The 110,687-nt window shown below is 42.2% G+C and overlaps 2 protein-coding genes across 3 annotated transcripts; one reads left to right on the forward strand and one right to left on the reverse strand.

Moving 5' to 3' along the window:
* Positions 1–8,310: 8,310 nt before the first annotated feature.
* USP7 (ubiquitin specific peptidase 7) lies at positions 8,311–76,339 on the forward strand. 2 transcript variants are annotated; one of them, XM_063171093.1, is made up of 32 exons: positions 8,311–8,469; positions 38,378–38,482; positions 38,874–38,906; positions 44,064–44,262; positions 45,633–45,771; positions 46,477–46,565; positions 47,286–47,394; positions 52,490–52,620; positions 54,974–55,028; positions 55,547–55,627; positions 55,722–55,812; positions 56,556–56,638; positions 57,580–57,689; positions 58,544–58,700; positions 59,576–59,720; positions 60,701–60,831; positions 61,919–62,053; positions 62,258–62,359; positions 63,017–63,122; positions 63,468–63,560; positions 64,355–64,422; positions 65,333–65,433; positions 66,745–66,898; positions 67,245–67,312; positions 68,371–68,479; positions 68,573–68,650; positions 68,989–69,089; positions 69,664–69,763; positions 70,598–70,717; positions 71,957–72,028; positions 72,964–73,054; positions 75,710–76,339. In XM_063171093.1, the coding sequence occupies exons 1-32, from the start codon at positions 8,388–8,390 to the stop codon at positions 75,814–75,816; spliced, it is 3,345 nt and encodes a 1,114-aa protein (XP_063027163.1). In that variant the 5' UTR covers positions 8,311–8,387; the 3' UTR covers positions 75,817–76,339. The 2 variants fall into 2 exon arrangements, with proteins under 2 accessions (XP_063027163.1, XP_063027164.1); XM_063171094.1 differs by lacking the exon at positions 38,874–38,906 and having other exon boundaries at positions 8,312–8,469.
* Positions 76,340–81,922: 5,583 nt separating this feature from the next.
* On the reverse strand, positions 81,923–93,603 carry LITAFD (LITAF domain containing). Its single transcript, XM_063171427.1, has 5 exons — positions 93,502–93,603; positions 86,801–86,912; positions 84,245–84,310; positions 83,053–83,212; positions 81,923–82,583 (listed from the first exon to the last, which is right to left on the reverse strand). The coding sequence occupies exons 2-5, from the start codon at positions 86,898–86,900 to the stop codon at positions 82,475–82,477; spliced, it is 435 nt and encodes a 144-aa protein (XP_063027497.1). The 5' UTR covers positions 86,901–86,912; positions 93,502–93,603; the 3' UTR covers positions 81,923–82,474.
* Between the last annotated feature and the right edge of the window lie 17,084 nt (positions 93,604–110,687).

The raw sequence follows: 110,687 nt of genomic DNA on the forward strand, positions 1-110,687 counted from the left end.
TTTCAGTTCCATTTCAGAATCCCAGTTAAGTGAATTCCTCCTATTTTCAAGTCTTCAAATGCAATTGCCTGAAGGAGCTCTCCAGATGTTTATCTCTGTGCTCCAAGCCCTGCTCTCTCTATTACTCTAATTGGTATCTTCCTCCTCTCTGCAACTTGCTGCAAAACCCAGGCATTGCTGGGGTGAGGAACTCCTCTTCCTCTTCAAAAACAACATCAGGAGCAGTTTTCTAGGAATTAGTACTCAGTTCCTGCTCAAATGTCTGTAGCATCTACCTCTGAAAATTATCTTAGGGAGGAGATGGCAAAAAAATGTCATTTGTTTCTCTAAGCCTTTATGACAAAAGACTAAAGATAACATTTTTATTCTGTTCTGGGTTTTTTGGCTGGCTTGCATTTTGACCTCTCCAGCTTTGCTGGCTGGCAGATAGCACAGGAAAAACAGGAAGGTGACAGTGGCAATAAGGCTGATATCTGAACAATCAGAGGGCAAGGGGTTCTAATCAAACTACTTCTCCTACTGAACTCTAATTCTTCATAACAGGAGAACTTACTCTGGGCTAAATTCAGCAGTCACATCTTTATCAAAAGCCAAAGGGCTTTTACTTCATGAGTTTTGTCTAGGAATTATGAAGCTTCATAACTCTGATTAAAAAAAAAAAAAAAAAAAAAAAGAGAGAGAAAATACATTGGTTTATTTTACTGGTATTTCTGACCTGATATAAAAGCTTGAGACTCTGAAGGACACTGCATTGATTCTTGGATCTTCCTGCCCAGAGCTCCCTGCAGGATCACAGCTCTCATTTGAAAGTGATAGAAAGAGAGCTCTGTCTTCTAGGACCTAGTTTTATTCACTTCAAAGCAAAAGGTGTGCCTTCCCAATCTTATCTTTTAAAAGTTTCTCTCTGTTACCAGTTTCACTTCTTCTCTTTTATTCTCTCTAGGTTCTTTTCTCTTCCACTTAAAAATGGATCAATTCAGCCAATGCTGTGACACTCATATGAAGTAAAAATGCCAATTACAGATGTGACTTGCCTTGTTTATTTAGTCATTCTGTGACTACAGATTTTGTGAGGTTTGCTTGTGAAACAGTTTACAAGAATAATCTTCAATACTGGAATCTGATCCACCCGTGCAGACTCCACTGACTTCACTGGGTCTGCAGAGGCTGATCAAGTTGCAGGATCAGTTCCTCCATTTGTACTGAACTCTGCCAGATTGTAAATAACACATTGGAAAAGAAATCAAATCTACCCCTCAGTGTACAACAGATTATTCTAATATGACAGATAGAGACTGGATGTAGCCATGGCATCCCCTGGTTACGCTCTCCTTGGCCTGCATTGGTTTGTTAAAGCGTGGGCATGAAGTGAAGAGCAGGGTGAAGAGGAACCAGTCAGAGGTCATCATCAACGTGGAGCCTTGACAGTAGGAAGGGATTTGTGAAGGCAGGTTTTTCTTCTGCGGAAGAATGCATAGGAAGCAGATAAGGAAATTGATGGAGTTAGATGGCAGGGTGAGTCTCAGGCTGGTGCCTGGGCTGCCATCAGCTTCCCAATACAGAAAAGCCAAACTCAGCACCCAGGCTGGGATGTGATGTGCAGTCAGGTGAAGGGAGGTGACTTCAGGGAGAAGAAATGGCTCAAATTTTAAAAACTCTGATTTTTCAGGTTTTATTTTGTATTAATTTTCATTTTAACACAGTAGTTTCCTTGACACTTTGTTTGCCTAGCAGCACTAACACCTGCCAGAAAAAATTGCATTTTTGTTAGCAGAGACAGTACCTGCCTATCTCTGTGTCCCTTTCCTGCAATCAAAGGAGAGAAATACATTGTGGACACACAACTAATGCCTCTAGATGGCAAAGCCAACTTAAATGTATGCTGTGGTCTTCTGGGTCAGCAGTTTGGTGCTTTGCAGAGCAGCTGTCACAGGTGTGGCACAGGTGTGACAAGGACAAGAACTGAAGCACCATCTCTTAAGTCTCAGTGTGGTACCTTAGCTGGAAAGTTTCTGTTCTTGTTGTGTTCAAGAACTCTCTGGGCAAAATGCACAGAAATTCTTTGGTATTCTCAGTTGAATAGAAAAGTGGCCAAGTGCCATTACAGGTGACTCTTTCTTCTAATGTCAAAAATCAGAAAAATTAAAAAGTAAAACATTTTTAGCAGTAGAGTGATCAATTGCTATGCTAAATGAAGAATTCACCTCATTTTGATCCCTCTACTCTGTTGGAGTGTGCAATACAGGGATGGACAGAACACACAAACCATTATTTTTTCTAAAAAGGCCAGTAACTCACTTTAATACACACACAGCTCACATTCTGGACTGGTAAAGTACCTTCCATTCCCTTTTTACTTTGGATGTCTATTGCTGTAATACTTGACTTTGTACTTTACAGTGTCCAATAAAATATGATGAGAAAAAAGAACCATTGGACTTTTCAAAGATGGTAAACAGAGACTGACCACCACAGACTAGTTTAGGTGTAAACATTCAAGTTTTCAGCAAAACAGTCCTGGTTTCATTGTGAGAATTAAAGTTTATCAGTTCCTTTTTTTAATATTTATGACATTAGATATCTTGATTGCCTGTGAAAGCCATATAAAAAATTTGGCTTTGAAAAACTACTACAAAATATACTTTAAATCATGTAAATATTTGAAGCGTGGTGTATTCAGTTGTAATGGGTTCACACCTTTTATTACTAAGGTATAAGGATTTATATCTCTCCTTAAAATATGTTTGTGTGATCAAAGAGAAATCATCAAACCAAAGATCTCTGTATTGAGAACATCCCTGAAAATGCTGTGATTATGTATTTTACCCTAGTTTTCTGAGGGAACAAAGCTTAGGTTATTGCACTGTCTGCCTGTCCATCAGTCTCAAAAAAACCACCAACCAGTAAAGGGGCAAAAAACTGAAGTGGGAAATACCTGCATACTTTGTGGAAACTGCTGGCACATTTAAGAACCATGGGATTATTGCAGCTTGGAGCAACTTTCAGAGGTCACTGAGTCCAGCCCTTGCTGGAAAGGGAGAAAGACTGGGGTTATTCGGAGCCATTTGCCACTGGAAAGAAAAGCCATAAAAGACTGAGGTTATTGCAGGATATTGAGTGTTACAAAATGTAGAAAATACATTTACAGGGCATGAAACTCCATCCATCCCACTACTTGTGGAACAAGTTGCTATAGCTAAATCCATACACTGCAGTCAAAGAAATAACCTCGTTTTCCCAGGTCATTTTGAACCTTTAACAGAGTTTTATGGCTTTTGCCTGTTGGCCTCCTGTCTCATGTGCTGCAGGAGGATTGTGATTGTTTCTTTCCCCACACTCAGCTTGAAGGTGTTTGCAAGAGCCACTGATCACCTGCTTCAGCTGCAAAGTCTCTGGTTTGCCATTCTGTTGATCTAGAGCACCTGGGACAATGGATATGATTCTTTGGGTCCCTAAATAAAGGTTCCTTTCACTCTCTCCAGGCACAATGCAAGCCAGGCAGCAGAGGCAATGGGACAAAGCATTAGAACAATGGAATGGGGGGCTTCTGGCCACCATGAGTGAATTCAAACTACTTTTATCACTGTGGCAGCAACTGTCTGATTGTGATGTGTCTGATGTGAGATGGAGGAGAAAAACTATGAGAGGCCAGAAGAGGCTGCCTGACTGGGGCACACTCAGTGGCATGAGTGTGTCAGTGCCTGCTGGCACAGAGGCATGTCTGCATTAATGGATATTCATCCACAAACATAGCAGAATAAGCTGCACAAGCAGCAACCCCAGTTCTGCTGGTTTAGTGCATCTGTATTAAGGGTGTGTGCTGCTGTAATTGCCCTCCTGTCATTAAATGGCTATACATCTTCTTAATTATAGACACAGCCACCTGCACACTCATGGAGCACCATCCGTGGTGCTGGAGTGAGCTCTGCACTGGCCAGGAGAGGCCATCTCCAGGCTGGAGCAGGGCAGCAAATGGAGCCAAGTGGGAAGCAAGGTTTCCTGCAGCAGGGAGGAAACAACAGGCTGGCAGAAACACTCCTGGTCTGCCTGATTCTGCCACGGGCACAGGATGGGCTGAGCACCCTCCTCCTTTCCTCCAGTTTTGTGCAGTTCCCTCCCACAGTTTCCCAAGCCGTGGCCATCAGGCCCTGCTGAGGATGGGGGTACCCCAGAGCAGGACAGGATGAACCTCTCTGGCTCTGCCACAGTCAGGATCTTTCCTGGAGGGCAGAGGCACAGGGAGACACGGGGCTCTCTCTGGGTCCTGAAGGCTCAGCCTGGTGCACAGACACGGCTTGTGAGTGTTTTAAAAATAAACAGCCCGACTTGGGTTTATTTTTACATTTCAGAGAGGCTGGGGAGCAGGTCAGCCTCGCAAAACAAAGCCCATCTCTTCAATGGCATTTAAAAGACACTAGCACCTCCAACTCCATCTCATTAGGATGAGTAATGGGGAGGGAATGTGGAGAGGCTGCAGCCAGCCCCAGCCCTCCTAACCTGGGCACACACAGGGGATGGAGAATCCCCTTTGCCTGCTGCCCCAAGCCTGGATGGAGGAGATGAAATCCCCTTTGCCTGCTGCCCCAAGCCTGGACCTGGGAGATGAAATCCCCTTTGCCTGCTGCCCCATGCCTGGATGGGGGAGATGAAATCCCCTTTGCCTGCTACCCCATGGCCTGGATGGGGGAGATGAAATCCCCTTTGCCTGCTGCCCCATGCCTGGATGGGGGAGATGAGATGAAATCCCCTTTGCCTGCTGCCCCATGGTCTGGATGGGGGAGATGAGATGAAATCCCCTTTGCCTGCTGCCCCATGCCTGGACAGGGGAGATGAAATCCCATGCTCAGGTGCAGCTTCACCATGATGGCTCAGTGCTCTGCAGGGCACATGGCCAAGAGGGACAGTGATGGGAAACAGGATACAGGCCAAACTTTAGAGAAGATTCTGTTATGGGTGTAAGGAATTGAAGGAAAGAGTGAAAAATCGAGGACAAGAAGGAAATGAATGGATACCTAGACTCTAATCACAATGTTCCTGCTAATAGTTATTTAGGTTTTTTAAGTATCACTTACCCATGTCAGAGATTTACCCAACTTTCCTGCACAAGGAATTTGCCATCAGAACTAAAGTGGACAGGGGTCACTGTGGGATGTGCTGTGCAGTGCAGAAACAGATTTGTAAGAAAGCAGGAGGCATTTCTGGATCAGCTGGATGAGTAAGTGATTTGGAATCAGCGCTGGAATGGAGGCAGTGTGAAGTGCTGGCAGCAGTGACATGGTCAGGTGGTTGTACAGAGGTGACCATCCTTTCCTTCAAAGGACAGAGCCTTTGTGTCCTGTGCTGGAGAGCAGAAAATTTCAGGAGGGAGTGCTAAAGGCTCAGGAACACTCAGCAGACATATTATTCATGTATTTAGGATAAAGTGTTAGCATATGTTGAGATCTGGACTTCATCTTAGGCTCTACAGTTAATAAGATTTCTATTTCCTGCTTAGAAACAATCAAATCACACTGCTACAATCACTGGCTGATGAGGTATAAAATGACTTTTTAATTATTTCATAAATGCATTCAACATTACTATGTACTCAAAATTTATTCCCTCTTAAATATAAATACTCGAATCAATTCTTCATAGAATTTTACTATTTTTGCACAATATAAATGACACATTTTCATATGTCTTGTCAAAACATCTTAAGGCACTTTAGACCTTATTGTAGCTGGACTCTCAAAAGATAAAGTTGACTTAAATTAGGAATATACAGTCAAGGGCTGGATTTTGATATTTTGCCTTCACAAACTGATGATGCATTGTTCCCACACGCAGCTAATGACAGGAAAATTCCTTTCTCTCTCTTCAATACTACATTTTACACTTTTCCACAGTAAAGGATTTGTACAGATGAATTTGAACAATTTTTACTCCCCTAAAACAGTAGGACTTTTGGAACATTATTTCAACAATTTTGGAAAATTATCTACCTTAGAATGAACAGAAGCTCAGAGAAGTTTTTGCATACAAAATAATGTTTTTAAGGCTCATGTTAACATCAGCCTGCAGTTAATTTTAGGGACTCATTCTCACGCTTGCCCACAAGCCCAGTGTCCGTGGCTGAAAAATCAGATAATAACCTGTAGCCACCTTCCTGTTGTGACATACTGGTTCATCCTGTATTGGGGATCACTTGGAAGGGAGGATGGAGGGATGAGTTTAAACCTGTGTATGATTTAGGAGACTGGAATGGAAGTTGTTAGGAAAGAGTAATTGTTCTGGGAGGTAATTATAGGGAAAGCCTGGCAGTGGGGAATTCAAAGTTTAGGACATGAGGAGACTAAAGATACGTGCATCAATCTCTGTCTGAACATCTGTCCTAATCTCCCTCTTTAGCTGACACACTGTAAACCCAGATTTGGCAGATTTGTCATGTTTTTTGCCTGGGTCAATATCAACAAATAACTTCCAGATCTGTAATTCATTTTCCTTTAAAAAGCTTTTGAAAATTCAGAGGAACAGGGAAAGTCAGAATAAACTTTTTGAGAAGCAAACTATCAAATTAAGTGCTTGTAAAACCTGACCCGCCCACTACTATCCTCACCTTCGTTTATTTTTTCCATTTTCTAGACCTAGAATTTACTTCTTAAGGCAGGGTTTCACACACCATAGTTGGAAATTATTTTCCTCCCCTGCCCACCCCTCTAGACTCCTGCGCTGCTGAGAAGCCAGACGTGTTGAATTTTCCCCTCAGATTGGTTTTGCTTTGCTCATTTTATAAACTAGAAAACAAAATAATTTTTAAAAATTCATTTATCTACTTGCAGGCAGACCAGCACTGTCTGCTTAGGTACATTTCCAGTCCCTTCAGGAAGCCAAATTTTGCATGTTCTGTGTCCTTCCCTTTGGAGCCTGTCCTGCTGCCTGTTTCCCAGGATGCTGAAGTAAACACTGGACTGTTTAATGGAACTCTGCACAGCCTTCCAACTACACCTTCATCCTGAAATGAAGTTGCTTCCTTCATTGCTCTAACCGCAGCCGGGACCGAGCAGATATTATTGATTCACCCGCACTCCTGCCTTCTCCATCCATCCTGAGAAAACAGACAGGTCTCTCCCTGGGAGCCACTACATCCTCCGGCAAGGCCCATGATAAAACAGCGGCATGCAGGTTTTGTTCACAGCAGATTTTTCCCTTCCCACACACGACACAAACCCGTCCTTCACCCGCCGGCCCATGCCGCACAAGCAGAGAGTGCCCGCCGGGGACGGGACGGGCCCACCCCGGCCCAGAGCCCCCTGCCCGGCCAGCCCCGGCCGCAGCCCGGCGTGGGGCAGGGTCCGCCATGAGCCCCGCACAGCCACACACCCGCGGGCCCGGGCGCAAGAGGCAACCGAGCCCACGGGCCCCGCCGGAGCCCCGCGGTCCCGCGCGAGCCGGCCGGTGTCGGTGCGCGGCCGTGCGGGGCTCCCTCCGCTCCCCGCCCGGGCCCGCACGGCGAGCACGGGGCGCGGCCCCCGCCAGCCAGAGCCGGGGCGAGCAGCGGGGTCTCGGCCCGCCGCAGCGGCAGCTCAGGGCCCGCCGGGCAGCGCAGAGCGGCGGCCGCAGCGCTCCCCGCGCAGGTGGCAGCGGCGGCCCTGCGGAGAGGCCGCGGCGGCAGCGGCGCCCGGCCCCTGTCCCCGCCCCTCCGGCCTCCTGGGGCGGCGGCGGCGGCCGCGGCGCTTTCCCCTCCCTCTCTCGCTCGCTCCCTCCCTCCCCGGCTGCGGGCTGTTCCCCCTCATGCGGATGTGACATTTCACGGCGTTACCGCAGCCGCCATTTTGAGGCACAGAGCGCTGGCGGCGGCGGAGCGGTAGCAGCGCGCCGGGGCTCGGGCGACGGGGGCGGCCCGCGGGCCGGGAGCGGCGAGCCGGGCGTCGGCCAGCGGCGGTGCCGGGGCGCCGGGGGGGGCGGGAGGGCACGGCAGGGGCCCCGCGGCGCCTCCCCGACTTCGCAGCGCCGCGGACACCTCGCCGGGGGAAGGGGAAGCGCCGGGCGCCGCCGGGCCCTGACTCCGGGTCTCCCGTCCCCCCCTCCCGGTCCCCTCCCCTCCGGCCCTCGGGGAAGCCGCCGCCCCCGGCCGGACCCTCCTCCCAGCCCCTTTTCCCCGACCGGGTGCCGCCGCCGAGATTGGGCGAATAGCGAGTAAATACGTGCGCGTCTCGCTGCCTCCGCCGGCGCCCCGCTCCCTACTCGCCGGAGCCCCGCCGCAGCCCCCCGAGCCGGGCGCCCAGTCCCGGCCGCTGCCGAGGCCCCGCCGCTCCTCCGCCCCTTCCCCTCCCGACACAGGCCCGCAGCCCCCCGCGGGAAAGGCCCAGCCCGCCGCCGCCACCGAGCCCCAGCCCCTGCCCGACATGAACCACCATCAGCAGCAGCAGCAGCACCAGAAGCCCGGGGAGCAGCAGCTGAGCGAGCCCGAGGACATGGAGATGGAAGGTAAAGCCGGCCAGGGCCCGCGCCCTCAACTCCGCCGAGAGTTTCCCCCTCGCCCCTCTGCCCCGCTCCCGGGGCTCCCCCAGCGCCGCGTCCCCTCGGGGCTCCTGGGCCGCTCTCCGCGGTAAACACGCTCTGCCCGGGCCGCTCCTGCTGGCCCCGGCAGCTCCGGGGCGCGGGGAGCGCTGCTCGGCGGGGCTGCGGGGGGACGCCGGGCAAAGTTGCGGTGCGGGGCCGGGGGGGAGACGGCCCGGGGGGCTCCGCAGGAATTCGCACCGCGGGAGGGGGAGGCCGCGGGGGAAGCGCCGCTACAAAAGGAGCCCCGCGCCCCCGGACCCTCGGAGCCTCCCGCCGGGCGTGGGGCGAGCCGGGGGGGGCACGGGGGTCCGGGCAAAGTAGTTGCCGCGATTCCGGGGCAGGGTTTTGCCTGGGGCGGGCCGAGGGGACGCGGCTGTCGCGGGGCTCCCCGGCGGGGCGGGCGGGGGGCTGCAGCCCTGCCCTGCCCGGCCGCTCATTGTATGCAGGCAGCTACGCTGCTCGCCATTTTTAATTAACCCTCCTCCGAGGGTTATTTACAGAACCCGCTGCCGGCCGGGCCTGCGCGGGGCGGCGGGCAGCGCTGGCCATGTGTAGCGCCTGCACAGCCCGCGGCCCGCATCCTGCACCGTCATGCAGTTGCGCTGGTTCCATAAAGGAGGCACTACGTTTGCATGTTCCCTACCCCCGTCCGGTGTAGTCTCCAGTGGTGCCTTTAGCGGGGCCTTTTTTTTTTATTTTTTTCTTTCTCTTTTTTGCGTTGTGGTGTTGTTTTTGCACGCCCTCCCCTGCTCTGAACAACACCTTCCATCTGAATTCAGCGCTGTAACATTATTTCGGGCAAACGTACGGCGGGGTTTCGTTCCCAAAGGAAGGACGGCCACAGTGAGCTAGCTACTCGTACCGATTGACTTGGAGGTCAAAATCACCAACTCCCTAAATATTCGTTTAGAACGCCTGGCTGTGAAGATGACAATTCTCATTCAGCCTGACATAAATACCCACTAGCATAAGATATTTTTCTGAAAACGGGACAATCGACTTGGCACGTGTACCTTTCTGCTAAATAATAACCACTGAAATTGAGAGGAGTGAAGGTGCTTCAGTGGAAGTTTGTCACAGTGACTGTGACATTACATTTCAATTTTAGAAGGTCATTACATAAACCTGGCTTTTTAAAATCTAGCTATTCCATAAAATAATGGCTAGAACTTATTTACTATCTAAGTTACTCTTCAGTTCTGTTTTAGTAAAATCTCCAAAGTGATGTTTCTATACAATGGGACAAATAAGTAAAAGGAGTTGATTCAAAATATACCTCCTATTTGTATACATACAAGTATTAGTGCCTTGTGGGTTACAGTTTCCAGCAGATTGTTTGACAGTCATTAGTAATCTGCATTTTCTCAGTGTCCTTTTAAGTCCTTTAGAATATTGACTGTATTTACTGTGTTTATTTTGAATTTTGCGGGCTGGATGCTCTGCCATTCTGGGCTCACTGTGACATGCTGGACATTTTTATGCAGTTTAAGGGTGTCCTGAACTTCTCTGGATTGCACCCCCTCTGCCACTGGGAATACAGGAGTCCAAAATACATGCAGAAATCACTGATGATTGTGAAAATCATGCTGAGGACCAGTTCCATTGGAGGAAAGAGTCTCTGCACATGTCAGCATAGTGACACTAAGAATACATCATTGTCTCAGAAATCTATTTGTACTCTATTAGAACACACACAGCTGATTCCAGCTGATATGACAAACTTGGTAATTTTTGAGACTTTACAGAACTGTCCATTTATGTAAAAACAAAACCAGAAAAGTTTAGCCTGTGGAGGTTTTTTCCCATACTTGATTTTTCTTAGAGAAACATGTTAATTTTACTGGACTGCAGAGATCAGCTTATTGCTAACTTTTATTAAAAGTTGACATCATGGGTATATATTAATTTAATGTGTAAAACAATGTTTGTCATCTTAATATATGGGTGTTAGTGTTTTCTTTAGAGATGTTTTCAAGCAGTGAGGAAAATGCTTAATAACATGTAGTTAGCTTAATTTTAACATGCACAGAGCAGGATTGGATGCCATTCTTCAGTGAGTGATCACATTAGATTTAGGAGGCATGTGAAGAATGCACAGTGGAAAATTGCACATCTTGATTTGAAATTACTTGAAGGTTTGCTCAGTCTGTGTACAGCTACACTAGATGAACAATTTTTAAAGAGTGAAATAACAATTTTAGATGCAGTAATTGAAGTGTGGAATTCAACTCTTCAGGGTTGAATCAGATATGGTATTTTGAGTGTTTGCTCTCATGTCACTATTTTTTCCTCTCCCCTTTCCCTTATGACTAATTTACTCTTCCTTGATGACCTTATGGACACTCTGTGTAAGTGAAAGTACTACTGGACAGGGCTTTTGGACTTCACAAGGGATGAAGACATTCTCTTTAGAAAGGAAACTTAATCTCTGCATGAGGGAGGAAAGCAGCAGTGCCAGCCACGGTAAGGGCAGGAACACACTGAGCAGCACCAGGGGATGGCTGCAGCCTCACCTGCAGTGCTGTGTGTCACCTGTCACCCCTGTGCATTTAGTACTGCTACCCGTGGGTGTCAGTAATCAGCTTTAGCCTTACTGGGGCTTGGCAGCAGTGCTGTGTGGACAGAGAAACTTCAAATTTCAGGGCTCAGTAGGGGTTGTGTCCCTCTAGCTGAAGGCAGCTGAGGGGACACTTGGAGAGCACAGTGTTTGCTGCTTCTGGCTGTCCCCTCAGGTGACACAGCAGCAGCTGGGCTACTGAACCTCCCTGGGACTATCACAAACAGAAAGTGGGTGTTCAGATGCAGTTCAGGTTGTTAATTGGGTTCACCTTGCAGTCCCATTTACTGCTGTGTAAATGTGGTAAATGTGGCATTGGGGCGGGAAGGAACAAGAAGGGCAGCTTGAGGTGGCACAGGTGGTGACAGTTACCTGGCCAAATTCTGTCACTGCTCCTGCATTCTGTGTGCACCCCTCATTTATTCCCTGCTGCACAAGAACATGTGATTGTGGCTGCCTTGGCTGCCTTTGGGCCCAGGCAGAGTGGGAGTGTGCACATGAGCCGTTGGTGCCTGGGTGTTAGATAAATTAACAGTTTGGGGTGCTGATTAGTAAATTATCCTGTGGAAATTTTGAAGAGTTTATTTGTATGCTAAATAAATTTCATGGAAGAAATAAATAATAGTTTTTCTGTACTGTAAGTAGGGTGTGTAGTTTGCTTTATCATGCAAAGAATTAGGGCTCTGGCGTTGCTAGTGAGTTGCTCTATAAAGTGTAATTGAATCCAAGTCTGATACTTTATATATGCTTCCTCTGTAACATCTTTTCACAAATGCCTGAGCTTCAAAGAACTCTGCTTAATACAAATCTACAGTTACATGTTGCATAGAGTTCTTTCATGAAAAGTCTCATTTGCAGCTTAATAACTGTAAGTTTCCCTTGTTTATAATTTGAATCTGGTTTTTTGTAGGTTCAGCCTCTGCCCATAGTTCCATAGGTACGTGTGTTTCTCATTAGGGATGTTTCTTTCCTGAAGTAGCCAGTGCAGGCTTAGCTACACAGTGTCAAAGGCAGGGAACGTGCCATGACTGGTAGTTCAGCCTGTGTACTTGTGTTCTGTCCTTGTGTCAGCTCTGCAGCCTCTCAGGCAATGCCATCTTTTAAGTTTTCCCTTAGTTTGGGCAATTAAAATTGAGACTTGAATTGCAGGTGAAACGATACAACATTTGTACAAAAAAAAACCCAGGAAAAACCCAATGTGTCTGTGTGTATGTGAAAATTTTAAAATCACACTATTTTGCTGTTTCCATGCAGCTGAAAGTTTGTGCTCCTTGCTCATTCCTGTTTTGCTCATTACTGACAGAATTTGCTAGATTTCAGACCCACTGTGGAATACTGGTCTCAAATACTTGACTTATTTTTGCCTGACTTCTGAATGCTTGCTTCCCTCTCATATTTTGTCCTCATTGGTATTCTCAATTCCTGGCAATTTAATATCATTTGCATACATAATACTGTGTTCACTTCTTTTTCTTCTTGCTTCTATGCCCTCCTCCTGAAGACCTGTATCCCTCTTTTTCCCTGTGTTCCTTTGCTGTGTTCTATGTTGCCTTTAGCCAGGTGGTGATAAAATGAGGCTGTGTGTTTGAGAGGAGAAAATGCAGACTAATTTCATTGTACAGCTGTAGGTATCTGCTTGTTTATGTGTTCTTCCTGCCCCTTCCCCTCTCCAGCATTTTCCATGAAAGAGATGATGGTCAAGCAAGGAAGTATAAAAATGCTGATGCAGTGGACAACGAGCAAAATTAGGTTAATTCTGGGGTTATACCTAGAGCAGAGAACCAGGCCTGGGCCCTTATTGCAATAATGATCGTGTTTGGTAGCTCTGGAAACAGCTTGCTTGGCCTTGGGAGAAGATGTGCATTGGATCATTCTCAAGTAGGCACTTCATGCCAAGCAGGAGAACAGCCTTGGTGGCTTCTGAAGAGTGCAGGCTGTGTCTGGAGTTCCTTCTGTGCATCCTCCAGAAATCTCCAGTGTGGATTCTCAGTAAGTTGTCAGATTTAGTAAACTCTCTGGGAAGAAGTGGAAATAGTGGAATAGTGGAAAATGTGTGCAAGCTGCAGAGGGAAGTGCAGATCCCACACTCCCCAGGATGAGCTGTGTATCTCAGGCTTCCTCACAGCACTCCAGTTGTTCGTGCTGCTGACTGAATTCCTGCTCCCTGTTGTTCCTGGGGAGTTCAACAAAGTAAAGTAGCAAGCTGTCAAGTTGTGTGAGGAGGAGCAATAAGAGCCCAAACTACTTTAAAAAAGCAGGTGAAGATAGTTGTTTAAAAGTACCTGAATCAGTTTCATTGCTGCAAAGTAATTTATCACAAGAAAATCTAAACAGTGCATCCAGCCTGTAGCAGTTAAACCAGTTTAGCCAGTACATCTTGCATGACATCATCTGATATTTGGGGTAAGGGTGAAAATGAACTGGTTTAAAGCTTGTGAAGCATCCAATTCTTCTTGAATGATAATAAATTTTAAATAGGGCATTGTTTGCTTTAGTTTGGGCTTTGAGGTGCCTCAGATCAGTTGTTTAAGTTTGACTTTGTATCTTGGGGCTGTAGGGCTTAGGGCTGTTAATTGTGGAGGAGTAAAAGACTGGGTGGCTTCCAATACAAGTTATTTGTAATCCATAGCAAGTATGCTTTTTCCCCTGAAATATATATGTGTATTAATATATTCAAAATCTGCTACTCACTGATTTGACACTACCAGCAACAAGGTTAACAGTTATTAAAAAGTGTTCTGAAAGGAGAAGGGGGGCTGGAGATGGGCTATCTTATTTGTCAGGTTATTAAATATATAGTGTTGTTTTCTGAAACATTTCCATTGGTCACTCTAATGTATTTTGCTGCAGTGGTGATAGTATTTTAATTTCATATAGTAGCAAAAAGAGTGAAAGTGCACCTAATCAGTGGCAATGGCTGTAGCACAATCTGTGCATATTGTTACTGGCTTAGACTGCATTATTTTAACATTTCTTCTAATCCATGTATTTTTCATCTTGCCTTGCTGATTGTAGTAAAACTATTTCTATAAGTTTAGAAACATGGAATAGGGTTTGTATGACTTGCCAGCAAAATATAGAATGGTCAGCTTGAAAATAGTGTCTTATTTTGACTTTGATTTGCCTAGATTCTCTAGAAGGCTGAGATTTTCTCCACTAGAAATAAATTAGGTTTTTGGAAATTAGTAGATAGATTTTGAAAATACTGTGTTGACTATTTCTAGTTTGGGGAAGACAGTGTTACTCTTACTGTAGTGTCTAAGAATCTTGGGGATTCTCTTCAGAACTTAAAAATACATTTGAAAACTGTTTAATATTAGACTTGATATAATCTAGAATATCACAATTTGATCGCCCAATGTAACAGCATGGGCATATTTGTTAGGCAAAATGTGTTAAGAATATGGAGATTAATGATAAATTTTGAGAAAATTTAAATTCCATGCTGTAATCAATACAGCATAGCTCAGTTAGTGTTTTTAGTTGCTGTTTGGCAGCTGTTTGAAACATTACCAAAAGAAGTCATTCCTGACCCATATAATAGTGAAGATTTAAACAAAACCATCATGCTCTGTAGCATCAAATGTCTTAGGAGAACAGGATGTTCACTGTCTGCAAACCTGAGTTCTCCCTGACTGCAGCTGTAAAGTGAGCTCCAGAGTGATGCCACTCAGAGAAAGTGTGCCAGGAGCATCCTACTTAACTTGGGGAAGGAAAAGCACAGCTCCCTCAGCCTGTTCCTGCACATGTGCTGGTGTGTGGGTCTAGACAGTCTTCCAGGTGTCCTGAACACCATCAGCTCCTCTGCAGCAGAACCAGCCCCTCAGCTGGCACTCCAGAGCACAGTGCAAGCCAGAGGAGGATGATGTGGATGGTGAGCTGGGATGTCGTATGAGGAGAAAGTTCAAAATAGATTTATTTTTTTAGCAGTACTGCAGTATTTGGAAGCCTAGGAGAGGTGATGAGTTTTTTTAATACAGTCACATCTCCTTGATATGAAACATAAAATTGCTGGGAAACAGAACTTGCAGCTTTATATGTTGTGTGTTAAGTAGTATAATGCATTCCAGTAGAACTTGATTTAAATGCAGAAATCTGTGAAAATTATTAAGGTCATATTTCATAATTTCCCTTTTCCCAGTGTAAATAGTGAAGGATGTGTAGGAGTATCATTGGTGTTCACTGAGCTGTAATCTTGATCATCTGCTGATTTCACAAGGTGCAATGTAAGGATGATTTTAAGAATATGGCATCTCCAGCTGTGCATGTGTGCTTTGGTAAAGGTCTAAGGACAGTTCTGGTTTAGGGTTCTAATTGTGATGTTACCCTAATACAACAACTGGATTAATTTCTACCATGGTTAAAAAAGGAATGGTTCTGTATTCCCACAACAGAGATTTTCCTCCCTTTGCATTTCAGTGAGTTTTCTGATATTCCTGATATTGTTCAACAGAACTTTGGTGGAGATTTTGATAAAGTGTGAGAGCACATTACAACTTGGTGATGGTTTTAAACTCCAAATACAACTTAGGATGTTAATTTTCTTTCTGATAAATAGATCTGACATTAGTGGTGTAAACTGGTTTCGTAAAATGCCTAGACAGTGAATTAAAAATGTACAGATGCTACATTTCTCTTTAGTAGATAAGGTAATAAATGATATTATTTATTTTAATATATAACATTTAAGAAGGGAAAAATTACATTTTTAAGTAGAGAAACAGACTTCTCTATATACAACCAACACATTGTGGGAGGAAGCCACCCTGTCCAGCCCCTGGGGCAGCTGTGCCACCCCCTCTTGTTGCTCCTGTGTGCAGCTGAGCCTTCGTCCCTCAGCAGAGGAGGAGGAGGATTCTGGGGAGGTGCTTTGAACTTGCCCATGTTCTGCAGTTCTCCCACTGTGCTGGACGTGCTTGTGGCAATGGCAGAGGCTGGTTTATAGCAATGTTGTATTCCAGTGTGCAGGTATTGGGGTCTAAAGGTGGCCCTGTGCCTGGGATCTGTGTTTCTGTTCATTGCTGTTCTGCCCATCACCTGTGACAAGGGCCCATTGTGGATCTGGTCCTGCCAGGCTGCCTCAGCCCCTTGGATGACTGTGCCCTTCAGCAGTATGCTGGTTTTGCACAATAACCTGTTGCATTTTTTAGTCTTGACAGTCTGTGATTGCTGGAAAAGAATGAAGAGATTAAGAACTGTTTGGGGAGCAAACATTTATTTTTATTATTTTTTTCCTTCTCCTCCCATCTAAAAATGCGTATTGTCTTAGTCAAGGTGGAATTCTGAATCCTGGTACAGGGCCATGGTGATTTCTGCATCATCTTTGTTATTTTTCAAGACCAGAGATCACTTCATCTGGTGGTGGGGCAGAACTTGGATTCTCCCTTCCTGCTCCCAAGTCCAGAGAATTCTCCTGATGCAGCTGCCTCTTTGCAGCTCAGTAGTTGTGAAATATGTCTCAGAAGTATCACCAGATATTTCTGGTAACTGCAGTGGGGTAACAATTTTTAGGCACAAGTTTTCCTTCAGAGTGTATCTTAATTCTTCAGTTAGATAAATGATTAATTTGCTTCTGTTACAGATGGAGCTGACTGGACTCTCACATGCTGCTGTGTGGGGATATAAAGGCTTCAGGTCCTGAGACAGTGTGAGGTGTACTTGTTGTAAAAGGAAATTTGCTTAAGCAGAGTCTGTGTGAACCTTTTATTGTTCATTAAATCAAGCTAAGGATTAGTTAGATTTCTTTCTCCCTTGGGAATAGCAAGGAACTGACCTCTTCTAGAGAATTTTTCACCTGGTTAAGTGTTAGTTGCTCAATAATATTAAGGGGTGAACCTAATTCTAGAGAACATGAGAAACTATTAGAAGTTGAACACAGAGATAACTGAAATGTGTCTGTATGTGATATAAATGTAATAGTGGATCACAAGGCACATGCAAAACCCTCCCTGCTAATAGCAATTAGAGTAGGGGTGTTTCAGTTTTCATCTGCTTTCCTCTCCTCATTCTTCCTGTGTGGCTTTCACCTCCTCTATTTCAATCTGACTGCTTCAAATACTTCTTGCACTCTGCATCAAAAAACCAGTCCCCTTGAAAACTAATTGTAGTATTGTAATAACACTTTGTAGTATTTCTGTCATGCCACAAAGGTAACCATAAGATTAGGTGTTGGGTTTTTTCTTTTTTTTTTCTCCTTCTTCCTGGAAGTGTCCTTATGACTGAGGAATTAAAAATAAGCAACAGTAAAATCGACCCTAAATCTGCCAGAACTAAAAACTGACTAATAATTTCTTTAAAAGTAGTTAGTTCTGAAAGTTTGACGACAGAATTTTATAATAATTGTTTTTTTCCTTCAAATATACTGCTTCAGTTCCATATTGATTTTAAAGTATTTCCTTATCCTCAGCAGATTTGTCTTGTTTTTTCAACTTACACTCCAGGGCACAGGTATGAGGTCAATGCATAAGCCTGATGAACAAAGTATTACCCAAAGCAGGAGAGAGGATGGTGTGGGAACGGGAAGGATGTGGTCCTGACTGGAAAGGATTCTTGTGGCTTCCCTCTGAAGGAGGGAAAGCTCTGCAGCTCCTTTGCTTATCAGCACAGCTCTGCTGGGGAAACCCTCTTGGTTTTGATAATAGCACAGATTAATGGGAGAGTAATTAGAAAGTTGCACGAGAATGGATCTGGTTGTGCCTGTGTCAGTGCCCTGTTGGTGAGCCATGGCTGCTGTGGCCCCTGTGCTGGGCTGAGATCAGGACTCAGAGCCAGGGGCTCGTCAGTCCCTGCAGCTGAGCAGGAGCTGAGCTGCCTCTGGGGCAGGCTGGGCTGTGCCACTGCAGAAAGGTGTGTGCAACCTCAGCATCTCTCTTCAGGCTTTTCAACTTGGGATAAAAACACTGCAGCTGTATTGGTCAGTGACCTCTCTTGCTGGATTAGGAAAACATTCCAACTAATTCTAAAATGCCTTTGAGCATCCTGCAGTTAGAATGAACTGAGACCAGTGAGAGCCCATGCCTCAAGTGGTTCTCCTCAGGATGTTTATCTGTTTGTTGTCTTTCACATCATACATACCCCAGCAGTGTTTGTGTAAATCTGTATTTCAACTAATAATTAAGATGAATAAAAATTTAGATACTTTATGCCATCTTTGAAGAACAAAACTGAGGTCAATTCCAAGAATAGAATGTGATTGCTTGAAGTAAAGCTTACTCAAGATCTGAACATGAGCCATGGGAGCCTTACTTATCCAAATGTATCAACACTTGCTTTTGCTGCTGAAGTTGTACCAGTAGCACTGAATTCAACACAGACTGCATCTTGAAGGCCCATTTTGTTCAATATTATTATTATTATTATTATTATTATTATTGTCACCTGGCTTTTATTTAAATCAGTCCAGCAGCAGCCCACTTAGCAGATGTGTGTGCTTGACCTCTGTGGGGCCAGAGGCATCAAACATCTCCCCCATCCAAGGAGTCTCTTGGCTGCTGCACTGTCAGTGGCTGTGCAGCAGTCCAGCTGAGAGTAATGCCTGCAAGAAAGAGGAGCTTAACCCAGAATTGAGCACAAGCTGCACTTGATTTGGGCTGGGCACCAGACTTCATGGTATCAGATGGCTTTTACATGCTGCTGAGAGCCAGGGGAGGAGTTGTGGCTAATTCACTTCAGCGTTGCTACAGAGTAGAGGTTGTCTCCTAGAGCAGGGTTTTTGACTCTGTGCTTCCCTTTTGCCTCCTTGCTCATAAGGAGATGAATGAAGAGATCTGAATTTAAAATAACTTCCTTATTTTGTGTTTATTTTTAACCTAGCTCAGTTCACTGGTCTGTGTTATTGTTTGGCCTCACAGACACGTGGGTCAGCTGTTCTGAGGAGGCAGGACAAGAAAAATCTTATGCTGTTAACGGCTTCTAGAATTTGTTTTTAAAACATACCCAAGACCCTTTACTGGGCACCTGGGCCTGTCTCCCCCAAGAAATGCATTGCAGGGCTGTAGCAAAGTTCCAAAGGTATAAAATCCAAGTGTACAGAGCTCTTGGTGCACACACATGGTTTTACTATTATAAAAATTGAATGTTGTTCAGATGCAAACCACTTCTGGGGATGAAGCTGTTCCTATTACAGGTCTGCTTCTGCAGGTCTTCATTTCTTTTACTTACTTTTTTCTTTTCCTCCCACAAGGCTATTCCTTGTCACTTAATATAGTTTCTTGCATTTTCCAGCTTGGAGATACATCTGAAGGGTCTTCAGTTTTTCACCTGTATAAAGTGGGTTACTATTTTCTGATTCAAGTACACATTAAAAAGTCAAACAGTTACCCAATTAATATTATAAATTTAAATAATAATTTAAATTAAATAATGATCTAAATGTATTTGTGAGGGTTTCAGTCTCCTGTCCAAGTTGTCTTTTTGTGTGGGATGAAAATTTCCAGCTTGCATTCAGACCTGGAGTTGGTATTTATTGCAGTTGTTTGATCAGCCAAGGTTTCTGGCCAGTGTAATGGTACTAATTTAAACAGGAGACACTGATTTCTGGAAGATGGTTGGATAATAAAGGTTTTTACAGGTGTGCTAGAAGCAGAGAGTTTCAGAGTTAACCTGCTTCCTGATCTGGAAAGTTTGCAGAAGAAGATGCGTGAAATTTCTGTCGTTTTGAATTCAGCTGAAAGTGTGCCTATTGCTATTAGCATCACATTCACAGGTTAGACCTAAGAAGGTAAAAGTGGCTTAGAACTGATGAGCTTAATGCTAGACAGGGTCTAGTTAGCATGGCTGGAGCAAAATGTTGGCAGAGATTACCTGGGCTAATGCTAATTTTTGATCTCTCATTTTTAATATACCTTGAAATGCACATTAACCACCTCAGAGGCATAGTTTATTAAATCAAAGGATGGGTGTACAATAGAAGTATTCAAGATTTTGGCAGCACACACTTTTGTAAATAGATATTTGTGTTTTCTGAAGTAAGAAATTTTAAAGTAAGTGGAGTTGTTGAGCAGTTATCATTGATTTCTACCCTAAATATGGACTTTTGCCTTCTGTGAGAAGCTAGTTAAACCCTTGGTGTTGTAAGCCCAGTGCTGGTAGTGGGTTGGTTTCTACATCATGCTCAGAAATTTGGGGGGGGTTGTTAATTTGGTAACTCACTGCTGCAGTGGGGACGCACTGCAGCCCATAGCAGTGCTGTTCTGACAGCACTCCCTTCCCGGGGAGCCATGTCCCAGCTGGGGACGTGTTGGGGTGACAGGACACTGCTCTGTGCCCCTGTGCTTCCCTGGGGAGGGGCACCAAAGGTACAGGAAGGGCTGCCTTGGCAGGAGGAGCTTTGGAAAGGTGTAACTGTTTCCAAAAGAAAAGCTGTGCCCACCTCCTGCTCCAGCTCAGGGGGGCACCTGGAGAAGGGGCAGCTGGGAAGAGGTGCCTTGTTCGTGGCTGCAGCCTGGGCTGGCTGCTCCTTGGGCAGAGCAGAGGAGAGGCTGCAGGGATTCCTGCTCCTCCTTCCTGCTGCCATGAGAAAGAAGATGGTGTGTGTTAGCTGCCTGCCAGGCAGGGAGTGCTGCCAGCACTCAGCTCACATGGAGTTTGCAGTGGTATATGTTCACTTCAGAAGTTCAGCTTATATTCATAAGATAGCTGAAGATAGCTGTGTTCTTGGCTGTGTTGAGTGGCCTTGAATTTTCTGGGAGCTGGAATGCTTTCCTCACCACAGTGTTTTTCTTTCCCATGTTGATTCACTCACCAAGATCTGTAACTGTAAGTCCTGTAGTGGTTAAATGTATGCAGCTGCCTCCTTGATCTGCAGGAAATTTCTACTGTCTCTGTAATCTTCAGCAGTAGCAAAACCTATTTTAAGATCCTGTTTTAATGGGAGTCCAGCACCTGAATATACCTGAATAATTTGATTTATGGCCTCCCCAGATTGCTTAATCACTTTGTGTTGTAAGATTTGGGAGAAAATACGAATTGCTGTAGACATGCCACTTGTAGTGGTGAGAAATACCTTCTCCCTTCCACAGACTTCTACCAGCTCTTTGAGATGATGATAAATACAAGGATTGGAGTTAAGTTGTGGGAGCTATTTTGAAGTGCATGTTACCATTTTAAAGAGTTGATGGAGCCCCAGTGAGATAGCAGGAGCCAGCAGTGGCAGGAACAGCTCCTGTGTGCACATCATGTACCTGCCATCCCTGTGCATCATGTACCTGCTGAGGTTTTCACTCATCTTCTCTGTATTTCTGAACAAAACTCAAAAACTGAAAACCCTTAATGCCCTAGAACTCCTGCTTTCCTTTCTGTTTCCCCCTGAGGATAAAGCATCATGAGGGTTATGGACCTGTGTAAGCACAGAGTCTGATTGTTGGATATTGAGAAACTTTTGCTGGCACTTGGATTGCTGATCCTGTTCAAGCTCTGGCCAGATCAAGTGCATTAGTATATGAAATAAAATGTAGGGTCATTTCTTTGATCTCAGATAAAGTATTTATGTAAATCAAGTATTACAATAATAGCGCCAGTTATACTAAAATAATCCTAAATTCTATAAATAATACCAATACTGCTGTTTCTGATTTAGTCCTCACTTACAGAACAGAAAGTGTGAAAGCTGTATCTTGTTGAGCCAATCTGATTGCATAGTTGTTAAAAATGATAACAAAAATCTCATGGACACTCTGCAAGTCCAGCAAACTTTTTTTTTCTAAAACAAAAACAAATCATAATTGTCCCTGGAAGAGCAGTTGTAACATGCAGTTAATGCAGTGCTGTTGTGTAGCAGGAGTTTGTCACTCCGTGCTGGTTCTTACCCTCAGCTGCAGAGGGATGCCAGGATTTTGGTGGGGTCCTTGGGACCAGTGTCTGAGTTTGTCTGTATGTGTGCAAATGATGCATTTATTGGTAGATACAGAATAATCTTTCCTCTTCCCCAGTAGCTGGAGCTCAGCATTCAAGTGGGAGTTCCCTGTACAGCTGAGCAGGGTGAGTTCAGAACTGTGCCAGAGAAGGAAGCTTGCAGGGATTGGGGGTGTGCTCAGACTTCAGGGGTGCTGGGTTGTGTTAAGGCAGGGAATAAGCACTATTGGCATTGAAATCCTTACATTTGTAGCCTTTTTGTTTGCTTGAGAAATTCATGGAGTTGATTGCTAATAGGATTTGCAGAAAATAATGAAGATACTCTTTCCCCCCCAGTTACAAACCCCTCTTTGGCTGTGAACACTTGCATGTGTTAGGTATGATGGCAATAGCAAAAGTTGAAACCAGATGCCTCTAAGTTAATTGCAAGGTGTTTCTCTTTGTTCTGGGGTCATTTATTCTGTCAGCACTTTGAAGTAAATATTTTAATTTTCAAAGAAGAGAGAGTGGCATTTGCAGTGTTTTGAACACTGAAGGAGCACCTTTTTATCTTGCATTGTGCAGCCCAGCAGCCGTGGATGTGGCATTTTCCTGTGTGTGCAGCCTGGTGCTGGGGTCCATTGCCTCTCTCCTGCAATTCAGCTGCAAGTGCCTTAAATCCCAGGGCCCTGCCTTGAGGAGGGCAGGATGGGGAGATCCTACAGCTTGATACAAGTTTTCTGATAAAATCCCAGAAATCTGTAGCATCCCACAGATGATCATCTAGATGTTTAGTGAAATATCTATCACCCAGATTGTCAAAGTGAGCCAGAGATGTACTCACCTTGTTCCCTTCTCTGTGTTTCTTTTTGGTCTTGTGGGGTTTCTTTGATCTTAAAGCTTGTTGAAATTGCATCAATAATAAAACATCCACAGGGACATTAAAATACCTGAGCACGGCCATATGAATGAACAGTGTATGTTTATTTTAACATTTTTATGGTCAAAGGATGCAATGGTGGGGAGAAGGTACCGCTGCTAGGTAAAAATCCAGACAATTGTGTTGTGTCTGATGGGGTTTGTGCACAAGCTCAAACAGGTAAGGACTCTCCTGTTACATGTGCACAGATAAATTTCCTGTTGTGTAGCTTAGCTGTTTGAAGTGTGCCAGTGTTGTGTTACCACCCAGATAAACACAGCACTGCCACTTGTAGCCACCTGGCTTCTGTAGGGAAAATAACTGAATATTCTTTGAAAAGGTTGGTTGGGTTCTTTTGCTGGTCTGAGAGCTGAGTCCCAGAGAGCAGCTTCTCCTCCCTGATAACCTCCAGCAAAATAACCACTAAAGTAACCATTCTCTTTTCAGTCCCTGTCTATTTTATCTTCTCCTATTTTAAAATTGTCTTTTATATCTCTTCTTATTCTTTATTGCAAAGGCACAGTGTGTCTCTACCTTTCTTTCAGAGAAGAAGTTTCCCCCTCCGGAAGGGATAACAGTTGCAGTTAAATTATTACTGTCTCAGTAATTCTTAAATCCTGCTCTAATTCTGATTTTGACCAGTAACATCTGGAGCTTATTTGAGGTTTGGGTCAGACCTGACTCTAATGGCATTTAAATTGGGGCTCTCTGCTTCAGTTCAGTTAGTTTATTGAATAAAAAAAATTAGTCACTTTTCAGTGGAAAAACTTGCAAATAATGCACATTAATTGCAGATTTTTTTTTTTTTGGTATGTAATTCTATTTCTTCAGCAAGATCTCTTAAATCAAGTCCTCTCTGCTTCTGAAAGAAGGAACATCCTTATGGCTTCTTAATTGAATGTTTTTGGTGAAAAAGGTCTGGAGCTAAGGAAGTGCCAGGAATTACATACAAGGCAGTTTGTGGTGTACCTCTGTGTTTGGGTTTATTTTTCTCTTCTCCCCTGTGATCCACTGCCATGCACTATCCCATGCTCACACCCCTTCAAGGGAAACTGTTCAGTTTTAAAGTTATGGAAAAGTAGTCCAGAAAAAAGAGGGGTAGTGAGGATCCAGTACTGGGGAGGACTGACCAAAACAATCTGTTTTTGTATGCTCCAAAGATACTCTCTCTCCAAATAGTGAGAGCATTTGTGGGGCCAGTCGTAGCAGGAAATGTGAATGGAGCAGAAGTGTGAGGAGTGAGGGTTTCCATCCCAGCTGTGTGTGAGGTTGTAGTGGCTGATGATGACACAGACCACAAAACACTGCATTATTAAGGGAGAAAAATACAGGGTGTGGTGTAAACTTGAGGGACTTTGTGTTGTCCTGAGACACAGGAAGAATCATCCATCATCAGTAGAATAAGGAATTTGAGATACAGTTCGGTTCAGTGATGGTGTTTATACCAGCTTCTAGCCAGAGGCAAAGCAGGAAGGCAGCAATTAATTTTGGAAGTCCTCAAAGTTTGCTTCAGATGAGTGACACCAGCAGTGGAGTGAAAATAGAAGTAGTTGAGAAGATTTGCCAGGAAGAATAGAGTATTGAGATTGGGAGTGTGTTTCTGGAAACAAAGCATAAGAAAGATGTAATTCACTGAGTGACACGCAGTAGCCAACTGTCCTAAAATGTGTTTTCAAGTCTGTTTTGTTGCCTTTATGTTCTAAGAATAGTTGACCAGAAAGCTATTGAAATACTGTCTGAGGATTTGGCTCAGGAAACAAAAACGAAATGTAATATGTAGTAAGAAAGTAAATATGCAACAAACATGTGAGCAGTGAAATACAATTTCCTCTTCAGAATATATTTCTGATGAAAAATGTGCTAATTATAATTGCTGCCACATGTGAAGTAACTCGGTTTTCCAAAGAAAAAGGAGAAGAATTTTGACCAACTTGTTTTGTCTCCCTTTACAAGGGAAAACTAATTTGGATGATTATTTGGGACGATGACACATCAGGACATTACTGTGAGCACTGAAATATCCAAGAGCCACACCATACACAATAAACTCCATCAGAAGCATCATTATCCCTCCACTCCTGCCATTTAGTTGCTCTTTAAAATGAAATTAAAATAAAATTACATAGGTGTGAGGCCTTCCTTCTTGAAGGCACCTCTCAAATTTCGGTTTCTGAAATAGTTGTTTGCATAAACCATGTCTTTTTGAAGTTTGCAGCTGCAGATGTTACTGTATGAGGTACAGGGTTCAAGAAGCTCTGTCTGTGATGAGGTTCTATAAGATTGCTGGTTTAGAGGTGTCCCAGTGTGTATCAGTAGGTTTTTCTTTTTTCTTGTTTGTATTATGAGTTGCTCAGGTTTGGAGATGTGAATTTGGCTGTTCACAGCTCATGTGCCTGTGGAGTGCACAGCAGTTTCTTTGCCTCGTGGATTTCAGTGTGTTTGTGTTAGGATTTGGAAAAGCAAGTTAGCCTCAAAATCCGTGTATGGCTGGGTCTGTGTGCTGTTTTCTCTAGAATACAGCGTATAACTTCATTCCTGATTGTGATTGCTTAACTAATAGGCCTGGGGAAGCAGGGACTTGGTTCCAGGTCCCATGGCAGCCTGTTTGGCACCAGAACAGCTGGTTGGCTATTTAACACTGAATAGTTAAACAGGAAAAGCTTTCTCAGTCACTTAAAAGTTTCCTTTTGTTTTCAGTAAGAAAAGAATGCGACTTAAAATTGCTGACAAAGAAAAAGTGATAAAATTGTCAGTGGAGTGCTTAACTGAGGATTATAAAGTTCCTGTTCTGCATTCTTTTAAGAATTCCATGGTAAATAGTGGAGACTGACACCCGAGATTCCATAGAAAACAGTTTTTCAGCTGTGTTATTTGTTTGAAGAAAGTTGTTCTCCATGTAGGCAGTATTAAATAATTAACACTGTTTAGTGCTAATTTTGGTGTCTGCTAACATTTGGATGTTTTCAGTACAGTAACTTTCATCTTCAAAGCAGTGAAGTGAAGCTGATCTTCAGAACATTTTACAACAATAATCAGCTCTTTCTTAGAGCCTAAGTAATAATTTTCTTCCATTAACACTTGGGGGTAGAAAGGTTTCTGTCAGAATGGAAAGGGAAAATAAAGGTTAAATCTTAGTTAAAACGAATGCTGTAGAAAGTGTAAACTGCTTTGGGATTTAATGGCTCTGTGTTAGAGACTGAGGAAAACTCTTGAATCAGTGCTCTGTTAAGGCTTCTAAAATTGTTTTAATGATTGCTAGTGTTCATGCTACAAAGTAGAAGAAAGCAGCCACCTGGCAGATAATTCAGTAGATTACGGCTGGCCAGAAGTTTAATAGTTGAGGTTTCTTGGGAGTGTCTAGACCCCAAAAATCTTCATGGAGACTCCAGTCAAAACGGGGACACAGATGGAGGGAAGGGGATTTCCAGATGGGAGCAGGATGGGGTAAACCACCCCACAGTCTCTGCTCCCTGGGGCACCAGCCCTGAGCCCTTTTTGTGCTCAAGGCAGGGACACCACAAATCTCCCATCCCAGCTGGGCACCCCTTGCATGCACAGTCATTCTGTGTTTGTCCTCTTTGGTCAGGGAGCTTTTGTAGGATGTGGCACAGCACTAACAGGCGAGGCTGGAAAATTGAGCTTGTTAAGGATCAACCTCAAAAGCTCCTGGGAAACATGGCTTTTAGCAATTTGGGAAACTAGTGGAGAATAGAGCTCTGAAATCTGTGTTTTAGAGAACAAGGAAACAACTTCTTTTCTAGATCATCTCATTTGAAAAAAGGAACATTTTTTGTTTTGCTTATTTTGCAGTTGTTAATTTTAGATGACAGCATAATTACTTCTTGTTAATTACATCGAAAACAAACGTTAAAATTAACCTAAAGTGTAGATTTTTTTGTAGTAGGAATCTCCTAAAGTCATGCTTTACTATTATACTTGAAATGTATCTGTTACTAAACAGTGAAATCAGAATTTCAGTGGAAAAGAATGATTTTGTCAGCAGTGCTCGCTGTAAGGCTGGCAGGAAGCAGTAAATGCTCCTGTGTTACCAGGCTGTGCACGTGTGCTTGTGTATCAGCTCACATAAAGGACTTAACAAAGCCACCTCAAACCTCAGCCTTGAATGGTTTAATTGTTGTTGGCGTTTTCCCCACGGTTAATCTACACTTGTAAAAGCGACCCTGATGTGAGGTTAGGATTTATCAGCACCGGGCACCCCACACTAATTGGTTCAGCTCTGCACTTCACTGCCGAGGTGCTTCTTCAGAGCTCAGCTGCTGGGAGCAGTTCCCTGCTCAGAGCAGGGGGAAACACTCCTGGGTGTGGGGCTGATCCTGCTCCCAGCCCCACGCTGCCTGCAGGCTCCTCCTCAGCTGGGAATGCTTTTCCTGAAGTGGAGGAGAAGCCTGACTTCTCTCTGGGCCTGCTCTTTGTTCTGAATGAAAAGTGCCAAACACTTTGGCAATAGGCATTGCTTTTCTACAGTAAAGTTTTATAGATTCTGCAAAACTGTTCTCAATCAAGAATTTTGGGGTTTTTAATACTTCAGGCCAGTAATAGTTTTTTTGTATGAATGTTCTAAAGTTCCTTATGGAAACCCTGAATATTTGCCAGCCTGGATTGAGCAAAAATGGTTTAAGCTGGTGTGTAGAGGTGTGTGAGTGGCAGAGGCTGATGTTAACCGTGAGTGCAGGGGAGGGATGGGGAGTTCCTTCTCTACTGTGCACACCCCGAGGGTGTCTGAGCCTGGCCACCCTGCCTCTGTACCTTTTCACTGCTCCTCATAGAATCTTCTTCCATTCACTGCATTGCCTTTGGAAGTGAACTGGGAATAATAAAAGCTTTGTGTAAGTTCACTGTGCTGCTGCATTTTGAGCACAGAGTGCAGCCTGGTTAACAGCTTGCTTCCCTCCTCCATCTTGAAAAGATGTAGGGCAAGTAAGGAAGTTACAGCAAGGAAAATAAAGATGGTACAAGGTATCAAGTGGCTGTTTAGAGCTATTATCTGAGTAGACTAGGAAGGGTCCTGGATAACTGAGGAAAAATGTGCTAAAAGTCTGGAGAGCAGATTTTGTCTCTTTAAACTTGCATTCTGGTAATTTAATATGAATTCCCTTGTGTATTATAAGTAGTAGAAAATCCCATATCCCCCTCTGCTCATGAAGAAGCCAAACCAGCACACATGACCATCTTGATTTGCAGTTCTTTTGTATAAACAATCCCTTTCTGCTTCCATATTGCATTCCAGATTGCTCTAGTACTCAGTGCACTGTGCTAAAGACAGCCTGTAGTGGCTCTTGGTTGCAGAGGCCACCACCTCAAGGAAAACATAAAAGGTGCTGTGCTACTGAGATCTTCCATTTGTGCATCCCAACTGGGCAGTGTGCACATCCATGGCATGGCAGAGATACCAGTCTTTGTCTCCTCAGGGACACACAGTGCTTGCATTTTTCTGGATTAGCCATGGGACTAACTGATGAACTTTGGAGATGCTTTGGCCTGGGATTTCAGGCTGCTTTGCTGTAACAGCCACCTCTGAAACACGTTCCATAGTTACCCTCAAAGGAATACTTTCTTGTGAGTGTATTTGATGCTGACTCCTTTACTATGCAGCAAAGAAGCCTGGATTTAAGCTTGTTTGTGTTGTCAGGTGAGAAGGAAATATGATTACCTGTGCTTGCCTGTTTCTTCACAGTTTTACTTAGTTTTTAATGTTATTTTCCTGAATCTGATTTTTTTCTTTCCCTCTTCTCAGCAAAGCCTAGTCTAGAACTACCAGCCACCTGCAACCACTGAGTCAGATTCCTTGAGCCTGGAATACCTTATGTATCTATCCATTTCTCTGCACAGCTGGGAGAATAAGGAAGAAGAGGGAAAACAAGATCAGTGTTAGCAAATCTCCAGTAATAAAGGAAGACCTTTAAAAGCATTACTGAAAATAACAGGGAAGAAGTGCTGGAGGTATTAGATCCCTAAATGTGAGGGGTTTGGGCACATTGCACAGTTCCTGTGGCTTGGAGTGATCTTTTCTGTTAAAAGAGAAATTAAAAGATGGAGCTAAAGTAGGTGATTTATATTTTTTGCTCCTAGTGCCTATAAAATTAATTCCAGTGCAAATCCATATTGTTATCCAGTGTTGTTCTGTACTAGGAAATTAGTTGAAGTTTTGCTTTTAAACTCCAACATGGACAGATCAACAGTGTTTCAACAGTTTAAAAATCACATCACTATTAGGAAAATACAGTCAAGCTGCCTTCCTGTGCTACTGCTAGTGTGAGCAAAACTCAGCATGCTCTGAGGCTGAGTTCAGGAGTGAGCAGTGCAGTTAGCATTTGCTGTAAGGATGAATCTGGTCTCACAACAGAGTTACAGAATCTGAATTGTGATGAATAATATTTTGAGTCTGTAGCAAAGTTACTGCGCAGAAGCAGTGTACCTTCAGAGCTGGTTTGGGCAAGTGGTGTGTGTGATCATACCCATGTAAGGCAATGTTTTGTGCTACTGGTAAATGTGCAAAGCCTTTTTGCTGCTTAAGCATATGGTGAGTGTTCAGTTATTGTATTTAATTAAATAGATGTACCCCAAGACTCTCTGAGACTGTGGGTTGCACTCATCCAAAATGATACAGAAGTTTATATATCTGAGTAATAAAAATTGTGCTGGTCCAGGTGGTGATGTGTGCTTTTCTGGACTTCACAAGGGAGGTGCTAATGGGAGCACAATCACTAATTACATAACATGCTTATATTATTATTCAAATATACCCATTTTAATTGCATTTTAATTATCTGTCTTTACCACACCAAGAACATGTCCACAGCACTGTAGCATGCTGGGTATAGTGCCACACAAATGTAAATACTCTGTGGCCCTTGGACTGCATCCTTTTCTTCCCTCTTTCAGAACTTCATTTTTTCTGTGAGTGGATTTGCAGCCTCTCTAGTGATGCCACAGCTGGCAGCCTCTGTTGTTGCAGTGAAGGCTATAACTTAGCAGAGCAGTAAAACACGAGCAGGGGTGTGATCCTGGAAAAACACATTGTTCAGGGTGTGTTCCGTAGGTTGGGACCGAGTGCCCGAGCCGCAGCAGAGATGTAATCACACTGCCATCTCTGGAATGTGCAGAGACAAGACCTGACGAGTTGGGAAGCTGCTGCTGTAGCCTTGCTGCTCTAGATACAGCCAGGAGAAGGTAGTGCAAGTCCAGGAGCTGCTGCCATAATAGCTCATGACACTTCTGATGTTTCGGCCTTTCCTGATCATGGGGGAAAATAATGTATCTTGTCAACTGTTCTAGTTACTGGGTTTTGAGTATTACAGGGTAACCAGAAGCAGTCTTCCTGCCTTTCTTCCTGATCTGATAGTTTTCTAGAAGCATAGCCTAAGCTAAAAAAGCTCTTCAGACTAAGAAAAGGAACTGTGAAAGATTTTTCAGCAGGCCTTCTCTTGCCCTGATGATTGCCAAGAGGTTGTGACACTGTACAGTGCATAAAGCCGGGATAATGAGACAGGCAGGTTGGTATCTTCTGTTAAATAATTTCACTGTACTGAAGAAAAGCTCGTGCCAGTGCTGCTGTCTACCCCAGTTATTAAGCACCTGGAGCTTAAAAAGCTTTTAAAAGATCCCTTGAAATGTGAAGGGTGCCTATGCACACTCTTCACCAAGAGCATCAAGTTGTAATTTTGTTGGATAATTATGGGTGTGTTGTTAGTGTCCAAACTGAACTCTAGTTCATGCAGTCTTTCATCTGACACTGAATTATTCATAAAGCAAAGGGTTAAACTGCTGAAAGCAGGTAATTTAGTCACTCTTGGTATCAGTAAATTTTTGGGGTGACTTCTTCAATGGCAGCCTAAAGTCCACTGAGGACTTGTATTGATAATACCTTAAATGCTTTTAATGTGTCAGGAGGAAGTTAATCACAATTTTAAGGATTTTAAGAGTTTTGTTTTGTAAAGTGCCATCAGACTGCTCCTGTCTTTGAAGATCAGCAGATAAATAGGTTGCTGCAGCAAACTGCTTAGTTATAGAGCACATTCTCATAGGCTATTTGTTCTCAGCTATTTTTCTGTCCACAAAGTTACATTGTACCTCCCATTTATTTTCCCATGAAGATAACTGTATCAGTGGGATGAAGCTTCTGATACTATTTACCTTACAGACTGGTATTGTTCATGCATGGTGTTCAGGGGCTTCTTAGAATGTAACTGCTTTGTTTTATCTAAGAATAGAATAATCATGTACTCTATTAATACAGTTTTGTTCCCATCCATTAGATACATTGGGACAGTTAGAAACCAGTCTGGCCATCCTGTGCTTTGTCAGAATGTCCTCTTTGGCCAGGCAGACCCAGTGCTGGGAATGCAAGGCAGCAGCAGCACAATGATTGATCAGTGTAATAATGAATGGTGGCTGCAGTGTTGTTACTGTCTGTCTAGTCATTGCTACATATTCTGTGGGCATGGCAGAGATGAGTCTGCTTCCAGGAAGCTGTCCCATCCCAGTTCTTCATTTGCTGTCTTGTGTAACATCTTCTGTGGGAGACTTGCAATTCCCAGTCAATAATGCAATAATTACTTGTTTCAGATGACAATTAGAGAGCAAGAGACTTCCGTATAATACTGCTTCATTTTTGTTTTGGTTTGTTTTTTTTTAAGGTGTAATGTTGACTACTTGCTCTTTAGTAAATAAATGTCTTTTCTCCTTTCTTTCTAAATGTAATAGAGCAAATTTTGAAAGGATTGAAGATCTTTAAACCTTATTTCTCTACCTGGAAGTCCTCTTGCTTCCTATGCCCCTAATACCTCTTTCCCATAGTCTGTAAGCTTGGCTCTGCCTCCTGATACTTCTCTAGAAGCTTTTTCCCCTTAAGACTTGGTCATTGTCCTTCATAACTTTCTTGTTAAGGTACATACATTCCTAGCTACACCTTTTGACTGGATCAAGTAAAGAGCCATTAAAAAAGAAAAATAATAAATGAAACCAAAGCAAATTTTCCCCAGGTTTGCTAATGGGAGAATTAACTTTTAACTAAGACAAATGATAAATAATATTTACAAGTAATGGAAACACCCATGACAGCAGTTATCTACATCTTGATCCATAGGATCATGGGGGTTTCTGTACTTTCCTTTTCCCTCCTCCCATTCTTCTGGCCAGACTAATCTCAGTCTCTGTTACTGTTTGATACATTTGAAATGTTTCAGGTAAATTGCTTTATTTTTGGATGCCTTTTGAAAGGCAGCCACAGTACAGAAATTGCTCGATTCCTCTTCAGATTTTTCATTATAGCCACCTAGGACTGTCTTATAAAGATGAAACTGTGGAATGCTTTTCATTTAATTCCTTTTCTCTTGAGTCCCTTTGTGCAATAAGTGGTGTTTGTATTCTAACTGCAGGTAGGGATTAGAGGCCAAATAGTTTCTCTTACTTTGGAAAAGCTGAGTTCTTTCAGAGCAAGTGAGGGGAAATTTTTGCACAGAACATTTCTAGTAGTTCAAAGATTGACTGCTGTAAATGAATTCCATTCAGATCATGGAGTTAGGAGCTTGTTTGGCTTATTTTGGTATGTGTGGTTGTTTTGGTTTTATTTTTTGGCTTGGCTATTTGGTTTTTTGTTTGTTTGGTTTTTGATTGTTCTTTTTAAACCCTGCCCTTCTGGGAGCCACTCTATTCATCTGGCTTTCAGAGCAGTGGTTTCCAGACTCTGGGAGAAGCAAGCTGCTGGAGCCCAGAAGTTTTCCTGTGAGCTGTTCCAGCCACATGGAAACCAATTCCACAGGAGTGCCTGCAGCCCCTTACAGCATGGCCTGGGCAGGCTGTGTCCAGAGTGCTGAAGTCACCTGTTGGCATTGTTACTGCCAGCTCAAGGCAGCCAGGAGAAGGTAGTGAGGTACTCAAGGCAGGTATTTGTTCATCATCTTTTTCATATTTTTAAAACTTTCTTGTTTGCTTTGAAGAAGCAATTTTCTTGCTTTCTGTTTGAGTCTCTTGAGTGTCCTTTTTGTACCACTACAGTTTGGTAACTGCTTTGGAAAGTGTGGCACTTACTGCTTGCTTTAGAAATTTCTCAATGATGCATTTTGATATGCTGCCCAATAGCTACAATAGCAAGGATCAATTTGGTGATTGAAGAGGTGATATTTATTATAGCACTTGAAATCACAGAATGTTTATTCATTATGATTTCTAAATTTTTTTTTATTTGTGTGCTATTATCCATGTCAGGCTGATATTTTAAACTAAGAACTGAAATAAACTTTTAGATATTGATTTATTTAAAATACTGCTACATTTTAAAATAATAATTGTTAAAATTTTTTACGATATTATGGTTTGTTCCTCAATAGATGTTCTCTAGTGAGTGCAGAGGGCCATGGCTCTGCTGGGCTGCCCTGAGGGGGTGTGACAGCTTTGGGTCCTGACACTGAGATGCAAAGCTAGACCTGGGCTGTGTGTTGAGCATGCAGTGGATGTCCTTGATCTTGATGTAGGTTGACAGCTACAGCATGGGTTTTGCTCATTTGCATTCTTTGACTTTATTCTTATCTCCTGCCACCTGATATTTTTGCTCAGTAAGTTCTTTTCCCGGTGTTTACTGCAGGTTCATTCATCCACTGGAATTCATGCACCCCCCCTTATCATATCTGCATATAGTGTTGTATTTAAAAAGAAAAATGCCCTTTTAAAACTTTAATGAAGGCTTTGTTTCTGGAATGTCCATTTAGTCCAGCAGAAGAGGAGAAAGTTGTGTTGTTTTCTGCTTTCCCCCACTAAAAGCAAGACCCTGGATGTGAAAGTTCATGGTATTCTCCAAGCTGCTGGCAGCAGTGAATGACTGACTCCCTTCAGGCTGCTGATGCTGCCCTTGGTGCAGCTCCCTGCTCGTTTTGGGGTTGCAGTGGCGCTGCTGCCTGGAGAGCTGTGCAGGGGCTGTAAAAGCCCCGGGTCCCGGCGATTTCCAGCGTGAGGCGGATGCGTGTGATAACTGTAACCAAGGGTTTAGTATCACCATTACTCCTCCGCTGTGGTCTCCTTAACCTCAAAAGGAAACAAATGTTTCATAACCTGCTGCCGAGACTGCTTCAGTTTCTCCTCTGTGGCTGCCAGCTCCCAAAGCTAATGACAAACATTATGGATAAGCTTTCAGACTTTGACTATGGCAGTGCTGTGAGTCATGACTGAGAGCTTAGTGAAGTTACAGCTCGCTGTGATCGTGGTTCAACAGAGGCAGTTCCTGCTGTAGTGGAATCGCTGTGCTTGTGCAGTCATTCTGTAGCTTTTGGCCACATGTGACTGCAAACACGTGTTTGTGCTGAGCAATGTGTCCTGCAGCTTGGGGACAGAGCACTCTGCTCTGCTCCTCTCCTAGAGCTGCATTTAAGTTATGCCAGAAGCCACATGTACTCGACAAAATTTTTTTCCCCTTTCTCATCAGTAGGAAAAAAGCATGGCAAACTGAGATTCCTTCCTTGTAGATTTGAATTGTTGTGAACAGTACAACAACAGAGCAATGTGTCTTGCTGTGACACTTGAGTCCATATTATTAAGCTGAATCCGCCAGAAAAGCTTTTCTTTTGAATACAAGAGTTTTTTTAAAAATCAGTAATGCTCTTTTAATTCTGATTGCTTAATACTGTGAGTACTTGAATATGATAATACTGATCTCATAGTCCATAGCAAGCAATTTTTTTTTCCATACATATACTTTATGTAGGGTCTGTCATTATAGTGCAAGTTTATAGTTCAGTTTTTTCCTTCTCTCTCCCTCTTTCCCCTGCAGCAATTGCCACAACCATTTTGCTTTCAGGCTTTCATCTCAGCACTTCAGTGACAGACTTAGTCAATGGGGGATGAGAAGTGTGCACCTGCAGAGTCACTTATATATAATCCAGTAATTTGTTTGTGTAAGATGACTGACATTTCTTATCAGCTTCCCAGACTGTGGTGTCACGCTCCAGTTTTGTTCCAGTGTTTAGACTTATTAAACATCTCAGTATTTAGACTTATTTCAGTATTCATGGTATTTCAGTAACTAAGTGAAAGCTCTTTTTTGTGTACAAACTCATCAATATATGAAATGTCTCTTCTTGGAAGTTGTCTTAGCCTCCAAACATAGAGACCCCTGTAAACTCTTCAAGGTGTATTTTTCATTTGTAACACAGTGCCATGGGCAGAGAGAAAAAGATATGTGATGGTAAATGTTTCAGAAGAAATTGTCAACACTATTTATCATGTTGCCGTGCATTCCTTTTTGTAACAAAAGTATATCTACAGAGGTTTATGTGTTGCATTTTCAGGAGGTGAAAAATAAATGCTTACAAACCAGTTTTTAGTGTCTACAATTTTGCTATTGAAGCTGTATTCATTGAATACTGCAGTAATATATTTAAAGAGTTAAAAACATTTCCTATTCCTAAAGTCACTTTGTTGTGATACTTCCTTAATTGATGTGGTTTATGTTAACTTCTGGTTGATTTGTAGACTGCATCTCAAATTTATTCAGGGCTATCATTAAAACTGGGTATTCTGGTGTGGGAATGGACAGATGACATGAGTGGAGTGATGTTGACACACTGGTTTAAGCTGCATTAAAGACAGCAGTGTATTAAGTAGTATGTTTGGTAGGAAGGTTTTCCTGGCCAGTGTGGACAGGTATTTTTTCTTTTTCTTAATCCTGTAATGTATAATTTGAATAAGTCTTTGGCATTGCCTCTGCTTGAGGCAAAGGAAAACATGTTTCTTAATTAAACCTTGGTATGATTTTACAGTTCTTTCCTATGAGCTCTTAAAGACGAGAGAAAAACACAAATTACAGGTTTTCAATGCTCTACTAGAAAATGTATTTTGTTATACTGCTTGCTAGTACATCTGTTAAAGAGGGGCTGTGTTTTGTTTGTGTAAAGGATTAGTTGACTTTTATTAACAGTTAAACATTTCCTTTGTTCACAGTAGCCAGAAACATTGATTGGTGTTATCTGGTTTCCATGTCTGAAAGCTGTATCACAAACTTTGTGTCCATCTATGTCAGAAGAAGCAGCAGGGGCATTCATCATGGCTCATTTGTCTTATCACTAAACAGTATCTCAGAAGCTGTCTCTGTTTAAGTTGATTGCTGTTGCTGTGATCTCTAACTCCTCATACTTTCAGAGAATGTAGAGCAGTATGTCATATAAAGCTTTTTATTTTCTTAATTAAGATCAGTTCTTCCCCGTGAAACATGATGTCAATATTTAAATTCCCTGTTTAAAGATAATATTGGATATGCTTTTAGTGAAGAACAGAACTATTCCTAAGGTGTTTGCTTCAGTTTGTTTCCAGATACTAAGTTGCACTGATGATAACTTTAGTAGGAAGAAAAATAATTTTTTAAAAAGTTAGTATTAATTTAGTGTAAACAATTGTTGCATTTTGAGAACATGCTGTATGCTTCTAGAATGCAGTGACCCAGAGGATGGCTTTCTGTTTAGACTAGCATGTGCTGTTAAAAGGTTCAAAAAGCAGGGGGGAAGGCAGGATGTTGAAATGAAATTGGAGATCTTTCCTTCTCACTCTTGATTTTTGTCATTTTTCCTGCTCTTAAGTTGCAGGAGTTCAAACGTGTCCCCCCATAATTTTGTTGTAGTAAATCTTTACCTTGTTGTTCTGCAGCGTTGCCAGTGCCGATTGCTGCTGAGGGGGCCCCTGAGGCTCTGCCACACCTGAGCCAATCTTCTGCACACCTTTTTCTTACAGTCAAAACTTCAAATCATGCTTGATTTTGCTTTTGTTCTAAAGCTGAGAATTTAGGAAAAGTGCATGTGTTAGTGCTGCAGTGTGTGTTTCACAGCACACCTTTTGCTGGTACCTCAGTGAGATCTGCTGCACCCTAATAGTGTCCCGAAGCCGTGGGTGAGCATTAAGTTGTGATCCAGTGTAGCCCTAATCCAGGAGTAAGTCTCTAACCTGAGCTGTTTCTGTCGTGCTGAGGGCAGAGGTTACTACTTGTGCGGATTTACTGCGAGAGTAAACAATCACTATAGAAGTGCTGGGTGTGAAAGTATCTCCGTGTGTGCTGTGAATTGGAATGAGGCTGCAGAAGCGGGGTGTGCTCTGAGGAGAGGGAGCGCTCCGCAGCTCCTGCTGCACTTCTCCCGTGCCTTATCCTGCCTTTGCTGGGAGCTCGCTGGCTTTTCAAAGACTTGGAGACGATCACACAGCGATTCCTGGTGTGCTTGTGTACAACACTTGTTTGTCTCTTTTGCCCAGGAGACTCTCAGCCGCTGTCTGGTAGAGGCAGTGTCCGGGCTAGCTGGCAGTTCTTGCAAACAGCCGGGCACCCCAGCCCGTGGGCATCCATCCCATCCCTTCCCATCCCATCCCTGCGTGCCCGTGAGCAGCCGGAGCCGCCCGGAGCTCGGCAGGGCCGGTGGCGGGGCCGGCTCTGTCCAGGGTGCTGACAGGCAAGGGCACGGCCGGGCTGCAGTGCTGGGGCTGGGATCGTGCCGTGTCCCTTGGGAATGGTTTCCATCCTCTGGCACTGGTTCCCTGCATCCCCAGCAGTGCACACGCTCAGTAATTCGTGTTGCTGACTGATATCGTGTGGAGCTTTTGGGTATAAAACTGCTCCTGGTTACACAAATCAGTGACCTTGAGGTTTTTGAGGGGTAGTGGAATATATAAGTTAATAGCATGACTTGTACAGCTATGAGAAACTCATCAGAGCTTTTAAATTAGAGTGTCTTTTAAGTAGTGCTTGTCCTTGAGATGGTTGCAAGGGCTTATAGGTTTTACAGTTTGATGATACAAGCCAGTTTAGTTTATCCAAGAACATACCCGCTTTTCTGGAGTCATGCTGAAACTGTCCACTGGCTTTTGGTGTGGAAGCAGTGGAGGGAGATGTTGTTCAGTTGTTGGAGGAATCAGGAAGGTGCTTGTTCAATCAAGACAATGCAACTTGGAAATAGTGGGGTTCCAGTTCATCAAGTTGTCTCACATCTCTTGGTTTAGTGGCATTTACATATATAATGGTCACTGGAGCAAAACTTGAAGGCAGTGACGGCTAGAAACTGGAAAATGTTATGTATCTGATTAGAGGTTCAGTTTTTTTCTTACAAGAACAGTAACAATGAAGAAGTCTTAAAGTAACTTGTTAGTTTAGAAAGTCTGCTATTAGAAACTTGAACTCATGTAAAAATTTTTTGCATTCTAAGAATGCAAGAGAAAGTAAATAAAAAGTTCTTATTTAATGAGACTTGATTATGAGACACTGATTGCAAGGCAATCTGGAAACTTAAAAGTTGGCTTATGTTCTTTGTGTCTGTATTCCACATTAATGTGGACTTTTTTCTTCATCCATAAATATTCACCTATATGGGGATTTTTTAAAGACACATACCAGTACAACTTTTGAGCAATAACTTAAATAAATACTGTTCTGTGCAAGTGTATGCTATTCATCTGTCTCATAAACACTACCTGAGACAAAAAAGTTAACTTCTAATTATTAATTATGTGTTTAATTTTTACATACTTTTTTTCTGTCTTAGCTGGAGATACAGATGATCCTCCAAGAATTACTCAAAATCCTGTCATTAATGGGAATGTAGCAATGGCTGACGGACATAACAACACTGAGGAAGACATGGAAGATGGTAAGTAAATATTTGATGAACACATGGTTTGTTTGGCTTCTTTAGTTTTGTGATTTTGAGAGAAAGTAGTTCATCTCTTACCTGTGTCCTGTGATCTGCAGCTCATTAAAAAAATGAATCCCTCTGTAGTCATGGCTGCTGGTTTTCTGTCTAGGTATCCTTTTGACATAGCTGTACAATAAGATTAGACTTCTGAAGGATTGGGATTTTTTTCTTGTACCCTTTCTAGGTACTCACTTAAAAATTGCTGAAAGTGCTACTGTCCATTGTTATGTTTTGTGATGCAGCCTTTTAAAGGTGCTGCAGCTGGGCTTTGCTGAATAGTAATTTTATCAGTTATCCAATTCCTTCAGGGTGTTTAGAATCCTTATCTGTCCTGCTCTCTTGTCAGGTGGCAGCTGTGATCTGGTTTTGTCTTTGTGTGGTAAGTCAGTGGTAACTATTCTGTTGATGAACATCTTTTGTTTTCAGTTCTGACACCTAATTTTACTTGCAAAAGCAAAAGAAAAATTATAGATTAATGTCCTGTTAATAAAAGGGACATGTGTTTTTGAAGTATTTTTCTTGGTCCATTAAATGAAAATAAGGATGTACAGTTTGTTGCAGAGGATCAAATAATTATAACTGGGTATATTCAAAGAAAGGTAACAAGTTTCTAAATCTGTTATGTTTAGTAAGGAAAATGTGCAGTGATATTTCTTTTCTGAGGAAGGGATATGGGCAGGGACTGCTCATTTTGAAGAATGAAATAAAATTGAGTTGGGAGAAGGGAAACATCATATGAGTGGGGTTTGTTCAATATTTTGTGCTGTCTTGTGAGAGTACATTTAGGACTAGGCTAAAACATTTAGTTCAATTTGTGCAAAAATATTGAGTGATTTTTTTTCAGAAAAATCAGACTTTGAGGTTAAAAGTCAAAAAAGTGCTTATTTTAATGTGTTCAAGAATATAGAATACTATAGAAAATAGTAATGTTCCATGAAGAGAATAGGATTTAAATTCAGAACAAAAGCATCTCATGCTTGAATCACCTCTGTATCATTGGCAGAGATAAAGTTTTCTATGACCAGAGTCTTGCAATTAAAGAAAAATGTAATCTGCTTAGCCTGTGAATTTTATTTGTGGGGTTACCTAATCTCATTCAGAGGGTTTTGATTTATTGCTCAGAGTCTGTTCTTATCAAAAGCTGTTATAAAAGATGTTAAATGTCTGTCAGGCCCTGGTATTTAGAGGGTGACAAGGGAAGGCTACATGGGTTGACACCAACTGGCTAGAACAGATCTGTTTGAGCTCTGTTCTTGGTAGGGATGTTTATATGTGGAAAGCCTGGTAATGTTTGCTGTTGATACAACCAGTGCATAACACATTGGTGAATTAGAAAAATCCACTAGTTGGTCTGTATATGCACAAATTAGCCAAAATAGGGACTTAAACTGCAGAAATAGCTGAGGGCGAGCAATCAGATATTCACCTCTTCATTCAGAATAGCATTGACCCATTAGCCAAATAACTGCTGTGAACCTGTTTGTATCAATTCCCAACTCTTTGACTCTCAGAACTGGGTATTAAAGGTGCTGCACTAGGGAGAAAAAGTATCTGAAGGCGTTTGACAGAACGTTTGTGGGAGCTTCTCATGCCTTTATGGACTTCCAGCATGGTCAGGAGCTTGGGCCCACTCTGCAGTGGGACACCCTTCAGGCTTCAAGTGTGATTATTAAGCAATACTCTTAATAGTTCCTCATTATATTTGAATAAGGAGTGTCTGGCTACATGTTGGTGCTGCTACAGCTGTGCATTGACACAGATAGAGAAAAGTGTTATTGCAAAATGTTAGAGTTGCAAAAACATTCCTGAAGGCTTACATCATGTAAGTGGATGGTGCCTCTTTTCCAAGTCTTGTAAATCAGATTAATTGCTTGCTGTTGCATTATTTACACATCAGTGCAATTGTTCTCTTGCTGTTTGTGCTCTTGCTAACCTGGTTTGCAGTATGATGTGCATGGGTAATGGACAGCTCAGAGATTACAAAGACAGGGAAAATGGGAGATATGGGCTTCTCTGATAAATATGCAGTTTTCCTTTCAAGGGGCATCAATCTGAGCTGATACAGAATGGATGAGGAGAATTTAGATACCTCTTCAGTGAAATTAATGAGTTTAATGGTTCCTGTGAGAGAGGTGAACAGTAAGATGAAAGGTTGATGCTTCCAGCTGGATCATAAAAATCGGCTTTCGGGTGATTTTCTGAGTTCAAGAAACTTTTGAGCTGGTTTTGTTCTTCCAGCTTAGCACATAAAGAAATGACTGATAAGATTGGGGGAAAAAAAAGTGCAGCTCTCATCCCCTTTGCTAGGCAACAGGCTGCAGGCATTGTGAGGCACAGGGATTGGGAGCAGCAGTGCACCTGCAGCAGGACTTTCAGATAAGGCTGTGTTCTCTCAAGGCTGTGACCAGTACCTGTTGCTGCTCTGTGGGAAGTCTTAGCAATTAAAAAAAAAAACAACTGAAGGACTGTGCTGTGCTTTGTAAGGAGAAGGACTTAAATGAACCAGACTTTAAAAGCTGGACTAGCAGCCTCTGCAAATAAAGTAAAAAATATTAAAAACAAGGCTCTGATCAAAACTTGTTTGCAAGTGCATGAGTATTCAAAGCAACACATAGAGTAAATTCTCTTAGAAGTTAAAGTTCAAACAGAAGGTCCCTAGCTGAACATAAACTCACAGCTTTGCCATTACCTCCTGAAGTCTCATTTCTGTGAAGAATTGCAGAGGCAAGAAGGCTTTCAGAAGCATCAGTCTTAGCCATATGCTGGTATTGCATGCTGTATTTGGATCATTATTAAAATATTCATAGAATATTCAGCCAGTTTCTCCATTAATAATTCAGGTTCAGAATATTTTAATAACTCCAGTGCACTTTCAAGGTAGCAACATTTACTAAGAGAATAAAGAAATCTGCTTTTCCCCAAAGTATCAACATTTAAATATGTGTTTCAGCCTTAAAATGGATCCTGTTCAGTATTTGGATCTCTGATTTGAAGGATCTTTCTTCTGTGAAGATGCTGAATGTGACATTCATCACATCAATGAAAAAATGTTTCCCATGTAGCAAAGACAGTCCATTGCATGTAATTTGTCCAAGTATTGTCAGCTGGATCAATCCTTTTGACTTTGTGTTCAGTTTGTAGTTCTGGGATTTATAAAAGTCTCACTTGCCAGTCAGTACTAAATTATCCTGCTGCCAGTTGCAGTCTTTAACTGGCATCTGGAGGACATGTTCATGATGGCAAAAAGGCTTTATCTATCTAATTTTCACGTTTGCTATGTAAACTTCTTTTTCTAATAAAATTCATCCTTTAATCCATTATAGTCCCTAAGAAAAAATAGGCTTACTGACAGGAAAGGAATGTTGTTATTTTTAAAGAAACTTCTATTTTAGGGTTGACCTGTGTTACAAGGCTGCATTTTTATGGAGCAGTTACAACTGCTTGTTCAAATATTTTACAGAGAAGAGTTCCCATTCCCTGGTGAGCTCTCATGCACAGGCTTTTCTGAAAAGAAACCAAGAAATACAGGCAAACTTCCTCTGAAGCATCTGCAGATGCTGCGTGGGCTGCATTTTTTAGCTGACACTGTAGCAGCACTGCTGCATCCTTGTGCTGAAGTGCTTTGAAAGCTGCATCAAAGGAGGCAGAAAGCAAACTTGGCTCGTTTTTTGGAAGCTCAGGCTGAGCCCAGAAGCACTGATATCATGATTGTGAGTAGGGAGGTGGCCTCAAGTTGGTTTGAGATACACGTGTGATACAAGACTGATTTTAAAATAAGTGTGTTACAGATTTGTTTCATGCTGGCTGCAGATCAAGTTAGAGCTCCTCTGTCTGCAGCCTGTCGGGTTCTTGGGTGTAGAGGATCAGCTCTTCACTCTGTCAACGGGCAGTGAGTAGTGAAACTGGGAAGAGAGCATTTTATAAGTAGGTGACAGACTGTAGTTAGCTGCACTTCCAGGCAGGGAAAAAGGAGAAAGTAATCCTTTGAACTCTCATGTTACTGAGGAAGCTGACAGCACAGGGCAACACCAAGGTCTTTGCAGGAGTGGAGGGGACAGGAAGCAGATTTGGGCTGTAGTACCTCCAAGAGATAATTGGAGTGCTTGGGGCTGTCAGACCATACACAAAAAATATTCTGTGTTGCAGTTCAGGAGCAGGACAACTGCTCGAAAACTGCTTCACAAGGGAGAAGAATGAAATCTGTCCTAGCTCCCTAGCAGTTGTGGCTAAAACTTGGTAATTTTCTGTATGAAATGTATAATCTTTACCCTGTTGCATGTTGTAATCAAGAGTGTTCCATTTTTAAATTAAGGTAGCAATCAGGACTCACCTGTGTTTTGGAAAAATGATTCAGTGCTGTGTCTGGTGCTGTGCCAAGCTGAGTAAACCTCTGCTGTCCCTGTATGGCAGGGACACATTTGCTGTACTCTGTGCCTTGTCACAGCTCACACTCTGACTTCTACCTCGGTGGTGTTGTCCCTCAGTGCTGTTTGATTTCAGTGCCACTGCATGTGTGACACATCTTTGGTTGTGCATCCCCCATGGGTGCAGTGAGAGCAGCAGGGTGACCATGGGTGTGCTCATACAACCTCCTTAGAGCCAGGATTCCCTGTTACACCAGTGTCAGACTGGAACCATGGCAGTGTCTTGTGCATCCCTGGCCTGTCAAGTTGTTGGGATAAGTTGCAGGTTTTTTCTCTGAGTGCAATATGAGGCGTGTCACAGTAAAGAGAGCCTGGCCTTGTGCCTTGCTGAATCTGTCACAGTCTCCAGCACCCTGTTATAGCTGTGTACTACAGAAGCAGAACAGATTGTGGTAGGTGAAGAACTGGGTATGTGGGAAGAAGGCAAAATTACTTTATTTGTGTGTGTCAAAATAAGCTCTTTGAAAAAAAAATAGTCTCATTTAACTTATTGCTAGACCACTAAAAATCTCCAAAGTCTTTGCATAGCATAAAGAAAACAGGACCCTACTCTTGAGCTGATTTTCAGCAAACTGATACAATTTTACAGAACTCCAACAACCATCCTCTGGCATTCATCTGTTTTAAATCTACTATTGCAAGCCAAAAGCAACTAAATGGTGACATGATATCAACATGGGCATTTGAACAGATTGTGAAACTCCATTGTGCATATGGGTTCACACAGAGAAGTGACTTAAACTGGGCTGTGGAGATGCTACACAACAAGAAGAGTTAGAGTGGGCTGTGATTTAGTTGTAGAGCATTTGATGTCTCTGTCTTACTGCACCTGCTGCTTTAAAAGAAGCTAGAGTGGTAACAAATCCAAAGAAGCATTGGAGGAAATAGTGTACAAAAGGAATGTGTCTTGCAGTGCCATGTTTGCCTGAATGGAGTTGCAGTGTTTTTCAAAATGAAAAAATTGAGATATCAGTAATTAGGTCCTGTGGGATGGGGATGCTTTTGTTGCTGCCAATATTCCACTACATGAAACATGCTCATGTTCCATGATGTTGGTCATTTTGGAGTGAGGAAGGTGAGGTGTTTGAAGCCATGCTGTGTGTGTGTTACAGATACCAGCTGGCGATCAGAAGCCACGTTTCAGTTTACAGTGGAACGCTTCAACAGGTTGAGTGAGTCAGTGCTCAGCCCGCCGTGCTTCGTTCGCAATTTGCCGTGGAAGATCATGGTGATGCCTCGGCTCTACCCCGACAGACCTCACCAGAAGAGTGTAGGATTCTTCCTTCAGTGCAATGCTGAGTCTGATTCCACGTAAGAGCCTTTTAATTATTGTACAGCTCCTCCCTTGATACTGGTTAATCTATTGCAAGAGATACAAACAAACCCTTGCTTTCTGTCAGAGGAAAGAATTGCAAGGGTTTGAGTGCCCTTTACCCCCCACCTTTCTGAATCTCAAAGCATAAGAATAATCCCCTCTTTAGGGTGAGCTAAAGTCAGCTTGTGTGACTAGAAGTTTATGGTAGAATTTAGATCTATGCTTGCTGAAGGAGAAGCCCTTGACTGACAGTTTTCTTGGCATGGAAAGAGTTCTGGGTTTATTTCAAATGAAAATGGAGTTTCTCTATCCATGCCAAGCTATAAATGCTGCCCTGTGAAGCGTGTGAGCAGGTAACTGCTACCAGTGCAGGCAGAGCAGGGCATGAGTGCTCTCCTTAAGTGGAGTCCATCACTCATCCAGAAAGGTCTGAACATGTGTGTGTTCTTGGGGTCCTGCACGCTGATCAACATTGACTACCTTTGACCACTTTTGGAAATAACAGAAAAATTTAAAAAGATAACTACAAATTTCTGGAGCATTCCTGTAGCTTATCCAGGGAGAGTGCAGACCTGTCAGGTGTCATTTCCAATAGGGTAACTCCATTCTGGCACTGAACCTCACAAAGCTTGTTGTTTACTCTGAATAATAAATTCTACTTCTTCACCATTTTTATAATTTAGAGGTGAGTGTTCAGGGCAGAATGTAAAGAAAAAGTTACAAGTGTATTAACAAGTCACAGGCCATGTGATTCACATCCAAGCATTTACAGAAAAGGGTGATCTTCAGAAGTACCAACCAAGGTGCAGCTGGTGGAGCTGAGCAAGAAGTGCCAGTGCATGAGGCAGTGACAGGACCTGGTCTGAGCTGTGTCCACACTGATTGCCTTGCACAAGTGGTGGTTTTGAACACAGTGGTCATGAAGAAGTGCTGCTGGGACAATTAGTGTTGGGGAGTTTATCTCGTGGGAGGGAGGGTAGAAGCTCCTCATCCTTTGCTTCCCAAAGGCTGAGACCTCCCTGTCTGTAGACACCAAGAGCACTTGGAGCTGCCCATCCCTGTGCAGTGAGGCAGATCAGAACTAACTCACCTGGGGGAGCCCTCAGCTTCTTAAACAACCTGCAAACCACTGACACACTTTCTTGTCAACACTGTTGCCATAAGAAAATCTCCATTCCAGCTTCATAATGTGGCTTCAGAAAGCCCCAGAGGTTCATGCCCTCAATAACAATTAACATCTAATAAGAAAAAAAAATCAGATGTGTGAAAGTAATGAACCAAAAATTTCTAACAAAAAAAAGTTATGTAACTTGCTATAAAAAGCTTGGTTTTGAAAGAGTTTCAAGTGTTTCTGCTGTATTTATAGGTCATGGTCCTGTCATGCACAAGCAGTTCTCAAGATAATAAACTACAAGGATGATGAAAAATCATTCAGTCGTCGTATTAGTCACTTGTTCTTTCACAAGGAGAATGACTGGGGCTTTTCTAACTTCATGGCCTGGAGTGTAAGTAATTGGACATCTATTAATCTATTGCTAGGTAGGAGCAGTTTTGTACCTGTCCTCCTGCATACTGACATGCTGATAGCAAAGGGATTTTTCCCCAAGCTGTTGGTTTTTTTCTATCATTGCTGTAGATTTATTTTCAGTTTCTTACTCTGTTAACTTGATTTTTTAAGAGTGCTTTTACTTATGTTGTAATTTAAATATTCCCTCATTACTGTTTTATGCCTGGCTGATTGTGTTTTGTTATCACTAGGTGATAGTCACTGACATTCTGAAGCAGCATAAATTTGCTTGCATTTCCTTGTGTTCTTTCTGTATATGTACATGTATGTTTAATGCCCTGATAGTACTACTAAGGTTTCTCTTGAATTGTGAGAGCTTTTTAAGCATTTGCAAAGGTTTTGGAATATTGTCCAGAAGAAGCAGAACATTTGATTACCAACTCTTACATCATTGAAAACCAAAAAACTACTGCAAAATCTTAAAAGGCAGGAACAAGTTTTCTGCATTGAGACACTAAAAAAAGAATTAAAATCTAGTAAACTGTAAAACAACTGCTTTGGTGTTTTTCAGTTTTTCTTCTTCAGTTTATTACTACTGATAACTCAGGCTTGGAAATTAGAAAGTGGTGTCTAACAGGATGCTTTACTGCAGCCATGTTGCATGTTCCACTTTTCATGTTCCTGTGTCATTGGTGTTTTACAGGAAGTTACTGATCCTGAAAAAGGCTTTATAGAAGAGGACAAAGTTACTTTTGAAGTCTATGTTCAAGCAGATGCTCCACATGGAGTAGCGTAAGTGTCTTTGATTAAAAACAAAGCAGTGTCAAAAATTCTTATATTCTATATAATTCTAATATTTTTATGTTGCTTGTGATCATTCAAGTATTCTGTGCTATTGTCATTTGTAGCTCCCATCAGACATTCTCACTTTGTCACGACTAGTTGATGAATTCTCACATGGCAATTTTTTCATAGTCACAGAGATTTTATATAGCTTAAATTTCTGTTTGCATTACTCAGCAAAATGCTGTGGAGCTCAGCTTCTGTGTGAGTTGGTTTGTGATTGAACACCTCTGCAGTTGTGGCCTGAGCATTTGTGGTGTGGGAACTGATGGGGTTTCAGGTGCAGCCAAGTGCTGTGTAACCTGCCTTGGTTTACAGTTGTTGTAAAACTGCTTCATGTCAGTTGTTCTCCTTCATGGCACTTGTAAACAATGGGGATGTACAGAGGTGCAGACTTGCCCTTAAAAGTACAGCTCTGAGCTCCAGGACACCCTCACAGGACATCATTTTTCTGCCATATAGAACATATTAAAAAAAAAAAAAGGTAATAAAATCACTAAGCATCTATTTGCAAAGCCTGTTGTTACTGGCAGGCAGCAGTGGAGTGGAGTTTGAACCTTCAGTAGCAGTGGAGAGTAGCTGATACCTACCAGCAGCTACCTTAGAACAAACACTCTTTATTGTTGGAATACAGAACTTCCTTGTTTTTAACCACAAACTATTTTCTAGGTGGGATTCAAAGAAGCACACAGGATATGTTGGCTTAAAGAACCAGGGAGCAACTTGTTACATGAACAGTTTGTTACAGACTTTATTTTTCACAAATCAGCTACGAAAGGTAAGCAATACATGAAAGAACATGAGATTATAACATTGGCTGTTTTAATTAGCATTTCTGAATGCTTCAAAACAGACCTTTGTGATCCTTTTGCCTCCTTTATCCTTTCAGAGAGTTGTGACTTACATGGTGATGCATGTCTTACTGCAGGCAGAGTACAGGAAGCTTCCTTTTGTAGTTTGTGGAACACAAGCTTTTGTCTTCTGTGGAAGCAGGCAGAGCACCTGAAGAAGAGCACCTGAGCTTAGGGGGTGTTTCTGTATTCTGTATTATATGGTAATATTGCTAGGAATTGCTGGGGGCAGGGAAAGCAGTTTAACCTTGAAGATAAAAGATGAAACAATTTCCCTTTTCTGAAATACTTAAAATAGGGAGTTATGACCTCTCAGCCCATAAACAATGCACAAAGATGCACATTTGCTCCATCTTGAAATTGCTAATATGCAGCAGAATTTTTTTGTTATTATGGCTGCCATTCTGTAGTGATGCAAAACATTACATTTTCAGTAGTTCAAACAACATAATTTTATATTTACTTTAGTAATATTTTTTTGTTTACTGTAGGTGTTATTTCTTTGCTGCAAAGAACTTCTTTAAATACCTTTTTAATAAATATCTCATCTCAAGCCAGGATAAAATACACTAGATAATGTATAACTTTAAAATTGTGCAGGACCCTTACTGGGATTAAAAACAGAAGTGGTGACTGGATATTGGAGGTGGCTATTTAGAAGAGGGAATGTACTTGGAGAAAAAAACAACGTGGCACTATTCAGTGTATTGGAGCTTCCTATTGATCCTAATTCATCCATCTGTGCATTTCTGCACTTACTGTCTGTCTCTTAGTGAAAATGAACTGCTCTAACTTGGACTTTCTCTTATGTAGACTAGTTGCAGTTCAGTTAAGCTTTCTTTTCCCTTTTTGATGTACCTGCTTTCCACTGTTTGTAATTTCCCACCATCTTACTTTTTATATCCCTGTGGTAGGTGTCCCAGTTGGCATTTCTTCTTTCTCTTTGTAATGCTGTTTACTCTGAAGCACTGCAAAAGAAAAATAACACTTCAAACTCCAATAGAATGTAACTGAGATCTTCCTAATGCCATGGACAACAGATAAATACTTGACTTGTTTGACATGATGCACCTGTTCCTTTTTTGCAGGAGGTATAATTTACTCATTCAGTTTATCACTCATTATAGTGCCTGTTCTTTTTGCTCAGCACTCAATGTTTGTGCATTTTACTCTTTTGGATAACTCTGCTCTTGAGAGGAAAAAAAAGTGTTTTTGTAATAGCTCCATCTAATGCAGTTGAGTAGTTTCAAGACTGTCTTGTACCCACTAAATCAGTATGTACCATGAAAGAATGAAGAAGGAATTCTTTTTATAATACATATTGGTTTCAACTGAACTGATCTTACCAGGCATTTCCTGCACTTCTTCCCCAGCCCCAAAATAAAAGCAACTTTCAGCATCTCTTAATATCTGGGTAGTGACCATGTGAGAAAACCTAATTTATAGAGTTGGTAGCTGCAGTTTCTTTTATGGAAGTGTTCCTGGACATCAGCTGGAATGTTCAATTCCTTGCTCATTCCTCAGATTTTCAAAGCCCCTCAAACAGAACAGATGAAAAAAAAACAGTGGCAGTTTTAGACAGCTTTAGCACTTATCTCCATTGGTACAGATCTGGAAGAATCAATTGCTTCCTTGTCTGAAAAAAGTATTTTTTACAATTTTGTTTTCACTTTGTTCAAACTTGTTCTTCTTAAACCAAGGTAAAATAAAACAAAACCTGCAGTACCCTTGGTTTGCTTTTCACCATTTCCATAATTTCAGTGAATCCTCCTTCCTTGGAAGAAACAATGATTTCTGTTGCTGTTACTTGAGCTTTGTTCACAGAGGAGCTGCTGTCAGGAGCAGAGCTGGGGAAGCAATGAACAATAGCAAAGGCAGGCACATCCCTGTGGCAAGTCAGGCCCTGGGGAAGCGTGGGTGAGGATGATGGAGAGCTCCTTTCTTCTCTGCTCTGCTTCCCCATGGCACATGGGAGGCTCTGGTTGGAAATGAGACCTCCCTCTTAAGCAACAAGAGGTGGCTTCAGTGGCAGGGAACAAAGAAAGGAGCTTTGACATTAGAGCACATTGTTATTTGTTGTTTGGGAGTGATAAATGTGTGCTTATTCCAGTAGGGGCAGGGGTGGCTTCCCAGAGGGTCCAGGTGTCACCCTGGGCTCTGATACCTGAGGTGTCCCTTTGGTGCCTGTGGCTGCATTCAGGGCATTTTGAAACTTTCTGCTGGTTCCCTTGTAAAAGTCCCTACAACTCATAAGAACATTACAGAATGTCTGTATAAATACATTAAAATAATAAATGCTCATCCATTTCACCCTGATCTGGCTCTTTTCAAGTTATCCAATATATTTTACCTAACCTTGGAATTCCATGCACAGTATTTATTTCCCTCCTTTCAGTAATTCCTGATTTTAAGCAATGTGTTCAAAGTTACCTGTAGCATTCTATTATTATATAAATATCTAAAATTTTTCTCAAATCTCTCAATATGCCTGTACATGTTCCTATCCCTCTTTAATGTTCATTTCCTGAGGGAACTTCTCAGGTGTTAAATGAGACACCCTGCTATTTTACATGGATCAGAATGCCTCACTCATTTATCATGAGGTCAAGCTTTCAGAATCTGGAAGGATAAGGCAAAAAAAGCTTTGAAGAGGATAATATTTAAAAAATGGTAGTGTGGAGAAACACTTTAACTTAGAGAAATGAGCTCCAATATCACCTAAATACAGAAACAGAATGAAGAGCCAAGAAAGGCTGCGTTAAATGTCTGCTTTGTCATAACACATGTAGAATTTCCAAAGAAGTAAAACTGGTGTTTTTATTCAATGACAACTGGAATGTAGTAATTATAAGTAAGTTGTAAATTACTGTTTGAGTTTTACTTGAGAGATATAGGAAGGGAATTAATTGTCCAGATGGTATATGAGAAAAACATTTTAAAAATTGGGAACTAAAGGCAAAGGATTTGATTTTGATTAATTATCAAGGTATTCTGAACTCCAGTTTATGCATTTTTGAAGGAAGAGTCAATCACAAGATTGATTTTTAGCCTGCTGTAGGTTAGCATATTAGTATTTATTTTTTGAATGTATCAACACTGACTATATTTGCATTTTTTCATGACTTGATTTTCACACTTTGTTTCTATTTGTTTAACATAGCAAGTATCTATATATTTGTTTTTTAAAAAGCATTTATAAGATGTTCAAAAAGGTTATTAGAGACTGATGATAGAGTTTTGGAAGATCTGAGGCTTGATCATTTAACTACTTTTGTTCCTACCATTAGCAAGTGACACCTACCCTTAAAAAGGTTCATAAACCAGGGTACAGGAAGAGGTTTAAAGTTGACTCTTCAAGGTGCTGACTTGTTCTGGTGTTGATATTTTAAAGCAAAAAATAACTTTTGTTTGTGAAATTGAAGGTATAACTCTATCTAGTGATATTTGAGGTTTTCCCAGATCAACCTGGTTAACTGGGATTCTGCATTTGGATGATAAAAATAAATCAATGGGAAATTATTTACTTTATTAGCTTATTTGAGTTGTTCTGAGATTGAATGTTCTGATTTTAGGAAGGAAATTATCATCAGGGTAGTCCAGCTTTACATTGGGATGTATGGAGAGGTGGTGAGATCTCCATTCCTGGGGATGCTCAGAATTTAACTGGGTCTGATCCTGAGCAACTGGACCCCAGTCTGAACTTGGCACCTGTAGGCAGAGACAGATATCAGAACCTACAGAGTTCTCTTCCAGACTGCATCACTAGAAACTCTCGAAGCAGTGCTTAACACATTACAAAAGTTGAAGGTTTATTGAGTTTCAACAGTTAAAACCTGTTGCCAGTGATAAAACTGAAGATGCAATTTGCTTCAATTTATAAAATTTATAAAAGAAGTTTGAGCAAATCTCAAAGTGGAGCAAGGAAGTTGTTAAATTTCAAATTTTTATTTAGGCTTCCTCTTCATATGTGTAAGTACTACTAAAGTGAGACTTGCAACTGAGGAGGAATAAAATTTGGAAGTTACTTGTGTTCGTGATTCTGTTTTAGATCATCTCTATTGACTGATAACTTCTGAAAATTAAATAAAAAATCTTAAATGCACCCAGGTCCGCTTCCGCACTTCACTCTCAGAAACAGATCATTCCCTGGTGTTTCACAGGCAGAAATTCAGATGGTAATTTCTCTGGTTTTAACAGGTTATTTTCTCATATGCTGCTTAATATTGGAGGCTTTTTTAGTTTCATTTGTTGCCTAATCTCCTTCCAGGGCTGTCTGTTCCTTTTTATATTTACACTTCTCAAATGAACATCTCCCTTTTGTTTGCTCTTCCTTTCCCCTAGATGTATTGCTGTACACTTTTTAAAAAGTAAATCTCATCTCAGTGACTATTGAACTCTGCTAATCCCTGTTTGGTTTATTTGTGTAATTTCTTTGTTCCCAATCCTTCCCAGGTCAGTATAATCAGTGAATTGAATTGTTAAGCTGTTTATTTGCTTTACAGTGATGACGTTAAGTAGGAATGAATGAATGAATCAGGAACTCTCAGAGCTTCCTCTGACATCTTTCTCCATGTGGACCATTTCTGGTTTTGTTCACTTGTTGCCCTTTATGGTTTCACGTGGTTGCTTTTTCATAAAACCAGTTATTTTCAAGTCTGTGGTATTGACTGCTATATCTGGTCCGACTGTGATGATTGCAGAGACATACTGGGCATGAGAAGGTGTTTGAAGGTGTTAAATGCTTTAGTGCATTTGCTGTTCTAGGCTGGAATAAGGGAGCTACTTATCTAAAATAACTATGAATGGAATCTGTTGTTCACATTTTTCTAACCACTGTGCTCTAGGAAGAGTTGTTCCAGACAATTAATGTTTTTGCACTACAGTACAAGATTTTTTTCAGACTTTTTTTGAAGTGTTGATTAAATTGAGTTCTATGAAGGAAGTCACTGAAGAGGAAAGAATGCATTAAACAGGATGAGCAATAAACTTTTCTGATACTAATTGAACTAAATGCTTTTTCAGGCTGTGTACATGATGCCCACAGAAGGAGATGATTCATCCAAAAGTGTTCCTTTAGCATTGCAAAGAGTGTTTTATGAGCTGCAACATAGTGACAAACCAGTTGGAACTAAAAAGCTAACAAAATCATTTGGGTAAGTTTCAGAAACCTCGACTGTTTATTGAACTTGGGCTTCATAAAGCTTTTTTTTAAAAGATCATATTTTAATAAGGTTACTTTTAGAGAGGTGCAGAGAAGTGTTAATGTAACATGGTGTTAATTGTTAACTTTCTGTAGTCTACTTGCATAGGATTTTATTTGTAGCCAGTATTAAAGACAGTTGATCCAAAAGTCAGATTTTTTGGGAAGGGGAATGGTACAGAAACAGAGCTGTTAAAAGCAGGGTTATCATTTACCTGAACATTGTGTGATGCGTTTGACTTAAGTAGAATTTAAAGAAAATAGTCATTGAAACATTGCAGTTCATGTATTGTTAATGTCTTTTAAAATGGAATCTGTTTTAGAATTAGTGCAATAGCAGTTATTTGCATGTCCATTGAACATTGATGGCTGCTGTAACATGTTCCTACAACACACTGAAGACACAAGTTAGGACAGAAAGATTAACATTATTATAACCTTTACAAGTCTTCTCTTTGCATGTCTTGTAAGTGCGGAGTAGGATTTAATTAAAATCCATTCTGAAATACTTTATTTTGCTCACTGTATTTATAGGCTAGTCTTGTAGTAATACTGACAAGCCCTGTTTTATTTCAAAACACATTAGGAACATATCTTATTTCAAAGTACACATTGTATCATCTTTTTCATACAGTTGTTCATCCTGCATCTGCTGCTTCAACCTGTAGTTGTGCTCTCTCCTAAAACAACCTCTTTACAACCTTGTGTCTTGACAACCTTGACTCTTCCCCTTTAGGGGAATCTTAAAAGGAAATCAGTAGCCTCAGTGTTGTCTGTTTATCTGGCCATACCCTCTTCCTACTAGCAAATTGTATATTTGGTGTATCAGTGCTCCTACTGTCCTGTTACTTGGTGATAGAGTAAATATTTCATCTCCAGTTAAGATCCCAACTGTGTCATAGTCAGTACCTTGAAGAGGCCTTTCCCAAGAGTGTTGTAGGTGCTTAATTTTGTATCCAACAGCAGGGTTTTAAAAATGTGTTCGTGCCTGCTTTTGTTCTTGGAAAAGAATTTTAGAATGTGTTTGGAGATTCAGGTTTCCCTCTTCCATCATCATTGAATCAAAGAGGGGATTTTGGCCTTGTGAGCCCTGGGTGCTCAGGTATTATTAGGGTATTACTTTTTATGAGTGTTGTGAATTTCTAGGTTTGACTTCTTTAAGTAGAAATGATGCCATGTCTGAAGGAGCCCTTCTTTATCCTAATTTTAGTGTATGACCTTTTTCTTTGGTTTGTCCTATGAGCTGGCTAGTGTTTGAAGCCTAGAGAGTCAGGGCATTATTTTCTATTCTTGATTATCTGACAGGCCACTTGATTCAGCTTGTTTAATGTGGACCCCACACAGTTGTTGGCACACTTGGGAGATTAGTTTGCTGCCATGTGACAGTGGGGGTGAGTCAGTGAGAAGAGAGTGGGAGGGAGGATAAAGTCAGCACTGCTCCTGATCACCCTGCTGCTGCTTCCAGGGCCAGGGTGGAGCATCACACTGAACCTGGAGCCTACAGTCAGCACAGTTCACTTTATACAGCTGGGAGTGGTGACTGCTGCAAAAAAAGTTGTCAGAGACTTAGAACTTAAAAAGCTTTCTTGAGTTGAAATTACATTCTCACAGGTGTATTTAATGCTGAACCTAGAAACACTTTGTGCTTCTTGTTTTATTGAAGGCAGGAGTGCTGAACACCCTCACTGCAGTGTGCCATGCTGGCAGTGAGGCATTTAGATCCTGCTGCCCTCACCCCTGCTTTCACACCCTGTTTGCACATGGACAGCTCAGAAAGCTGAATGCCTCCTTGCAGTTACTGCATGCCGAAGATTAACTGTTTAGATGAGCACAAAGGAGCCAGTCTTTCCTATAAATCCATTTGCTTCCTTTCCTGTGCTGAAATAATCCCTGAACACCACTTGACTGCCCCTGAAGGGCCCTCAGAAGAGAGGCAGCTGGAAACCTGCTGTGGAAACTGATGGCATTGAATTGCCCCCAAGCCTTTATTTAAGAGTTTTTTGGCATGAACTGAGGCTGGAAAGGCAACAGCCTGGCTGTGGTCTCCTCACTCAGAGCCTTTGCTGTCCTTGCCCCAGTCTCACACAGGAGAAGTGGGGTGAGCTCAGAACAGCTGCCAAAATCTCCCTCAAGTTCCCTGCCCCTTCTTCCTACACAGCTGGAGAACCTGTGCATCAGTCAGTCCTAAATCTCAGTCTGTACAGCTTGCTGTGTATTACAGTGTTGATCTGCAAAGAAATAAAAAAATGTCTTTTCAGGTGTTTTTTCCTTAATTAGTAATTTTTTTATTTATTTGCCTTACAAAGGTGGGAAACTTTAGACAGCTTCATGCAACATGATGTCCAGGAATTATGTCGAGTGGTATGTTTATACTATTTCTTGCTGGTCTGTGATGTATAAATTTCTCTTGATATTCTGTGTGTGTAAATATATATAGTATAGGAACTATCAGAGTAATAGTGATTCTGATTAATTTAACTCAAGGCAAGAGTTTTTGCCTTGGTTTCTCTTTAAGAATGGGATTGCTTGTGGCCTTTTGTGGGTGAGGAATTTTTAAAGAGTAGTGAAGCTTGAAAGTTGCTGGAACATGTGCTAGTGGTACTTTTATAGCCATGGAGAGAAGTACAGTTTTGAAGATGAAATGCATTGTTACATCTGTGGGGGTTTCCAGACTCGGAGTGGAGTAGCTGGAGTAGCCCTCAGTTTAGGGGAAGGAGGAGGATTTAAAGAACTAGAAAGGAGATGCCAGTACAAATAGACTAACATTTCATTTCTCTCAAAGTGACTTAGCATCTAATCAGTTAAGTAGTCATGTGTGTGTGATGAATAAATTTAAAAACTGCAAGTTTATCTTGTGTGAAAACTGATTTTTCTTTCAGCTGCTTGATAATGTGGAAAATAAAATGAAAGGCACATGTGTAGAAGGCACTATCCCTAAATTGTTCAGAGGGAAGATGGTGGTATGTATTTTATACCTTTCTCAAAAATAATTTATATTAGCTCTGGTTACTTTTATAAAACTGAACTTCGGTGTTGTTTTGGTTTTGTTTGCAGTCTTATATCCAATGCAAGCACGTGGACTATCGGTCTGAACGAATAGAAGATTATTATGACATCCAGCTAAGTATAAAGGGAAAGAAAAACAGTAAGTGATACATTGTGACATGCACCCATCCTGTACTTCAGCGTGTTGGACAAATTCAGTGCCTGTTATTTTCAAATGGATTTGTTAGTGCACAGTGGTTGGAAATCTGTGCTTTAGGACAACTTATAGAAAACATTTTCAATGCAGAGTATGTTTCTGCCTGCATTACATTTCTTTTTTTTCCTTATTCCATTTCCTTTCCCTGCTTCTTTCTCCCTCATTCTCTCACTGGTATCTTTTCATGAAACTCTAAGAACTTCAGGAGTTTTCTGGTGTCATAAGACTGTACCATGGTGATCACAGTGGTATTGTCACAGTAGCTATAATTTACATATAATGATGAATTTGGATAAAATAGATTCTTATTTAGACCTGGCCATAGTAGTAAGATAAAAAAAGACTTATCTACTCATCACAGGGGTCCCTTGTCATCTCTTTACTGAGCAACTGGGCATGGGAAAGGATGCGTGAGAGTCCAGCAAACAGAGACATTGGCTTGATGCTTGTGAAGTTGAGAAGTTGTGGCAGACAGCTGTAGCTGTGTGATTTTAAAATCTGCTAGTATTCTTAGATATGCCTCTGCAATATGGTGCATTTCTTGATATTCTTAAACAATATAAAATTATACTTAAAGTAAGGACAGAAGTACTCAAACACAAACTCCTCTGTCCTAATATTTAATTTGATTAATATTGTGCAGGCAAGAGTAAACTTACATTTTTTCCTAATCTTTTTTCTTTCAGTTTTTGAGTCCTTCATTGACTACGTTGCAGTGGAGCAGTTGGATGGTGATAACAAGTATGATGCAGGAGAACATGGCTTGCAGGTATTGTTTTTTTAAACCTGGTTTTAAATCTTATTTCTTTATCTTTGATAAAATAACAATCTTGCAAAACCCATTCTAGATTTTATCAACTGATTTTGGTAATGTTTCGTCTTAGACAAGCTTTTTTTATAGCTCCTCTTATTTCGTGTTAGGTTTCTTAAAATGGAGCTCAGATTTTATAGCAGTTTAATTTGTAGTGATTTTTATAGGTCCAAGTCTTCCAGTTGCTAGAATGGTTTGCTTTTCCACCAATCTCAAGACTGAGAAGTTGTTCCTCTAAGAGTAGTCTGTTTTTCCATGTGTTAAGTAAAAAAGCAGCATAGCTCTAAAAGTAACTTTGGAGAGCTCATGTTTGTATTCTCAGCAAGAACACCAAGTGAACCCATGGAAATGAAACATTTATGTGTGTGCACGTGTTTCTGAGCTCTTCAGTTGCACTTTGCTGCACCACTGGAGTAAGCTGAAGTCCTTTGTAAATAATGTTTTACTGAAGCTTATTTCTGCAGCTTTGACATACCAGGTTCTGTCAGTAATGTTCTATATATTCTTTAGCTGTTCTTAGGAAGGTATAGCACAGTAGCCAAATCCTTGTTGGCAGGATGCAATGAAATTCTTATTTAATCAAAAATGAGCTTTTGCCTCCATATTCTCCTGATTTTATTTATGCAGATAACTTGCTCTTAATACACTGAGGTGTCCACATATCCTTGTATGAGTGGCCTAAATTTAATTTAATTTGAGTTTTTGTGTTACCGGAGTAGCTCATGAGAGGTTGGTGCAGCATTAGGATACTCAAATTGCACCCAAATTTTGAATCATTCTGGGGCACGTTGTGTTGTCAAGTCTGTAAAAGTCCATATGAAGAGTGTCTGCAACAAACAATATTTTGAGTTGCTAAAAACCCTGCAATTTCAACCCTCTGTTTCCTTTAAAATGTCTAGGAGGCAGAGAAAGGTGTGAAGTTCCTAACACTGCCACCAGTATTACACCTACAGCTCATGAGGTTTATGTATGATCCTCAGACTGACCAAAACATCAAGATAAATGATAGGTAAGTGGGTTGGTTGGTTTAGTGTGTGGGTTGGGTTTTGTTTTGAGAATTTAGATCTGTGAATGTATTATAGCAAAAAATAGCTTCCCAAAATCCTGGTTTTGCCTAAGCTCTGAGGCAGGCATGTGCAGTCACACACAGTGGAGGTCCCCTAAAGGTGCACAGGTTGAACTTTGAAGTTCACAATGACAAATTGAATGTTTAGTAATCCACAGTGATTGTTTTGACCATGAACAGGTGCCTGCATCTTTTAATGGCTTGTGTAGCTCCTTTGTGCAGTGTGTGGCTAGGCTGCCACCAGAGTGAGCAGGATGAGTAAGGAGTTACCTGCTTGCCCTCCATCTGTTTCCATGGATGGAGGGAGAGCCATTTGCCCACTCACTGTAAGCAGAGGCTGATAATTTCTCGAGGAGATACAGGGTTGGTTGTAAACTAAATGTTTATTGCAATTATCTCATTCTCACCAAGGTGAGATATTTCTGAGTAATGCTTCAGTCCATTGGTACCTCTGCTAGGGAAGCTGCATTTGTCTGCTAGAAAATAACAGATTTTAAAGCTTTTGCCTTGATGCAGTGAATCCAAAGCAGCTCTAATTCAGTTGAAGTGCTCTTGCCCTTGTTACTGTGGGCATGCTTTCCTGAGCTGCTTGAAAAGTTTATTTTTATTCCATTTTTAAACAGTATAAATTCTGCCACTGTATGCAGCATGTCCTGGTTAGAAGTGGCATTGTAACAGTAACATGTTCAGTTTTTATTCTTTGCTTTAAGAGTACACATAGTGTTCCATAATAGTGCCTAAAAATGTGTGTCTATCTTAACTAAAAATACAATTGTCTCCATTCTTTTTGAAACTAGGTTTGAATTTCCTGAACAGTTGCCACTAGATGAATTTTTGCAAAAAACAGATCCTAAAGATCCTGCAAATTACATTCTCCATGCAGTTCTAGTACACAGTGGAGACAACCATGGTGGACATTATGTTGTTTACTTAAATCCAAAGGGCGATGGCAAAGTGAGTATTGAAAAGCATCTAAAAGGATTTGTGTGTTGTAAATGCATGCTTGCAGTTTTTATAATGGGCAAATTTTCAGAATTTTCTTTCCCTAAAAGAAGAGTTCATACACACTTAGCTTTTGACAAAAGACTTTTTAGCTGAGGGAGTCCCTTCTCTTGTGTGTGTATGTGTTGAAGTTCTGCAATCAGATTTTATCCAGCATTTTTTTGAGGCTAACTTTGCTAAAGCAAATATGAGTATTTCCAGTGTTTCTGTGACTCAGAAGTTCAGCATGTTTGTGTATGTCCCACTGTTCCAGGTTTAGGTGACTTGATTGGATCAGACATTTATAGGTCAGGTGCCTCTTCCCTTGAGGTGACTGGTTTTGTGTGTACATGATTGTTCACAGTAAGAGTAGAAGTCAGATTTTACTGTGAATTTATTACTATTTGTAATTGATTCTTAATTGGCTTTATTGTTTTAATTTGAAATTTGATGCATGTTGCTCTTGATGTACAAAGAATTACTGGTTGTCTTGTGCATCTCTGCTTTTTATTTCATTTTACAACAGATAAAGTAGATTTTATGTTTCCTTCAGAAATATTAGATATTTGAAGTCTTAAGAAAAGCTTCTTGGAATAATTATTGTGCTTTTGGTGCTCACTGTAAAATGTTCAGTAAAGGTTTAGTATTTATGGACTTCCTTATGCTGAGCACAAGTAGCAGGTAGCACAAATTATACTGAACTAGATTTCCTTTTAAAAGTCACGCCGCTCGAAGGTAATTTTAGTTACTTCAAAGAGCTGAAAGACATGCCAGAAATAGGATTAATTTATCATTCAGGAGCATGTTTTTACGTGTAAAATCACCTTTCTGTCAAACTGCCTCCCTAGTGGTGTAAATTCGATGACGACGTTGTGTCGAGGTGCACGAAGGAGGAGGCGATCGAGCACAACTACGGCGGCCACGACGACGACCTGTCCGTGCGGCACTGCACCAACGCCTACATGCTGGTCTACATCAGGGAGTCCAAGCTCAGTACGTGTCCTCCCTGTGCTCAAAGAGCACTGGCAGGCAGGGCTGATTTACCTCTGAATTGTTGGCTGTGTTCCTGCTCAACAGGGCTGCCTTATTTACAGTGGGAATGTAGCGATCCCGCGGGATCGACCTGCCGCTCTCTCGCTTCTGGAGAGTGTGTGCTGCTGTGGGTCACCTTTAGCTCAGTAAAGCACCTGCAAAGTGCTTCAACCTTGGTGCTTTATAGGATGGAAGACTTAGTGAACTGACTTGGGTAATGGAATGTTGCCACATTTCACAGAGGAAAGCAAGGCACAATGATTTCTGAGATTCACATTCTCTGAACCTCAGAGAAAGGAAAAACACAATTCTTATCACTTGCTGTGCCTGTGTTGTGCCAAAGTAGAATGCAATATGGAGATTGTCTATCCAAAGTGAGGGTGTTTTGTTTCTTTGGCCTATCAAGGCCAAATGTGTGTGTGTGTCACAACTGTCAGGTGACAGTCACGAGATTCAGTGCATCGTGAGCAGTTGTGTGCAGTGTGAGTGCTTTGCAGTTTCAGTTTAGATGAAATGCATATAATATAGTATAATAAAGTAATTAATTAGCCTTCTGATGGTGGAGTCAGATGCATCATTCTCTCCCCTTCATCGGAGTTGGCTTTGATTTACTGATTTTTTGATTAATGAAATTAAATCAAATTGATTGTAAACGTGTAGATACATATATGCTTTAAAAAGGGAGTGGTGGCAAATATTTTTTAAATTCTGAACTGAATATTTCATTCAAAAGTCTGTGATACATATTTCATGGGAGTAGTGCACTTTGGTTTGTCGTAGAAGTGCTTCTTTTGCCAAAGCATGATGATATCAAACCTTGTTTTTAAGTGAAAGATGAAGGAAGTTGGTTTTGACTTCAAATCAGAGGGAAGTCAAGCATGTATGAAGAAGAAACTGTTTGATGTAAATCTTGAAATAACATCATAAAATCTGCTTTATAGGTGAAGTTTTGCAGCCTGTAACCGACCATGATATTCCTCAACAACTTGTAGAAAGGCTACAAGAAGAGAAGAGGATAGAAGCTCAGAAGAGGAAGGAGAGGCAGGAAGCTCACCTCTATATGCAAGTGCAGGTCAGCTTTAGAAACAGATTAAGTTACAGTTGCTTTACCATGAAAATTTAGGCTATTGAGCCACCCTGGAGGCAAACCTTGATTTTCTTTTTTTTTTCCTTTTTTTTAAATTTTTCTTCTGAAGTAGTGTTTGAAGAGAGATTATAATTTTACTACTTTTAGGTATATTTACATATGCAACGAATTGTAATAAAACACACAGTACAGTATGTTATAAACATTTCTGTTTTCTTTAGAATTTATTGTGCTTGTGAGTAAAAATAGTAGGTTCAGGTGAAAGGGAAAAGGATCAAGTTATTTCAAATGGCTGCCCTGCCCACTGCGCTTTTATCTCCTTCAGGAATTATTTTCTAAAATTAGAATGTATCTAGCCATAGGCTGCAGGTCTGGACTATTGCCAAACGGAGCTCATCAAGTAGAAGCAGGAGGAGAGAGTGCTTATATTTGCAATTATCTTTTTGGAAAAGCCAGATGGACAAGATTGTTATGAATTGCCTTAAGGAACCCTGTTTATGGCTCTTTCCAGAGCCCATCTGGCACAGGGAAATAGAACCCATTTTCCATGTGCCTCCATGTTTCCTTGCCTGTTCTCTCTGGTGTTGATAAGCAGAGATTCTGGTGAAGTCCAGCTTGTTCTGCCCTGCATTTGCACTGAGTTTGCAGTGGGACACTGGCAGCATTGCACTGTTTGTGCTTCTGTTACCAGAGAGTGCAGGGGAGCTGTGGGAAATACAGGGAGAGGGTTCAGTGGCCTCCTTGCATTCAGTCACAGAATTATGTAGCCTTTTTATTTTCTCCAAGTGCCAAGATTGTTAGAGCACGTTCCAAGACTTGGGATCTAAGCACAACTGGTTTTTAATTGCTCAGGATTTGTAAGAATTAATATATTTTAATTACTTGCACTGATGAGATTATCAATCACGATTGTTTAATTTCATTGTAATCTGTGTACTTGCAAATTTGCTCCCTGAGAACATGAATTGTGTTAGCACTGTGCCAGAGGGCCAGTGAGGTTGCATAGTAAAGCATCCTGAGAAGGTATTACCTGGGCTAATCTGAAAAGTAACCTTTAAATGTCATTTTTCAGATAGTGGCAGAGGATCAGTTCTGTGGTCACCAAGGCAATGATATGTATGATGAAGAAAAAGTGAAATACACTGTTTTCAAAGTATTAAAAAACTCCACACTTACAGAATTTGTTCAAAACCTCTCTCAAACAATGGTGAGTTTTCTGCAGCTGAATACCTGCATGTATTTATTTTGTTACGTTGTGGTTGTGTTCTAGCTCTTTCCTTCTCCACATATTGACAGCAATCATAATTTAGAACTCTTTAACACACAAGATCTATTTGAGTTTCTTGAAAACATCTTAGCCTATTTTTCTCTTGTTTTCATTTAGTTTCATATCACAATTTTTATTTTTTAGGGATTTCCCCAGGATCAAATCAGATTATGGCCAATGCAAGCTAGAAGTAATGGAACAAAAAGACCTGCAATGTTAGATAATGAAGCAGATGGCAATAAAACGGTAAGCAGTCACTGACAGATTATATTACTTCTAACATCTCCTGTTATTCTTGGTTCTCTTGAAGAATACCTAACTTTGAGACATAAGGTTTTTCAGGCTTTTGGTTTGAAATTAATTTCATTATATCTGGTGAAGTTTGATACTTGGGGAAGACTTGGTGTTTAGTGGATTAATTTGGATAGGAAGCAGAAATGTGGTTGGTGCGTGATTTTTCTGCTGTGGAAAAAAAGGTGTAACCATGATTTCTTATGTTAGATTAAAACAGAAATGTCCCTTTGACAAAAGGGGCAAACCCTCTGGGTTTAAGGAATTCTATTGCTTAAAATGTAAAATGTGTCTAAATACCACAGAATGGTTTCACCTTCCTTTTGTTTTAAAATTAAGTCATGTCCTTGCCATTATAAACATAGCTGTAGGTAAACTTGTGAAAGATAAAGTGGGTTCATTTTAAGTAAAAACTGCTTCATCAAAGTTTTTGGTGGTTTTATATTCATATTTGTTTGTCTTAATAAATTTCATGAACTTCCTTTAACACAACTTAAAAAAACACCTATCCCATTTGTCCAATTTCATAAAGTTCTTGTATCTGATTAAAATGCTGATACCAGGTTGTATTAGGTTCTTCAGAGACTTTTTTTCTTCTCTCTTTTTACATAGATGATTGAGCTCAGTGACAATGAGAATCCATGGACAATATTTTTGGAAACAGTAGATCCAGAGATGGCTGCTACTGGAGCAACATTACCCAAATTTGATAAAGATCGTAAGCATGCGGGCTAAACATTTCTAAAATACAAAATGCTTTCATTTTGGGTGTATCTCCAAAAACACTGTGCACTCCTTTTTTTCAACAATGTCATTGATGTATCCATCAAACCACTACAGTGCTGAAATTAGTTTTCTCATGCAATTTTTCCTTCATTTCTCTTGAAGTGGAAGGCATGCTTTGCATGTTTTTATAGACTCACTGAATAAATTTCTCTCTATATTTTAAGGGCACTGAATTAATAGACACATATTTGTTACTGTGTAAATAAAAACATCTAGGTGATCTCCTTCCCCCTCCCCAAGCCTTACTTAAAATTAAATCTTGTTTTTTACTTTGTAGATGATGTAATGTTGTTTTTGAAGATGTATGATCCGAAAACTAGGAGTTTGAATTATTGTGGACATATCTACACCCCTATATCCTGTAAAATACGTGAGTTCTGAATTTCAATTTCATTGTGATCATTGAAGTTTTTCAAGTAGATTGACACATACTTTTCCTTTAATAATAATAATAATAATTCCATCTCTGAAACCAAAGGTACACCACAGAAGCAAATCCTTATTTCACCCAGCACTTGAGAGTTTTCTTCCCCATGTGGGGTCAGTGACATTTTCTGCAGGTCTGAGCCTGAAAATCCCACAGGTGGACAGTTCATTGTTGCTGCACTCACCAGGTGTTACAGCTGTTTCAGACCTGTTGTAAAGCTTTGGGATGTGATATTTCCCTCCCAATAGCTTTTCATATAACTTCTTTAACCTTTCACTATGGCAGCCTGAGCAGCTGCTCAGCCTGAATTACATGTGAGCCTTGATTTTCATATAGGTCCATTTAAGGAGTTCAGCAAATACCCACTGACTAAAAATATTTTAGTTTTTTGTTTTGAATATCTCATTTGTTAACTTATACATATTTTTTAATTTTGTATTTTAGCTGTCTTTTTCTTTTTAAAGTTATTAAACCTTTTTTCTGAGGAAGGAGCAGTGCTATTTAATCTCTTGGATTTTCAATGAACTTGCACATATTTTTGTGGCTCAGATGAAGTGGAAAGGAACCATAAATGTGTGTCTGGTTGAATGTCAGCAAGGGAAACTTAAGGAAGGTTCTTTCTTAGGCATTGTAGAACCATCTACCCAGGGTAAAGAAAGGGATTTTCTCCTTTCTGTGGTTGGTCTAACTAGCAATTAGTGCAACACATTTCACATTCCTTCTTTTTTCTCCAACAGGTGACTTGCTTCCAGTTATGTGTGAGAGAGCAGGATTTCCACAAGAAACTAACCTTATCCTCTATGAGGTTTGGATTGATAAACTTTTTGTAACTTTTTGTCTTTTGCATGCTATAAAGAAAAAAAAATAATTTAAAAAAGTTGCTCATAACAATAGTAATTTATAAATTATCAGCACTGTAGTCTGTAACTTTGAAGTCTACAGTGCTGCAAAAGAGTAGCAGCAGAGAGTTAAATTCAAAACAGATTTTATATTAAACAGAAAAAAGTGTAAAGCTTTAAACCCAAAAAAAAATCTCCATGAGGGTCCTATATGAGCAGCTTTGTTGTGCTAAACCTGTGTTGCTGAGTTAGAGGAGCTGATGCTGCTTTAATTATTGGCCATTGTGTTTTCAGTTCCCACCTTAGTGAAGTTGAGAAAATGTTGCTTCTCCTTCCTTCCTTCCCCAAGCCAAAATCAGGAAACAAAATCTGCTAGGCTGTTTCTGCCCAAATACACAAGCAGTGACTCTTCAAAACTGCTACATTTATTGAGCGCTGATGATGCAGATCTTGCCAAGGCCAAGTCCTTGCTAGAGTAAGAACAAGCAATTTGGTTTTTGCTGCAATTTCTGGTAGCAGTCCTGCTGCTCTCCCTGGTGGTGCCAGGGCAGCACACACAGTGCTGTCCTAAAAAGCAAAGCTGTACTCCTTGCTCTGGGCAGGCCAAGGTTACAGTGCCATTCCAGTTTGTTTACACAGGTGCTTTTATCCCTGGGTCAGCCCAGAGGTCAGCCTGAAAGCATAAATATGTAATATGCATATAGATATTTAATAATACATGCATTGGATTTGAATAGATACATATCTATCCATTTGTTTCAGTTGAAAGAATGTACAGGTTACCTTAGCTGATGATTTCTTCACTATTGTGACTTATTTGTGATCTTTATTTATGTCTTTTATTTTGCGATCAATAATTTTTGGTTTTTGTTGTAGGAAGTTAAACCCAATTTAACAGAAAGGATTCAAGACTATGATGTATCTCTTGATAAAGCTCTCGATGAACTCATGGATGGTGACATCATAGTGTTTCAGAAGTAGGTATTTTAAAGGGGCACCTCATTGCAATCTTATCACCTGGTTTTTGAAAGCTGAACTTCCTTTAAGCTCTTTCATCAAGAGCTAAGTATTACATTCCAATAGTAGATGTGTTCTCTGCACTTCTCATTTGTTTATTCAAAGGGGAAATGAGCAAATATCAGTGCTATTTGAGTATCATGTGCCACATTACTTAAGGAAAAGGTGTCCTCCTAGTTTAGAAAACCAATAACCTAAAGTAGCTCATAATATTACCAGAGTGTGTTCAGCAGTGCATCTGATTTGTGCAGCTTTGTACTGGAGCCACTGTAACACAGACACAGAAGAGCCCTCCAGCATTTCAGATACTATGGCCACTGGACAAGGCTCTTGGAGCTCTTTCAGCCCAGAACTACACTGAACTGCTTCCCCTTTTTGCCTCTCCCTTGTGCTCACAGTCAGGTCCTTACTGGTCTGCAGTGGTGAGATGCTCCCAGTTTGCCTGAGCACGTGCCACTCGTAGGTGTACTGGTGCTTCAGCCGGAGATTTCTCCAAGGCAAAAGGGGAGCTCCTGCATCTTGTGTCCAATGAAGGGATCTTTCATAAGCTTGGCAGGGCTATAAATCAGCATTTCTATGCTCTCACTCCTGATGGTCACACCCAACTGTGTTGCTCTGTTTCTCTCCATGGGCTGACAGTGGGTGGAAGCCAGCTAGTCTATCTTCAGCACTCTTACCCCAGATTATGTGAGATGAATGTATTTCTCATGTCATGCCTTGGAACTCGCAGTCCCAGTTGACCCAGTTGGTGTTATGCACCCTTGGCTGGCTGCTGACTCCTGGGTAAGTGCACAGCTTGTACCCTGGTGCTATTTCTCTGCAGAGAAGTTGGGGTACCAGTCAGGAGTGACCCAAACCAGCCCCTGTGCCCACTGCTCTGCCTCTGTGTGCCAGGGAATGCCGTCCATCTGTCCTCTGTGCAAAGTGACCGATACAGGGGCTCAGGGAAAGCTGTGCAGCATTAGTACAGACACACAGGGATGTGGCAGGGTGGGAGGGAGGGCCAGCTCCTGCTGCAGTGCTGCTGTGAAGCCCCAGGAGCCCAGCAGAGCAGGCAGGGGCTGCAGCACACAGCCAGGGCAGGCTCTGGGTCACTGCTGACTGCACCAGTCCTACTGTGTGCCACTGGTGGCTCTTGCAGGTTTCCAAACTTCATCTCTGTATCTCTCCACTGCTGCTGACTCACTGTAGAACATGTTCTTAAAGCCCCAACTGCCTGTGTGTGTGACAATGTGATGTGTAATGGTATCACCATTTGTTTCCTCTTGTAGGGATGACCCAGAAAACGATAACAGCGAGCTCCCCACAGCTAAGGAATACTTCAGAGACCTCTATCACCGTGTGGATGTCATTTTCTGTGACAAAACCATCCCCAATGACCCAGGCTTTGTTGTTACTTTATCCAATAGGATGAATTACTTTCAGGCATGTCTCCTGTTTCTCTTTTGTTTCTTTGTTTGGAAAGTAACTTTTGCACTAACTCATTATACATACTTTTAGAAAAGTTCTTAAACTGTCTGTGTACATTTTTGCATTGTGTAGATTTCATTTTAAATGAAAAATTTTAAGGAAGCCACTAAGGCTTGTGGGAAAAAATACTATAAACTCCTCAGTTTTATTAATAATGAGTTACTTGATAATTGGATTCTTTCTTTGTAGACCATTCTGCTCTGTCAGGGAAATTATAGTCTCATAAAATAATGACTGTATGATGTAGAGCAATGTCATAACTGTGTGAAACAATTCAGAACTTACCAAAATTTATTTTCAGGTTGCAAAGACAGTCGCTCAGAGACTTAACACGGATCCAATGCTATTACAATTTTTCAAGTCCCAAGGGTAAGTAAAACAAATTCCTTAGTATTCTGTGTCTAAGCTGCTCCTCAAAACTTAGCCTTTTCCAGGTCATTAACTAATTCTGTACCAGTAAGATGTTACCTTTCTGGCAAGCACAGCAGGTTGCTGTGACAGTTGAAGTATTGCTATGTCTGTCTCTAGAGCCTCAAAGAATTGCATGTTTTAGAAGAGTTCTAGTAAATGTCATTTTAAAAATCATTAATTACTTCAAAGCCTGATGCTGTAGAATAAATTGCTAAGCTAATTCAAGTGCTGTTTCAGTGAATGCGGATTTCTAGAATGGAGGAGAGCAGAAACAAATGCACATAAAAGCAGTATTTTTGCTGATTTTACAAGTTTAAATGCAGGAGTTACTTCACTGAATTCTCCCCTCCTCCCTCAAAGTCTGCAAATGAGGTTTTATGAAGATGACAACAATCTAAGAAGTTCTCAGGTGCTCAAAGGGATATTTGTGGTTAAAGTGGTGGTTTTACATATGTTTGTGTAAAACTAGACTTGAATCTGTATAAAACTAGAGCAGAAAGTGGAGTATTATAGCTCTGTGTATGTGCTTCAGGAATAAGGCACATACACTTAGAGCTTTCTGTATTCATGCAAGTGTAAATGCTCTTTAGTTACCTGAGGCTATCTCCCTTCATCATCAGTGAGAATTTGAGTAGCTCTTTGTAGTTTGCAGGGCTGTGGTCACTGTGGAATTTGCAGTGTCATATGGCTCCACAAATTAACCTTTCACAATCTAGAGCATGTGCTGCTATGCCAGTAATTTCAGAGGAATGTAGGTCTGCAGCCTGTAGCACTGACATCAGTGAGCTTGTAAACATCCAGGAGAGTTAACACACACCCTGAATGGTTTTCTGTTCCCACAGCCTAGCTGTCTTTAAAATTCACTAAAGTTCTGTGTGTTGTGCTGCTTAGGCTGTGTTAGCAATTATGTGAAATTGGAAGACAGTAATAAAAATGTTCTTGGTGCTTCAATTTGCTGAGCAGTAATGGATTTTGAAGAGATGGATTTTAAGAACATGTTTTCTTTCTTTCTGTAGTTATAGGGATGGCCCTGGTAATCCTCTTAGACATAATTATGAAGGTACTTTAAGAGATCTTCTGCAGTTCTTCAAGCCTAGGCAACCGAAAAAACTCTACTATCAACAGGTAAGAGTCCTCTCTTTTTTGTTGGGGTGAGTTATAAAAATAATTCTGGCCTATTCAAAGTGTGCCTAAAGTGTTTTTCTTTTATTTCTTTAGCTCAAAATGAAGATAACTGATTTTGAAAACAGAAGAAGTTTTAAGTGCATATGGCTAAATAGCCAGTTTAGGGAAGAGGTGAGTGAAGCCATTACACACTTGCTGTCATTTCTGTGTCAGAGCTAGAATGGCTGTGGTTATGGGTCTACCTCTGAGGAGTACAGAATTAGAACAAAGTTGTACGTGATGTAAAAAAAACCTAACAAACCAACAGCAAAAAAAACCCCAAAGAGCACAAAAAATGTAAAAAAAAAATCAGATCTCTTAACAAAAATGTTGAAGATGACATAGGTGTTGACTTCAGTTATCTTTTCAAGATGAGTGGTTAGGGAGAACAGTCTGCTGTGTTCTGTGCTTTAATGTGGTTGTTTACTTTCTCAGATTTTCTAATGATTTTTGTGTTTCAAATTCCACAGGAAATAACAGTATATCCAGATAAGCATGGGTGTGTGCGGGACCTGTTAGAAGAATGTAAAAAAGTTGTAGAACTCTCTGAAAAAGGTTCAGGGAAATTAAGGTAAAGGTGGAAGACTCATTTCTTCTATGTCACCGTGTAAACGTTATGCACCAAAGTATCTGTAGAATTTAAAATACTATAGATACCATTATTAACAGATTAAATGTAATATTGTGTTAAAATCTTCCAGATTGCCACTGTTAAGAGTTCTTCTTAGCTATAAAAATAATTTTTACACAGTTTTTTGTTTTGTGTTTTACATCCTTGAGTTTCATCAATTGCATTTGTTAGTCATGACTTAATTGTTTCAAATCCAAGCATTTCATGCTATTCACTTCTCAGGAGTTACAGGAGTTAAAAGTGAGGCCATTTAAAGAGGATATATAAAATAATCTCCACTAGAAACCTATATTTTGTAATGGCACATCCTGGCTTTTTGCCATGAGCCAGAAAATTTAACTTCTTATGGCTTTAATGCTTAATTTTTACTAAAGATTGAATTTAGAATTTTAAAAATACAATAGCAGCATCAGTGTACATTCTACACCAATCTCTTTAAAAATTTGAGAAAGAAATGTTGCATTGAATTTTTTAAATTCACTTATTAAAAATGCCTTTTCTGTTTATCTTTAAGGCTGCTAGAAATTGTAAGTTACAAAATAATTGGTGTCCATCAGGAGGATGAGCTGTTGGAGTGTTTGTCACCTGCAACAAGTCGAACGTTTCGAATAGAGGTAAGTTGTGCTTGTCTTAGAGAACTTTAAAACCTGATTTGAAGAGAGAAAACTCTTTCAACTGGTAATTTTCTGGGTGCTGACCTTCAAATACTGGGATTTTGTATTAAGATTACATGATAATATTATATGTATTTTTTAAGATAATGCTTTAAAAAAGATCGTCCTTTGTTCCATCTGTTTCCCTACAATGGTTTCATTATTTCATTTTTATAAATGATTTTATAACAATACTGAAGACTTTGCAAGAGCCTGTCCAAAGGACATTGAATGTCTTGGCAGTAATTCCAAGGTTTGTTTCAGAGTTCATGATAGAAGTGTTTATACTTAGAACTCACTTTTGTACTGTAATATTCTAGAAAGTTTTGTTTCCTTTTCTATTACACTTGAGGTTCTTGAAGCAAATATGATACTTAACATGTGATCTTTCTTTTTAAACATCTCATCATTTAGATCTACTAACTTGCTTCAAAGATCAGAAATGGAAAAAAAAGTTTCCAGTGTAAACTGTAATGAGGAGCTGGCAAGAGGCCTGTGTTACTGTCAGCTAGTTCTGCACTGATAGAAGATTTCTTGTCAAAAAAGCCATTCAGGGAAGCCAGGAGAATATTTCCTGAGTAGGGGAAGCTGAAGTGCTGTCATGCCAGGGATGAGGGACTCTGGTAAAAGACTCTGTCAAACAACATGGCTCTTTTAATTGTTTTTGAATAGAATTGTTTGGAATCAGTAACAGTACATCAATAATGCTTAATAACTAGAAAAATAACTTCAAAGCATTCGTTTCTTTTTGTGGAAGTTTACTGATTGGAGTCACAATTCTCTGTCTGGATCTAGGAAATTCCTCTGGACCAGGTAGATATAGATAAAGAAAATGAGATGCTAATCACAGTGGCACATTTCCACAAAGAGGTTTTTGGAACATTTGGAATTCCATTCTTGCTGAGGATACACCAGGTGCAGTATGCCTTCCTTTTTCTCCTGTGGGATTATACTGATGATGTTTTCTATAAATGCTGTTGAAGAAATGCATTAATGTATGAAGTGAGTAGGAAAATACAAAGGTTCTGCCCTATCTGTGTCTTTTTATGGTTCAGCCATTTCCCAGCTCAGTTCCTTTTGCATACCCACGTTGTTCAGTGTCTCAGTGAGCCTGTGAACACCATGAAAGCTGTCACTTGGCAGCAGCTGCCATCCCCTGCCCCCTGCAGAGCCCCCCAACAAACCAGAACCCTATTTCCAGCAACACTTGAGTATCTGCAGTGCAGAGTTGTTGGCAAAAATGGCCCTGCCATGGTTGCTCTCACTGAGACAGGATTATGGAAAATGGAGTTGCTTTCTCCATCACTCTCTGAGATGACTTTGCATTTCATCCCTTCTGTAATTTGATGTGCTTTATCTTCTAGGGCTGAAAGTTGGTACAAGAACAAAAGCTAATTTTGAAAGCTTAATTTAAATTCTCAAGTTTTTCCTGTGGTGCTGCTCCAGCTGAATGTCACCCTGATTCTCTTAATATCAAAGTGTATTTCTGGGAGCAGTTAGTGATTTCCTTCTAAGCTTTTTCTGGTTCATGTAGGATACTTTGTATGAAAACTACCTACTTTAAAAATTTGGGAACAAGAAATGTGTCCATATTTCTCTACTTCTAAAATTATAATTTTACTAATTTCCTTTTTTTTTTTTTTTTGATCAAAGAGTAACACTTGTTTGGTGATTTTTGGTGAAAACCATTTGTTCTGCATTTCCTTGTTATGACAGTTAATATATTTTATTCATCTTTAAGCTGAGAGTATCTGGCACTTTTTTGGGCACTTTACATAGGGAGCACAAACATACTACAAAAAGTAGCAACAAGCCTAGCAAGAATATGAGATCTTTTTACAAATTCCTATTTTGCTGCTAATTTTCTGATTTTGCTATTTAACTTTAACCTGACTTGCACATATCAGTGGCAGTGCCTGAGCAATTTATGGGGCAGTTTGCATAATGATAAATCAATAAAACTTAAAGTTCCTGAATGTAGAGCAAGTTGCCTGCTGTTGTTCCATATTGTAGAGAATGATGTTGACACTTGTCTAATTTTGTAAATAACATTGAGGCAATCTATTTCAATGAGGCTTAAAGCAGGAAATACTAACAGCTTCCTTTCTTTTTCCTATATTTTTTTGACATTAAAAATCTTCTTGTAATTATTAGGGTGAACACTTCAGAGAGGTTATGAAGCGAATTCAGACAATGCTGGACATACAAGAAAAAGAATTTGAGAAGGTAATTTCAAATTGGGAGAGTTTTTATTGCTGACTGTAAACCCTAAATGAGTTTATTGTAGTAGATTGGAACACCCCAGACTTGGGATAAGTGTTGATTTTGTGTGATAGAACAGGTGCTTGACTGAAGTAATGCTTTTTCTAGGACTACTTAGTTAGAATGGGCAGGATCAGTATTTCTGTACTGCATCAAGAGAGGTATTCTGCAAAACAAAGTAACCCAGAAAAGTGTAGCTGGTGTGGGACCTTTAGAGGCCGCCCCCACATCGCATTCCTGTTCAGAGCAAAACGTGACTCAGTCAGGTTGTGCAGGGCTTTTTAGTTGCATTTTGCAAACTCCCAAGGGTGGGAATTCTGCCCTGTTCTGAACACTGTGTTTTAGATTATTTCCACTATCACTGGGAAGATTTTGCTTTCCTTGCACATAATCAGAATGTTTCATTTTGCAACTTGTGGAGGTCGCGTCTGTGCAGATTTTTGAGAAGAGCCTGCTCCTGTGCACCATCCTTCAGGTGGTGGAAAACTGTAGATACCCTGTCAGCCTTTTCTTCTCTGGGCTGAGCAGAACCCATGTCCCAGAGGTTCCTGAATGCCAGGTTCCCCCCAGTCCTCTCACAGCCTCACTGGACTGTTGCTGCACTTGCTGCAGTGTGTTGCCCTGTCTTTTTCCCTGGAGGGCTTGAACCTGGACACAGTATTCCAGGATATGGGTTCATGATTTCCTGAGCATTTATTTTGTCCCGTTATCCAGGTTGTTGATGAGGGTTTTAACCAGAATTGGCCTTCTTCAATTCCTGAAGTTGAAAAGTTATAAGTTGAAGTTACAAGTTTTCTACTTATAACCAGCTGAAAGTCAGACTGTGAACTTAGGCTTGAAGACTTAATTTTAGTGTCATATCCTACCACTTGTATTTTGATTTTTTTTTCTTTGCATAGTTTAAATTTGCCATTGTAATGATGGGCCGACACCAGTATCTCAACGAAGATGAGTATGAAGTGAACTTGAAAGATTTTGAGTCCCAACCTGGTAAGTTTGTTAGACAACCTCACTTTTCTTTTGGCCTGCTGAAGCTGCCCTGCCAGTTGTTATGATGTGTTCATCCTTAACTCAGGATACAGAGAGTTTGTTCTTTCTGCATGACATACATTAGATGTAGTGACCAAGCAAGTATTTATTGACACCAATGTGCACACTGAGCAGTGTTATATGAATGTGTTAGTCCAAGAAAATGTATTTTATAGACATATAATCTGTTTCCTTTTGAGTGAAAAGATTGCATTTGAATGACCAAATGGGTCCAGTGTCAGTATGACACACTTTACATCATCAGTTGCACCTTGTCTTTATTGTCCATCTACCCCCTTGCATATTTGATTCTTGTTTATTCTTCATATCCTCAATGAATCTGAAGATTCTAACAAGAACATTAAATATGTCAATTAGATGCTGTTTAATTTTTTTTTCCATAAGAAATGAGTCACCAAGGTACAAATTCAGCTCCATTCTAAATTTGTCTCTGGATGGGCTGCTACCTTGTTTACTTGACTGACATTTAAACCTTTGTTTTCTTAGACATTTACACATGGGAGAAACCAGGTTAATCCTCCAGGAGTTCCACCACAGGAGTGTTTTCATAGCCATAGCATGTGTTGGGCTGGGAGGTGCCTTAAAGATCATCCCATTCCACCCTGCTGCCATGGGTGCCACCCACCAGACCAGTCACTCAGGGCCCCATCAAACCTGGCCTTGGACACTTCCAGGGCTGGGACAGCTGCAGCTCCTCTGGGCCACCTGCAGCAGTGCTTCTAAATCCAAATCTCTCCTTTTCCTCTTTGGAGAATTCTGTTTGGGAATGGCACCTTTGCATCCACAGTCAGGGATCCATTGAAACCCTTGAATTCACTGGGATTTCTTTTTCCTGCTTAGCTGAGTGTTCCTCTCTGTGAGTTGCACTGACTCTCTGCAGTTCTATTTTTCTAACAATTAGGAATGCTAATTTTTATTGGTAGGTTTTGCTAGGATCGAGCTTTCTCCAGTTTTTCCCAGCTGTGCTCTGGATTGATGTAACAACTGTAAAGAATTCCTGTTACTGTCCATTTATTTCAAAACCTGCAGAGAGTTAGACCTGTGTTATTACTTGCAGGAGCCTAGCAAACAATCCTTTTGTTGTGTGGGTAGCACAGGCAGGCTTTGGCTTGCCAGAGCTGTGAGTGCACGAGTCACCCCAGAGCCCAGGAGTGTGTCACAGTCACCTCTGGGCCCTACTGGTGGAGGGTCTCTGGATGGTCAGCTTGGAGGTGGGCATTTCTCCACAGACAGATCCAGGCAGAGTCCTGATTTTATTCTGGGAGTCATCTCCCTTGGGCAGGGAGGGAAAGGCAATAGTCTGCAATGAACTGCTGGGCTTGGTGAGCAAGGCAGAGCCAGTGGTGCCAAAACAGCTTGAAAAACCAACCAGGTGACCACGTCAAAGGCACAGAATGTGGAGAAGGGAGAACTTGAACTGTTTGTAGGAGTTATAGGGAATGTGAGAGCAAAAGGTTTTAATTTGAGAGTTCATGGAGTTCACCCCTGTGATAGAATATACTTCGATAGAAATAATTTCTACAAATGCCAAATTTTAGCACACACTGGAGTGATGGAACCAAAGCTGGGGCATTGCACAGTTTGATTGGCACAGCTGATGTCAGTAGTGTCCCTCTGCTGTTGCCAAGGTACATCACTATAGCTACATGACCAACCATGTAGGATCTCATTTCTTTCTTCAGGAACATTCAAATTCTCTCACTAAGACTGCCAGTTCTCTTTTAATTTGATATTGACCATTATGTCAAACAAGAAAAAAAAAAAAACCAAAATAATTTTGATTGAAGAAAATATATCACAAAATGCAGATGCAGGCAACCAACAAGGTCACATGTTTTATGCTTTAGTGGTTGCAGCTGATGGCTTTGAATGTAGAATGTACTTTCCTTGCTGGGGGCCTCTTTAGTTTCTGCCTTTATCATTTCACTTCAAAGAACATTGGATGCTCTGCATTGAGAACATCTTAAAAGAGAATTTCTCCCATTTGCAATAAAAGTATGTGGACTGTGGTTTTTCATTAAAATTAGCAGTAGAATAAATAATATTGGGTTGAACAAATGAAAAAAAATCTGTATATTTTCTTTGCAATCTAAGTGACTAAGGTTTTTTCTTAGAAAATAAAGAGGGGTGTCAGTTTCATGATTTCTTAATTAGCATTATTTACATTTTACATTAATTAAACTGATATTCCCAGTTAAAGTAGGTGATAGGGATAGCAGAGATTATGGTAAATACTGCTGGTTGTCATGTTTCAGTGGCAGATCCTCCCTGTGTGAAACAGGCTCAGCACTTTGGTGAGAGCTGGTACTGTGATGTGCCTCTGGCCATGACATGGTTATCTTGCTTTAGCACAGCCTTCACTGCTGTAAAGTCCTGTAGGTGACTGAAGAAGACAAAAAGCAGGGACCTGCTGCAGAAGGAGCTGTGAATGTGCTGCTGGAAGGAAAACCCTGCCCCTCTGGCTATGGAACTGCTCTGCCCTTTCTGATTCCCAGCACACTGTGGGCAGGGCACGCAGCACTAGGCTGTGTAATGGAAACATTTTTCCAATTTATTCTTTAAACTTCATTTTTTTTTTTCTCTTTTCTTTTCTAGGCAACATGTCTCATCCAAGGCCATGGCTAGGGCTTGACCATTTCAATAAAGCCCCAAAGAGAAGTCGCTACACTTACCTTGAAAAAGCTATTAAAATCCATAACTGACTTACTTAACCAGATTGTCAAGGCAAGGGACAAAAATAAGTGTGTGTGTGCACCTTTTTAACAACTGTAGGACTTTGGTACACGTGCACTATATCTGAAGTCTTCAGCAAGAGGATTTGCTGCTGATGTTAATTTTATTTTGTTGAGGCTGTTCAGTTTGGCTTCTCTGTATCTATTGACTGCCCTTTTTGAGCAAAATGAAGGTGTTTTTATAAAAGCTTGGATGCCAATGAGAGTTATTTTATGGTAAACGTAATGCAAGGCAATTGTCAGCATAATGAGGGAAGAGTTTAGTAGAACAGTTGACATTGGCAAAATTATTTGTCTGTAGTACGTTTATAGATGGCATAAGCTGACTGGCTGCCCTTCCCATGTGGTGTTCACCATCACTGCAGCTAGTAAGTCTTATGTTTAGACTCACATCAGATTTATTTCCTTCAGTTATACTTTAAATGACATTTTTGTGCATTTGTAAATGCAAAAGAAAAACTCACATCATCAATAAATAGCAATCTCTACTTTATTGTGTACATTGTTGGCACTTATTCGGGATTTTTGTCTCCTCCAGCTTCATAGAATCTTTTTTAATAAACTAGTTTTCATTTAATTTAGTCAATACTTTGCATCCCGTTTTACCAAGTGGATGCCCCGAGTCCTAAAAAGAGATATTTGGGTCTTTTTATGAAATTTCCAACCACTGAGAAATACTGTTGCAATTGATTATGCCATCTCCTGGCAAATAGAATGACACTCAAAAGTTGGCAAAAGCAAGTGAAAAGATTATAAATATCATTAATTTAGTTACCATGGGAAGAGATGGGGAAAACACAAGAACTAGCCTTTTAGCACAGAGGGCATGCTCACTAGTGTTTAGTAAGCTGTTGACTTTGTATAAAAAAGGAGGAAAAAAAAACGAAAAAAGAAGAAAAAAACCGAAAAAAGCAATTGTATATTTAATGAATGAACATGTACAATTTAACACTTGGAGGTTAATTTTATTGGGTGAGTCTGCAAGTGAATTTCACTGATGTTGATATTCATTGTGTGTAGTTTTATTTCAGCCCCCAGACTGCTTCCTTTTCTTTGGAGCTAATGCCAGCCGCGTGTCTAGTTTTGAGTGCAGTAAAGATAGAATCAGCAATTCACACTTAATTTTACATTCTTTTCCAGTATTTTATTTTGTTTCTGTAGCCGCAGTGTACAACTCCTCTTCCTGTATATTGCCTTTTTTTGCTGGAAAATGTTGTATGTTGAATAAAATTTTCTATAAAATTTTTTTTGATGAGTGATGACATGGACATTGAAGAAGATTTCTCCTCTCCTTGGAAATAGAGTTTTAGGAAACGTTTTCATTCATGAGATTTTGCTAAAGGTGTGGTTTTCTTTTTCCTTAAGTGTTGACAATTGTATAATCCTCATTCATTGTTTGGGGGAACTTTGTGGGGGTTTCTGTTTAATAGTTTTGGGGTTTGGAGGTTTTTGTGGGGTTTGGTTTTTTTACATCCTAACTAGTCTCATTTGAGCTTAACAAATAAAAGGTTTTCCAGGAAAGGAGACATGTACAAAAAAAAGACAAATGGAAAAATTATTTTACTAGTTTGTTTGTAAAGCTTGTAGTAGAGTCTTTGTGGTAGACTGGACTCTGCCTGCCTGTAAAAAATTTTGTGGTCCAGATTCTCAAGTCTAATATTATAAATGGTGTAAAGTGAAATCTGGAGTCTCTAAAGGTAAGGTCTCTTCATAGAGTAATAGATTCCCTCTGTAATGTGTTCCCTGTATTCAAACCAAAATAGAAGGTGCAAGTTCTAGGAATGTTTGATTCTCTTTTTAGTTTGTATCTTGCAGTGCTTTTAACTGTCTCTTATTTTCAGTCAAGGCAAACTAGTTGTTTACTTTTGTTTTGCTGTCTGTGTGTGTAGGTTAGCATAGAGGGAAGTGCTTATCAGGCATGCCTTAAGTGAGAAAGCTTTCCTTTGCTTTGCATTTCCACAGGCTGGTGACAACTGCACCATCCCAGGGCTGTTTTTACTGGTACTTGGATTGTCTCTACAGGCTTTCAGTACATGTCAGGATTTGTTTCCAAACTGTTCCTGTGAATCAGAGCCTCTGGTCAGCAGTAGTAAGCCCTAATTATATTTAGTGTTGTTGAGACTGATATGAAATTGAGTTTGTATCTGAATGTCACTAAGTTTTCACGTTCATTTATGGGATGGTGGCAGCTTTTAGGGACTATCTTAAGAAACACAATCCTTCCTATTTCAGAAGAAAAAGCCACTAACAGTAGATTTTGGGTGCCTTTTGGGTTTTAGATGACTGGATTTCATATGCTTCAGTATGTGTGCTATTCCCACACTACTTTGGTGATGTCCATACTTTGAGGCATTCCATATGCAGTTTTCAATTACTGAAGGATTTTCTAAAAAAAAAAATGTTTTGGAGCACAAGTAACTTGTTACTGAAATGTGGAAACACTTATGAAGAGGAGGACAGGAGGATTTCTCAGGTGCAGTATGTTTGTGTAGTTCATTAAAAAAATTACAAGAATACATTCTTCAAAATTGCCATGCTTTCCATTTCTTTATTTAAATTTTGGAATTATTGGATAATACACAGTGAATGCATTAAATTAAGGTAATGGTAATATAAGTGTTAAGCAATAAGGATGTAATCTCCTGTACACAGCATCAGAGCAACGTTTTAACAGCCCATCTGAATTCTCCCTACCAAAACAGTGTGGTTCCTGTAGATTTACATAGTGCCTTTTATCCTGAAGGAGTCCAAAGCATTCTGTGAAATCTGAGCAGATCACAGCACTGAGAGTTGCTGACCAGAGAGTGCCAGCCAGCCCCAGCCCCTTCAGCCGCCCAGGCTGGCACAGGCTGGCACAGCCGCCCGGGCAGGACGAGCAGAGCGAGCGCCTCCCGCTTCCCGGATCTACCTCAGCTGCTGCCCTCTGGCTCCTCCAGCATCCCCACCCGTGCCAGCAGCGGTGTCCCCGTGCCAGCAGCATCCCTGTGCCAGCGGTGTCCCCGTGCCAGCGTCCCCACCCTTCCCGGCAATCGGAGCGCGGGGCTGCGCTGGCTGCAGGCGGCAGCGCCCATCGGAGCCACGCCGGGGGGTTGCTGTGTGAAATCCTCTGTGAGCAATCGTTTTCTGTAGGAACTGTACATATTGTAAATAAAATAGTCCGGGGTAAACTCTGCTCTGTGTCTCGCCTCTTCATTTTGGAGAGGAGTGGGAGTTCCAGCTCTTGGGTCGCTCAGAACTCAGGGAGATTTTGGTTAGATCGAGTAGATAAAGTTTACAAACTTTGGCTAAATTGTGTGTTAGGAATGGCATTAATAATGTAAGGTGTGCTGGCCAGAAGGTGTTGTCATTACATTGCAAGAGTTCTATTGTCATTATATTGCAGAGGTTCCATATTGCTGGAGTTTCGTGCCTCCATGATGTTTCTCACAGTCAGCTCCTCAGAGCACTGACTCTTCCTTGTCCTCACAGCAGCCACTGACTCCAGTCCCCTCAACCAACCAATCCACTCTTTTATAGCACTCTTCTTATTGGTTACTGGCCTATTAAAGTCAGGCCTGCTTCTAATGTTTAATAATTAACCTAGCTGCAACTCTATAGGGGATAAGATTACTTTCTATACTACCTTTATTTACTTATTCTGTCCCTCTACAAGAAGGTAAATTCTGACTTGTACCTCAGCTTCCACATTTTGAGCCCTTGCTTTTCCTGAAACACTGAGGTGCAGTGTCACTGTTTGATGTGAGAGCAGCAAGTGTCATTTATTGTTGGCTGTTAAACCTGCCTGGTCTCTGGGTCAGAAAAAGGGGGAAATGTTCACATGTAATATGTCCTAATCTGGATCCAAATCTATGTTCTATTTAATTTCTGTCCCAGGTGATGTTGAAGTTAGCTGCATACCAAACACAGCAGGAAATTAAATTTTCTATGGTTGGAAGCATTATTTTTTATTAACTAGTTCTGTAAAACTATTCTACTTATAAATAGTGGTGTAAAAATGTCCTGACTACTTCTGTTATACCTCTTGCACATCTCAAGTCATATATTTCTATAATTTCTTTGCTGTGTGTATATTCATGTGGATTTGGGTTTTGCACCTTTCCTGGTTAATGCCACTGACTTGGTGCATTATTTACCACTAATTAACAGCAACACTTGTGGTTTCACAGCCACATTTTAAAATAGAGAAAAATCTTAACATCCTAAAACAAATGTGTGAATTGGTAAAACCTGTTGTGCTGCCATCTGTGTGCCTTCCATCCTTGAGGGTTTGTGTTCCATGAGGTCACAGCAGGTTGGGTCCCTGACCTTGGTACAGAGGAGGGAAAGCTGGGGCAGCTGCTCTGGGCCTGACTGGGTGTTGGGGGGGCTGTGCAGGGTTGGCTCTGGCTTTCATGAAGGCCTGGGAAAATGGGTGTTTAACAGTTTTTACATGTATTTTTTATGGTTTTTTGCATCTTACTGTTTGAAGACGAGTTTCTGTGGTCCCAAGGCTGCAGTGGTGCAGGTGTTGAAGTAAAAATCGTGCATATGCCCTGCCTAGGTTAACTGAACTGGGATCAGCTCAGTAGGGGCAATTTGAGGTGCACAGCTGGCTTAGGGTCACAGGGCTGGTGGGCAGAGCTGTTCCTGCGGCTCGTTCCTGATGCTGCCTTCAACCCCAGTGTCCAACAGCCAGGACTCGCCTTTGCCGTGGCGCTGTGCCAGCTGCCGGAGGAGCTGCTGGGGACTCTCACCTGACTCGGTGTCCCTGACTCTTTCCCGGTGTCCCTGTCCCGGTGTCTCTGTCCCTGACCCTTTCCCTGTGTCCGTGTCCCTGTCCCGGTGTCCCTGCCCCTTTCCCCGTGTCCCTGTCCCGGTGTCCCTGTCCCTTTCCCCGTGTCCCTGTCCCGGTGTCCCTGTCCCTTTCCCCGTGTTCTTGTCCGTGTCCCTGTCCCGGTGTCCCTGCCCCTTTCCCGGTGTCCCTGTCGCGGTGCCCCGCGGGCGGAGCGCGCAGTGCGCCCCATGCCCCGCAGGGGGCAGTGGCGGGCGGTGCCCCGGGACTGTGGCTGGTCAGTGAGTGACCCGACAGGGACACTGCCCAGGGACAGGGACACTGGTCACACCACACTGATCACTGCCCAGGGACGGGGACACTGCTCACACCACACTGATCACTGCACAGGGACAGGGACTCTGCTCACATCACACTGATCACTGCACAGGGACAGGGACACTGCTCACATCACACTGATCACTGCACAGGGACAGGGACACTGCTCACATCACACTGATCACTGCACAGGGACGGGGACACTGCTCACACCACACTGATCACAGCACAGGGACGGGGACACTGCTCACACCACACTGATCACTGCCCAGGGACGGGGACACTGGTCACACCACACTGATCACTGCCCAGGGACGGGGACACTGGTCACACCACACTGATCACTGCCCAGGGACAGGGACACTGGTCACACCACACTGATCACTGCACAGGGACGGGGACACTGGTCACACACCTGCACAGTTTGGATAAAGATCTCTCTCAACTCTTTAAGTGCCTGTAGTGCAGCCCCGGTGCCCAGAGCAGGGTTGGGGAGCAGCCTCGGTGCTGCTGCCCCGCATCCCCCCTGCCCTCACATGTGCCAGTGTGAAAGCACTGATGATGCTATAGCATGGAAATGCACGAGTGTCTTCTCTTCCTCTGTTTATTTTTCCAGCCAGCAATAAGCTGCAGCAGCTGCTGCTGCTGTCAGTGTTGAGAAGGGTCTGGGCACCTCCTGGGCATTGTAATTGCAGATATTTGATTGCACAAGGTAAGTGACTGAATTCTGTGTGAAGGTGAAGTCTAATAAATCCTGCTTTGGGAGATGATGCACTGCAGTGAGAGGGCTGAGAGGTAAAATAAAGGCCTTGTGTTGTGGTGACTTTTTTCAGACTTTGTTTGCTGCTTTTTCTTCTTTGTGTGTTTGCACACAAAGTGCCTTTTGCATTGTAGCTTGTTAATGTAAAGGGGGTGTCCCAGTGACCTGCATCTCTGCTCTGGGTGAAACAGGGCATGGCAGCAATGCACACAGCAGATTTGCCAGCATTGTGAACAATAACAGGTTTATTTTCTTACCTCATACATAACAGAGTAAAGACAGTCTCATAACTTAGTGTTTTGTTAATAAATAATCAGCCACACTGTACCACCCACAGCCCTGCAGGGAGAAGAGCAGAGAGAAATGAAATCCCAGCCAGTCAGTTCCAGTGCAGAGAAGGTAAGAGCTTCTCTGAAACATCCATGTCCAAACCTTGGGTAGTGGTGGGCTGAGAGGTCCAGAGGAGTCTGTGTCCCAGCTGGGTGGGGGATTTGAGAGGAGCTGAAGAAATCACCAGGTGGAAACTTCACAGCACAGGGCAGCGAATCAAATAGAGCATAAATTAAATGATAGTGCAAATTAGTCTTGGAGTTTTTTTTGTTTTATAGCCAGTCCAACCATGTGGAGCTAAACTGGAGTTTACCAGGTGGGTTCACCAGCAAGGGAGCTGCAGAACATAAGCATAGTCCTGGGAGTTTCCTAGCAGTAGTTTTATGTGCAGCATCTTATGCCATTGGGAAATAGAGGCTTTACAGCATCTGGTTGCACAAAGTTTGTTTCTATAGTCTTTTGTATCTATAAATGTGAAATTGGCAGTATGGGCAGTAATGATCTGCATCCTTGAAGAGCTTGATGAAGAGAGGGACGAAGCAGCATCCGAAGCAGCACCTGGAGCCAAAGGGGAGATGGACATGCACAGAATGATTTCTGCCTTCCCTTTCCTGCTGGCCACAGCTGTGATTCCCCCCTGCCTTGTTTTGTATGCCTTTCCACTGTGTGAATCCACTTCTTTCCCAAGCCTATTAATGTTTAAAGTATCTTCCAAAAAATTTATCTTTGGTTCTGACGTCTCATGCATGAGTCTGTTCCTGAGCCTGATTCTAAATTACAGTTGGGAAGGAGACAGTGTTGTACTAATTTCTGCTTGTCTTATGAAAAGTGAAACATGCTGGGATAAATTTAGCAAGTTTGCATCCCCTGTAGCCATGATGACTGTACCTAGAAAGGACAGGATGGCTTCTCATCAAGTGGAGAAGGGCAAACTGTCTGCATAGGCACTAACTAGAACTTTGATTTTTAATTACTCATTTTTAACCTTCTGCTGTGCTGAATCTGCACAGTGCCCATGAAAACTTACCCAACCATGCACAGGCTGGTGCACAGGAGGTAGGACAGCTTGCCCAGTCTGTAGGTGACCTGGGTGGTGATGTGCTGGCGGCACGAAGGACAGATTGTGGATGTTGGTTTGCTGGAGAAGATCCCTGCCACGATGATGGGAGGCTGGGACACCAAATAAACTGAGTTCAGGAGGAGAGGAGAAGCAGCCAAATTAGAAGCACAGGAAATATTTTGCAAGTTTAAAAGCCTAAATTCAGAGAATGTGGGTTCTTAATGTGGCATCTGTGTTAATATTGTTGATTTCCGGTGTATTCCTAAGAGCCACTGTGCTGATTCTGTGTGTCCCCACCACCCTCTGTGGATGTACTCTGACACTGAGGGTTTATCTTCTGATATTTACAATGATATGAAAATCCTTGTTCTCCCTGTAGAAGAGATTTGAAGGAGGTTGGGGAACTTTCTGGATCAGCTTTTCAGTAGTGATGAGAAATTCATCAAAGCAGTTACTCTTACACCTACCAAACAGCTGTAGGTGTTTGTAGCTACAGCTACTGGTGCTGTTCTCAGTCTCCAGCTCATGTTTTTGCAGTCTAGACTTGACTGTCATATTCCCTGAGGGGCACACCCCTTGTAGATACATGAAGGATATTTTTTCAGAAATGTTTTCAGTAAAAAAATACCATTTTAAGGATCCTAAAACATGTTTAGGGTACAACTTCACACTGTAGCCTGAGGCAAAATGTGAGGAGTGGGAAGGTATCTGTTAGATAGATAGGATAGAGCATGTCTGAGTTCAAGTGCCTTCTGGTTTTAAGGATATTTAAAAATGTATGTCTCCTTTGCTCCTGTATGAGGTGTTACTGACTGTTCTTCAAAGCCTTTCCTCAGCAAATCCTTTGAGCTTCTCCACTTCATAAAGGTGACTAGAACAGGAACATTGGCCTTAAAATTATTTGTTCTGAAAGCTCTGGCTTCTGGCCTTTTTGGTTTGGTTTTGGGTTTTTTTTTAAATGGTTACTTGTGTAGATTGGCTAATGCTGGACAATCAAGTTTAAGTTCCTTGTATTATTATCCTTAGTTTATCTTGTGACATTTCTGTGGAAATTTTCCAGCTTATGAGGTTGTGGTGGGGTCAGCAAAGTCCCGCCCTGTGTGTGGATGTTCAAACCCAGCCCATTTCCCTCGTGCTGCCCTGCACACCCCGGGCTTACCCGGCTCCTCCACGATGGTGGTCTCTCGGTACGAGTAGGGTGGGGGAGAGGGATACTCATAGCCCCCTGTGCAAAGAGAAACAGGGGAAAATCTGTAAGGAACAACAGCTTCTGGCTCCCAAAAAGCTTCTGGCTCCCAAAAACCCATGGAGTGAGACAGGAGGGGCCTGCAGGGAGTGCCAAACCCAGCACAGGGAGAAGCAGCCACAGAACTGATTCAGGGGGTCTCAAAGCCAAAGAGCTGCAGTGACTGGCTGGCCTCACTTTTGTAAAAGCTGAAAAACCAAATCATTTCTTGGGAAAGGCAGCAACTCCATCGTTCCAGCATAACACTGTCATGATACTCAATCTTAATTTAAGGACTCCACAGATAAAGGACCCACAGCACTTCTACCTTCAGTGGTAACAACCCTTACTATTTAGTATTTAGAGCCTTTTCACTAGTTCAAACTTCATCAGCTTTCAACAAAGATATTTAATCACACTCTGTTCTAGAAAGAAAAAAAAAAAGTTAAAATATCTTTTTCCTTTTGCTTTGGGAGAAGGGAAGCTGGTGACTAAGACACCTCAAGCTTTTTCAGTTCTTTTGCTAATCTTTCAAATTAAAGAATGCAATCAGCCTACCTGAGGTGAAATAAATGACTGTATAAAAAAAGATTGCATTCATGAATACATTCAAAATAAATCCATGTAAAAAGCTTTACAGCCAGCTGGCGTGGATGGATGTGGTACCAAACACATCCTGGGACTGTCCTCCTGTCCCATCCAGGGCTGCTCTGGGGCAGGAGGACAGTCCCTAGGAGAAATCTTGGTTGGTCAAGCCTGGGCAGCATTGGAGAAACTCCCACCCCAGGCAGAGCAGCCCTGAGTCCAGCCTGTGCTCAAACTCCTCACAAAGGATGTGGCTGCAACCAAGGAATGAATGAGCCCACAGGGATACAAATGGAATATAAAACCAGGATTTTCAAGAGTAGGATAAAATATAGTGGCAAAGGTGAAAAAAATGTTATCAATATTTTCTTGAATAGCTTGCCAGAAGCGGTAGAGATTTGCAATGGTGTTTGGGTTTTGTGGTGGTGGGCTGGTCTTTAGTTTTTGGTTTTGAGGAGTTTTCTGTTTGATTTTTTAGGGGATGTTATTTGTAGGGGGGAAATGGTAAAAAAATTAAAAACTAAATAATTTCCTTCTGATTTAGAAAAGGAATGTTCTTAGTGCAGGTGAGCTCCCACTGGCTGTGTGTTAGAGGAGGATCTGCAGCTCAGTGCTGGGTGTGGGCACTGCCTGTGCCTTGCCTGAGCGGCTCCAAGTGAGAGATTCCTTCTCCAGAGCCTCCTGAAAGCTCTGCTGAGCTTAGGAAAAGGCCAGAGAGATCTTTGAGGACAAAAATATTTACAGAGAGAGCTGATCAGAGCGAAATGTCTGAAAATGTGTCAGGTTTAGAGGCCCACAGGTGACACATCCAGCATTATTAGTTACTGCCTGACCTCCCATTGGGATTTTTTCTCCAGCCCTGTCCAGTAAATGGCAATTTCCTCAGCAGCAGAAGGTAACAGAGGTACAATCACTGAGGATGGGGAGTGTTGAGGTGCTTGTGTGGGTGTGAGGGCAGTGCCTGGGTTCAGAAGGAAAAGCCCACCCAGGAGAGCAGCAGCTCCTGGCACCTCCTGCAGCCCTGGAGCTGAATTGTCATCACTGCATCCCTGTAGGAGCATGGGCAGGGCAGCTTGGCCAGCAGGGACTGCAGAAAAAAGGCAGAACTCTAAAACTAGATGACAATTTAAGCAGGACACAGCCCATCCATGTACAGAGTTTGCTGGCTGAACACTTGCACGTTAGGAATATGAAATTATTGTAGCAACACAGCTGCAATAAAACACAAATAAAACACGTGGTTTTAAAAAAAATTATTAACTAAACTAAAAATTATTAACTAAAAACTATTAACTAAACTAAATTATTAAGTATATTTTTTTTAACTAAAAATTATTAACTAAAAATTATTGCCATTAGTTGGAGCTGTGGATGCTGAGAATTTTGAACTTTAAAGGCACAGGAACATTTTAGTGATGTCTCTATTAGGAGATCCTATCCCACCCTGGGGTTTATACACTGGCACAGACGCTTTCTAAACCCATCACACCCTGGCAAGGCTGGGCCCCAGATGTGCTCGGTGATGAGCTGGAATGTAGGGGGATAGAGGATGGGTAAATGAAAGTGCTGTAGAATGTGATCTTATCCCCCAAAGAGTTGGGGCTGAACCAATTATTAAAGATTAGGAGCAGGCCTGATGTTAACAGGCCACAGCTGTAGCCAATAAGAAGAGTGTTATAAAAGAGTGGATTGGTTGTTTGAGGAGGAACTGGAGTCAGTGGCTGCTGTGAGGATGAGGAAGAGTCAGTGCCTAGAGGAGATGACTGCGAGAAACATCACGGATATATGAAATTCTAGCAATATGGAGCCTTTGCAGTGTAATGACAACAGAACTCTTGCAATGTAATGACAACACTGGAACCCAAGCCCGGGGAGCCCCCGGGATCCCCTCCTGGCCCCGCTCACCGTCCTGGCCCAGCGGCGGCGCCGAGGGCTCCGGGAACCGCTCGGGGTGCGGCTCGTACATCACCATGGGCACCTGCGGCCGCTGCTTCTCCGCCGCCATCGCTGCGCTCACCTGGGGGAGAGGGGAAAATAAAACCTTCCCTGCACTCACCTGTGAGAGAGGGGAAAATAAAACCTTCCCTGCGCTCACCTGTGAGAGAGGGGAAAATAAAACCTTCCCTGCACTCACCTGGGGGAGAGGGGAAAATAAAACCTTCCCTGCACTCACTTGTAAGAGAGGGGCAAAATAAAACCTTCCCTGTGCTCACCTGTGAGACAAGGGCAAAATAAAACCTTCCCTGCACTCACCTGTGAGAGAAGGGCAAAACAAAACCTTCCCTGCACTCACTTGTAAGAGAGGGGCAAAATAAAACCTTCCCTGTGGCTCACCTGTGGGAGAGGGGAAAATAAAACCTTCCCTGCACTCACCTGTGAGAGAAGGGCAGAATAAAACCTTCCCTGCACTCACCTGTGAGACAAGGGCAAAATAAAACCTTCCCTGTGCTCACCTGGGGGAGAGGGGAAAATAAAACCATCCCTGCACTCACCTGTTGAAGAAGGGCAAAATAAAACCTTCCCTGTGCTCACCTGTGGGAGAGGCAAAATAAAACCTTCCCTGCACTCACCGGTGAGACAGGGGCAAAATAAAACCTTCCCTGCACTCACATGTGAGACAAGGGCAAAATAAAACCTTTTCTGCGCTCACTTGTGAGACAAGGGCAAAATAAAACCTTCCCTGCCTGGCTCTCCCTGCCCTGGGTTTGCCAGTGCTTCTGTGGCTCCTGCTTATCACGCTCTGGTGGTGCTCAGAGGGAAATTAGCAGTTTTCACACTGTTTTGTTTTTTTTTTTTTTTAGGGTGGAGAGTAGTCAGTTCCTGTCACACTTCATTATAAGGAAGGTGGAGGGTAGAAAATACCACCTTAATAAAAGAAATACCAGTATTTCTTTGTGCTGGGAAGCTAAAGATGTTCCCACAGAAAACACTGTGCAAACTCGGGACTGAAAGAGTTTCCTGTGCAGAAAAGAAGCTATTTTTTTTTTTCCCAAGTAATCAAAAAAAGGGCAGAGCACACTTGGAGCCCCTGTGAAAAACCTTCCCTTGTGATTAAGTCAGTGCAATCAGCGGCAATTCGGACCCGTCTTTCTTCGGGTTGTTGTGCAAACTTATCAGCGTTGTTATCGTGACCGGTTTTGTCCTGTGAAACTATTGTCTCATCGGTAGGTGACAGGCTTTTGTTGGGAAACATCCTCATTACGGGTGACTGCGCCGCCTGAGGCTCTGAGCAGGGTGAAACCACAAAATGTGTCTTTTGCAGGTGTTAGCAGGGGCTGATCCTCGCGATAAAGGCGGGTGGGAGGAAGAGGACGGGGATAGAGATGTGTGTTTGTATCCCTGCCAGTGGAAAGGTGATAATTATTCCTAGCTGCCCCTTCAAGCAGTATTAACTGGTTGATTTCTTACTAACACTTACTGGAAGAGTCCTTTGCAGAAAACAGGGACAGCCTTGTTGCACAGGTCAGAGAGTGTTTTGGGGGAAAAGGGAAGTTTTGGGGAAAAAAGGAGCACAGATGCATAAACTGCCCAAATGTGTGGGGTAAAAGCAGCAGAGGAATTGCTGGGCAAGGCAGGATGTCCCAACAGGTCTGTTTGCAAGGGGTGTTGGAGGGAGAGGACAAAACAGGGAGGATCAGCAGTGCTGAGTTAAAGCATCAGCCCCTCAGGGAGAAAAAAATAAAACGGGATTTGACGATATCACCAGGGAAGATGTGCCGTGATTTTCACAAATCTGGATGAACGGCAGGTGATATGAAAAATGGTAGCAGAATGAATCCTTGAAGGAATAGGTAGATGGTGTGGAGAAAACAATCAGAAGTACAGCATTGGCCACGTTAAGGCCAAAGATACCAAAGGAAATTGCAAATACATGGATTGGAGAGGATGGCTAGAGAAAGGTACATTTCACTGTAGTTGTTATAAAGGAGCTAAACCAGAGGATTGGGAATGGCAGAGGTGTTAACAGGCCATTGATGAAGCTTCCTGAGGATCCCACCAAGAAGAAAAAAGGCGAGTCAAGAGAATCTGGGTGGGATGAAGCTGTGAGAAGCAAGGGAGAATAAACAGTTTGTCAGCAGTGACTGTGGCTCAGAAGTGCTGTGATGGGTGATGTGACATTATCCGGCGTTGGCCAAGAGCTGCTCCGCTGGGACAGGGATTAGTGGGGAAAATTACAGGGAGTCTCCAAGCTTTTGTCTTATTCCCATCTTGGTGCACTAAACGCTGGGTGGTGTCCATTTGGGTGACACTTCTGCAGAATTCCTCTCGCTGCGAAACAGGAAAAAGAGGGAAGAGCTTCTGAATTGCACCCAGCGCCCGTGAGCCCGGGCAGGGGCAGGAGGGGGCGATGATGGCTAACACGGCGAGAACTTGTCGAGGCTCCTGCCGAGAGCAGGCGCACGCTGAGTAATCCCGGCTCCACCCGAGGGATGGGATAACATCACCGGGGGAATGGGCAGGACGCGAGTCAGCAGCAGAGCGGGGAATGGTGTGGGATGCCGGGTTTGTGTTTGATGTATTTGGGATGCCGGGTTTGTTGGATCTATAGGAGCTGCCGAGCCCAGGGGCTGTGGTCTGTGATAAAGCCCTGAATTCTCTCCTCTCTGTGCCTTGTTCCACCTGCAGCAGCTCTGTGTGAGCTGGGAGGGAGGAGCTGCTGGGGCTGGGGGGGCAGCACCAGGGGCTCGGTACCCTCTGGGCATGAATGCTGAGCGTCCAGAGGTCAGGAAAGGCATTTTTAGGGTTGTTTATGCAGCTCTGCAGAGCCTTTAATTCCGCTCACTCTCAGCTCCTGGTCCCAGCCCTGTACAAAGTGCCCGAGAGCCCTTCAGGGCTGTGACCCCCAAACCTGCAGCTGTTGTTGCCTAAATTAGAGCAAGGGATTTCCCTCTTTTTCAGGTGTTGGAGAGGGAGATATAGGAGAGAACAGTGTGAGTAGGCCTGGAGGAAAACTCCTAAGGAGAAATACCAGGCAGCGGTTGCTGAAGAGCAGGAAAATGCCCTGTAAGCTTGTCTGCAGTGGCAGCCAGGAGGTCACAGTGAGCAGCCCAGGATGATGTGAGCCGCCCTCTCTGCAGCCACCCCGAGCAAACAGAGCAAGGGCAGAGCAGCCCCTGGCGTGGGCCCGGGTTTGTCCGACAGATCGACTCCAGCTCCTGCAAACTGCTTGATTTGCAGGCAGAACTGCACAGTCCAGGGGCACCAAAACAGTTCTCTGCGTTCTCTCAAGTTTTAATCTCGTCTACACATTGGTATAAACGGGTTTGCACTGGAAAATAAAAGACTTTAAGTGATGTGGAAATCAGTATTTAAAACAAGAAGTAACTCACGCCCTGAGGGATGTGCACAAAGAGCCAGCTCAGTGCAAGCAAGCACCGGTCTCTCTGTTCAGGAAGGAGAGACCCCCGGGGAGGGTGGGCAGGCAGGTTCCATCATTTTCCTCTGACTTGCCCCAGGATCTGTGTTTGGGTGTGAGGAGCAGCCTGGTGCAGGCAGGCGAGGCTGATGAGCTGTGAAATTCCAGGGCACAGCCCCGCTCTGCACGTCCCTCCTGATTGCCCCTGCTGGCTCAATAACCCCACAGTTGGGGCTCATTCAAACTCATCTCTGCTTGGAAAGGGGTTTCATTTGGAAACCAGAGCTCCCTGCAGCACTAATACTCCTTCCAGGTCATACCTGGCTCTCAAGGATGGCATCTCAGCCTGCAGTGACTTTGTAAGAAGGGTTTGATCTCCATTCCAGCTTCATCTGCTGTCAGTGTGGGATTTGCTGTTCAGTGCTCAGAGACAGAAAAAAGGGAACGTGGAATTTGGGAGGAAACTTCAAGATTCGTGTGTTTGAAGAATATAGGGTGCTGCATTCAAAAGTTTGGTATTTTGGAACATTATAGTAAATGATCTCCACATTTCATGGACATGTGGAGGAACATTAGTTTTCTCCAGAGGCCTGTTGGCTTCCAGGACACTGGCTCAAAGGCTCTCAGTTTGCTAAATGTATTCTGGTTCTCCTGCCATCACTAATTTAACATTTTCCTGGGCATTTAGTCCTTCCAGCTGTGTTTATGAGGCAATTTAAATTTCTGATATTTTGAAGAGTGACCATAAAATGCCATAGCTGGCATGCAATTACATCCAGGGCTTGAACAATATCAAGAGCCTGTTTCACCTGATTGAAGCAGTTAATTCCAGTTTTTGGCCAGCAATGAAACACTGAATTCCTCAGTGGAGAGATCTTTTCTCTTTAGTCCATAGTTGGTCATTTCAGGTAACATTCACAATGTGCTGAGTGCTTTCAGATGTTCAAAAAGGAATAGTTCCATCTCTAATACAGACAAACATAACTGGGGAGCAAGACTCAGGTATTTGCCTATTCTCATTCTTAAATAGAAGCTAAAAGAGAGGACTGCTGGCAGCAAATGAGAATTTGGACTTTGGAAAGCATTCATTATATCTGGAGTAGACAAGCTTTTCAAGGAGATGAAGAACACTCTGAATTCCCCATTCTTTACTCATGAAATTAATTTTTTTAACATCACAGTTATTCTGGCTTTTAAGCCTGAATCAGGTTACCAGCCCCTTCAAATGGAGAGGATGCAGCTGAGGGGGCCTGGCTGAATATGCACCAAATCTCCTGGTGCAGACCCTTCACCTGCTTCCCTTTTCTTGTCTGTTCTCTGCCCTGGCTCCCTCCCTGCTGTGTGCACTCCCAGGCACTGCCTGGCTGTCCAGTCCTGCCCCACATCAGATGTTTGTGTTAGGTTAGTCCCTCCTGAAGGGAGCCCTGGTCTGTAATTCAGCACATTTACTGCTCCTGTTGCTCTCACCTTAAAGCAATTCAAACCACTGTAAACTTTCCCAAACCTTCCAGTCTGGAATTATTAACAGTAGTTTCTTGCTGTGTGCTGTTGTGCCAGCACAGTGCTTTTAGAGAAAACCTTCTCTCCTGAGCCAGCCCAGAGAACATTCCTGTCCCTTCTCAGGACTGAGCAAGGTTTGATCCTTTTCATTTCTGTACAGTGAATTCATCCTCCTTGTCCCTGAATGGTCAGTGACCTCTGTCCTCAGCCCATGGAATGGCATGAATGTCATCTTGTGTTTAATGGAAAAGTTGTCTGCAGAACAATCCAGCAGCCCTTATTTCCTTTTCCCAGCCACCTCACGCTGGTGGTTTGTATTTAAGTTGTCATTAACCAGCAGCAGGTCTTTCTCCTCCAATGTCATTCTGCACTAATGAACTCCCAGCTTGCAGCTGAAATTTGGGGTAGTTTTTTAAGCGGGCTGCTTTGTTGCATTATAAGGCACACAAATACTGCCACAGCAGGTCTCTGACTTTTCTTATTCTGTGTAATAGATTTTCTGCTTCCATAATTTATTTCTCAAGTCATACATTTTATTAGCCACTCCTATATTTCTGCCAAGGTTATTAATTAAAATACTGAATAAGATCCATCACTGCTTCCTGTGCTAACCTTTGATGCAAACCAGGTTTATCTATTAAACCTTGTTCCTTAGTTTACTGTTTGAAGTATAATCCCTTGTTCCCTTGAGATGACCAGATTTATTCACATTTAAAGGGCGCTTGCTGTGAAGGGTGAGCACAGCTGAGCTCTGGGATTGCATTAGAACTGGTCCCTCCCTAATTACCATTCCAAAAATAAAATAATAACCACTAAAGGGAAGTATTGTCCAGGTGCATTAACCTGGACTGGGGGAAAAAAAAATGGGCTCAGTTCCTGTTCTGCCACAGTGACGTTTAACAGTTAATTAATCTTGGTTTTCCTTAGCTCTGTTGTGGACAGAAATGCTGTTTTGGGGAGACACTACATCAATTCTGCTGTGACACGGTCACATTTGGTTATGCCTTAAAGCTGGACCAACAGAAGTTGGGAAATGCTGAGTTTAGATTCAGCCTTGGTCTTCTATGAGCACAATTTTGTCTTTCATGTTGCCTTTTAGCTTTCCAAATTGAGGGCAGCCTTACACACTTGTTTCCAGCACTTAATCATTACTTTAAAAATTGATGTTTGCCAATTTTTAATTTAATTCCTTCATAGATGAACATTCCCTCACCAAGAGCATTGACTCATGGGTAGCCAGCATTTCATTTGCACCCTTTCAAAAATAAGGTCCATAACTTGTCCTTCAAATGAAAGCTGATAGAGCAGCTCAAGCAATGTGTCCTACAGCATCTGGAGCTGGTTTAGCAACTCTCACAAAGTTATTATGAATGAATCCACTTCAATCAAGCAGGTGTGTGTGCCCTGCTTTTACGTGTGAGCTAAGACCTTTCCTATGGTGCATTAGTTTGAATTTCTATCCCTATTACTGCTCATTTCCACCTTCTCAGAAAGATCCTTTTCTTCTCTTCCATCTCTGCTCTGTTCTAGGAGAAAGAGACAATATCTTGAGAATATTTGCCTCCAGATTTTAGGAACATGAGATTGTAGATTCTCGGAGCTTGCCAATTTAATCAGAAGTGAACACTGACAGGGGAGAGCCAGAGGTGCCCCACCGCCCATCTCAGCGTCTGCCCCAGCCCCGTCCCTGCCCTCTCTGCCTCCCCAGGAGCAAACACAGCACCATCCCAGCCCATCTGGCAGCTCCTACCTTTCCGTAGCTCTGGCAGATCCTGGGAGAGGAGGAAGAGCCTCAGGATGTGCTCGCTGCAGCCATGTCTGTGTGGGGCTGTGCGTGGGGACAGAGCCGCAGCGGCAGGGCAGGGACACGGCCCCGCTCTGCTGTGACACCCGTGGCACTCAGCCCTCACAGGCTGTAATTAGCCCAGTTTGTCACTGCCCCAGCCTCTGCTCACACCTGCTCTGTCACACCAGGAATGCTGTGGGACTGGCTTCCACCAGAGGATGTTTTGGTTGGTTTGTTTTTTTTCCCAATATCCCAGAAATTTTCCTTTGTGCTAAGCTGAAAGCTAATGGGAGTGATGAGAAGCAGCGCAGAAATAACTTGAGGGAATGGAGAGAAAAGTGTGTGTCCTACCCAAATGTGTGCTTCTCTATGAGAAAATAAGGATGAAAAACCACAGGTACAGGTGGATCTGGGGCTCTGATATTTTATTATTGAGATCAGCGATCACTTTAAATTTCTGACCAATTGAGTGTGCTTAGATCAGCAAGGATCTCTGGACAAGCTGGCAAATATTGATATTTTAGCTGGAATCTTCTTGGTAACCAGGTCTGTGGCTGAACTGGATTTTTGTTAAATAGATGCTTTGTGGTGGGTACCAGGATGCCCACCCAGATGCTCCTGTTCTCCTCTTCAACAGTGAAAATAAGATGGAAATGATCTTCAGGTGAGATGAAATCACATTCCAATCACCATCCCAGGCAAAGCAGACTTGACAATTCAAATAATTGAATTTATTACCAATTAAAATATATTGGAAAAGTGAGAAATAGAGACAAAACCATCTCCCTCAGATGCCACACATCTGGCACCTCTAAGTCTAACAGTGGCCCTGTGGCCCTCTCAGTCAGAATTGTTTTTATTCATCTGAACCTCCTGCAAACCTGTTTTGCACAAAGATCTTCCTCCACAGCTGGGAATCCATCCCCAGAGCTCCCCACAAGGATGGAGCAGGATGCCCTGGGTTGTCTGGCAGACTCACTTCTCCAGCACAGAACGTGCTGCTGGCTCAGCTCCTGGCCAAAATCTTGTTTGAGGAAGGGCTGCAGCAGTGCAGGGAGCCCCTGAGCTTGGAAAGTCAGGATTGCACAATAATTAGCAAAACAGAATTTTGGGAAACTGCCATGGGAACAGGAAGAAGGGAGGGAACTGCTGTGCACTCCAAGTTTTCATATCCCTTTTGTCACCTCAACTTGGACACTCTGGAAACAGATTTTTTGTTGTTGTTGTGATGTTTTGGTGGGTTTGGATGCTGTTGATGGTGACAGCACATCACCTGCCTCTCCCCAGACATGAAGGACAGGTACAGAGCTCTTACTCAGATTTGTTTCACTGCCAAAGAGGAGGCTCAGCACTCAGTGCACAGCACACATCATCAGCAGCTGCAGACTCACCTCCCAAGAGTCACATCTCCAGGCTAAACTAAGAATATGAAAGGATTGCTGACAGTCACTGTGGCTGATCCCATTTCTGCCTTTCAAATCTTTGCTCTTTCACAAGTTTCTCATGTGATATTGACTCCTCTGTGTTGACTTCATGTAAAGAAAAATAATAGACTGATTGTAATAAATCAATTTCAATAGAAATGTTAAGATGCTGCTTTTTTGAAATCCAAACACTTTGTGGAGAGGCTTTATTTTGACAATATTTTCTTAGAAAAGTCACTGCATGTTCATACTGCAATTTCTTAAAGAGGTGCTTTGAGGTCTAGGGAAAACACTCTGGAAGAAAAAAAAAGGAGAAGTGTCAAAACAGTAATATCTGTAGAAAAAAATGAATTTAAGAAGAGTCCTTTTATATATTTATATAACAGGAAATCAGTGTGGGGAAAGGGGCCATTTTTTAGGGGATGGGTGTCTTTCCTTGTCCTTGAACAACAGAGGAGAAGAAATGATGAAACCACGAGTGCATCCAGAAGTACTCACGCACAAGAAATTCTGGCTGTGAGGTAGGTTGGTTTAAGTGCTTAAATATTTCCAGCAGCTTTCATTCCCTCAGTGTGCTGCTTTCATTCCCTCAGTGTGCTGCTTTCGTTCCCTCAGTGCTGCCCAGCTGGCACCTGGGCAAGGCCCTGCCCTGGCTGCAGCTCCCAGGGCTCTGTGCAGGGGGCAGGGGGCAGTGCCAGCTCTGTGCCTGCTCCTGGTGGCACTGGCTGCTCTGTCCCCTCCAGCCTTGGTGCAGGGGGCAGTGCCAGCTCTGTGCCTGCTCCTGGTGGCACTGGCTGCTCTGTCCCCTCCAGCCTTGGTGCAGGGGACAGGTGTGACTGTGTTCACAGGGGTCCCAGGATGAGGGAAGAGACGAGGATCTGACTCCATGTTTCAGAAGGCTGATTTATTATTTTATGATATATATTACATTAAAACGATACTAAAATAATAGAAGAAAGGATTTCCTCAGAAGGTCAGCTACGAATAGAATAGGAAAGAATGATAAAAAAGGTTTGTGGCTCAGACTCTCTGTCTGAACCAGCTGACTGTGGTTGGCCATTAATTAGAAACAACCACGTGAGACCAATCCCAGATGCACCTGTTGCATTCCACAGCAGCAGATAACCATTGTTTACATTTTGTTCCCGAGGCCTCTCAGCTTCTCAGGAGGAGAAATCCTAAGGAAAAGGTTTTTCATAAAAGATGTCTGTGACAGGCAGTGCCAGCTCTGTGCCTGCCCCTGCTGGCACTGGGTGCTGTGTCCCCTCCAGCCTTTGTGCAGCTGAGCTGGAGGGGTGCAAAGAGGGTGCAGAGATCCTCCTGCCTCCTGCCAAGCTGCCTTTGTCCCTCTGTGCTGCCCTGCCAGTGATGCCCCAGCCTGTGGGGGAGGTTGGGGGTTTTGAACTTTGCTTTACACGTGTATCACCGGCTTTGTTTCCCAACCCTGATTACAGTGCTTGCTCTAGGAGAAACAGTGTGAGGCTTGGGAGGGGAGAGATGCTATCAGCCCCTTGAATATCATGTGTGCTATCAGGGACAAACCAGGGTGCAATAATCATTATAAATTAGTCCATCAAGTGATGACTGCTTTTCCTATCCTTGTTAAAAAAAAAAAAAAAAAAAAAAAAACCACTTGCTGCATCTAGGAGCTGTTCACCATTATTGGTGGCTTCTTTCCCATTTTTGCCTACAGTTTCTCATAGGATGGGAATACTGGATTCAAGATTTTTGGGTTTTTTCCCCTGCATGAAGTTGGTCGCCTTATTTCTGACTGTGGATGTTGTAACCGTGGAGTTAAGATCAGAAGGATCTTGGTGTGAGATAAGGACTGTCAATTGTCAATTCTCACCCGGGGATTGCTGCAGACACTGCTGGATATCAAACCCTGCCCGACCCAGGTGGGGGGAGCTGCCCTGGGAGGCTCTGGGAGGTTTGAACCTGGCCCAGGGCAGGACAGGGCACCCATCAGAGCAGTGAGGACAGGGCCTGGTCACCCACCTGTGCAGTGCAATGGGGCACTAAGGAGATTCTGTGGCTCTCCATTGACTTTAGGGGGGCCTCAGACAAGTGGCTCATGCTGTGTTCCTGACTTGTAGGTGGGTGAAACTGAAATTTCATTCTCTCTTTGATCCCATTAAATAGTTCATAAGTTCTTTGAAGTGAGACTTCTTGCTCTTTTATGCTCAGGTCTAGCCCAGCTGACTGCATCTTGTGTTAAAGCGTGACAAAAGTAAAGTTGAATTGAGATCTTATTACAGATAACTCATATTCTGATATGGCTTCTCTGCTACTGGAAAACTAGCAATGGGTACATGTCCTTGGCTAATAAAGCTTGGAGAAAGATCAGAAGCATTTTTCCAGTTACAGAGAGCAGAGCCCTTGTGCAATTCCCCCCTGCTTACACCAGCAGCTATCTGTGTGCAGCCGGTGGGATCTGGAGCTGTGTTTTGTAATTCAAGAAATTCAGTGTCTGTGAGTATCCCTGCTATTGTCTGCCATAAATACAGTGCAGGGAGGCAGAATTCCTGTCCCAGGTAAAATGCCAATTCAGTACAGGTGAACCCAGCTCCCCCTGGCTGGAGCTCACCTGTCCTGCTCAGGATCTGAATGCAGCATTTTCTTGGAACACTGATTACACAAGAAGGGTAAGAGTGACTCAGATATGAAACACTATTCTTCTCTGATAAGATCTGGAGATGAGTCACTTTAATGTGCAAAGTAAATATTTGGGTGACACGTGGCACAGAGCTTAAAGCAGAAACCACTGCTGTGCAATGCTTTCCGCATGAAAAATTATCTCCAGCATGACAAATTGGACACTGGTTTCTTCTGGTAATTTGCTGACTGAAATAAGATGTAAAAAGAGCCCCAGCAGCACATCATGCAGGAATCTGAAAAATCACTGTACCCTCTGCAACTCATCTGATCTGAGACCTCAGCCATTGGCCGGTTTTATTAACAGCACAACAATCATGGGTTTTCCCTTTTCTTCTTGTTCCTTTTAAAATAACAGTTTTAAAAGCTCTGAGCTTGGAGTCAGAAAGCTGGTTATACATCCATGTAGTCTTACTCATTGATTATGTGAGGCAGAAAACATTTAACAGTTCAACTCAAAATTAATCATTGAATCAAAGGAAAATGAGTGAATGTCCCTCTTGGTTGCAAGGGATACTTTTTTGAAAAGTATTTTTTTTCTTATTTTTAATTTGGATTTTGAAAAAAATCCACAACCCTAGCTTGGTATTTGAAAACTTTTGAAACAATACATGAGAAAAGTCAGAGAACATTTCAAAATCAATTAATTTTTAAAAATTTTTGCTGTTTTTGACCACCATGGCTGTTAATGGTGGAGACTGTGGAGACTATTCTGTTAGGTGAGAAGCCCTTGCACTCACAACAAATTCTAATTTTCTGCAAATGCAGACAGAAATCCTTGTGCTTTCAGCCTGGAGCAGTTTGGAGTGGGCAGGGCAGGCAGAGCTGCAGGGGGAGCTGCGGGGTCACTGCTGAGCCCTCGGAGCCCTGGAGGGATGGAGCAGAGTGTGAAGCCCCACAGACACCCTGCCACAGCCTGGAATTGCACATCCTGTTATTATCACACCTTAGCAACTGCTAGAGCCAGAGCCATGAAGGATTAGACTCACAGAGTGGAAAAAAAAAAATAGGGGACTTGTGAAATTTCATGCAGGGAGAACAAAGCCTGCTCTGCTGAGGTGATGGTGGCGCTGACAGTGCTGATTATACAGTGGGGCTGTGCCTGGCATGTCCAAGAGGTGTCACATTTTCTGCTTGAACTAAAGGGATTTCAGATTTTCCTGACAATGGGAATGAATAGGATTGCCACCCACGTGATGCACATGACAAAAGCACCTTCAGGACCATCATGCTGGTCTGGGAAGGAAGACCAGTGTGCCCTTAACCCTCAGGGTCATTTGGGAAGTTCCTTATCCACATCCAGCTAATTAACTCCAGTGGTGAGGCCTGAGATGCTGGAAGGAGCTGATCAGCAGAGCTGGCTTGCAAGTCTGGGATGTTTCTGATGTAAGAAACAGTGTGTGGTCAGAGGCCTGAATTATTGTCCATTGCACACTTTGGTGCACCACAGGAATAAGGATCTCAGGATTCCAGCTGTCCCTAGAACTCTGCTTTATTTTAATTATACAAGTGGACAACGTGGAAAGGAGATTGAACACAGTTTAAACAGGCAAGGATATGACTGTGCTGACTTTAATTTTAATTTTATTTTTTTTTAATTTTGAGCATCCATAGTTTATGAGCTTAGATGGACTTTTTTTGGTTTGGTTTGGTTTTTTAGGTCTGTGAGTCCTGAGTTTAATTTTAGGTAGTCCTGTGAAGAGCAGAGAGCTGGATTTGATGATCCTCATAGTTCACTCCCAACCTGCAATATTCTGTGTCAGCTTCTGGAAGCAAACAGAATTATCTGAAAATTATGCTTTTTTTTTTCTTTCCAAGAAAATTAAATTTAAATCTTGAACACCTGGACCTTCCTTCAATTTCCTCATTTGAAAGGAGCAGCTGGTTAGAGCATGGTTCCTGTGACAGAAAGGATGGAGAGAGCTCAGCACAGCTGCTGGCAGTTGTGGCAGGTTAATGGCTGAGTTACTGCCATACAAATCCCAGCCAGTCAATCCCTGGAAATGCAAAGTGTTCTTGGAATTTCTACGCTGAGATTTTCTTGGAAGATTGCTTCACCTGCCTGGTAGGTAAAGAATGACATTTTATAAGAGAACATATGTTCCTCTTTTATAGTTCACAATCGTGTCTTTTCTTACCTCTTTCCCTTGATTGAACTTCTAGAGCACTTAACAAAGAATCTGCCAGAAAAGAGGTTCCACTTAGGGAGAGCAGCATTCCCTGTGCTCTGACTTGCACAAAGGACAAAGCAGCTTTCCTGCGTGCCTTCTGTGTCTTGATGAAGATGGTGCTGGTCAAAGAGTAATTTACACAAGTGACATGCAAATTTGCCTATGTGCAACTTGAGTTGTTGAGATTGTGACTGTGATATGCAGCAAGTGATTTCATAAAATCAAAAACTAAAATGCACAAGAGTGTTCCATTAGCAAATTGTGTTAAGATGGAAAGCTGTGGCTGGAATTGTGCAGCCAGCCCAGCAGTTGGTGTGCAGGAGTGGATCCCAGCCCAGGAGCACACAGGGCAGCTCCTGTTTGTCCCGGTTTGTCCCGGTTTGTCCCGGGTGCAGCTCACCCTGCTGGGGTTGCTGAGAGGCTGCTGCCCTCTGCAGCCTGCAGAGCTCCAAGCTCGGGACTGCAGCACTGACAGAGCCAGGACAGCTCTGCCCTGTCTGATTCTTGCTTCCAGAAGCCTCAGGTGAGAATATATTCCTATTTGATACCCCAAAATATCTGCTTCCAAGTAGTTTTACAGGATAGTTAACAAAATTACTGAATTACAAAACCAAACAGAAGTAATGAAGAACTCAGAGCCATCTACTTAGATCTTTTATCATCTATTCCATCAGAAATAAAACAAGAAATGGTATTGCCTATCAATGGTCATTCACAGGTCTGTTGCCCAGTATCTCATCTCTTACATGAGGATTACAGCTTAAAAGCAATGAATCCTTTCCATCACTGAGTTCAAAGTAGGCCACTCAAAGATCTGTGTGGGGACAGGATAATGGGATTTTCTTCTGTAGCTGAAGTTGGGGCCAGAACCTGCAGTACTCCATAATCCCTTCCTCACAGTTTAGGTGCCTTTAAAGTTATTTTTGGACTTGCTCCAGGTGTCCTCTCCTATCTGAATGACCCTGTTGTTGGGTCTTGAGCAGCAGCTGAGGTAGCAAGACCTTATTAATTAAAATGATCCCCTGTACTTTATGTGCAGTGCTTTTCCTGATGGAAACAAAGATAGAGCAGGAAGTTAGTCTTGTGGCTGGAACAATTCTCTGAAACTTGTCCAGCAATGTCCAAATGTTTATCATTCTGTATTTATCTGTCTTGAAACTATGTCAAGAGGGACTTGTAGAGAGTTAAAGGTGTGCACAAGTAGTCCAGGAGATCAGGGAGGGAATTATCCTGAAATCAGCTGTAAGCAGGATGGTTGTTAAGGTACTTACTGTACTGTAGAATTTGCCTAATGCTCTCCTGTCAGGCTGTGAAACCCATCTTTATGCTCGGCTATGTCTCTTCTCATTTACAAGTTGCTTTTGCTCAGTTTAAAGCCATTTTCTGATATTTCAGGTTTCAGTCTCAAAAAACTGCTGAAATTCCATTTTTTTAATGCAGTCCTTATTCTGCAAGCCCTGTGAAAAAGCAGCCAGGTACCCAGCAGGTGTTGGTAGCTGTGATCACTGTGGGCAAGTGAAAACCACACTGATCCAGCTTTGTTTTCTGGCCTGAATAGACAAACTCTGCCCCTGTTTACTCTTGTGGTACCAGCTGGCTGGGCTGCTGTGTCCTGCACTTGGATGGGAGCTGTTCCAGCTGCTGGGTGAGCCATGGAACATCCCTGTATTTGGGGACAGCAAAATAATTAACACCCCCAAGGACCAGAAGTCAGGCACAGACCAGGCTGGGTAATCCAAAAAGTGCAGGAACTGGGGAGTCTCCTGGCTGTGTGTGTGAGCTGTGTGCACAGAAAGAAAAAAGAATAAGGCAAAAGAATATGTCAAAGAAAGAGTTACTGTGCTCTAAACTCCTTGGGTTGTTCTTGTGCAAGGTCCTTAAAATCCTGACCCAGGAAGGTGGAGATAACTGCAGCAGAGCCCATCCAAAGCTAATTTGTGTGAGTGCTGTCAGGAGGCACTGTGGGAGAGAGATGATGACTTTGTGCCAGCACAGGGTACCTTGAGCACCAGCTGAGTGCTTCAGTTGTGAGTTCAGCTTAGTTTTGAAGTGTCTGAAGCTCTGTAATGCCACTTTTAGATTTTAAGTGGTTTTGAGTATGTTAGGCTGAAAGAGAAGAAACGGAGAACTCCTTCAGCACAAAACTCTGACCTGGCCCAGCTGGATTTCACTGGACACTGGTTTCAGGAGGATTTCAGTGCTGCACATGAGCTGCTGTATTTGCTTCTCAGATATTTTGCCAGGCAAGATGCCCAGTGATTATGTACTGAAGGATCAAGAGACACACTGGTGCTCCTAACCAAATTATTTCACTTTCAGAGCATGAGGAACTCATGCAAGTGACAGGTCAGAGAGCAGATTAATTTGAGCACAGTGTGCTTTTCTTGAGCAGCCCTGCTTGGAGGGGAAGTGTTTCTTCTCAAAAAATAATAATTAAACAAGAGTGAGTTAGATTATGTACCTCTGGATATGCTTTGCACTGCTCTGTCTCTCATTAACTCTTGCAAAATTACTGGTCAGAGAAATTTATTATAACTCATCTGTTTCATGGTGCCGCTATCAATTAGCAGCAATGACATTATGCAAGAAATTAAAAGATAAAACCTTTCATGGCTGAACCTAGTCTTTTTCCTTGACCCCTTTTCTCCCGGCATTCATTTCATTTTATTTCTCAGAAAATGGTCAAATCACTGATTAATTGATTAATGGTGTGAAATACAGAAATTTTTCTGCAGAGGAAACGGAGTGTTTCTCTTGCTGTGCTGTTGGTTGAGTGCTGCTATCAGTGGTTCATTGTAAAAGGGCCCAGAGTTTCCTGGAGCAATCGGACAGACCAGTGCATTAAGAAGCTCAGAAATACCATTTCTTTTTCCTTTTTTGTCTGTCAGCTGCGACACTTTCCCATCTGCCTTTGCAAGTCTCTGGATTGTTGTAACAGCTTTAATCAGCATTGTTGACAAAACCCAAATGACAGAGAAAGACCCAGAGTCGCCTCATCAGTGCTTTTGTAGGGGCTGAGCAGTCACATTCTGCCTGAGCTGTCAGCTTCCTGCTGTGCTCTGAAACACTCCTGGCTGTTCCCTGGGCAGCACAGAGCCAGGGGGCTCAGGTTTGGGCTCTCAGGGTCTCCTGGGGAGGGGCTGTACCAGGATCTGCTGGCTGGAGCGTCCCTGGCCCGTGTCTGGCTCTGATGTGCTTTCTGCAGAGAAATTACTGAAACCAAAAAGTGTGAAAAATTCTGTCCCTCCCAGCAGATCTAGAAGGGTTGGTTATCAGTACCCTGCCCAGTGGCATCCTCTGGGAATGAAGGCACTTCCAGGACAAAGGCAGGAAATATTGATTTAAGCCTCTCACACTCCTGACAGTCACTCATCAGTCACTCACATAAAACCAAAGCTGATGCACAAGGACAGTGCCAAGATGGTTTTCCACATTCCTGGGAACTCTGTACCCTGTTCCCCTTCCTTAGCCAGCTTGCTGCTCCAGCCAGCAGTAGCAGAGCCTTTCCAGCTTGAATTTATAACCAGCTTTAAAAACCTTTTGCAGCATTTTTTGAGTAAAATCATCATCCTGGGACTTAGAGTCTGCAGCGTTTAAGGCTGCCCAGCCCTTAAAGTTAAGAAGGATTTTAAGATGTGGAGCTGCAGCATCCTAATCACTGAGGGATGGCTTGTGTCTAGAGCAGACTACACCCAAAGCAAAGCTAAAAGCAACAGGCAGTTTCTAATGATGATTTATAATAGATAATATCTTTAGCTCTAATTGTGTTTACTGTAAGTGAGGCCCTTGAGGGAAAACAATACAAGCAATTTCTCAGTCAGGAATGGAGCCACAAGACGGGCACATTGTTTAAAATAAAATCCACTGCCTGCCTTTGAGCTTTAAATTTTTGGAACAACAGTTGCAGGGTAAATATTTGCCTGTTAGGGTGATGCTGACTCCTAAAGACCTGACAATTGTGTCAGCATTGGCAGAAATGGAGACATCCTGACTTGGCAGCTTCCTGGTTTCTGTGACTGGGAAATAGCTGAGTTTTTGGCCCTGGGACAGTGGATTTGGAATAATTGATAATAGTGTAGTTTTCTGTGTTACCATAGGAAATAGTGCATAGTATCTCAAATAGTCCCTATTCCAACACCCCCCATTAAGACATAGTCCATATTATCCCTGCAGACCACAGGCTGTAAAACACTGGTGTGGACTGGACACACATGGTGAGATGAGAAGCCCAAAATAATACCAGGATTGCTCCAATGCAAGAGCATTTTTTGGGTTCTGTGCAGAGAGCAGCCATGGAGATAATCAGGGAAAAGGAGAGAGAGGAAACATCAAAACTGTGAAGCTGCTTTGTCCAAAGGCCATTGCTTCTGTGCTTTTTCCTCTGACACTTTTCCCCTCTGTGCCAAACAAGGCTGCCCCCAGATTTTATGCCTGAGAGACAGCAGAGGGTTTAAAGAGCTGAGAAATGTGTGTAGCTTGAGAAGATGGAAAAACTGCAGCAGGCTATGGGATGGGATGGGATGGGATGGGATGGGATGGGATGGGATGGGATGGGATGGGATGGGATGGGATGGGATGGGATGGGATGGGATGGGATGGGATGGGAGTCCTGTGTGTTCAGCAGGCTGCTGCTCAGATCCTGCTCCTGGGCTCTCCTGATGCTCAAAAAGCTGGCATGCAGATGCTTACCTTCACCAAATTATGGACAATTCAGAGTAAATGCTGCAACCCATGAGCAGGGAGTGTCAGATGTTGCTGTGGTATTTGAACTTCAACAAGATTACCTCTCTTTATTTTCAAGTCTGTTTTATCAGCACATTTTCCTTTGTTAGGAAAGCACCTGAATACATCATGAGGAACTTGAAGATATGAATATCTGATTTGGTTTGGTTTTACTTTGTTTTTTCTTTGTTTGTTTGTTTGCTTTGTTTTATTTTGGTTTTTATTGTTTTTGATGTTTGTTTGGGTTTTGGTTCTGTTTGTTTGTTTATTTTCTTTTCACATGCATAGATTGTGAATGTCTCGGACTAAAGGGAGATCTGGGGCTGACCAATTTTTTCAAAAGAAAAGCAAGTCATCCCTGAACAATTGGGTACCTGGTGGCAGCACAGTGGTGAGGCTGCAGGGCTGCTTCTTCCATTGCCTGGCTGAAGTGAAAAATTGAAAGCAATTTCACTCTGAATCAGCTCGAAACAAAACATGGACTGAACTGGAAAATAGAGGTTACACTAAATGGATCATTGTATTTGGCATAAAGCATCTCTGCCATGATGCAGCGTTTAAGACATTCATAATATAATAATAATAATAATAATAATAACAACAACAACAACAGTCTAAACCTATTGCTGAGGTTGCCATTACAGTAGAGAGATAGCATTGGTGGAATTGCAGCAGATTTAACCTCGGAATGGGGAATCACCTCATTGCTCACAGAATTAATTTAGTGACCACTTTCCAAGTCAGCCAGGAGATTTTATTCCTCTCACGTCCACTGAAACATTTATGTGTCTAGGTTAAGTATTGCACCACGTACAAAAATTTATGATTAATAAAATCAACCTTTATGCAGCAAATTCTTGTGCATTGGTCCAGAATTTGAGAGTGCAGGTGGAGGATGAATGGAAAAGCACAAGGCTACAGGAGAAAATTGTAAACAGAAACAAAGAGCAGTGCTGCAATACTGGATATAGCTTATACCTGCAGAAACCCTAAAGAACAGGAGCCCTCTTCTTTAGTGTGTATGATCTGGGATGTTGATTCCTGTTTGTTCCTATTTACTGCTCCTTACTTCAGCAGAAACTGGAGGTAGTCATGGCATCATCTGAATATTTAATTGAACCAAATATTGATTTAATATCATACTGAAAAAATCAGAGCTGGTAAGAGCTTCTGCCTCATGTGTGCTCTGTTTTCCCAAAGGTTAAAGGGTGTGAGACACATCCCAAAGCTGTCACTAACCCATATAAAACTGGGCATGTATTGGGGTTATTGTTCCTAAAAAACACTGTACAACAGTGACTTTCTACAGGCTGACTGTGAAATCTTTCCTGGGGTCAAAAGATAATTAGAGGTCACACACAGAGCTCTGCAGCTGCAAATCTGGAGAGAAGGATGAGGTGCAAACTGACCTGATGAAGTAGTAGGAAGTGTTATATTGATTTCTTCTTAAAGATATAATTTAATTCAAACAAGGTCTCTAGGAATTTTGGTGTTTTCCAATGGCTTGTTGCATCTTGAGGAAATATGGCTGATGGAAAGAGAGTAGATATAAAAATCCCTGATCAGACCACTCTTATTTTGGCTTTCTCCTTGTCAACTGCTATGGTGTTGGCAAAATAAAATAATTTTCAATATTCCCTAAAAAACCAACAAAGATGGGACATTTCTGCACAACTGAAGCTCATCACAAGCAGAAAGGACAACCACTTTAAGCTGTCATCTTTGTGCAAACAATTCTCTTATGTTTCCAATCTTCCCCTGCTTCACACCCTAGTGTGATGCAAACATAAAATCCTTCTATTTTTGTATTTACCATACAAAGAGGAATTAATTTTTTTAGTGTTGCATTAATGCTACAGAATTTTCTGAAAATAACAATTGTTGGGCTGCGTTAAGTTCTTTGGTTGTTTTTGTTTTGTTTTTTTCAAGAATATAGAGCCAGTGGTTGACTCTGCTAAAATAGCTGATGAAATCAAACACCTGGAACTGTCAGTTTTAAGAGTTAAAAAGAAAATACAGTGATGCCTGTCCCTGCATGGCCAGTTCCCACTGCCAAAGGATCCCAGCCAGTCACTACAGAGGGAATTTTTGTGAACAATTTCTCCGTGCTGTGAGAACAGCCCTCAGCCGAAAGGAAGGGAAGGCTAAAACTAAAAGCAGATGTTGTGAGCCCTCCTGGTTTCATCCTCCTTTTGCTCCTGCCCTTTCCCCACCCTGAGGGCAGGAGGAGGGAGAACCCCAGGAGACACTGAAGGCTCAATCTGTCCACAAGAGAAACCTGAACTGTGGAAGAAGGAATTTTCTTAAACACTTCTCTCCCAAAACAGAGAGAGGCAGGAAGCAGTGAAGGAGATGGCAAAAGACTGGGAGCAAGGTATCTGAGTATTTCCTGTTTGTTTTATCTGAAACAAAAGGGCTGGGAAGCATTTCCTCTGGTGATGGGAGCAGGGTCAGTGTGGGAAATGTGTGTGTGTGACATCTCCAGAGCCATGGCCAGGGCTGGGGATAACTCACCACCCTCTGTGCTGCAGAAGGTTCTGGAGGCTGCACAAAGTCACAGGGACACAGAGGGATGGAGTGAGCACTGAGGGGCTCCCTGCAGGAGCTGCAGCACCCTTGTTCCAGATCCTTCCCCACAATGGCTGCAGGGAGCCTCAATCCTCAATAATGGACACAGCGCTGCCTGGAGATTTTAAATCTTATTTACTTGTTGACTTAATACATTTACTCCCTTGCTCCATCGAATTTGTACAGAGGATTTGACCTGTCCTTGACTCCCTCCACACACACACGCATTTTTGAGCAGCTTTTTCTGATGTTTGAGCTCCTGAGGAAGATTCAAAAATAGATGAACAATTTCTATTCATTTTCTTAATTGTCACTTTCTTTGTCAGCATTTGGTCTTTTCTTGCACAGAGACTTGCAGAAAGTACATTGAACTCCTTGCATCAAGGGTTGTTTATGTTTGCCTGTACCACACGTGAATGTTTCTGTCAATATAAAATACAGAGTGATACATCTCTACCCACTCTGTGCAGTTTCTGTGCATTCAACTATATATTGATTTACAGGATTAAATGGTTGGTTGTATTGGGACCCTCTTTATATGTTTGGAGGGTTTCCTCTGAGGTGGAATGCAGCAGCAGTTTAAATGGAGAAGTGCAGCTCTGCAAGAGAATGACTGAAAATAATCCCTTGCATTTCCAACCCAATACACTAATGATTATTTTGTTACCACTCATCTGATCTAGAAAAGTACTCTCTGAGAATGTTACAATCATATTTAAACATATTTACCTTTATCAGCTCATCCTGTCCATCAGTTTGTAAGATGCCATCAGTTGTGGCTGTCCTGGACCTCACCCAAAGGACTGTGCAATTGTCATTGTGCAGCCCTTTGAAATAAAGCACAGCCACATTTTCTCCTAATCTCTATTCAAGTTGTGCAGTAGAGAAATATGAAGTGCCATAAAAAGAACCTGTGAACATTGTGGAAAGCATAAACAAGCTTCTTTCTTAAGGACAAGCTGCAGTTAAAAAAACAACAGCCCCACTGTTTATTGGGTGGCTTTAACAAACCAGATCAATCCTGCTGCTCTGTAAGGAGAGGTTTTTATCCTTGCATACATCATTCCCCTTCTCCTGCCAACCAGAATTCTCACTAAATCTCTTTCAAACCAATTTTGATTTCTGTTATTTAGATATGAGTATTCATGGTGCATCATAATCTAAGCATCAAATGCAGGATGTAACCCTGGGCCCAAAGGAAGGCTGTGCTAATGAACTCTCACAGCTCAGCTTCTGTCCATGGGGCTGTAAGAGAAACACCAGGGCAGGGAGCACTGTTCAGTTTGCTTTGTTTGCTTCAGGTAGAGCAAAATAATTTCCTAGGAACTATTCTCTGCAATGTAAGATGTCATAAAGCTTAGCACTTCACTGGAGTTGTGGAGGGAGTGGGGTTTAGTCTGTTCTTCTGTCTGAATTGATCTGAGTCTACTTCTGGAACGTGAATCTCTTGGGGATCTGTGTGGTCTTCAGTCCTGAAGCTCTCAGTCAGTGCAGCTCTTTTTGCTAAGAACAGTCCAAGGTTTATTAATCCATTGGTGAAGGGATTACAGGATCATCTACTGATGAGAGGAATCTTCTGGATGAAAAGAGTCCAGAACCCAAGCCCCCCTGAGATGATTTATACATTTGGGCCAACAGAGACCAGCTGAGAGACTCCAGCAGTCTTCTCTTCCCTAGGAGCTGCCCTTGCTGGAGGTTCCCACATTCATTGGGATGGGTCAGGACACTAAAAATGGGGAAAGCACCAATCCCCCTCTGGCTATTGTTCTGCAGAAAAGAATTGGGTAAATATTTGGCTCCTGAAGGGAAGGAGGGTTGGGAACCCCAATCAGAGGAGGAGGAGCAAATGGCTGAAAGTTTCTCAGTTCTTTTCAAGAGATGACTTCAGACATTCTTTTCTGACTATTTGTCAGTTTTATTTCTTATATTCCATGAGCCCCACGTGTGCTCCATGGGATTCTAGAACAAATGGTGTGCCCCAGTGCCTGGCTGAACCCAGCCCGTGTCAGTGCTCATGTGCACTCTCTGCACAGTTCCTCTGCACCTGGGGGCCTTACATCTGTCCACCACCTTCCAAGAAAGAATCTGCCTTATTTCAACATTGTAAAAATTTCCATTTCATTTAACTCTAAGTAAAAAAAAATGCCACGAACATGAAGGATATTCTGAAAAGGCTTTGTCAAAGCCAATTTATCTCAAGGCAATCTGCCCTTTTGTGGCTTCAGTGTGCCTCTAATGGAGCAGGGCAGAGCTCTGCCTCCCCATCTCTTTTCCTGGCAAGTGTAGCCATTGGCTGCTTGGTGTGAGAAGCCTCTACAGGTCTCCAGCTCAGCCTGATTGCACTTTCTGAGACTCTACAGACTTGTATCTAAAAAAAGAATTGATTAGGACAATGAATGCTAAGACTCATCATTAAATATTTAAACCTGGTAGGCTTTCAAGAGGGCAGGCTTGCCAGCCTGTGAAAACACCCTTGTTTTGCCAAATCTAACTTGCTGTTGTCAGTTTTCAGAAGGCTTGAGGTGATTTGTATGTGAGATTTAATATTCTGAGTTTTTTAAAGGAAAAAGAAGACAGAGACTGTGCCTTTAATTGTGTCTTGTAGATTGAAACAAGTAACCATACATTAAAAAATGTAGCTGGGAAAATGCATCTCTCCCTCCCTGGTGTGGGAGTGAAAATGCTGATGGGATCATTGCCCAAAATTAAACAAACACAAATATTCTAACCCATATATCACACTGATCACTAACACAGGAAATAGCATCTTGTTACATGGACTGTGACTGTGGTTTCTGCTCCAAACTTCTGGAAACAAGAGAGCCCAGAATCTTGTGGATGCTGGGACATTGGAGCCTGGTACTGCTCTCTCGCCATCGTATTATTTTCCATCTCTGTTTTCATTCACTTGATAGTTCTAGCACCATGGGGATTTTTAGCTAAGCCTTTTCTCAGGAAAAAAATATTCCAGTTCTTGATAGTTTTTTTTCTTGCTGTGTAGTGCATTGCATTTTCAAGTGTTTTGGAAGAATCTATTTGTCCAGTTAATTCTTATTGCTAATAAGAGTCAGTCTTTCACCAAAAGGGAGGAAAAGATATTTCTATCAGTTTAATCACAGCTATGACAGAAGGTCTATTGATAATGAACAGAGCTCTTTGCAGGATATAGGGTTTAAGTGCAGATGTGACCTCTGTGTGCAATTTGGGATCTAAACAGAATAGACAGACTGGGAAAGGACTAGAACAGTGCATAATCTGAGGATGGACAGGTAGTGAGGGAAAAAGAAATGTGGAAATTGCCCCAGGTAACTCTCCACAGGCAATTGCCGTCTCTCAAGGCAGATCACAACAACCCAACCCACAGTGTGGGAGAGGATTGTTTGCAGGCTGTTTTTCACCACAAAGATTTTCCTGTGTGTTCATTTGGACAGAGCATAGCTGCCACTCTTCTCTTCTCTTCTCTTCTCTTCTCTTCTCTTCTCTTCTCTTCTCTTCTCTTCTCTTCTCTTCTCTTCTCTTCTCTTCTCTTCTCTTCTCTTCTCTTCTCTTCTCTTCTCTTCTCTTCTCTTCTCTTCTCTTCTCTTCTCTTCTCTTCTCTTCTCTTCCCTTC

This window comes from Melospiza melodia, chromosome 18 (assembly GCF_035770615.1).
Source record: "Melospiza melodia melodia isolate bMelMel2 chromosome 18, bMelMel2.pri, whole genome shotgun sequence".
Lineage (NCBI taxonomy): Eukaryota > Metazoa > Chordata > Aves > Passeriformes > Passerellidae > Melospiza > Melospiza melodia.

What these genes read in the sequence shown, in the direction of transcription:
- LITAFD (XM_063171427.1), bottom strand. Translation starts at nt 86,900, where the DNA reads ATGGCGGCGGAGAAGCAGCGGCCGCAGGTGCCCATGGTGATGTACGAG. An exon ending in CACCATCGTGGAGGAGCCGG is followed by an intron (nt 83,213 to 84,244) that starts GTAAGCCCGGGG and finishes TCCTGAACTCAG; the next exon opens with TTTATTTGGTGTCCCAGCCT. An exon ending in ACCAGCCTGTGCATGGTTGG is followed by an intron (nt 82,584 to 83,052) that starts GTAAGTTTTCAT and finishes CTTTGGCTCCAG; the next exon opens with GTGCTGCTTCGGATGCTGCT.
- USP7 (XM_063171093.1), top strand. Translation starts at nt 8,388, where the DNA reads ATGAACCACCATCAGCAGCAGCAGCAGCACCAGAAGCCCGGGGAGCAG. An exon ending in TGTTCAGAGGGAAGATGGTG is followed by an intron (nt 55,628 to 55,721) that starts GTATGTATTTTA and finishes TTTTGTTTGCAG; the next exon opens with TCTTATATCCAATGCAAGCA. An exon ending in AAAACCTCTCTCAAACAATG is followed by an intron (nt 62,054 to 62,257) that starts GTGAGTTTTCTG and finishes TTTATTTTTTAG; the next exon opens with GGATTTCCCCAGGATCAAAT.